We start from the raw sequence: 144,179 nt of genomic DNA, 5'->3' as shown, positions 1-144,179 counted from the left end.
GAAGTCAAGGGGAAAAAATGTGATAATAGAACAGATGGGGAATGTGTTCCTATGGTGACTAGATACCCTATATTTTCTCCTAAGATATACAAATGAAAAGTAACATGAACTGCATGCAGCAAGGGAAGACCAAACACTGTTTTTTCCTAGGTTGGGGCGCTGCTAATAGTGACAGTCATTATTAAAATATATACATCCATTTCTTGTTTATTATGTAGTATATTATGATTACCAGAAAACATGAACTAGACAAAAGCAAGTGTAAAAATTAAACCATTTTGTATTTTGCTTTCAGATACTTCACAAAAAAAAAATAAAATCAACAAGTAAAGATCAGAACTGTAATGCCCTCAGTTACCCACACAAGGAGATGGAAATATCTGGACTTAAAGACCTAGACAGAGAGAGAACATGTTATTAAGGGATTTCTCATTAAGTTGCAGGAAGATACATTGTCAAAGGGATCCTAAAGTTGTGGAGGCAAAGTTTAAGAGGTTAGGAAATATAAGAATCATGGTTTACAGCGACCTTATTTCTGTCCTTTGAGATATAAATGAATGACACTCCTCCCCCTTCATAAAAAAATAAGAAGGAAACAAAATTTTTGCAAGCAGAAAGTTACAGCTGTGTCAAGTTTTCTCTGCATAAACCTTGTCAAATTATGTGTTCCTTGGGAACATCTATTCTGACGCTGACAAAATCAAAAAACTCTTTGGATGACAGCGTGCTGGTTTTTCAAGAGATTCTCAATACAAGGTGGTATCTCTGCTTCTCAGGCTTTATTTCAGAAGAGAGAGGTTCCTTCTGACCTGGGCAGGATGTCTGTCTCTGGCTTTGGCATGCATGTGCAAAACTAGTTGCACTGAAATTGGTCAGCTCATGTTCAAAGCTCTCTGAAGAGCTGAGTTGCCTTTTCATGTGTGTTATGTGACTGGTCTTGGCGTTGTCTTAATGGCATTAGTAATGTTTTGATATATGATATGCAGTGATATACTTCCTATGTAGTAGAAATAATAATGATGATATAATAAAGTGGGGAAAGATCTGTTTGGCAAGTGAAGCTAACTAAAATAATCTTACCATCACTAAGAAGCCTCTGCAGGGTTATAGTGGAAACATGAATAAAATTTAAAAACACGCTCAGTGATATTTTCCTGGATGAGTCACTGAGAATGTGTGTGAATAGTAAGGGACTGGGATTATTGGGGCATATCCAGCTATTCATTTTGCCATGAGTCTGAGATAACTCACTTAATGCAAATGAAAGGCAAGTTTGCCTCTGTGATGGTCTGTTACTGGCTTGGCTTGCAAAAAAACCTATAAATTATGTTGAAGAATGCCAAATGTATAGCTCTGTGATTTCAAAGGTATATGAGGGAAGGAAAGGCAATTGTAAAAAAAAAAAAAAGCCCTTCTTTTTTCTGCTTTCAGTGAGACAGGTATAGATGTAGTACACTCTTAAATTCTTCTCCTCAGAAATGCAAATTATTTTATCTGACTACCAAGGAAGGTTCCAATTATCCAGACAGATTGGAAAAAAAGTTACATTTGCTCTCCCACAACCCCTTATGTTTGCTTTTCTCTAAACCTTCCTCAGCTCCACTTGCTGGCTACTAGTAAAGAAACTTGTCTGTAATTACAAAGGTGTTAATTTCAGCATTGCGTGTACTTTTTCCTTTTACTAGATTGGCATGAATGTTTCACACTCCAATGCGTGCTATAATTGGAACAAACTGCAACACCTACTACTAAAAAGTGAGTCTTTGTAGCCGTTGCTTGTCCCTTCCATTTAAAATTCCCTAGCCACACTTTTGCCTCCCAAGCTGCCTTTGAAGGCAGATTTATGTGTTTTAAGTACAATTCAAGCATATTGCAGGCACAGCAGGAGATTGTAAACAATCAGAAACTGAACTGGGCAGAGTCCTCAGAATCTGTGTGGCAGAACCTGAAAAACACCTGCAGCTTAAGTGTTTGCAGGTATACTATGGATGATTGAGCACTGAAATAGATGTTACTGAGGAACATCACACAAAACACAGAGAGCAGTGTAAGCAGCTGATATGGATGCTCTCCATGTACATGAATCACCATTGTTGAAGTCAGGGTTTGACCAGCTCCCAGAAGATTCATCCACTTCTTTATTACCATCTTTATTTGGTATGGCTGACTTCACAAGAGAATATCTCCAGGCAATAGGGGAAACCAAACTCTGACTGGATCTCAAATGCAGTGATTACATATGTATCTAGAAGGACTCCTGCTTGTTAATTCTGTATTAAACACCTGTTAGAGAAATACTGAATATATGTATTATACAAGGCTCATCTCTCTTGGAGTATCAGGTTCAAAATTATACACAGCATGTAACCAGAGACAGGAAAAACATTTCATTTTTCTCACCTATTTCTGTGCAAAAAGACTATTTTGCCCTTCTGTGTATATCTAGGACCATCCTCCCACTGGAAGAGGAAACACTGATGCAAATTCTGAATATATTCTCAGTGTTAGTTGTTGACTAAACTAAACACTGTGGACTTTGAACAGCAATAGCCTCAGCAGCATTTAGAGCTATTTTCCCTTTCAAAAATTATCTTGAGCAGTAATGCTGTTTAAAGATGAGGACCACTGTCATGAGGTAGCTCCCATTTCAGTAACATGTCCTAACAGGTAATTATTTACTCGGTTTTCTTTCTAATTTGTTGCATCTTTGGCACAATTCTGCACCAGGAGTATGCAAATTTTTTTGACACTGCAGGCATGACTTTCCCTTTCTCCTGACAGAAGGAAGTCTGGATGTCTTGGACTGAGCAAGGGAGCTGAAATCAAACCTCCCTCTTCCTGGGAAAGTCACTAATCATGCAAACAGTGAAGGGTTACTCTTTCTGAAATTATTTTACTTAGTGAAAATGGCTCTGGTGCTCTGCTTTGTGCTAAGCCTGCTGCAGCTGACAAAGTGTTTTGGGATTCCTCTGCCAGTGTGCAAGACACCGGTGCTCTTAAGGGACTTCCAGATATCCTAAACTGTTTCAGAGATAGGCTCAATCTGACTAAGGTTATGATCCATGTAGACATGAATAATAGGAAAACGTAGGATGTGTAATTGGTTGTTTTGGACATGGAAACCTAATCTCTGCCTAAATTGCATGCTAGACTCAAATGCTTTTCATGACTCATAAAGTGAGTGTTTGTCAAATGACTATAACCACTATTATTTATAAGGAAACACTGCTTAAGAGTCTGGTTTTCACTAGAGTAGCAGAGGGTCCCTCATTCAAGACTCCAGGCAGTTGATAAAACCAGGGGTAAAGTTCCTAATAAGAAGGTTTCCCCAAGACAGTGTTTCTATCTAAACTCTCTGGCTTTCTTCAGCTAGCCCCTAGTCTGATTGATAGGTCCTTCAGACTTAACCTAGGCTCATTTTGTAGAATATGACCCTGATTTTGTCTTTTCCAAATACATGAGCAGATGCAGGCTTCCCATCTAGAAACTCTGAGCTAAGGAACAGAATCATTGTAACAACTGCTGTACAGCTGAGTTAGTATGAGGAGATGAGCCTTGAAATTGCATAAATCCTGAGGAAATACAAAGTGCTAAATTCAGCCTGTTTGTTTTTAATTTTTGCCTTCAGAATCATACAAGACACAAAACAGGTTAATTACATTCTTGGAGACTTCTAAAAGTTGAACTGTGAAGCACAATGTTCAAGTTTTTAAACAGGGTGTTGCAGAACTGAACTTGTTCTGTTTATCCTTCAAAGTGCCTATTTGTATCCTCTGAAATCCTTTTGGAAAGTCTGTAGAGACTATCAGGAAATATTGACTATACCTGAAACCCTTCTAAAATGCTGTACTATTCCACTAAATGTTTATCTGGGGCTGTGAACTTCAGGAAGGATATTGTAAGTGGTTGAAAACTTATAGTTTCCACAGAAGAGGAAAAAGATAATTTTTCAGTCCCTATATCTCAGAAATGAAATGAACATGTAGAAGATGTGGTCATTAGTCTAAAAAAATGAAAATAAATTAAATCCAAATATAAATTTAAAGAAAACAAAAATATCTAACAGGAAAAAATTTACTTGTCCTGCAAGGCTTAAAAAGAGTTCTGTAATTCAAGGAGATTAACAAAAACTTGCTAATTTTCTTCAAAAGCCTTTGACCCCATTTTAATACTCTGCTCCCCAGCAGAAATTATTTGCAATGTTGGAATTTTCTCTATTATCAAGTCTAATTATAAAAAGTTACTTCTGGCTTAACTGTTATTTTTCTTCAGAGGCTGAAGGATTGTGTGCCTTAATGGCAGCGAGATTCCTCTCCCTCTCGCCAGTGGTGGTGTTTCAGAAGGAGCTTTGACACCAGTATTTACATACATCACTGAATGGCAGAGGCTATGTGCCTTGCAAATGGAAGAAGTTGCTTTATGGCTATTCATAAATGACCCATATGACTGAGGTATGTGACAAGCAATAATTGACAGCAATTTACAGTTAATATATTGTTCCTGGTTTAACTTTGTTTTAATTTTTCCTCATGATTAAAATTAGATTATGCTAAGCTCACATTCCCATTTAAGATAAAAGGAACCAACAAGAAAAGGGTTTTGTTTTTCCTCCTTAAACTCCCTTAAATCTCATAGGTTAAGTCATGGAAACCTATAAAGCTCTTTTAGTGAAAACATATACATGTTGCATGTCGCTGGATTTGTTGAGGTCATTTGATATGATCTATGTTCTGCAATGTGTGACTAGATCTCATATGAAGCTTTTAAACAGTAAGCTCAAACAAACATTTTAAATGAACACTTTAAAACATATTAGGCTCAGAAGCATATATCTGTCACAATCTTTGCCATTCCAGTTGATATAAAGAAAGGATATTTGAGAAAAAGTTAATGTCAAATACTCTGTTCAGTAAGTTGACCATTTATTCCACCTTCATGTTTTACCATTGTGTGGAATTTTGTCATGAAAACACAGGGAAATTCTAGTTTGCAGTATATGTGATCTAATTAGGTAAATAACAGACAAAATTAGGAGGAATATTTAGTTGTATAGAATTGAAAAATAGGGTGAATGCAAATGCTGTCTGGTATTAAATTACCCTCATCATTTAAAAAACACCTGGATGGGTTCAAAAAGTAAAGTAAGGCTGAGCAAAATATGAATTAATGAATAACACATTTCCATGATAGAATGTTTTTGACTACTATATAGACCTATAAATATAACATGCTTTGTGCATAGTTGGCACCCACCAATTGGCTAATGTTAATGTGAGTAGACACAGATTTCTAAAGTCTTTTTATATAAAATGTGGCTAGTTTCTGCTTTCTATGCTATGTTAATGAATGCCAGGGAGTCTATGCGCTGTATTTTAACTTTTTGTTTACTTCGTCAGACTCATGCTGAGAGAGCAGTAAGTGCCATTCCCATAGCATAGGGCTTGCCACATGTACTTAAAAGGTCCATACTTACAAAATTAATCACATGTTAAAAATTATTTGCCTTCCCACATTGAATACAATAGGCCTTTGTTACATTTAACACTCAAAAGAAATGTTCTAGCTGCTAAAATACTATGATTGCATAGCATTGGCTACAGTAAATTGCTAATTTGTAATATGTCTGCACTGTTACAGGTTCCCGATTATCTGAGACAGTGGAGGATAATCTCCTGGAAGAAGAGAGTAGGCATTTTAGCAGCTTTTTTTTTTGGTGTGGAAAGCTGCTGAGAGGTTACAGACAAGAAAACTAATCACTGGCAGTGGAGGAAACAGAATTATCTCAGATGTTTCAGTATCATCAGAAAAAAAGAAAAAAATCCTCCACCAAATAAAAATGGCAAAACAATGACAAAAAGCAAGTGGACTGAACTAAGATGTACAACAGGTCATACATGGCAATAAATAAATGGCAGTTAATCCAGCAGTTTAGGAGTGGATCTGAGATAGAGAACCTGGAAGGGTTTCTGTGCTTGTTAGCATTCAATAGCAGAAGATGAGGACAAGTCTAGGCTGCATTCTTCCCATGCTGGTGAGAAGAAGGATCATCCATGCTTCTCTTCTCGAAGAGGCAGAGAAGCAGAAGGAGAGCATCGCACTATTTCCAGTATAAGAGAGGAAGTAGCGTGGTGGAAGCAGTAGTTGACAGTGCCATATTCTGCACCTGACTGCCTTTGCTTGGAATAGCAATTAGCACAAAGGGTCTTCTTCACAAAGCAGCTTCTCTGTGCTTAGCCAAGCCTGGGGAAAGGTTGCATCGGAAGAAATGCGATTTAAAGAGTGATAGCTAGAGAGATGTTTGTAGTAAAATGGTACCACCAATCGCAAGAAAAAACTCCATGAACCTTCAGAAAAAAAAAATCCAAGTATATGTGGCAACATGAAAAGAATTCAGTTTGTATTCCTGACAAATGTTTGTCCTTTGTCTAAAAGTGTTTGACCTCTATTGGTGTACACTTTTAATATCATCATGGAGCTTGGTTTTTTAGATGTTACAGAAGAGTAAAGACACAACTTTCTGCAGCAGCTGTTGCTGCATTTCCAACTGATGCTTTCACCTCACCCACAAGAGCTGATACGAGTGCAACATAGTCAGTTGTCAGTGCAGATAGTAAAAATGTTGTTACCCAAAGCGTTAAAGTTCTAAGATATTTTAATTACATTAGATATGTGCATGATTAAATGTACTACTGAGATGTCAGCTTTAGACTGGCTACTGTATTTATTGTTCTGATTTGGAAAAATGCAGGACACTATCACTGATTACTGAAGTATGTTCTTCTAACACCTTGTGGTTTTTGTCAGAATGTATGACAGCAATGCTCCCGGTAATGAATCCTAGATCTTCAAGTTAAAAGGAATAATATAATTTCCAGGCAAACAGACTGAACACAAACTATATCCATTATTTGAATATGAATTCTAATATGAATTATTAGAATCATGTTCTACTGCTAACTAAATGTGTGAAAAGCCAGTCAGATAACACTGCAGCTATTCAATTTACCATGGCTGCATAATATCTGGGCAAAAACAGGGGCAGGAATCAGAGATTTCTAAGTTGGATTGAGAGCAATTAGTTTTCCTTACAAATAAAAAATGCTCCAACCTTTTCTCAAAATCTCTATTAACAGCATTAGGTGACCTTCCACATTAGATGAGAATGAGGGAGAATTTGAGTTCAGCTGCTGAGAAAAGGAGAAACAGTAAGGTAGAAGGCAGAGGTAGATAGACACTACTTGGACTATCAAGGAATACTGGATTAAACTGAATGCAAACTCCTAATCCAACCTGACAGAAAAGTTTTCTGTCTTCTCAAAGTGGCAAGCAATCCTTTGCACATATTTGGAATCCTGTAAACGAAAACAAGGTGAATATTTGGGTTTGGCTAGGTTTTCTGCTATGTGTGAGAGGTAAGACTGAACGGCAAAGCAGTATTCTTTGAAAAGTTCCTGTGAATTTACTATGAAAGCACACTCCAAAGGGTTATGAGATCTTTGGGATCCATTGCAGCATTGTTCACAATGACCCTTTCCATCATTTTATAGAACATATGGACCTGGCTCTCAATTTTAATAGGGACAACGACTTTAACACAGAAATGTATATTTAATGGCCAAACCTGTAGCTGTGAGCCTTCTGTAAAAGTTTCAGGCAAAGACATTTGTGGGAATACACTTGAATTGAGTTCAAATCCTGCAAAGGATTGAATGTCAAGCAAATTTTTAAATTTATAAACTACCCATGTGCCCATGGATTATAAGATTTCCTGATACCATGAAACAATTGAGTTACAAGAAAGCGCAAATGGATTTGGCCAGTATCTACAGGGAAAAGGCTTTTTTCAATTTATTTTGCTAATTGAAGGATGGTATTAGGAAGCAGGACTTAGTGAATTCTGTTTTCAGCTCTGCTGCTCATGTATTGTGTGACTGCACGAGCCACAGCCATGTTAGCAAGATTTGGCTTTCTCTAGCTTTATTCGGTGTAGGCCCATAGTAGCACACTCCAAAAGCCTGTGCTCCAGGTACAGCCCAGCAGTCAAATGAGCAGATTCAGGTTCTGCAGCCAAGCTGGTTCATTCTCAATCCAGCATTCTGTGGTCACCAGGGGAAATATTGCTCTTGGAGTCACAAGAAGCTTCTGTAGCTGCAGGTCCCCAGCGGCTCATGGAGTTTATTTTCTTTTTTAATTTAGTGTGGTCTGGCAGCCATGGAGGCTACATTCACCTGGGTCAAGCCCTTAATGATGCAGGGAGTAGTATTGGATTGATTAGAAGCCATCGCCCAGAATTCACACCCAGTTTATTGGTGGTGATGAAGTCCTCAGAGAGTAGTAAACCCAAAGTCTAGTGTGCTGTTTAGGTTCCCCACCAGCAGCATGAAATATGTCATCAAATTTGTTTGATTTTTTCCCCCCTATCATTTTACAGTGTTTACTTCCTGGAAGGCATCATCTTCAATAGAATCTACACTATTTTAGATAAGTTTTCCTATTTGTTACCTACTGCTCACAGATCCATTTGCATTTAACAGAGAACCATCAGTAGGATTTATTACCAGTTCAGTAATCAGCATTTTAGTTTACTTTGTTGTATGTTTGATTTCTTTATTACACTTTGGTAGTGCTGCAATAAAGAAAGCATCCTGGTGGTTTTTCTATTTGTTTTATTAAACCTCTTTGCTGCAGGGTATTTGGCAGTTATCATGCAAGCTCCCTTTTAATATACCAGCTGTACTTCATGCTTATTCATTTCCTCTATCCTTAAATGTTCCTCAATAACCTAACAAACTACTTATTTGTAGTTTGTACTACTTATTTGTAGTTTGAAGGGAGTTTGTACACTCCCTTCAGTGCATTGGAAGCTGCTATACCTTGGTTTTCTTTCTGATGACAAAATCCCAAATTTTATAGACACTGTAAATGAGTTTTTCAGAACATCAAAATGTACATTGTTACATGTGGAAATGCAGAAACTACACTTGGTTTTTTGGAGCAAATAGACTAAAATATCTGTCAGTCCTTCTCTGGACTGTTCTTTCCTTATTTTCAGCATTATTTACATGTATTAACTATCAACCGAGCTTCTACATGAATAAGCATGTATTAAGCAATTTTGAATAGACATGAATAAATAATTTTCCCTCAAATTTATTTTCTAGTTGGTGAAAGCTCCTCCTATATAAAACAATTTAGAGTCCAAATATCATTTACTATAAAATTCTCTTTATTCTGAAAATAAGTGCAAAATTCCTCTGCTGCAAATTAGTCTGGCCTTTATGTTTGTAGGGAGTGTATATGCTCTTTATACGGTATTTCACACAAATACAATTATGATGTGGAGAATATTCTTGTGAAAATAAAGTAATAATTCCCATTATAATATTACTGTCCTAATATTTGAGGCCTGTTCTATGAATGTCTGCCCTCTGAAGAGACTGAGCTTTAGGCTACAAATACACTGCTGAGGGCCACCTGAGCACCTGCCTCTCCTGCTGAAGTGCACTCAGGTCCCATCTAGCAGCCCCCATGTGCCAACTTTGAACTTCCCCAAATATTCCCACATGGATACTATATAAAGATTCCTTGATTTATTCTAAAAGTCCCTGAAGCACTCTGAAAGGCAAGTTGTTTGACAGTCATATCAAACACAACCCACAGCTCTGTACAAGCAGCATGGCCTGTCTTAGTTATTTTTGCCATTACCTTCTAACAGGGTGTGACTTTGCTAACTCTTTGCCTAGGTCAGCCTACAATCACTCTGAAGCCACCCAAAGCACTGGACAAGGTAGATTTCAAAACTGGTCCCTGGCTCTCAAACTTTTTCATGAAACTCTGCTACTCTAAACTCTTTAAACAAAATAAGCCTGGTCTGATGACTATTCCCACAGGATAGTTCACCCACCTGACAACAGTTTCAGTTCCTCCATATTTCACTGCTTTTAGACCACTTGAGACCATGCCAAAAACTTTACTATTGTAAATGTATGTATAATATCCACCACTTGTTCCTATTCAATTCCATTAGCAGAAAGAATCAGATTAATATTTCTTGACAGTATTTATTCTTGACAAATCGTTACAAGTTGCTTCTTATAGTCTTGTACTTTTATTTCTGCTTGCAGACATTATTGATTCTGGCGTTTTCAGGAAGTCAGGTTGGTTGGGCTATAAGTGCATAAAGCCTCATGCTTAGAAATATGGCTAGCATTGTGGACTTAGGCCCAGCCACTGTAGTGAGCTTCAGTAGCCATGAAGACTTGAGATGGACACACAGTCCTGAAACCATAACCCGCTGGTGTGACCAAAACCCAGTCTTTTCTCCTCACACCCCCATCATTCAGCCATGCAGACATTCATTCTCTGTGCCTGTCCCTCCCTCCCCTTCCCTACTCAGGAATTACCTTAAGCCTTTTTCAGAGAACATTTATGTAGGAGGACATTATAAAGTCTCCATCCTCCTTAGAGGATGCATTTTTGCTTTTGGGTCCTTCACTTCCCCTTTTCTCAATTCCTTTTGCTTTGTGGAAGACCAGGATCAGAGAAAGCAGTATCTGCATATGAACTGAAAATAATGCCTCCCCACATTGCTCTTCCTTCCTGGAAAAAGGAATTTTGTTGTCTCAGGCAGTTTGCCAGGAAAGACCAAGCTCCACTCCATTGAAAACATCACTAAGGACAGAGAGAGCTCAATTGCTGAGGAACTGAGAGGGAGAGCATCAAGGGGGAGGCTGCAGCTTTGAGAGGCAAAGTGGCCTCTTCAGCATCTTGGATCCATTTCCTCAAAGTACATAGAAAGAGGGAGACTTTAAATATTCATGTGTGCCAATGAAGGAAACTGAAAACTAGGGTGCTGTGTACTACAATCTGTTTTGGTGAGTGGGAAACAGAGGAAAGAGGGAGGCATGGGATTGGGCTGCTGTTGGGCCAGTGACTGCTCATTCTGTAGCCTTGTTTGGGATCTTTTCTTAGGGGAAAATGTAATGTGTTTGTTGTAAGTATTAATGATAAAGAAATTGCAGAACAATAATTAATGTCCCTGTATATTTGTGTTATAAAAAACTAGTATATTTTCTGTTTAACCTCATTGCTCCTCCATTGCTTCTAGACAGAAACAGGGAACAATGATCAATGAGTTGCTTTGCTAATCATTTAATAAACATCCTTAACCTAACCTTAAATGAATAAATGACTAGTGAAATGACTGGAGCAAATGTCATCAATCAATCTCATATACTCAATATGTAAGCTGTTTCAATGGAGAAAAACATATGGTTGTAGTTTAAAAAGAAAATCCTTTGCAAAACTCCGTACAACGTTGCTTAAATCGAAGCTAATCTTTGACATAATCCAATATGAAGAGAGTGAGAAAGATTTGTTTCCTTCCAATGTGATTAGAGAGTCTAGCTTTGAAAAAGATATTTTCCAAATATTTTGTAAGTCACAGTAAAGTACTTTGGTGGAAAAAAAAGTAACAGGGGCAAAAAATTTAAATAATATGTAACAATTGCTATGCTTAAGAAAATGTGAGTGTGATTTAAAAATTACCTCCTGAGACGCAAGAGCCCATAATATCTGCTATCTGCAGTGTTTGAGGTCTAGGAATACCAGTTACCACTAAAGATTTAGACCATCACAATGCAATGCACCAATATAAAATTCTGTGGGAAGAATTTCCTGTAGCCTAGGCTGTAGCATCAGTAGAAAGGCTGATATCAAGGCTTTCCATGTCACCACTACCAGGCCGGGGGTAGGAATATGTATAAGATACTTTGCACTCTCCCCAAAACTGCTTGTCACCAAGGCAGAGAGAGTCAAGTACAGCACACTGCCCATGGCAGTATGGAAAAGGCAAGAAAACCATTGGGAGAGCACAATAACAAGACCAACACGGATATATGAGACAAAACTGGAATTGTGTTTTTCCAGGCAGATTATGATACTTTCACGCAAAAAATTCTTCATATTAAGTGAAAGGATCAGTGTACAGCTTTCCTTAGTTGTGCAATGGGAAGTATTTTTCATGAACATCTGAATGCATTTCTGCTCCCTTCTACTCTCAAACTTCATAGCTCAGGAGAATGATATGTGGGAAATAGTTTTAAATGTAGGTATTTCTTTTGTCTTTGTTTGGAAGTGGAAGGAGACCAAATTAGAACTGAAATATGTAAAAATGGATATAAAAACTGCAGTTGTGTGATGTATGATGTGCTTTGAAAATGACCAATATTTATATGTGCTCTACTGAGAGTTATAGATCAAAGTTGATGAGAAAATTTCCTTTACTATCAAAGGGAATGCCTTTTAGGATACAATCTCATAAATTGACTCATGCTTTCTTTTTAAACTGCTATTCTTAATTTTATCATAGCATTTCTTGGGTATTTTCCCATCTATATATATCCCATACTGAAAATCTAAACAGCAGACCAAGTCGTTTAAATAAAAACTTCATTTATAAGAGCAGAAGAATTAGTACATAATTTAAGCACATCTCTGAAAATATGAAAGCAAAGACATTTTAACCAAAAATTCCTCTGTGATGCTTCTGCTTCAAGTTCTCATCTTGCTGTTGACAATGTGTAGTGTATTAAACAGAAAATGTAAAGTTGTCACCAGCGTTAGTTCTGCAAGATTTAGTGCTGCAGTGGAACAAACAGCAAAGCTGATTTGACTAAAAGCAAATGTCACTTCATCATACCAGCTCAGCGAAATCCTAAACAAAAAAAATAGGGGGTTTAAATGTTATTATAGGCCAAAGTTACTTAATTTCTTGCTAAAACTGATTTGCCTCCTAAGTAGTTTGAAAATAAGGTAGTCACATACCTAGACCACTCAGGGTTTATCTATCAAAATCAATCTACATCACTTTTTTTAAAAACCTAATTAATTTTTAATCTGGTATTAGCTGTCTGGAATAGTGTTCCATTGTCCCTCCTTCAAATAGTAAGAAAAAGGAATAGTTTTACTTTAAATAAATCAAATGTCCATCATTAGAGCAAACAAACAATAAACATTAGAGCAAAGAAAACAATAAACATTAGAGCAAAGACAGTCCTCTTAAATAGAGCTAGTTTTAGATGTGTAAATTTAAGAAACACCAAATTTAAAAAGAAGATGAAAAGGAAAGTGGTCTGATGCTTCTAAGCTCATACAACTGTGAGAAGCAAAATAATTCATGTGTTAATTTACAGGTTTCCTTCCTGTCACACGTTGAGCTGGAGACACAAATTCTCAGTTGCTTGGGGTTTCAGATTATAACTTTTCACACAGAAATAGGATTTATGGCTTTCTTACAAACAAGAATAACATGTAAATTGGATTGCTTTAGTAGAATACAAATACTTGTGAATGTCCCAAATGCTTGAACTTCTTTGGTGAACTTTGGAAAGCTCTGGAAATCATGATTAATGTCTAATCAGAGTCATTGTAAAGGGAAAACTGAAACCCACAGGCTCTATTCAGAACTTTCTGGCATTCCCCAGGTTGGGAATGCCATCGTAATTGTTGCTTGCCTAAGTGAAGAACCTTCTCAGGAGTGTTTGGGAGCAGGGCTGTCTGCCACAGCTAATAACTCACTCAGTATCTCCCCCTCCAGAACCGTAATGCTGCGGCCCCAACCGCGCGCCTGCTCTGTATGACAAAGAGGCTGATGAATGGTAAGAGCGGGCAGAAATGGTAATGAGCCCTGGGATTCAGGGGGACACTACCCACCTTATGTGTTGGAAGAATTTATGAAGATAACATGACATACTAATATATTTTTACAGCCCAAACAAGATATTTTATGCCAGCTGTGGGATCCACACATAGTTTATCAATATAACTTCCAAGACCTTTCCCCTTTTTTCCTCTGTGCTTGAATATTGTGTTATTATCGAAGTAGGTAAAAGCAAGTTGCTAAATAGAAAACTTGCTAGCATTTTGCTTCTTTTTTCCCTATCCTTTTATATCCATTTTACATAGAAAGTACAATTCTTTTCATGCATAAAATCTCTTCCTTGCAATTATACTCTCTTTATCCTGTATTTCTCTCCTGGTACATTGGTGCATGCAAAATATACTGTACAATCACATCATTCTATGTTGCACAATCTCTACAGCATTTTTTTTAATAGAGATAAATTCCATCAGATTTGATTTTTGCTATAAAACTGCTGCAGCTAACCAACCTGAAATGCTGCTTGCAAAACTCCAACACTAAATTCCTGGCAGTCCTTTGCTGCTATGAAATACCAGCTAACTATCTGAGGACCATGTGAAACATATTTAATTTACTTTATGCTGATCTATGAGCTCATTTTCAAGCAGCTGACTTCCTGTGTTAATGGTTTACCAGATGTAATACTTTTAAAAAATAATATTTTCTAAATGCAGAAAAACTATTTGACCACTAGGCAATGAAGTACATAAAAAGTAGCCTGACATTTCTGTGGACTATTTTCTCTAATTCACAAAACACAGAAGTTATAATTGTGTGACAGTGAGGAATTTCAGATTTCAGAGTAACCATCCAAGCAACAGTGACACTAAAATTCACATAAAACTTTAAAATATAGGTTTACTCCAAGACCACATGCATGCCAAATTTAAAGCCTTCCTAACTGCTTCTTCCCAAACCCCTGATCATTCCACACCTCTGAGACAGGCTCAAGGAACTGCTTGAACTGTATATGTCAGCATTTTTTTGGTGTGTTTTGTAGACTTGAGCTCTGGGAGGGAGTCTTCATGTCTAACTATTACACAATCAAATAAAAAGAAAGGTGCAGAGTATAAAAAAACCCTTCCAAATCTGATTAATATGCTAAATTTATTTAAATATTTATTTCCATTTTCCTTTCCATTTCCCTTTTCTTCTATTATCTTGTAGAAAAGAGATATTAATGGAAAGAAAAAAGAAAACAGAAGTTGCTATGTTGCTTTTCAGGTTGATGACAGTAAACAGACTGTCTTGGTTTGAGTTAGATAGAAAGGACACAAGATTTTAAACAAAGGAAATGAGTAACTCAACATGACCAGGGAAATGGATACTTTGATACATACCTAATTTTGTTTTATGGTGCCTTATAATGCATAATCAAATTCCACAACAGTAAATGTAGATTAAGTCAATGGTGAAAACAGATTGTTAATGAAAATATAATAGGTTTATGCTCATTTCCCATGGGATTACTCCTTCACTGTACAACAGGTTATAAATTTATAGTGATCTAAAGTGAAATTATATTTCTTGGAATTTTCAAAGCCAACAATGGTATTCAGCCCCAGAGTTAAAGGAAACCATTAGTCTTGGTCTGTCATGTGCATCAAGGTTTAGAAGGCACTGTTACATCACTGAAGCCCTGCCAGATATCCCAAAAGGAAAGCTGAAGAGCCATACATCTGGCTTGCAACTTTGCCAGATACACTGTCACGTCAGTGGCCAGGGCAGATATGGTAAAAGGCACCCTCTGAATGCCTTCACTCGCACCACAGAGGTGAGAATGTGATGGCAGAATTATACCAAGGCCGCTACAAATTTCTTCTGGGAAGAATTTCAGTTGTAACTGACCATGGTCATGACCCGAATCCCACATCAAGGCTTTACCAGTGCTCAGGAGTGAGGCTACACATTTCTTAGTGTGGGATTAGAGTCCAAATACAAATTGAAATTTGCTCTGTCTTCCCCCATAACCCGTATGTTTGAACCATATTGTCAGCATCTGTTTAGATGAGTCTAGTGAGTCAGGAATGTTCCAATGTAACCTTGTTTTACTAGAAAGACAGCAATTTATCAGAACTGAAATTCTGTGGCACTAAGCCAGATTTTGTTGAAAAGCTTTCAGGTGCTTGATAGTTTTCAGTGAGATAAAGAACCTGCAGACCTGAAATCTAGTCCATGTCGCCATATCTACCGTAAACTGGCTTATCATACTACTTTTCTTTGGAGGACAAATCCTCCTCTTTAGTCTACAAATTTTATTTAGTTGGAGAAGAGTTTGTCTGTTTCTTTGTACATTCTAGACATCTGGTACACTAAAAAGAAAAAAGCCTCAGTAATTTAACTGGGCTGTTGAACATATGAAAATTGTGAGCAAATGACCAGTGCATGTGAACAAATGAACTGCTTGAACATGGATTTCTACCAAAGAATTCCTACAGAAATTTGTGATGCCCAGTTCCCCATGGCAACATTGAGTATCCATACCCAAATGTATTGGCTTTGGTATCTCTATACATTGCCCTATTAAACTATATAATTCTTCCCAGAACAAGGCAACTGCAGTTCGATGGATTGAAAAACATATCTTTTGCTCCTGGATATCTGAGACTAACCTATGGTTCCCCCATCCACATCAATGCTTCCAACCTGCAAAGTCTGAGGAGTATTTTCCAAGCAATCTTGTGGGAGCTGTCTGCTGTGAGCATTGCCACAAGGCACACCTGTGAGTTAGGCACAGTTCTCCTATATTCACAACTTATCAAACCTGTTAAGTCACCCTGGCCTGCTTTCAGTAATAAATACCAGCAAACTTAATTAATTTCCCTGACGTGGCAAATGTTCAAGCGGGAAAATATCTTCGTCTCCTTCTAGTTAATTCTTTGGAGCTAGAATTATCCATAAGGTTCAGCACTGCCAACATCAACAGTCTATAAATTAATAATAAATAATAACACACAAAATAAGAAAAAACGTGAGTCTTATTTCTATAAAAACCACTTAGCAATTTAATATAAATACCAATGAAAACCTCTAATACCTCAAAAATCTTGAAGTGGCTCCCACTGTAGGATAACTATTTGAGTGAATGAAGATCACTCATTTCTGTTGATGTGTGTTTGGGTTTTTAGTGGTATAAGCTTGTTGGGAAAATGGGTCTCCCAGAAATGTGAAAGAAGTTCACAGATCTGGAGTAGCCTCTTTCTATCTACCAGTCCCTGCTAAATCTCAGGTACATCCACTTAAGTCCACACAGGTGAATTACAATAATATTTTATTGACAAATTTCCAAGGGGGCTGGAGCCCATGCTGCCATAAGCAGCATTCCTGCATTTCCCCATCCAAATTCCTCAGTGTATCGAGAACTTTAAATAGATATGTGGGTTACATCTCTCAGGCAGCCAGAAGGAGTGTAGCTGTTTCTGCTGTGCAGTGATGCCATACGCAACCTCCATATACTTGCTTCAAAGCTTGTAGTTGGAGAAATTTTTATATTTCTTCCTACATGCCTCTGTGATAACTTTGTCATCTAGTTAGCTTTTAGTACATTTGTGATACTTATTCTACTGAGAACATGAGAGTTACTAATATTTCTAAATTTTAAAATATTTTATGCAGATATTAAGGAAGGAAAAAATCATTATTTTGTATAGTTTATCCACTGTTTATACACAGGGTTTACTCTATTGAAATATAAAAGGTAAAGATGCCTTTAGATTTCATGTATAAAAGGAGAAAAGAAAATCAACACTTAAATACAGACACAGTCTTGATCTAACAGAAGAATATTGTACAGGCCACCAGTTACCACATCTGACTATAAGAAATCTATGGAATTTTCTACCAGTTATTTGGCAGAATATTTTCTAGATTACTGGAAAGCTTTGTTTATTTTATGAGGAATATAGTTTTATAATTGAATGTTACTGGCAGGAAAAAAAGTATGTACATTTTTATAGCTAGTGTCAAGGTGAGTTCTGGACCCATAATAAGATCCAAAGCAGAGGAAAGAACAGACAAATATCAAAAGAAATAATTTCTTTTCACTCACACAAAGTGTATATAAAGATGCTTCTTCTCAGTTACAGGCAGAGCAGTGTTTGTATGAGTGAGTAAGTGAATGAGCGAGTGCACTTCAGATCTTTTGTTGTATGTAGAAAAAAAAAAGGATGCTGTAGGATGAAAAGTTCTCTTACAGAAAACTCAAGAGATACACCCCCTAGAAACACCTAGATGACAATGCAGAATATTTTCAAGAATTGTATAGTGGTGGCGCTATATTAAACACAACAGGAACTTGACTTCTGTCAGATCCAGATGGGTTTTGCCTTTAACCTTGAGGTGAAGGAGAAATGTGGAAGTCTGTATTATCAGTGTCAGAGAGTGCTCCAGTGGCACTGACTATTTGTCATGCTTCTTTCACTTGGGATTGTCAAAATAATTTTTGAGCTTTTGAGACTCCAGTGTTTCTCTGTATGAGCTGGATAGTGTATGAACCCGTTTATCTCCCTAGCACTTGGTTGCTGCAGTCTGGTAATACAATTTCTGGTAGTACTGTGCTTTATCGGAGGGCAGAGACCTCTGCGGTGTAGTGTTGGCACTAAGAGTACCATAAAGCCAGGACTGTTTCAAAGGAAATACCTCTGTAATTATCAATTGTCCACAAAATTGGTAATTGGCCATTCAATTAAAAAGTAAAAAGTATTCTTAAGATTTTCAAAACTATTAAGATATCCTGTGGCAAGCACATTTCTCTCTCTCTCAGGATTTTTCATAGAGGTGCACAGAGAGAAGAAAGAAAAAACAATTTCTATTTATGCTCCTTGTTTTTCCCATGTGGAATGTGATTGGAGAATTGTTTCCCTGGGGTGATTGCTTGATGGGATTCTGGTGAGGATTTTGAGCCTGATGGCCAATCAGATCCACCTGTGTATGGACTCTCACAAACAGAGTCACGAGTTGTGAGTTAGTTAGATATGGTAGTTAGAAAAAGTAGGTATGTAGTTTTAGTATCTTCCTCTATATAGTATATTAATGTATTATAGCATAGTTATAATAAAGAAATCATTCAGCCTTCTTCTGAACTGGACATCATCATTTCTTCCCACTGGGTTCACCTTCATTTTACAATAATATCCCATTTATAGTCCTAGGCCAAGATTTTCAAAGGTCAAGATAACAAAAAATCATTGCTATCAAAATTGGATATATATATTATTTTCAAATTTGAGTGGCAGAAATAAAACAAATTTTCTGCAAAGTAACATTTGAGACAAATATCCTTCAACTGGTGCTTTTGAAAGAAGTAATTGCTTGTTGTAGTCATTGTTTTCCTACTGTAATATGAGAATGATCTTTCAGGTAATTATATCTTTCTGACACAATTCTGATATATATATATATATAAATCTTCTGGTCAAATTTATGAACAGGTGATGCAGCCCATGGATCCTACACCTGTCAAAAGCTCAATTTCCACAGTATTTATTGTGACATTATAACTGTTTGATAGTATAATATTAATATTGTATCTTCTCATAGCAAAAAACGACAAATTGTATATATCCACAAAAAAGTAAAATATAAAACACATACACAAGAAACTTCAAAGGAACAATTCAAGGAAAGTGAAGCACCAGGAGAATCACCACAATTCAATTGCCCCATACAAATTTTTATTTTGCCTTTTTTTGGCTTGTGCATTACTGCAATTACTGCATAATTTAAACTACACAGTAAAAAAAAAGGTTTTCTTTACAGTATCAGTTCCCAGTCCTGCCCTCAGTGCCTTTGCAGTCTATTATACCCAAATGAGTTCTTCTTTTCATTACAGTGAATTTCTTCTTTTTTCTTTATGCTGTCAAAATATGAACGGAAAGAAAACTAGTGAGGTAGTCTCTGCTTCCAGTCCCCATACTCATATTGTCCCACAACAGCCAGAATTTGCAGTTCCAGGGAAAACTGTCAACCTGCCAGCTCTGGCCTGGAGCGTACTCTGCTCCAATGAAATACTCAGCAAATTAACTGCTAAACTCTAAGGGGGGATCCCAGCACATAGAGTTTCTTTGATGCTGTTGCTGAAGTGGAAGGTGTTGAATGTGCTTAGCTTGGCCAAGTTTAGGCATATCATTAGAAACCCAGTAAAAGGCACTTTCTGAGCAGCATATGCAATATTTTTCTTTTCCAAATCAAATTTTAAGGCTGTATGGGTTGGTTACAGGATAGATTTTCAATAAACTTTTTTTCCTTTTTTTTCCTTTTTTTTTCTTTTTTTCTCTCTCTGTCTCTTTTTTTTTTTTTTTTTTTTTTTTTTTTTTTTTTTTTTTTTTTTAAGGGCCAACTCTCTAAAGAGGTATATTCCAGCAGAGGAGAGGTGGGGAAAAAAAAAAGGCAACAAAGAAGAATTCTGTGATTAGCTTGGCAAAATCATATTGAAAACAGAATATTTTGTGATTCTATAGTAAAAGTGGCATGAAAATGGAGCTACAGACAGCACTGCCTGTTCTGTTGACAATATTCATGGAGTTAGTTAGGTTTCCTACCTCCTGAACTATAACTTTTGAGAGTTTTTGTCATCCAGTCTCTCATGAAGAAAGTTTTAAGTTCCCTTTGGGATAGTGTATATATATATGATCCCAGCTGATGTATTTTCAGTCTTGAGGAATGCATAGCCTTTTCTGGTAGCTAAAAATACCTTTATGAAATGAGTTGTTTAAGTTGTGACAGGACCATAAAACCCCCAAAAGCAAATAAAATATACCTTGAAACAAAAGACACCCATGTTAACACTTTCTAGTTGGAGGGATACAGCCAGGTGCCTCTGAATAAAAGAGAAATCTTTCACATCAAAAATTCAAAAATAAATAAATGTTCCACATGCTGCATATTAGGAGCTGACTTACTGTGGAAGTGCCTACAACAGGATACAACTGCAAAACTATGGGTCAAGGAACATTGTTCAGCACAAGTGCAGAAGGCTGCAAATACGAGAATAAATCACCTTGTCAGAGAGATAATGCCCAGTTGTCTCATTGGACTCCTTCTAGCAGGGTCTGGACTTGGTTTTGAAGCACAGGCTGAGGGCCCAGGTTACTCCTGGACACTCTTCAAGCGCCTTGCTCTCTGTGCATAAGTGTGCAACCACTCTGGCAGCAGTCAGGCTGGCAGCCCAGCACTCCTCCTCACTCTTGTTCCACAGACAAAGACCAGCACCACCCTCAGGGTGAGGGATCTACTCCCAGCTGTTTCCCCTTATTTAGGGAAGTAGAAATAAAGTACTTCCAAATAGTTGACAGCTCCTCTGGTACCTCTAAATTATTCCTCAACAATTCTGGAGTTCATACATCTTATCAAATTTCCAGAAGATAGAAAACACTAAAGGCTAAAACAACACCCATTGCAGCTGAAAATGTTGCTTCTTATTTTCAGATAATGCCAGTGTATACCTCTACCCATCTTTTTTTACCAGTGGCATTAGAGTCAGGCTCTGCTGCTGCCCAGGTCATAGGAATGTCTTTATACCACCAGCCACACAACAAATGAGAACAAGTAGGAGCAGGAAAAGGCTTTGCTTGCCATTGCACAGCCTGTCAGGAGTTCACCGGATGTAAATGTACGAAACAGAAAGATGGTGTTGCTTATGTGAGTTCAGCCTATCATGGCAGCACATGACTGTTCACCTTCATGCTGTTCACCAGAAGACAAACACAGTTGAAATTATTTGCTGGAAGCCCAAGAAAGCTGCTAAACCTTGCTGAAAGTCCTGTGTGAAGTCTGAGCCTGTCTGCTCTCCAACCATTCCACCTTGCTACAGCTAACCAGGCAGAGATTCAGACAGAGAACAAAACTCTTCCAGTGGATGCAGGATTATGCATCAATGAGAGCAAAAGAAAAAAATATTCTGGCACTTGCAACAAGTGCTGATCCCTTGTTCACAATTCATAAGAATGGCTCCACACTGAGACATTCAAAGGGCTTAAAACTCCATGAATGTATTCTGGTGCTTAGGGGCATTCTGCCAATACGCATACAATCTATTGGAGGTTTTCCTTAATTTTCAGTTGTTAAAATCCAGAAAACAGGTAAAGATTTCCAGAAGACAAAAATAGACATCAGTTCTCTAGCACGAAATCTATGCATTAAAAGTGGCAGGCTCCATTCAAATCCTTTAGGAATAGGGCATGCCAAGTTTCATCTGGCACCCAACCACATTTGTCTATTTAGAAAGCTGGTGTCAGGGATTCCTAACCATGGTCTCAACCATGGGTTTTGACACAAATCCATTTATACTACATAAATCATGAATTCATTCCTTCAAATACCAAAGTCAGCTTTGAAATCTTATGTTTAAAACAGTTCATCTATATTCATCGGTACTATCACCTTAAAAAAAAAAAGAAACTTTTTAACAATATTACCAGTGAATGCAATGGGAACAGAACACGAGATTTTTTTTTTTTTTGTTTTAAACTACAAATCTGAAGTGGAAGTGAATGTTAAATGCATGCCTCCTACTAAAACTTTATGAAAAATGAAATGCACAAAAAGCTGGATCCTTGCCATGACACCCATTATGGTGAAGTCTGAGACTCTGACCCTTCGTGTTATACTTATTGTGTTTTTGACACATTTAGTCAATTAAAATGGGTGAAGTGTAATTTGTTTTTCTTAAGTTTAATACAGCATGTCAATAGAAGCTAACCAAAATTTATAGTAGGAACACTAAAACTGCCACTTGCACTTAAACAAATGAACACAATTTATCATGGTTGAAATAAAAGGAACATCATGTGCATTTGACTTTACACTTCACATGAGTATGTTGCCAAATATAGGAAAGCATGTTACAGCTGACACTTCCAATGGAAAAGACATTTTACTTCACATTAAATATTGGTGTGAAAAATTTGGACCTTGTCCAATCCTAAGAAGTGTTAACGTTGGCACTTCCACTGTATACTTTTACTGTAAATTGTTGTAACATTTATTTGACATGGAATACCCAAAGGATTGATGAGTAAAGAAAGGAAGACTTTTTATTGTGCCATGTTCCCTTTTTCAGTCATGCATACTAAGCCTTTACATCTTCAGAGTTTAAACAAGTCACCACCTGTACTCAATCGGCGAAAGTTATTTTTCATGCAACTGGAGTTTGCCTTTTTTATAAACCTATAAAAGCACACATTTTCCATTTTATTGGTCAGCAAAGCAATGGCTGATTTAACCATAAAACTTACAAATGTTGTTTCTTTATAGAGATCTATGTTTTTTTAGCCCTTTATAATTCCTTGGAATATAAGCCTCCTTCATTTCATTTGTTGTCAGAGAGTGAAAACACAAAACAAAGTGGAGTATTTTTTCTTTTCATTAGAAAAGTTCACCTAACACTACTACCACTTATATTATTGCCCACAGACTACTAAAGATTTAGGAGGAACAAAGTACTGCTGCATAAAAATTTATCCGCTTCAATTAAGTACCTGCACAAGAATTCTGTGTTCATATTATGTGAACTATAACTACATTTATCTGCAGTAATGAAGCACTGTAAAATGTTGGAAAAGTGCTGAGGGGCACTTCGTATGATTTACTGAACTGATCTCTAGGTTAAGAAAGCAGGCCTAAGACAAGGGAATTACTCTTTTCATCCATATTTTTCAAATTAAGAAAATCCATAGCCTTTTGAATTATAAAATTAAATTTTAGAGACACAAACATGAAAATGATTGGGGTATTTTAACAATCTTAAATACCCAGTCCAAGACCTTGAGTTTTGATCTATTTAAATACAACACTTCAAGCTTCCTGCATTTGATTACAATTAAAAGAGAAATTTATATGTACAAATACTGGGAAAACAGATTTTTTTTTTCCAAACTAGACAAGCAACACAGATGTCCTATACCAGAGAGCAACCTCAACAACCATGTGAAGCAATGAAACAAGAGAATGTAAACAGCAGAAGACATGAGCTGGTGTCTAAGGTTACATCTGCTGGCACCCAAAACATCAGGTTGTGGCACCCTCAGAGCACCTCTGGAGAGAGGAATAGGTTTATTATTTAAAATTTTTAAGTACTGAAGTAAGTATCTATCCATTACATGGAAAAAAAGTATCTATCCTTTGTGTGTTCTTCTGGCCTACAACTAAGAGTGTGAAAACCAAATCTAAGTGAATGGAAATTCCTAAGAGAGGGACTTTGAATAGATGATCCATGTATCAGAAACCCATCAAGCCCACCTTCCCCTTTGCTATTTCTAAATTGCAAACATGGTCTTTAGAAAAGACAAAGGACAGAAGAAACACAGGAGGGTAGAAATGCTTGGAGTAGAGATAAAATGTTTGGTAGATTTTACAGTGCTAACAACTCAATCGAAAAAGGAATGTCAGCAAAAGCAAAGCCAGCTCAATCTTCTCTCAGCCAGGTATGATCAAGCCATGTTGCGTCATGCTTCAGTATCATCCTCAATGTTATAAAACTATTTTTTCATGACAGTCTCATCACTCTGCTTAGCAATAGGGAAGTCAAAGAGATCACTCCTATCTCCTGACTCATAGTCAAAAAAAAAAAAAAAAAAAAAAAGAGCGCTCAAAATCAGCCCACTGGCCACAGGCAGCCATGTGGTAGGAACATGATTACAAAGAGATTGTACAGACTTCATCCTTGAGTGTTTTTAAGACTCAGTTGGATATACCCAGGGTAACCTGGTCTGATGTCATGGATGACACTGGTGTTTTCCCCCCTTTTTTCTGCAGGAGACAACACTGGATACCTCATGACATTCCTCCCTAATCTATGATGGTATTATTAAATTCCTTATTTCAACTGAGACAACATGACTTAAAAGATGTATTTTGAAGACAAAACAAGAAAACAAGCAGCCATCTATTTGATTGCTAAAAAGATTTTTTTTCCAGGTTAAAAAAGTTATCTTTTCCTTTTGTATGGATGTAATATCAAACCTGGACAAAAGAAGGTTGCGTTTGTGCTACTCCAATTTCTAGCTGGAGTTAATGATGAGTGTGCGGGAGGAATACTCCATTTTAAAGTAGCACTACCTTTCCTCCCATGTCCTGCTATCAACTTTAATGGCAACAATAATTCACTTAAGCCAGGAAGACATTTTTTCTGCTTTATCTATAGATCATTAGAGCAGTCTGCCTGCTGCATTAATGCCTGCTAAAATGGCATGCCACTTCCCACTTTATGGCTCTATGTCAAAAATGTCTCTGATAGCTGGTTACTCACTCCACTTTGTCGGTGTTAAACAATCCATTCCTTATTGGATGAGCCACACTATCGCATGACAGTTACTTGACTTCTATAATATCCTCTATGGGTGTCAGGTCTCTGGAGAACTGTACGTCCTCAACTCCCAGTGAAAGCAAAGGTGGATAGCACCTTACAGATCAGATGTTGTGACTTTCTGAAGAGCTTCTTAAGCTTTTCAGTTAAAACTCAACAGCTGTGCAAAATGCAGGCATTATTTTTAGCCGTACTTTGCATCGCTCCATTTGTGATAATTTACTACCATGCAAAATATGTTGCTATGATATTGCTCAAGAGATAACAGGAAGGGAGAATTAGTACAAGTATGTAACGAACTAGGCCAAACACTTCTAGGGACACAATCTAGGTTTCCTACACTGGCTCAGAGTGTTGAGAGTTGGGTTTTTATATTCTTTAAGCCTTTGTTTCTCTGCAATATAAATGATATTGCAAAGAGTCAGGAAAAGTGTCTTATGGCATTTAGTGATTCAATTTGGCTCGATCAAATTCAAATATGTTTGTTCACTTTTATTGTATATTCCCTGGAGGTTGTTCACCCAGAATGGTTATATTTGAGATAAATACAGAAGTAAAGGAGAAAGAAAGAGAGGTAGAAGAAAAATATTAAAAAGCAATGACATAAACTAATGTAAGATTATTATATATACCAAGTGAAATGAAGAAATCTGTTTGCACAAGTACATTCAAATGGCCCAGAAGGGGTTGCTGCATTTATAGACTTGGAATACGGTAGCTAAATCATCATTCTGTTTGGATGCCATCATATTTTACAGATTTTGTTAAGTAATACAATGCATCTGAAGCTTTGCACAGAAATAGCGGCTCTTTATGAATTATATCCAACATATAGATAGATACATATATATAATATATTCTCTTATTGGTCATTTGTGACCTACACGAATGAATCTGCACAAATGGTTGTCTTCTCTGCAAATATAAGACTCCAATCTCATGTAGACTCCCTCGAAAGAGCCTTTCACCATGGGTCTTTCAAAAAAACTTTTCTGAAACCAAAATAATAAGATGCTTCGATTACTCCCTGACTAAGAGGCTTAGAGTACGCATGGCTTACCTGAGGAACTTGACCTGGTCACATGCTCCAGTTGTAAATGTGCTGGGTGTTGTACAAACATAAAACAAAACACCTGATTACTACTTTATTCACTAGTGTGCATTGCACTCAATGCACACTACATTTAGAACAACACTGAGTAAGAGACTGTCACTCATTTTGTACTCATGAGACTGATTCTGGGTACCATATATGAAAGATCCTCGGTCATTTTGCCAAAGATGGAGAAAATTTGCCCTTTTGCAAACCAAAATTTTCTTTTTGTTTCTCCAACATCAGCATCATACAAGGTAGTATTTAACTGACTGCTTTTTGCAGGCCCCTGGGGCAATGACCAATACATTGCATGCTATTTCAAAGATATTTGAAATTTTAGAGCTGTCATGAATGAAAAATGTTGAAAAGTACTCCAAAGCCACCTTTTAGAAGCAAAAAACATGAGGACTCAGAGGCCTCTCATGCTGTGCACTCTGTATTCCTGAATCTCTTTGTCATTGTTATTACAGTTAGCTTATGGGCCACATTATTCCTTATAATAATCAGGGAGGATAATGCTGATGAAAATGAGAAGTTTACAGTGAATCATACTAAGTGCTGCCTCTAAGGCTGCAAGAACTCGGGAAATGGTTTGAGGCTTCTCTTTTCAAGTTAGAGGCTAGGCCGTTACCTCCCACTTTGGACAGGAATGTCTTGGCTCCATTTTGATGTTATATCTGTTAGGTGCAGAGTGATGAGTCTATCTTACTGCTGATTCACACCGGCTGTTCCAGCGGCAACATGTGACTGTGATTCCTTTGTGGCCCAGAGGATATTTTCCATCAGTGGTAACAGATGTTACTAATTCAGAAGGCCAAAAGAAAGAATAAAATTATAAGCACATAATACATATAAACATTTCAGTCATATTCTTTTGACGATAGGACCAATAAATGCAAAAGTTAAAAAGAAATTAATGCTGCTACTGTCGATATTTTTGGAAGACCTGGATGGTTAGGAAAGAGTCCTACTGAATGAGGACTGAATGCAGCAAGTTAAATTGCTGATGGAAAATAGAAAATAAATTGTGATTCTTCTTTTCTGAAGGCCTCAATAGAAATAAATGTAAATCACCTGAAAGAATATATACGGAGATGTGCTATGGTGAGGTGATGACATATCAAATTATCTTAGTTCTCAGCAGACAGGGTGGGAAATGGAAGTGTGCTCCTCGGGGCTGTGATTTCAATGCAATTCAAATAATTTAAGGCAAGTCATTAAATTGCATCTAGAGCCTGGCCAATGTTAGGACCAATATGATCATAAATTTGCTGATATTCCATCCATGAAAAATGGCATGCACATTGAAGAACTTCTCTAACAGAAATGACTGGTACAGATCTCATCCTTTCTCAGTCTTTGACAGTAATTCTATCATTTCCTGATGGATCATACCTCACTTAAATACCATTTCATCTGAACATTTATTATTGAAAATTCTCTTTCCAAAGTAGGCATTATGCTTTATGTAATCTATTGATCTACAAATGTTTAAAGAGAAAAAACAAAACAAAACAAAACAAAACAAAACAAAAAAACCTGTTCCTTCAGTTCTACTTCATACCTTTTTCATAACCAGTCACCACTACAGACCATTCTACAGCTGAACTGTGTTGTCTTTGTCCTTGGTATAAATTACTTGCTCAAACAGAAAACCCAATTTGGTACCCTTTTTTTCTTTTTCATTTGGGGTCTTTTTTGTTTGTTTTGGTAAAGCAATGAACTCTATACAGAAATAAACTTGCATTTTGTGCATTAATCAAAGGAAAATAGCAATATATTTAGGCAACAGGAATGAACATTATATGAACAGAAACTTTGTGAATTTTTCAGGACAAGGATCATGTCTTATTCACCGGATAAACTTTGTCATTATATACACCTATGTTATTTCAAGAAATATGGGTTAAATAAGAAAAAAAAGTGGCCATTTGGAACCCAGCCTGAAACTTGCTGAAGTCAATGAAAATATTTCCATTAGCTCCAGTATGAGCTGGATCAGATTCAAGAGGTCCTGTGAACAAAAACATCCATGATAATATAATAAAGACTTCATCACTCAAGGGGACCAAATTAAGATCACACAGATGACTTAAACTGTTGCATTTCCTCATGGGTTTGAGCACTTGATTTTGCTCCCTTAAAATTTTTAACATAGCTGTTTTGTCTGTGTTACTGGCAGCATCACATTACACTGCAATGCAAATCAGCAGATGTCTAGCTTTTGAATTTTTTCTTTTTTCCTTTTTTTTTTTTAACAGGCAACAGCCTTTTCTGCAAGTCACAATGAAGAGTTACTTTTTGAGCAATAAAAGCATTATAGACACATGAAGCAAAGTTCTTCAAAGTCAGATATAATTATTCCTTCCATGCAGCACTTTACATAATATTTATTTCCATTAATCTTGGAATCTATGTCTATTGCTTATTGAAAAAATGAATGCAATGTCAAATACAGAACTGCACAGGGGAATACATTGGAATTCTGGAAATTTTCAAACTAATTCAACATTTTTGCCATACATGTATTAGGAACAATCCCAAGTGTAAAACCTAATGTCACTGATGTAAAACTGTCTTCTAAAAGTTTGAAAGTCTGTCATCTTTCTCCATATACTCACTTCATTAAATAGTTTACAACTTGCAAGGGGATCACAATGTTGGAGTAAGAAAATGACTGTCCTGACAGATTCAGACAATAAAACAACCAGATTGTTATATGAATGTTTTCTCAGAGACTGTTGCTGCAACACATAATAAATACAAATATTGAAACACCTGCATGATAAACATAATACTTTTAACAGATGTTAATCCCCCCTGAATGCGACCAGTGGATTTAGATCACATAAATGCAACTTGCCCGTTCAGGTCTCCCTGGAAAATTGCCAATCATATGGTTGCTTTCTGACCAACTGCTGCAATCTACACGCATGGATTTGCTTCTCAGTTCTCCTAATATGAGCATTTTTTAAACAATCCATAAATATAGCAATATGTGTGAATGACACTGAAGCTCATCTACAATTTAGGTTGCTTGTCTGCTGTCAGCATGAATTGCTTATATTATTTTAGAAAAGAGTGTTCCAATTTAAAAACAAAACTATTTTCCCAAAATCCTGATATTCTGGCAAGCAGGGCAGAATGTTTTTCTCCCCTTGGTGGGACTTGTTCTGCCTCAATACTCTCTGATCATACGCAGCTTCTGTTTACTTCAACAAATTTAATGGAGGTTCAGCATATTTGAAAATTAGCTATTAACCCTATCAAAACACTACTGAGGTTTTGATACCCCTAGGGGAGAAGCACACACTTACAACCCGTTGGCTTAAACTTAAGTACCTGCTTATGCACTCTGTTGGAAAAGAGCCTGAATTTACATCTGTCTTTTCACCTCCAGAATGTATTTGAATGCCTTTCGTTGTAACTTCAGTTTATACAAATAGCTCTGCACCCGTAGGGCCATCTCTGCCTTACCAAAGATGACAGTGTGCGTTTGCACGGGAGCGAGTGGCATTACTCAGTGGTGAGCTATCCAGCCAGCAGGGCCTGACCTCCTGACGTGCATGTAACTGAAAATAAGCAACGCTGGGAGCAGAAAATAACTGGCCAGTGATTATTCATGGAAACTGAATGGCAAAGGAAAACCTGTACGCTTCATTTCATGCCTCCCTTGGTTGCGTTAATTCAGAGAAAGTGACACAAACAGAGGCGCAACAAAGATCAGTGCAACACCAATTCTTCATGAAAAAGCAAAACTTTATTCTCAAAATTGATGAGTAAACAAAGAAAACAATAACATAATTTGTATATAAATTAACATTAATTTGCCATATCTCCATGCACCACCTAGGGACATCTGAGTTAAAAAAAAATGTGGGATGAGTATTTCAAAAGATAGAAAGGTTCACCTGGTAAAGAAGGTCCCCAGGGCAATTTGTGACTGTAGATCAGGAGAAATAAATGCAGCTGAATATGAAGCAATAGAAGTGTTTACCAAATGGCTCTGGTGAATCTTCAGAGTTTCTCTTGGTGACAAAGGAAGACATAATTATATCTCAGATGCATGTTGAAGAATAACCATCATTATCAAAAATGAAGACTCAATTAAATTCTGTTCAGTTGTACTCTTGCTGGAAAAATTGCAGAAGAAGGATTGTGGCTGGTCATAATTAACAAGAAAAACCACCAAGAAGATGTATTGCTTGGGGTATGAGCAGCTACAGAGAGAGAGCTGCTCTAAGACAGAGGTAGACCAACAAAAGTTTCCAAAATGCTACTATTCAGACATTAATAAATAGATCAATTTGCTTAATAGCAAGGAGCTGCATTTTCTCACTTCATCTAGTTGATTCTGCAATTAACTGCAACAAGTTGAGGACACAGAACACAAGAGAAACCTTTCCATTAATTCTAAAGTGCAAAATTCAGCTGATTCTTCCAGTTTTTAGTATTATTAGCTCACCATAATTAAAAGAGAAAAGGATGGCATTACATAAAAATTGTTTCAGCTGAGCCAATCTGATCAAAAAAGTGAAAACCTTGCTTGGACAGATGTACAACAGCTTAGAAGAGAACATGGACTTTTCTGAGATACAGATATTCATGATTATGATTATGATGTTCAGTGACAGAGCAACCTTTTTAAAGGCTGTTGAAGAACTAGAATGAGTTTATTAACAATTCTAAGTGCTGCTGTTTGCAGGAAAACTCTCATATAAGGAGGAACTGGCAAGATTTTTTGTGTTATTAAATGATAGTAAAAAAGTGTTGAAAAAAAAATCAGTAAGATTAGCTAAAAGGATCTTTTGGTCTGGTCTCAAATGATATAACAGCTAGAGAAAGTTCAGTGAAAACAAAAACTAGCAAATTCAAAACTGAGGAAGGGATTGTTCTTTTATTCACCCCATACTTAAGACTGAGAAGTAACTCTAAGATTCAAAAGACATTTGGTCTCTTCTATGGTTCTCAAGAGTTTCAAGAATTGTTTATAAAACCCATTATTTTTCAAAGAAATTTTACATTTTTTGTTCTTTTATTTTTATTTTATTTTTATTTTATTTTTTAAACTAAAGCACTAGGTTCAGAGCAAGAATAAACTTTCTTCAGTGTGCCTTGTTCTAACAATTTTAACGAGTTCATCGGATGCATTAATTATTTTCCCTGGCTTCAAAACTAACTTCTGGTTGGCTATGCCTATAGCAGACATTTTCATGCTTCTATATGGTGGTGTCTTGGAACCTGACTGGCTTTGCTGCTGTTATCAAAATGCAGAGAATGGAAGAGAAGCCTAGATGCAGACACATCTTATTTTTGCCAGGACTGTTTCTTCTATTCATTATCATGCTGCACATTTTATCTGCACAATTCTAAGCACATTCCAATTTATAGCTACATTAAAATTTTTCTTTAAATTAAGAGAAACTCATAGCAGTTAAACATTTTTTCACAACTGCCTAGTTATAAGGTATTTGCTCTCCCTTCTCCCCCTATAAATTTCCTGTTAGGCATTATGAGCCGATGCTCCAGCCTGATCTGAGCCTGAGGTGCACCATCCCTTGTGAGGCAACAAGGCTTTAGCATCGAAGTCAGGGGTGGTGGAGGAGTTTTGCCACTGCCATGCCACAGTTTGCCGTTGCAGGGAGAGACGGGCATGGCCACAACAGGGATGGGAATAGCTTTGAGGGCTTTCAAAACCAGATCCCATGAGAGGGCTATTCCCAGTCTCCACAAAACTGATCAGAGTAAGCTGAGTGCAGAACACCTGAGTACTTCACAGCCCTAAAAATTACTGATGTAAAAGTGTCCTGGGTTTGTGTTTTGAAAAATAATGTCCACCTGCTATACACAGAGATTTGCTGTAGCTTCTATTGCTGCAAACAGTGCCATCAGCAGATTGGGGGTCTCTGCTTAGGGCTGTGCATGGGCTCAGCCTTGCTCACCTTCTTCCTCCTCTCCACTTTGCAGCAGCTAAAATGCTTACCTGAGGAGACTACAAGTTTGGCATAAGCCAAACTAAAAATATCAAACCCTCACTGCCCTCAGTGGTGGACAAAAGGCTCTGTAAGGCTTGGGCCTTCAATTCCTTGTGTAAGTTCATACCTAACTGACCCTTGGGGCTCCTGCTTGCCCAAGACACTAAGGCTGCCCTGAGCCTCATTAACCACTTGCATTATAAAATTAAAGCCTTGAAGACTTTCTTGTGCAGCTCCTCATCCCTGGCAGGATCTCCCTGTCTGAGTCTCCACCTATGTTCTCAGTCTTCTTAATGGTGATTGCAAACTTCACCCCCCTCCAGACCCAGGCTCTTCTGGATACACATGTGCATTTATCTATTTTCAATCACCTCCTGCACAAGTGTAAAGGCTTTCAGATGATACTTGAGAGGAAGTGTGCTAGGCCCACCACTGTGTAACAATACTCCCAGACAACGTGATTGGACTGAGCCACGAGTACTATTAACAACAAGCAAACAGCTTAGCATGTTTAAAAAACCTTAATTATTCTCATTCTTAAACCTTCTTTTCCCATGATATTTATGTGCTACGGTTTCAGCTGAACTTTGGTTATTTAGGCATTTCTGAAAAGTCTACACTTTAATGGGTTCAAATGACTAAGATGAAAATGAAATTTCAGTAATTAAAGTTCATGTAAGGAGAGGTGTTTCATTTAGTTTTTTGTTTGTTTGCTTTCATCTATAGGCCTCCAGTGTTTTCGTATCTATTCTATAAACAGGATAATATAAAATCATCTATTTACAGAAGAAATGAAAAGTTGAATGATTCGTTATATTTATATGACCTTAAAACATGTTGCAGAATTGCATTTATTACACACAAAAAAAAACCTCCAAAACAATAAAACATCTTATTGAGTAGTTGATTATATGGTATTACAAAAATCTGCCTTCCAGTGGAATCCTTTGGCCTGCATATGTACAAGACTATAAATCTTGCTAAATATTTGTTTCAGAAATTGTCCAGAAGGATGAACAGATTGATTTTCCAGACCTAAATCACTTCAACACTAAATAGTACTCTGGAGAAAACTGTGTTTCTCTTCTTGTTGTTTGCAGACACATTAAGATCACACACTGAGCTGCAGCAGTTCAGATTTCTGGTCCTTTTGCTGTTTCATAGCGCCAAGATGGAAAAGGCGCAGCTTTGAGACTACCTAAATACAAGGAGTTAATGAAATCCACGGTAAAATTAAGGAATTATTGAATGCATTTCATTAATTCTGAACTTAGTAACAGATTATATTTCTAGCCTGTGGATTTGCATGAATGTGAAAGCTTGAAGAACAAAACCAAAGTGAATATAGGACGTTTTCACAAAATAGCTTGTATAAGTTTGGGGTTTTTTACAAGATATTTTCCTACATTTTTACAAAAAGTCAGCAAAACATTTATTTTTCTGTTAAACTTCTTGAACTGCCAGGTCAACATTTTACAAAGGAAAATTTTTCAACTAAGAAAATTTTGACTTGTAAGCTGTTTATAACTTAATACCTCTATTTAATGGTGTTCTGATTAATTTCCCCAAAGAATTTGCTGTTCCAATTTAAGCTAACTGTTTCAATTTGTATGCCATAGTGTGATTTTAAAAATGTTTTAGAATGTATTTCCTTAAATGAAAAGAATATTTTTTCCAAATATGAAGAAGGATATTCCCAGATATACCTTCTTGTTAAAGACAATGCACAGTTGCGACTTAGGCACTTAATGCTGTATCTTTAATTTGCTGGTGAAAGCCTGATGCCATCCTTCTCCATTTGTACTGCAGGCTCCTGCCCAAAACAGCATGCTTGCCAATGATATTCACCTCTGATTTTTTAAAAAAATGTACATTACATCAGAGCCCATTAAAAACTGAAAAGTAAGGAGTTCTTTTTCTCACTTTTGTCATTCATAACATGCACCAAATACAATTATGTGTGTGTGCACTCGTCAGCAGCACTTCACAATTGCAGTTTTACCAGACTTCTAAGTCTGGTTTTACATATACTATCAGTTTTAGCAAATCTATTTTTAAAATATGGAGGCCTGAACGGTGAAGAGTTATATCCAAAGAAGAATGCTTTGTACAGCTGTTAGGAGACCAGCCTTAGACCCTTTGTCATGTCTGCTAGATTACATTCTCCTGAAAATCAACATTAAAAGTTAGTGCTCGTACATATTTTCTAGATATTTATGTCCCTTTAAAGCATGCAGCCAGCTAAATTACAATGTAAAGGATACTAATGTCTGTTTATATATGGTATTGCTCAGTATAAGCAAGTGTACACACAGTGCACTACTTGCACAGTGTAGAACTGTAAAATCCATAGAAAAGGGAAGAGAGAAATTTCCCAAACACAGCCAGAATCTCTCTCCTTTACGATCTAAGCCTCTTTGGATTGCAAAAAAACTCTTGCATTTAGTGTCTAATTCTGAAAAAGAATTTAAACATTTCAAATTATCTTAAAAGCCATGTGGAAAGGTAGACTTTATGCATCTTAAAAAAAAAAAAAAAAAAACCCCAACACCTATTTATCAAAACTTTCATTTCCTATTAAGTAAATAAAATTGAATTGGTGTTTAGTGGTTTAGTGAGTTTCACCTCTGCTAAGTGAACACAAGCTGCTGGATCCAGCAAAATAATTAAAAATATGCTTTTACAGGACAGAAGGCTTTAGGAGCTGCACAAACCCATCAGACTTTATGAGTTTTCAGACCAGTTCTATGCACAGGCTGCGAGTGAATATCTCCCAGTTCCCAGAGAGCCTCCCTTCACAAATAAAAAGAACAGAAATAAGCTGAAAGACATGCAAGGTGAGCATAAAATATAATTAAAATATACTTCCAATTTCAGTCTGTTGCAGCTGCTAACTCTACTGATTAGCAGTTCTTCTATCTGTGAGTCATCTCAGAGATCTATTCACAGGGGTCTGAGCCTGAAATCACTCTTGTTTCATAGGATGACAATGAGCAAATATTCAGAGGTAATTCCATGTAGGCTGAAGACCAGTAAATCTACAGTATGAAAATGACAAACATGTGCCAACTTAAAAGCTATTATGCCAATTGAATCACTTGCATATGATAATTGCATAATACATACAGTCTCTGGGTCAACAGTGACATTCTTTTCCATGCAGAAGGTTCAAAAACCAAGACAAGAAAAACAGGCTGCTAAGCATAGGTTTCCTCCACCTGATATCTGTAATATGGTCCTTGAGGCTAGAATGTGAACATAAAAACTGGGTAAATTCTGTGTAATCACTAATATCAGACAGCTCATCATAATTTTCCCTTACGCCCCAGTTTGCACAAGTGTTAAATAGAAGTCCTGCTGGTGTTTTATGAACTTTACTCATAACAATTACAGATTGTACTAAAACCAAGTCCTCTGTTTGGCTGTTCTTTACACTCCTCTACTTGTACTTGTAGGTTATACATTTGTAGGAAAAACATGCCAAGGTAAAAAAACACTTAGCCAAAAAAAGATAGAAAACAGGTGCTTTAATATTCCAAGGATGAGCTGAACATGTAGTGTAAGATGCTCCTCGAATGCTCAAGTTGCAACCTGAATGCTCAAGTTGTCCTCCCCCATTTCAGCCTGACTTTTCTGTACTATATGAAACCGTTGTCCCACATTAAATCTTTCTAAGTGCAGCTGCCCCCCAGCCAGTTCCAGGAAAGCTCTTAGTGAATCATTGCCCAAATTGCCCATACCACATGATGATGGGCTTGATAGCAGTCACCTCCTTCCACACATTTACTCCATCATCCCAAAATGATAGGCTCTTTCGTCTCTACTTATGGAGATCTGTAGCAGGTTGTTCTCTTCATATCATCAGGGTGAGTGTCTCCTATCCTTCAGAGAAATGCATCTGATCTTGGAAAAGTTCCTACTCAGCATTGTGAAAGGAGGGGGCACTGAGAGAGTTTCACCCTCCAGATCCATATTTAATATTTCATATGTTAAATTACCGCAAGTCTAAAGCTGCTTATATACTTTATGGGCCAGCCTTCAAGGGCAATTTCAGTAAATCCCTAATACAAATGCAGCTATATGGGAAATATCATCCATAGGAGCCTGGCTTGTAGTTGGGATCACCTGCTGTTTTGACATGTTTTGTTTGGAGGAGGTAGACACTCTCTGGAGGATTTTGAGCTGGTGTGGTGTTCTGCCTCCCCAGCAGTCGAGTAGCTGCCATATCCCACCGCACTTTGCTATCCAAGGCTGCCATTTGCACTTTCCATGCAATAGTCATCTGGAGATACGGAGACAGCTTTCCCCTTGTCTATCCTCAGCTGGAAGACTGGGGTACCTCTCTGATGGCTCTGCCATCCGCACTTTCCAGGGATGAGAGATGGGTGCAGCCAAGGTACGCACTGACAGATTTCTGTGTGGTTTCAAGAAATTTCATCCCAAGTCTTTTTCACATTGTAAGTATATTTCAGTGACTGTTAAAATCAAAACCTCACAGATAAGAGACTGCACACAACCACCAGTCAAGTTAAATAAAGCCAAATGCAGAGATCTGTGTAGGCATTTCTGGGTACTTGTATTTATTCCTTAATGCACACCTACAAGGGAATGTTTTGCATTCCCAACTCTGAAAGCCATGCCTAGGTATTTGTTTCCATAGATATGGCCATGAAGGTCTCCCCAACATAAACATTTCTATGTGCAAAAGAGGCCTTGGACAGTAAAAAATTTTATAGCTCACATCTTCTCTGTCATAAGCTATTTAAGATTTTAAAGTTCATGACCAATTTCTTAATTTTTAACTACTGTACAAATGACTTTACCACCGTAGCAAATGTTTCCAATACTTTTTCAAGCACAAATCCACTAAACAATCTTTGTATTTATTATGTTTTCCTTTAATACATAAATCAAAAGACAATAACAAGCCTAATGTCAAAGAAAATTTTTGACACTTCATACATTAAATAAAAGCAGCCGATAAACAGTTTAGATGAAATTATGACTTGAAATGTAGTTCCCAAGAGGAATGTGGTTCATAAATTGATTTTATACTGCCTCTGTCATTGTTGATTTGAGATATGCACAAGACACCCACAGTCATGACCAGTGCTACCATTACTTAGCCTGCCTTTGCTCTGACTGATATTTAGACACATGGAGACTACCACCCATCTATTTCTGTGAAAAATGCTTTGTTTTGTTGTCATCACATGTGTAGCATGTTGCCTTCTATTTGAAAGCTTGACACATAGTAAAAAATTTGGAAGAAAATCAACCTTTAAATTTTGACCATGCCTGAATCCCAGAAACTTTAGGTATTCAAGGGGGAAGGGTTTTACAATCAGAAAAAATGAGGTAGCATTTGGTTGGTAATTGACCTAATGTCATTGAGTCTCAAAGGTAAACCATTTCAAGCTCTTTATGAGTTCTTTATTGTATCCCACCTTTAAAGACTCCTTGAAAAAGATGCTTCCTTTTTTCTTTTGCACTTCACCTTTTTCTGTAGCTAAATATTACCACAGAAATCACTGCTTCAAAGATTCTAGTCAAGTTATTGCCAGAATATTTATAATTATTTGGAAATTAATACACCAGTGTTCATTTTAAATATGGGAAATGAGAGACTAATTTGTGTGGAGAAAGCATTTCATTTCTCATTCACTTCTGTTGGAAGAAAGTGTTTTCCAAAGCACCTGAGATTATGTAATACTGTGCCTTTCACATTAAGGTCTTGATTTTCAAAATTGCACTCTCCATTAATTTTCCTCTCATTGGAACAGAACAATTCATTGAGCTGTGCTCTCTCTTATTCACCAATGAGTACTTCAAAATAGAGTTAAGGGAGAGCTAAAAGTTAACTCAAGCATTTGTTGTAGAAATATTCTAATAACAATGAATTATAAATAAAACAACCATGGATGGATTCATCTAGCAAATGATATATTTATTAAGTGTACTACTTGGGTTTTTTTATAGGTCAGGGTACCCCACCTCTACAAGCAAAGGTGGTAAGCTTCTCAAAATGCCCTTAATCATTATGCTAACTATGTGACAGCACATTTGCTGAAAGCTATACAAATGGAGCATTGTACCTGAATGGCAAATATATGCTTTCAGCACAAACAAAAATAATAGATTTTAAGAGTGACTTTCTGCCTTCACTAGCAACTAGTCTTTAAAAGTACACATCCTTAGCACAAATCCTGATGATAAAGTATGTGCAAGCAGAGCTCTTAAAAAGAGCACATTTGAAAGAAACTCTGCACAGCCCAGCAGATTTCCTATTTGCTGTGCTTTCAGTTCACTCCTCTAACACCTCTACACAGAGATTTCACAGCAATATGCATTCACTTGAAGAAAAAAGTGGGTCTATAGGAAATAAACCATAAATATATTTCCACTGCTCTATTCATGACATTTGTTGCCATTGTTTTGTAAGGAATGGTACAGCTGATTGATAGCATCATATTTTTTTCCTCCTGACATTTTTTCCCAGTAAGTGCCACTGACATTGCAGAAAACCCATAGAAGCTGGCTAGCAGCTGGCAGGCTAGATTTGTAAAGTGAACCTTAGGCAACTGTGTGCATACAGTGCTGTGGGGCCAAACTGGGAAGTACAAACACCTATTGCACTCATACAAGTCATGAATTTTTCAACAGGGAGATTCACACCAATAAATTGGGCACATAGGCATAACACATACAATTAGCTTATAAAAAAAAATTAACCAGAAGTGAAAAACACCTAACCTATACTATTCATCAATGAAGGTTGATGCTGCCTTTCTTTTTGTTTGTTTTATTTCCTTGTTTAAGTATAATGGAAAGGCTACTGTTTTACTTTCAATGTCATTAAAGCCTGTAATTCATTCTCCTGAAACCACAAGGCTTTCCTTTTTTTTTTTTTTTTTTTTTTTTTTTTTGGTCTGATGATGTAGATGTAAAACTAATCATCCAGTGAAGGCTTTATCCTTGTATGGTATGAGGAGCTGAGCTCACCTTTGGGTTGTGTCCAAAGAGAAACTCTACGGGGCAGAAATGTATTCCTGAGAGGCTATTAAACTTGCACTAGGCATTAACATTGATAGTATGTTGATTTAGCTTCTGTCCTCTCTACTGCCCTTGTTAAAGTGACTAAAAACTTTTCCTTCATCAGATCCCACTCCTTTTTACTGAAACTCCTGCTACTTTCAAGATGTGGGAAGAAGATCAGATTGTTGAAACTGTGAGCTTCTTGAAACTTCCTTCACTTTTATCCCTTACGGCTGAGTAATAATGCTTTCTTCACTTTCTCCTCTTTTTTTGCAGAAAAAAAAAAAGTCCACAATGAGACTTGATGAATATCAAGACCAAGGTTGTCTTTTGTTCTCAGGACAGAAATCAGGAGGATTTTAGATATTTCATCTCTCAGTCAGAGATTGAGAAATCCTACTTTTGAGCACAGCCTAATTCTGAAGGCTTCTGAGTCCAACCAGCAGTTACTCCGCTGTGGATCACAGAGTTTCTCTTTGGACAAAAGTTCCCCACTTCAATGCACCCTAACTTCTGCCAATAGTGGCTGTTTGCCCTCTGCCTGGCCTTCTGGGCAGAGCAACCAGTGGCAGCTGCTCAGGGATCAGGCACCAGCCTTTTCCCTCTCAAGAAACCATTCAGCATATGTCTCTTCTACAAGAGACATCTGAATGAGACCAATAGCTCTGAGCCACTTTGCTCCCGACCTCTCCAGTGTCCTTGTCCTGCCCTGCGCTTTCAGGCTTGGTAACGCTGGGCTGTTCCCCCTGAGCCCTGCACACTGGCATTGACCTGTCTGGGCATGGCACAGAGATGTCCCAGGGGGAGAAGGGATGGGTCTGCATGCACATAGACTAAATGAAGTTGGCCAGGCTGCTAGGTGGCTGCTGGAAAAGCAATAAGAGCTAACCATGGGCAGAGCAATTCATGGGATCAAGTTTGATGTAGGTGGCATGGGACACGGTTCATTTGCTTCCAGCAAAAGTAAATATGTTCAATCTCTACATTCTCCCCTTAGCTTTGTCATTTTTCTTGCTTATTCCATCACATTCTCAGTGACTTATCCCCATTCTCCTTCTCTTGTATATCTTTCTCAGGCCAATCCTAGCCCAAGGTTCAAGTCCATTGCCTCCATCTTTCCATGTGACTACCTAAAGCTTTCTCCAAACCTCCTGACTTAATCTCTCTTCAGTATAAAGCAATTCACACCGAAAATTATTGTCGTTGCCCTATCTGATATTCAGCTCTTCCAGGTTGGCCGGGTTGACCAGGACTAATTTTAGGTTAGGTTTATAACATCAGGCAAATTAAGCAGAGCATAAGCCTGTGCAGGAGAGAAGCTGAACTCCTACAACTGACATCATCCTACCATGATTAGAGCACAGTTTCCCAACAGGAAAAAGGCCTGGTAACAGCCCGGGTGGCTCTTGACTCAAAAAGGTCAGATTCAGTTGATAAGATGTTTTCTCTACACACTTAAGGATTAATTATTGCCAATGGGCTAAAATAATATTAGCCACAGAAGAGGTATTCTAGATTGTTTTCTTTTGATGTCAATTAATGATTTAATTTTTTCAAGGGCTTATGAGAAATGGACTGCTTATTCTGGAACAAGTATATAAAGTGACTTACTTTTATAACACACAGAAAGAAAAGACTTTTCATACAGTCAAAGTACAAATGTGCATGACCTACATTTGGTGCCCCTCCTGCCTGTTCTTCTGGTGTAAGACTTAGTGTGGCATTATCTACTTTTATTTTTAAGGTTTTTGAGTTTTTTGTAAGAAGAGCAACCAAGGGATGTAGAAACATTCACAACTAAAACAAACTCATTTTATTCTTGACTGCTTTAATTCTATCCTCTGAGAAAAGTCCCTTAAGCCAAGGTTTATAGTCACCAAAAAAAGTGGGGGGTCCATTACCTTCCCCTTTTAATTGTAGGGCACAGGCCTTTAACTTTACATGAGGCTTTACTAAAATTTCTTCTGGGCAGAATTTCCTTGAACCTGGTAATTAAGACCACAGGATATGTGTTAATTGTCTTTGACATGCAGAATTATCTGCATTTACCCAAACTAATAACATCACCACAGACATGCTGTTTTTTAAACACATGCTTTAAAATCATCTATAAATTTAATTACTCTTCACATAATGCAAAGATTGACAAATGCTAAAAAAGCTGAAAGAAATTAAGGGAAATACACAGCTTTATCCTTGATTCACTCTGTTTGAATTCCATTTTCTGAAAGACTAATAAGGCTCAGGAAATCACTCCTTTTTATAGTTTCTGTTCTGTTAAGGTCCAATTGCACTGGTCAAACATCAAGTTACGGTCTTTATTTTGAATGGGCTTGCTTTTCTGGGCTAAGGTCAATGATCTTAATAAAAACAATATTTTAATTGTCCTGAACACATTTTTTTTATTGGTGTCTAGCTATACAAAAGATCAGAAAGAAAAAAAAAAAAAAACATAGAGGAAATACCTTGTAGAATATTAAAGGTAGAAACGATTAGGCATAGATGTCCAGAATAAAAGCATCTGCAAGCATCTTAGAATTTTAATAATTTTTAAGTGTTTGTATAACTTCTAATTTGAAAGAATATCATAGCTGATAAATCTTAACTAGATATGGGTAAATAAGGTAAGGTGAAAATAATTTGACACAATTTAATTTTGTCTTTAAAATTAATCCACAAAATATATATGATTTATTTAAACAATATTCATTTCTCAAAATTACTTGATTAATATTTCTTAAAAGTCAGAATTCATTTTCTTCACCAATTACTTAGCAGGTTTTCCACACGTAGCATGTAAAACACAAAACTGGAAGCTAGTGTGGTTATGCACCAAACATATTTTTATAACAAAGCTGTATGATTTTATAAGATTAACTTTTTTTTATAAGATATCTTTCTTTTCTGATTTATTTGAATGCTTTGCTTAAGACATTTATTTGTCTTTGTTTCTCATTCCCATGCAAATCTTTAGTCTTGTTTTACACTATTCTTGTGAGGTGGAGGCATGAGTTTTCCATATTTTATAGAGCAAAAAAGGCTTCAGTTAGTAGCACTACTGTGTTTTATTTGTTAAATAGTAATAATGTGACCTGATAAGGTGATTATGATTTTCTGAATTAATTTATCCTGAAAGAATTTTGCATTCAGTTCTAAAAAGTTGTGATTATTGAATAATTTTCACTTTAAAAAGCCATCTTTCAGGAAATACTCTTTGTTAGAACGTCCCCTGGAAAATGATACTTCAGTGTGGAGGCTGTATAATGGGTCTGTGTATCTCTCTGGCCACAGCTTCCATGTAGGTTTAATTGAAGGAGAATTAACAGCGTGATGTTTATTCATGTCAACATCAAAGCAAATAATCATGAGGGGAAAAAATGTAATAATTGTTAAACTTTGCTAATAATTATGATTCTGCAGTGCCCTACCAAGTGTCTTTTCCCCTGCTCTAAATCAACTGGACAAAGGACAGTACACACTAGCATTTTCTTTCCTGCAGTAATTCTGTGCCTACCACACTGAGTTGTGCCATTTACTGTGGCAGCAGCTGAAAGTCTAATGAATAGCTTTCCAATGTGTAATGAAGATGACACTATGAAGATGACAGAATATTGTAAAGCTGTATATCACAGGACCATGAATTAAAGAAAAAAGAAAGGTTTAGAAGTGAAGTAATATTGCTGAGATAACTTTTTAATCAGCAAATTTTATTTCTTGCCAAAAATAAGTGGATTGCTAGGTAAGAATGTGAATAGGCTTAAGCAAAGAATTTGAGCATAAATATAAAAGTAAGTAAATGCCTTCTAAATATTCTGCTGGGTTTCTGCCCTTGGGTTAATCAGCCTCACCAGAAGCTGGTTTGGTTGGAAATCCATAAGCCCTGGTACAGATGGGTGCCCTGTCCTGCCCTGTGAGCTTTCCATTTGCAGTTCCGTTCTGTGTTCTGATTCTTCCTCATGTTTAACTCATAACAAAAACAGACAGAACACCTTGACATGCCTGCCAGTGTCATTGGTGGAGCCTGCTGGGAAAGAAGAGGGATGGGAAAGGCAATGAGTATGTACTGACCCACTTTACCCTTGGTCTTCTGCCCTCATTTTTTTCTTCCTCTTCCATGATGGAGCTGCCTAACCTGACAGCTCCAGACTTCACTGCCTTCAGATGTCTCTAAACTTTCCTTTGAAGCTGTGAAAATCATGCCATGAATCACAGCAGTGATGAGACCTGAGTGCAGACAGACAGAAGAAGAAGTCTGATTGCCAGTCATGTGCAACAAAAGACCCTCCCAGGTCAAAGAGGTGGATATGCTTTTCAGCAAGGTAAAACTAATGGGTGAAACCTTCAATTAAAAGCAGAGATAGTCCTCTGGATCACAGTGCTTAGGGTCGTAACCGTCTCTCACAGTACTGGCCCCTCTGTCTCCAAAAATTTAGACTTTGGTGCCTAAAGTGACCTCAGCAGACGTGACAGTCTTCACTCATTGTCAGAAGCCCAGAACTTACTGGTTTTGTTTGGCCAGCTTTCCCTTCAGCTATAATCCTGGGGGGTTATCTATCCTTAAATTTGGTAGATGCAATTAAGAAGATATTTTTAAAATGGTCACAGAATCATCTGCATCTTGAAGCTTTTATTATTTCAGAGCACGACCTGGAAAGGGCTGGGTGGTGGGGCCCAGGTTTACTGTACATAAAACCAAACAAGTATTGCATGACTTTGCACTGTGATGATTAGTTATAAATAGGGAACTGGATACCCTAAAGACAGTGGAAACAGGGGAACAGGCATTTGCAGTATGTATTTCTACATGCAAAGTATAATTTTGAGAACACACTTCAAATTGTAACTTCCTATATCAATTAGTGCTCTTCATTTGTATCATAAAGTTCAAAGATAAAGCAACTGGAAACAAGCCAAGCAATGTCTACATTTTGCCAGAGTTTTATAATCAATTAAACATATTTACTGCTATTTACATAGTTGAATGGCACTACATTTACACCATGAAATTTTCTTTTATTTCTGTGTAAATATTTCTTTAAAGACAGATGTAAGTTCAGATTAGTTGTGAAAGAAATGCTAAAATAAAATAAACTTCCATTTGGGGCTGATCACAAATTACTCTAAAACTGAAGAGCAAGCTTGTTAAAATGCAAAGTGAAAAGCAAACAATATTAAAATAAGCTGAATAAATGAGGAAAAGTAATACAAGAATGCATTTTAAAAGTTAGCTTTATTGCAATTGATTTTGAGGATTACAGATAAATTAAAATTTGATAGGAGTTTTAATTTAAGAAACAAACATGAAATGGCACAGGAGTTTAAAATAAAAGGTTGTTGCATACCTATACAAGGTCTGAAATTCCCAACAAAACAACTAAAAGCGGAATTTACTCCTTCTTCCTCTAATTCTAGTTAACTTGTAAATGTTAATTTCATTCTTCCATCCTGTTTCCTCCTTGAAATCCACTGCCAAAGCACACACTCCCTCAGAGGAAACCCTGCCAAATTCTACATCATTTAAAAGCAAACTGTAAAAGAAAGAATGGAAAATCACAATCTCAAAACAACCAGGTCACAATCTTCTTTCACTCCTGTTTGTCTGACACTATGTATCTCTCTCAGATGCAATCTTCTACCTAATTTAGACTGAAAAATCCCAATGGCAACCACAGGTTTATACCTACTGCATATTTTTCCATTCCACAAACAATGTTATGTACAAATAATTAGCCAAATCTTCCAAGTTCCATGCAAGTCCTGGGAAACTGCAGGGCTGAGGAATAAAAACTGAGCATGAAAAATCTTCTTCAGTTTCAGCTTTTTACAGAGTGTGTTTTCAAAACACTCTATCTGAAAGTTTTCATTAATCATGTGGTAGATGGGTGTTCATTTCCCTGCATTCCTGACTTTTAGGTTTCAGTGGCTGGAAAATGGTATCCACAGAATAGTTACCAATAGTTTCTTTTGCAAACAGAAAGGTGTACCAAGTGGAATTCTGAAGAAATTAATCCAGGAATTGATTCTTGTCAGTGAATTCTTGTCATGAATTATCCAAATTATAAACTAAAGAATATATATACACTTCATGCATATATCAATGCATGATATATGCAATCAGGTGACATCAAGCTACCAAGAACTCAATGTAGATTGAAGGGCAAGACTGGAATTCAAAATTATTTTGATAAAATGAAGACATGGTTGGGTGAAAAATAGAAAGTAATTACACTTTTCAGAGTAATCAATTGCATAATAAGAAGGTGATATCCCAGACTGGGGGAACCTTTTAGGGAATGATTTACTGGCTATTGTGGAACACAGGCTGAACATAAACCATCATTATCAAATTACCATTAAAAAAAAAAAAGTGAGTAGATATTAACAAATATGCAGACTATAAGAAAGGTGAGGTAAAACTCTAATTCTGCTCAGTGCAGGAGAAGTCACACTAGCTACACTATTTCAAGAAATACAAGTACAGCTTAATTAAAGGGCCAGAAAAAACACACTAGACATTTAAGAAGTGTAATAATAATAATTTAAAAAAATTTAAAGCATTCATTTTCTTGTGTACTGGTATGAAGAAAAGAATACTAAGGAGAAACATGCTAATCAAATACATAGAAGAGAGACATAAAGAAGAAAAGAATGAACCATTCTCCATGTTAACAGTAACTAGAACACAAAATGAGCTTCAGTCACAGCAGCAGATAATTCAGTAAAGATTTGGGAACAACTGTTGCAAGAAAGAAAGAAATACTGAAATAAATGTCCTGTAGAAGAAAGGAATAATCTCTGGAAATCTGTGAAAATACAAGCCACTGCCTTGAATGCTGTTTTTGATAGATGAAAATATTTTGCAGCAAAAGGTGAAATACTTGCCTCTTCAGACACCATCCAGTCTTCTGTTTTCTCTGGCTTCTTTTAGGCTTTATAGTGTAAGCTGAAATATCATGTCAAATCAACTTTAACATTGGCAACTTTAGAGTCTAATCTTTCTTTCTAAAAACACTTCAGCTTTATTTCTTTGAAAATTGAAGAGAAGGACTATTTTGGCATGGCAATAACATAGTCAACATTTTCATAGTAAAGAAATATAAGTTAGTCATCATTTTCTGACAATACATCCAACACATTTCTTCAGCTACCTTTCAGTCCCTGTATTAGTATGAATTTTGAACAGACTCTGCTCAGGGTCATCCCCAGCTCAGATTAAAGTTCTCCAGCAATAGAAATCACTTGATTTCATTTTGTTATTAAGGTGCTCTCTCATGAAGGTGAGGGGTCAATGATACACCAAATTATACAGAAATTTCTTTAAGGAAGAGATTCATCTTAGACCAAGAGCTGCAGAAAAGAACAATGACTGATCTTCTCACCACTCAGCAGCATGGGTAAAGCTACAAACATATATTGTTTTTACTCCTCTGGGAGTTATTTATTGAGCAAAGGGAGGGTGGATAGCACTTCCTTTGAAGTGAAACATCTTGCTTGGATAAGGAGATATGTTGCATGAAAGTAATAAAAAGACAAAATGCTTTATTAAATCTTCTTTATCACAGTATTGTGTTCCAATAACATGATCTAATTAAAGACGTATATGAACCTCTTTTCATCTGAAGATCAGTTCAGAGGTCTTAATTTATTCTGAAACAAACATGCTGAAATGTTTCCAAGATTTCCAGTGATGTATTCTTTCCATTTTCTCTAACAGGTGTTGATGCTTTAACCACCTCTTCAAGATTTGTTGTACAGGAGGAAAAAGAGACAGATCTTTTTGAAAGGAAGAGACAAATCATTTCTTTATTATCAAATCAGCAAAAAAATATACTGCTTAGTCATTTAATGCAGAAAAACTTCATAAATTGAATAGATCTAACAGTGGATAGTTCTGAGAGTGGATCTTATTGCTTGCAAGTTCACTTCAGTTCTTTCCTTCATATGCAAGAGATGAAATATCAGATGTTTTAAAGACACCTCACATAAAATGTCTTTTGGAACATTGGGCTCCTGTTCAATTCCCTTAAGATCAGCATGTCTCATAAGATGAATGAAGGACAATACTAATTTCCCTTAGAATGGTGCTAGCAGAAAATATTTTGCAGGCTACAGCCATTACCTTTCTCTTGAAGCACTCTACTAATTTTCCCCTAACACTTGCAGGTGGTTTAGCCCTGAAATATTACCTGCAATGAAAAGATCTTGTTTTACTTACAAAATCAATTTCAACAAAGTTATTTCCATTTTGTGGTAGCTGTATTTCAGCCATATTTGGTATAAAACAGGAAGATAAATCTGATATATCATATTCAACAAAAGTTAATTGTAGTAACACTATAAAGTATTGCTTAGGTGTAAGCTGTCAAGTCTTTAATAGTAAAAATTGAATGACAAATAAATACACCCATTGCACACCTACATCTCAGTAATGTTTATGCTATAGAACTGTAAAACGTTCATGAGAAGCCTGAGTATGTATTCTGTAGTAACAGCCTTGCAGAGTGTTGGAAACATTTGAAAAATATTTTGTATTGCTCAGAATTTCATTGAACTAGACCTAGAGGAGGTTATTCCCTAATTGTAAACGTATATTTAGTCTCTTTTTTCTTAATTTTTTTTCTCCCCTAAGATATTCTTTTCCATATCATGCACATTCCTCTTAATCAGGAATTGCTATTTTTTTGGTCTCTGCATTTGTACAGTCATTTGTATTTATGTCCATGAAGGTTCTTCACTGAGAATAAAACTTTGATGTAGTTTTTGTTTACTTATAGTCACAAGTATACTCCCAGTTCCCCTTTTAGCCCTTACCAACTGTCATCAATCCTGCCTTAAGTCCTTTACTCTTCCTTTGTAATCATGTAGAAAATTACCATAGTAAAAAAAAAAAAAAAAAAAAAAAAAAACCTTGTCCTACACAAGTACTTTTGTTCTTACTGATATTAAATAACCACAACCTCTGTTCCTCCTGCTAAGCCCTCTCAGTGAATTCCTTATTATTGTACATTGTACTCCTTCTTATAGTCAAGCAGAGATCAGATTTGGCACACTTAGGATCTCATCCAAGACCATCTGTTTTATCACATCTTTTATCCAACCTTATTAAGCCATTATTTAAAAACAGAAAATAGGGATGGATTATTAACTTCTGTAGTAGTCAGGAGGAAGACAAAAACTTTTCTGCTTGAAGTGGTATTATATACCCACGTGCTAAGGCAATTGGAGTTACTGCAAACAGCTTTTACATAATGTATATTAAAGCTTACCTACAGAATGCGTAAAGCAAAACAACTTTGAAGAAAAACAGACAAAATGGACAGTAAAAGTCAAAGGAAGTGGTGTATTTTTGGGACAGTGAGTTGGTTATTTGTATTTCAAAAGTAGATTTTGTACTTGTAATAAAAAAATAGTCTACGTGTTACAATTTTGGGGAGAATTAGCTGCAAATAATATCTACATTAGGGTAAGAGAGAAGATAATTCTACAAAGGAAAAACAGAAGTATAAGAATGGGTCTTCAATTGTATTTATGTAGTTCTGCATACTGCAGAATAGCTGCAAAAAATAAAGCCCAGAAATATTTAGACTAGTACTGAAACAAATGGAAGATTTAATCAATTATAGAGCAGAAAGTAACAGAAATAGCAATTTCATACTGTTAACTTTTAAGCAGGTGAAATTATGGTAAGTCACTGTAAGAACTGGGAGTTTGCTTTTGCAAAAAGCAAGTTCACTGCCACTTCTGAATAGCAACTGGAAGCTCTAGAATCTTGCTTTTAAATACATTGTATCCACACATAAATTAAATTTGCATTTTTATTTCTTTTCCTGTGCCTATTACCCTATGTATGTTCTTGATTTAAATATATGCTTAATGAATCTCTCTATGGATCCTGAAGCATACACCAGGGTTAGTCTCCAAACTTCTACAGAAGGTTGTTTTCATGTATTGCATTAATAAATTGATTCTTGGTCATCAAGATGTATCATGCAGTCAAACACTGGACAGGTACAGTCATCACTGGGTTAAAAACTGGTTGGATGGCCCAGCCAGAGAGTAGTGATGGATGGATTCACATTCAGTTGGTGGCCAGTCCTAAGTGTCCTGTTTAATATCTTACTGAGTTCAATAAGGAAAAGTGCCAAATCCTGCACTTCAGTCACAACAACCCCAGACAGAGTCACAGACTGGGGCAAGAGTGGCCCAGCAGAAAAGAACCTGTGGGTGCTGGCCAACAGTTGCCTGAACATGAGCCAGTGTGTGCCCAGGTGACCAAGAAAGCCACTGGCATCCTGGCTATCAGCAATAGTGTGGCCAGCAGGACCAGGGCAGTGGTACTCCCCCTATACTTTGCACTGGTGAGGCCACATGACAAATCTTATGTCCAGTTCTGGGCCCCCCACTGCAAGAAAGACATTGAGGGCTGAAGTGAGTCCAGAAAAGCACCAAATGAGCTGGTGAAGGGTCGAGGGAGTAAGCCACATGAGGAGCAGCTGAGAGAGCTGGGGTTGTTTAGTCTGGAGAAAAGGAGGCTTGGGGAAGACTTTATCACTCTACAACTCTGAAAGGAGGTTTAACCAGATGGGCATTGGTCTCTTCTCCCAAGAAACAAGCAACAGGACAAGTCAAAATGGCCTTGAGCTGTGCCAGAGGAGGTTGGGTTTGGACATCAGGAAGAATTTCTTCACTGTTAGCCTGGTCAAACCTTGGAACAGACTGCCTCGGGAGGTAGTGGAGTTACCATCCCAGGAAGTGTTCAAGAAATGGATGAACATGACACCATGGTTTTGTTGACATGTGGGTGTTCACTCAAATGTTGGGCTCAATGATCTTGGAGGTCTTTTCCAACCTTAATGATTCTGTGATTAAAGGACACTGTACTACCTGCAGCAATCCTGTCTATGACCCTTCCTACCAAACTGACGTGCCTTCACCCAGCTGGCCTGATGAGACATCTGGATTTTAACAAAATTGCCAATTTATTTCTGCAAATATTTTACTGTTTTCTAATATTAAAACGTTGTAAATCTCAGTCAGTGAAACATTAAACAATTACTAGCACAGATAAAGAGTTCCCAAATGGTACTGATATACATCAGAATGGCAGGTTCAAAGACATGGGAGAACCTCACTACATTTGATCTGTCATATGAGAATAGTGGTTCCAGGAAAAATCATCCTATCTCTTGCCAGTAGAATATCATACATTTATTACAGCCAGTGCCAAATTTACATTGCATTTGCAGATATATGAAGAAAAGCAGTTATTGTCCCAAAACTGTTCCAGCTGCAGAGAAACAGAGAAATATCTTTTGTCAGGGAAAAAGAAAAAGAAGAGAGAATTACCTAGGCCCAAGGACAGCATAACTGACACAAAACTGGCAACAGATTGAGCAGTGGATTAACAAGTTCAGAGCTAAAATGAATGCTGAAAAAAGATTCCTTTGAGTACATTAAAGACTCAGCAGCATCTACAACAAACTAAGGTAATTCAGACAGTGATTAAAACTCATGAAAAGTACATAACCAGTGTTTCTATTTGTTGGTAGATAAGCATAGCCTAATAACTTCTCACTGGATTTTTATCACTGGGTTCACAAGAGGAGAGGACAATGGAGAGAAGTCAAGCTTATAACTAGCCTAGGAAAAATAAACATAAGCATTTGTGTATGTCTTTGTGTGCTCAGCTCTCAACACATACCTGAAATACCAGTTATATATGGCAAAGAATGGGAAATTTGTATAGACACAAATTCACCACATTTCTAAAAGCTGAGGAAATGAAAAAATTTACATCAGGCCACGTGAAAAAGACAGTGCAAGTTCTCCAAGATCTTAGACTATTTTGAAGAAAATACTTTCCATCTAGACTCTATGAAATGTTCATTTCTCTTTCAGTGGAGGAATGGTAGGTCATCTTGCCCAAGAACAGACTAGTCCTGTAGCATACCATATCCAGATGTCTCCTCTTGCTCTCTGGGTGCTGTTGTTTTTCCAGCAGTAAGATGGATGCTGGTCAATCTGACTTTACCAAGCTTTCAGGTAGTCCCCCACCATGCCTGTGTGCTCTCATCCCTACAAACCAGTAGCCAGGAAAACAGAAAAGCAGGGCAGCTCCCCAGCCTCTAGCAAAGCAAAGAGAAAACAGCCCTGAACTTCCAGGAAACCCCATTCAAAAGGCTGGATGTCACCCTCTGGTCATCAGTGGCTGTTGGATCAGCTTCAAAGTGCCTTAGAAACTAAAATGAAAAACTATGACAGAATCCTACTTCTACAAAAATACAAGTCTAATACTGAACAACTTCCACAGAAAAAAAACACTTTTTTTTAAAGTCCTATTACAAATTGTGTCTCTTCTTCACCTTAAAACCAGTCTTCATGTTAACAAATGAGCTTTTGCTTTACAGAAATTTTCCTATTTAAATTGTTATTTCCTGCATCATTTATTGTGTTCTTTGATCTTGGGCTGCACCTTTAAATCTATGTCATCTTCTTGGGCTGTTTAGATAAATGTAGCTTAATAACTTCACAGTTTTATCTTTAAACACAGATAGCTATCACATGGTCAGTTTGCTGTTCAGTTGTGAACAACCACAAGATACTATTTTTAAAACTTCATAAAAGCCCTGCAAATAGCTGAAAGCACTAAAAGAATAATACTAGTGACTATCACTGTGATTGTAAAAAAGACCAATAAACCAAGGTGAGACATCTTTTTTTATTTCTAAATCAGATATCAAATATCATTACTTCATAATGTCTCAGCTATTAAATAACTCTGCATTTCTTGTGCATTCAAATACCAGATTTTATTAGTCAGACTTCAAATGACAAATTAGGTACCTCTGGTATTTATATATGACTTCTAAAAACATCTCGACCCGTGAATCTTTTTACAAACAGTAACAAATATTTGAACAGAAGAACTAATATATAGGAAGGTAATTTTAAAATAATGATGCATTAAGCATTAACTTGAATGGTTTAGTTTATAGAAAACAAGTTAGAGAGGTTATGAGTAAACTACTGAGTGAAGATGTAGCACCATCTAGTCTTATACTAGAGACAGCATTTCACAAAGAGGGAAGTGTTGGTGGCTGTATTACCTAAGATTTTCTGACATTAATGCACTCCACAAATGCATAAGAATTGAAAAAGAAAGATGAATCAAAGCTTAGGTGCTAAATTACAGGTTGGAAGATTCTGCTCAGGGTGGTTTCCACAGTGAAAGTATCTTACACAAAGCTCTTTCATGTATTTTAAAAGCATTCCATGACACACAGAAGAAAAAAAGTTTATTATTTTATCAAATGGGATCTTTTGTTCTGAGCTTTTTAAAAATCATGTCTGTGAATGAACAAATTCAGTTAGTTCCAATTTAACAGGGTTAAGCTCATATTTTCCCTAGCATCATTAATTCTTCCTGCTACAAATAAGGCCAAATGTACCGATACTGATACAGATGGTCTCAGGTGACAGCTTATTTTGAGGAATAGATTGGCTGTACTTACAGAGTGGGAGAGATGCCTGCACTACCCAGATCTAGGTGCCTTTTCTGACAAAACTAAGCAAGACTCAGTGGTCTCTTCTATAATGTCTTATACTCCACAAAATAGCAACCAGCAAGTTGAGTCTGCTTCCACACAGAGTGAAGGAAATGTTCAGCTACAGTGAAGTACCTTTCTGTAAGGCAGAATAAAAAGTGAACATAAATATGTTCCCACCACTTTGTGAGATACTCCTTAAGTTGTAGGAACTGAAAAGCTGGCATGATGGAGGTTAATGATTTTGTTTACCTTGGTCACAATAATCATTTAACAAACTGAATGATAATGGTGTTTCCTGGTACCCTGTAAGTTGTTATGTTCTGGGTTCTGAGTGAGAGTAAGCTGGCTAGATCAGCAGCTGAGCAACTGGCAGAAGAAAAAGGCAGGTGAAAGAAGAAAAAAACATCTCTCAGATTAGCTTAGCCTGATCAATGTATTCGAGTTCAATGTATTTCAAGCTGGTAAATCTTACCAGTGACCATTCAGAAATGAATAGGGGAAAGCAGCATATAGAGAAATAACACAGCCAATGAACACACATCTGCCCAGCAAAAGGCCACCAAAACTGTTTCTTGAACAGGACTGAAACAGGATGTTCTGGATGTTGTGGGAAAAAAAGATGATGTGAAGAGAGTTAAGCAGTGGGATAGATTGAGCAAAGAGGATGTGCAGTCTGTTCTCAAGAGTTTTCAGGCTCAAGTGGACAAAACACTGAGCATCCTGTTCTGCCCCCATAGTTCATTCTGCTTTGAGACAGAGTTTGGGCTACAGACTTACATAAGTTTTTCCAGCCTTGAGTATTCAGTGTCTGCAGATGACTGCAGATAGTAGCAATAAGTAGCATCTCAAAAATACAATGATCATGAAGAAATCTCAAGTGATTTCAGACAATTTATAAACTCACTTACATGGGAAGCTAGGAAACAGGTCAGATGTTTCACAGATTTTCCATCACATGCCAGGAGCTCACTTGTATGTGCAGGAAGAAACAATAATGCCCTGAAAAGAGTATTTTTAAGTGCTCTTAAGAGTATTGTCTATTTGTTGGCATACTATTCTTTCTACTATGACTCTACAATTTGTTTACTTTTCACAGGACACTAAAATTCCCATTTTTAAAGCAGAAACTAACAGCTGGCTTTGTAGGAGTGCTGTTTGATTTTGAAGTGGAGAATGAGCAAGGGCTTAGAAATTAATTTAGAAATTAGAAAACAATGTTTTGAAATTAATTTCAAAATTAGTTCAAAAATATTTTTTTCTTGTTGCTACTGAAAAATATTTGGCTGTAAAAGGAGGCATTGGGCAATGAAAAAAAAGGTTCAGTGATCTGTCAGTCTGTAGTGAAGAGGTCATTTCTCAGTTCTTCTTCTAGCCTCAGCTTTATGGTAGACATTGTGCCATCCTATTTCCATGTGCAAGACTGCATCAAAACTACTGGCATGTTTTTCATATCAAAAGGGGGAGAATAAATAGTAAACAGTACCATTTTTTTAGTTAATCAAATGTGGATTTTAAATTTTGCTAATCCTTCACTGAGATTAAGGAATGCTGTTTGACAATCTTTTAGCAATATATAGCAATGGAAATATTCCATAATAAATACTTATATGGACACATTATTTTCCATTTGCACACACACGCTTTCCATCATTTTATCACCTTGATAATCTCCCTCTGTCTTACTTAAACTATGTTTACTGCTATAAAAGGTGATACCTTAGTATTAGATACAGATAAGGCTCTCAGTTATGGCATGAATAACACACAAAATCAGCTTTCAAAAAGTCCATATTAAGTCAGAAATCTAGTCCACCCTGAGAGTCAATGGAGCTTGGTCACCTGCTACATAGGATTTTTTGAGAACTTGACTCTATCTGAGATTAGACATGTAGAAAAGCAGCTGAACTACCAGCTAAACTTACCCTCTTGTCTTTTGATTTTTCTTTCGCACCTAAATCTGAATCTTGGGGGTTTTGAACTCACAAACACACACACATATAGGTACAAATGAGTTAGACTGTATATTTGAATAGACTCATTTGCTCCACTCACATTGAAATACCACCGTGGTTGTTTTACAGCTTCCAGAAAAATCACGTATCTAGTGTCTGCACACTAATTAATATATTTGTCTTCCCTTCCAGTGTTGCTAATTGTTCCTTGGGCTTAACCTTAGACAGTGACTTAGTTAAATGCTATATTGAATTTCACCATTTCCATTTGAACTACCTTTCTGGTAGTTCACTGAAGGGTTTATAGTTATCATGAGTGACCAAAGTACTTGGATGTGCGTACTTAGGTCAGTGTAGAGGCCTATACATGTGGGATGGGGGTGAAATCTTTTAAAATAAAACAGCTGCAGAAGAAATGGTCAAGCCATTGATGGCAATATGATAGCTGCTATTAAATCCCACTTTGAGAAACTTCCTTTAGCTTTGATGATTTTTTTCTTCTCAAAAGTTGCTATCAATTTTTCACTGACCTCAGCTCAACCTCAAAGAATCAACCTAACTTGTAGTCTGCTCACATTTTTCTTATGTGGGCACAAAAATAGTAAAACAGAAATAGCAAATTATATTGAAACTGAATGCAATCAAAATTTGGGATGGTTTGGGTTTAAAAAATTTCATTAATTTTATTTTTCTTTTGTAAAACAAATACCCTGAGGTGGTTCACATCAGGATGCTTTTCTGTCTGAAGTTCAGGAAGGTAAGAATTAGTAGTTTGAGACTTTCTCTTTAATTGTAACCAAATGCTACCTTATAAGGGGTTGAGGATTACCGTAAAGGTGTTCTCAGCTTTTCAGGCACTGTTGCTGTTCTTGAAATAAAAAAAAAAATTGTATAGTGCCTACTGAGTGTAAAATCTGAAAGACTCATAATCTTTATTTATGTTAACAGCATTTTTATTAGGCATCCTTGTTATTGTGAGCCCTTATATTCCTATTCAGATGGGAAATTTACTCATAAATGGATCAATGCCACAGAGCAACACATACTCTGCATCTCCTATAGCTGCAATGCCTGCCTGATAGAGGAATCTGCCAGTACAAGTCAGGCACTGAACAACTTTTTCTCAGTGCACATGAAGCACCTTGCAACAAGGTCGACAGAAGCACCATGCCAAGCAGCAAACTCCTTGTGGCACTCGTGCATAACAGATCTTAAGATTTTGCCCTTCATCAAGACTTGGGTGTTTGGCCGGTATAGAAATCCCGTATTTCAACCTGAGAAATCTGTGCAGCGTATGTGCGCTCCACCCCACACTTCAGGAAGCAACACGTCCTGTTGCACATGCAGCATTTCATTGCTCTGCATACTCACAGTAAATCTGACTTACAGAGGCTGTTCTGTGCATGTTCCCAGGGACTGGGCAGCACATGGGCAGTAGGTCCATTAGACAATCCCCAGAAGTGTAAGTCTTACTGTGCAGGCATGCAGTGACTTCATCACATGTGCATAATAAATATGATGCTCTCTTAAAGTGTTGGCCTGACTAGGAGGGTGCTTGCAGTCTTGTGGTTATCACCAGGCTGAATACAACCTGTTGTAGAGCATCCTGGGCAGAGAATCTGACCTGCCACAGCTTCCAAACAGCTTGAAATTGTAACAAATGTATACATTTATCAACATCTGCCCAGGCAATGTTTCTGGGCTGAAAAAGAGAATGTGTTCAGGAAATCCAACTGTTTGGTAGCCTTTAGACTACAAAGCCTAAATTTACTAAGTTGTCCCTGAAGTTCACAGTCTCCTCTTGAGCCCTTGCGCTTGCACCTCTTTCCTCACCCTGGCACAAGTGACCCTCTACCCCCATCTCCATGGTCCAAAGGCCACCTTGGGTAGTGAAGGAAGCTGTTTTTTTCCTAGTTTGGATGACATTTCTGAAAAATATGTGATTTTATAACATCAGTGGAAGGATTGGCAATCCTTGCATTCAAATAAATACCTACAGCATTTGTTCAGGACTCCACCTAATTATAAACTAAGAATGATTTCCAGGCTTAAATATTGGCTAATAAATAAATATTGGCTTGAGGATTTAGGCATTTGTATTTTGGCTTGCCCAAAGTGACACACTCATTCCAAAATGGCAGAGAATCTCTGGAGCAGAACAGGAGTGTCCCAAGCTAATAATTTTGTTGCCCAAAAGACCAAGTAATTTTCGTCCTGTCTCCTGTGTGTATTAAACTTTTCACCAGGAGATTTTTAATGCTATTTTTGTTTCTAAGGCTACATGTATTAAGGGGTTAGATCTGAAGGAAAAAAAAAGGAAGAAAATGTTATATGTTAGAGCTGGTGAGTTCACCTTTCTGATGGACTTTGTAGCTGTGGAAACAGTCACAAAACTGAAAAATTCTCACAGGAGATTCTCATCCAAGAAAACTCTACCTCTTCCACAGGCTAATTTTCTCATCTTGACAAAAAATCAGCATCTCAGGTGAAGGACTAAACTTGCCTGGCAGGTTGTCTATGCTGGAGTTACAGTCAGTGGTTTTATCTGCAGTGTCCAGAGGTCTTTGACCATGATTGTGCCACTCCCCAGGAAGCCAGTGAAGACTGTGCACGGTGAGTAGGGGGTACTGGTGCAGAGACCTGCTGGTATTATTTTATTTCATGTGGCAGATCACAAAGCTCTGCGTAGTTGAAGTGGGACCACCTTCAACAAGATCAGGCAGCCAGAAGAAATGTTAAATACTTATATTGGGCACATTTTCAATGGCTCTGGGACTATTCTGAGCCAACAGCACCAGATATGGTGGATTATCCAAGGGCTGAGGAGTTACAACACTAGGATTGGAAAGGGGGCCCACAGAAGGCATAGCAGTGGTGATTTTTTTGTTTCATCACTAATACTGGTTTCACAGCATCATCAAAAACCAGAAGCCAGACTGTGGATTTGTGGTTCTCAGGTTGGGAATGGTCTTTGGCGTCCCCAATGGTGACCTTATTAGAGCAACCATAGAACTGATAGAACTTACAGCAAGGGCCAACCAGGCTTCAAATAGGAAATGCTGCAAAGTAGCTGCCATTGAGCTGGAACACAAGTAATCAGGTGGATGCAGAGACCAGGGTCTCAGTGCCATGTGGCAGGCGCTGGTGTGAGCAGGCTTGCCCAATATGCTCCTACTGGGCACATCCCAGGTAGGAGCAGCTTAAGCATTAGCTTCAGCCCTTCAGTCACTTCCTCCACTTCTTCCAGTTTTAACACTATATCCACTTCCCATGTTTCAGATCTTATCTAATTTTTTTCTGTCCTTTCCCTGTAGTACTTTTACCTCTTTCTTCAGTCTTCTGTCTTTGGTTTTTTCTCTCTTTGTTCTTATTTCCTTTTCCTTTTTTTGACTCAGTTTCTGTCTCCGACTCTCTCTTCAAAGTCTGTAATCTCATTACCACTCAATAAATCTATTCTTTTCTGCTCCTTTCAGGTTACATTTTAATTATAAGTTTGGCTTGCACCAAAAATTCTTAATTTTTCTTTTTTGCATCCTCAGGTCACATTTTTTAAATTCTAAATAATCACAATCTGCCCAGTTCCAAATGTCCCCTTCTTTTCTACTGTCACGGTATCTGTCCATCTGATGGTACCTCACTCACAACCTGCTCTGCTACTCCATCCCCTCAGTTCTTAAAGTAAAGGAAACAGCATGCCATGATAAATTTCCTCAAAAACTTCAAAGTTTTTATCAAATCCTCTGCAGTTCTCTTCTGTACCTTCCCCATCAGGAAAAATTTATCTATTGCCTACATTTTGTAACCTGCTGGTAAACAAGAACTCTTATTGCTCAAGAGGTCTAAGACAAAGGCAATTTTGCCATGGAATTCATCAGGAATCCTATGCATTTTCTAGCTAGAATTGAAGGGGTTTGATTATCACAGGTATTTTCTGCTATAAATGTCCTGGAATTATCATTCTGTTGCAAAATTAACAGTAGATATGGAACAGGAAAATAACGATATTATTCTGACCAGATTGTATAAACTTGGGAAAACTTTGAAGTATAAATGGGCTTGCAAGAAATTATCTATGAACAAATTCCAAGTCTGCAGCTTTCAATTGCATATCTTTCCGTGGAGGATAAGAAAAACACCTGTTCATACACCTGGTGTTTTGGAGTCCCTCCATAGAGATGCCATGTAAAGTGTTGATTCTTATACTTCAGTCTATGTGCTGGTAAAAACGTGACATGAATTCATGGAAACGTTGCAAGAAACCAAGTATTTGACTCCTCATCCTGATAGAATCTTGAGTGCAATCCTTGATTTCTAAAAATCATTCAATAAATCAGATGAATTTGATGGTCTGCCTTAAAACCCTTTAGGAATATGCTTTATCAAGTCTTGTGGGTGAAAAATGTTTATCTGCCTGTGTCATGTTCAATCACATAACCTTACCCTTTCTCTGCTCCTTTTCTCTGACATCAAATGATTACCTTAGACTACCATACAGCTTCTCTAAAACCAGAAATAAGGAGAAAAATCACTCATCCTTCCTCAATTTCTTGGAATTTGACAAGAAATTCTTAGATGTGTAAGGAAGCCCTTAATCCTTGTTGATTTTTTTTTTTTTTTGGTGAGAGAAAACTCCAACAGAGTGTCATTTCTGCACTTCTCTCAGATAAAAACCTGATCAAGAATTAAAATTCACATTTCTTTATGAATGATACTTTTCTGTGTTAACTAAATAGAGGGTAAAGTGAAAACTGTATCGAAGGTGAAAGTGTAATTGGATGATGGTTTCATAATGACCATAAGGATGTTTTTATCTAGAAATGCATGTCAGGAATAACTACAGAAGCTGCTTAAAGTATGACAATTAAGAAAATGCTAGACTATCAAGAAGGTAGTTGCCTATTTGCAGACCAAAAATCAGTCACAAGTTACAAATTACAGTTCTCTGCTTCTAAATGTCTATCTTCTCTTTCTTTTCCATGTAAGAACAAACAGACTGTGCATAGGGAATAACAAGACTGGAATTTGAGGAAGAGTGGGGAGAGGCTAGTATTAGGTCGCGATGCATACCCAGGTCTTCTGCTGTTTGCCAGATGGATTTCTCAGGGCAGGTCCTTCAGCAGAGAGGAAGACTGGACTCATTGACACAGACTTTGTTTCCTGCTCAAGAAGTCTGAACACATGCTGTTACAGCAAATCCACCAAACACACTTGACATAAGCTGGTTGGGACTTGGACTAGCAACACAGAAATGAAAGGCTCCATTGTCTATTCATGGTCTCATAAACTATTAACTCCCACTTGAATTGTTCCATTAGATTCCCACTGTAAAATCTTCAGCTTTCTTTTGGTCTTTTCCCTTCACTTTGTCTGATCGTTTGTGCAGAATAGCATTTTAGACACGGAGTATTTTAAGCTGAAAGGTGTCTTCCACTGGAAATTCAAATAGATTGTGCTGTAGGAAAATATCTCACAGCATGCATGTGTTGCATGCTACAGGGAGTGCAGTGTTTGTCTGAGCCCAAACTATTGCTAAAGATTTGTATGGAGACTAAGTAACAGAAAAAACATTTGGGAAAATACTTCTTAGTTCTTATAACATTGATTCTTTGGTAGGCAACCTTCTTGGTTTATGAAGTAATTTAGCAAGTGCTGTGTTGTAAATTACAAAGTACAGTACATAGCACTCAGGGTAAGGGCAGTTTTGTTATTATGACTGCCCAAGATCTGATAAACTATTATATCTGACTTTATAAACACTTTATTAAATATCACACTATCACAAACCAAAGAATGTTGTATAAAAGCAACTTGAGCAATTTGACATCCACTTTTTGTCATTAAAAAAAATATTCTCTTGATTAGTTTCTATGAAGCATAATTTCTGTAAAATAAACAAGATAATCCTTATGTAAACAGCACAGGGTACATGGAGCACAAAAACGGACAGAGGCACAAAGAACGTTCTTGGCTCTAAAGCCTGAAAGCAAATTTCCACTTCATTTAATCTAGTTTAACAGTCATTTTAATTGTAGTATTTTTAAGTCACTGAAAAAGCTTTTTTTTGCTTGTATCTAGGTTTGATTTTTTGGGGTTTTTTGTTTGTTTGTTTGTTTGTTTGTTTGGGGTTTTGGGGGTTTTTTTAATTGAATTTATCCTCCTAGGTAGCATCCCCATGACTGCAATGAATCTGTGTGTTCATGGGCTCCACTTATACATTATTTCTGATACACCCAGATTTACCAAGTGGCAGATTTCTACAGAATCTGAGTAAGAAAAGGACATTAACTGCTATTAATCTGGGTAACACCATGCACACTCCTATGTCACATAATGCTTTCTCAGTCACGCAGTACATGTAGTTTAGAGACATGTCCTCCCCTGGATTATCTTCCATTTTCCTTTATTCCTATGTCAACAAAATATATACTTCCCATTGGCAACCCCCAGTTTGGTGTTTTTTCTCTATTTAGAGTCAGCCTGACTGGCAAAAGTGACGAAATACCTCACAGAAATACCACAGTACTCGGTGCAACTCCACCTTTGATATTGGTGGCACTCGTATGATTAGCACAGCAATCAGTGTGCTGTGTGGTAGTCAATACACATCATTACTCTTTCTTAAACAAGCATGTTCAGTTCAGCTTCAGTGTAAGAGAAGCTGACACAAGTATCGAAGATATTCCCAGAGATCTTTAAGGGGCGTGCAAAAGGGAGGAGTTTTCTCTCACGTGGCTTTGCAGAGGAATTTCCAACCCACGGTGCCTTTAATCAGGATTAGGCGATAGCATCTGAAACAGGCAGCTGGGGCTCCATTCTCCGCTCTCCTCAGCTGCAAAACTGTGTCGGTGAACTGATAACAGACAAGCACTTAAAAACCTATTGCAGGCACAAACTCCTCTCTTCAGGAGCTGTCTTGGCGAGATGGGGGTGAACCTTGCCCAGTATGCAGGGCAATAGGACTCCCATTACCTACAGAGGTATTAGAAAAGTGTTCCCAGATGAAAGCCTTTATCCAATTTCAATTGTCCACTGAACAACAACATTAAGAGCAGCATTGTTCCATTTGCTTCTGTGTCAAACAATACGACGACTGTTTAGCATTACGTTTTGTTTCTCTGAGTAGCTGAAACTACTGTGGGAGTAGAGAAGTATTTACATCCAAAAAATCTGCATTCCTCAAAGCAGATGTTTTTAATTTTAATAACATCAGCCTACAGTAATGAATATCTGAAATATTCTGATCACTGAGTGCATGTTGCTGTTTAGGAGTAATGCTCCATCATAGTGGGTTTGCAGAAAACATCAGGAGCAACCAGGAGAAATGTACTTTTACTAACTGCGTTACCAAGAGCACTTCTGCTTTTTTTTTTTTTCTTTGAAAGCCACTTAAAATGTCCTCCTGTGCAGAAGAATGACATTTTCTGCAGTGTAGATGTGCCATATTATAGACCCATACACCCATACTTGGAAAATTGCACATGTAAAATTTTTTGTAGTGTGTGCCTTTACTTTTCCACACATGCAGCCCAGATGTGTGCATGCACATATCACACAAAATGGGCATGTACTGTTTTTACAACCTAGGACATATCTTTATGAATAGCACACAAATGGAGAGAGGGGAAGCCCTTTGTGGACTCCAGGCTATGCAAGGCAGAGTCCCTGGACTCCAGGTAAAAAAAAGGTGTGTGCATGTGCACTACTTACTTTTCCCACTACTCTGTCCATATTGCAGACTGCAGGCTAGTGTAGCCATCCTTGAAGTGACTGCAAAAAAGTGCAGTCCTTTAGTGTAACAGAATGGAGCTCAGTCCAGACTGGCTTTACTCGGTGGAAAATAGTAAAACCAGCCTACACTGTGGTCTGCCTCCCTAGGCAAGACTGGTAATGGTAGATAAGCTAGCTTGACTATGTATGATTTTTTTCCAGCAGTAGGCAGAGGTAAAATTTCAATTCATACAAATAGGTGCCACTCTGACGAAAAGTTGGCTTAAGCAGAACAACTTGTACTCATGAGGTTTGTATTTGTAAATTTTTGTGATCTTTTTCCCATGGATGTCTTTCGTAGAAGTTGTTCTACACATTATTTGGATTGACATATCTGAACTGATTGTTCTACAACTTTTCTTAATAAAACCAGGGCTCTGAATCCACTTGCCTGTTTTATTAAAAAAAAAAAAAAAAAAAAAAAAAAAAAAAAAAAAAAAAGCAGTGTTACTTTCATTTAGCTTTATGTGAGAAAAAAATTCAACTAAAAGGACTTATTTGAAAAGAATATGTTTAACTGCATATGCTGCATCTACATTCTGCTTTCATAGCTGTTAGGCTTCAAGTGACCAGTGTCCTATAGTGCCATACTTCATGCATGTGTGCAGGCTGAGATAGGAAAAGCTTGGCACTGTGTGATATGTGAAGCAAGTGTTTCAAAATCTACACTTCCAAATCACTGCAGCCCAGCAGCAGACGACTACCAGCTATTCCTTGATCTCTAGGTGACTTAACCTGTATCTAGGTGCTCAAGGTAAGCAATATCAGGACTTGGTCATAAGAAAGAACTAAAACAAGGCATGGAGACAGGTAAAAACCATATGCTTAGCACCTTAGATACAAATATGTTTGCATTATACAAAACACTTCGAGGATGTATGAATGTTTTTGGGTTTTCTTACCGTGGAACATAACTCTGAAAAAACATATTGGGTTTAAATCCTCAAAGTGCAGAACCTGCACTTAATTCAAGGAACATTAGACTCTTTACCACTTGGAAATCCTCTCCCTGAAGTACTTGTCTTTATTTTAGCATGCTAGTCATTCCTATTAAAAAAAAATCCCTTCAAAACTAAAGCTGCATTTTAGCTCTATGGAGGTATCATTTATCTCAAACCTTAATAGTATTAGAGTAACTAGAAAGAAAACAGCCTAATGTGCTCATTCTGAGATGGAAGGTGGAGCATTACTTCTGACGAGAAGTTCTGTGTATCAGTAAACCATGAAAGGGTAATGCCAGTGGCACAATAAATAATCAAAGCATATCCATGCAGTGGTCAGATGTAAACTCTTGTGCCAGCATTGCTCCCATGGAAATCTCTGGGAATTTCGTCATTGAACTGAAGGGCACAGGGTTGGATTTCTGTGTTCCAGGGGGTGCTGAGAGGGGGAATATTAGTTATTTTTTTCTGAGTAGGTATCTTTAGATGTACCTGCAAAATAGTTGAGTCATAAAACCGTTGAATCCTTGAGTTTTGCTGCTAAAGAGAATCCATAAAAAGAGATTTATTGTCATATTTCCTTTTTGTGTTTCACTGTTCCCCTCCATCATAAAATATTCTCGTCGGTTTATATTAAAGCAAATATAGCAGCTTAGTTCGTAAACGCCAAATTCTTCTCTGTTACACTCCGGCTTTCAGACATAATTGAATTAGCTCCCATCTCTGTTGATGCCGCCGCCCCGAGCCGCAGTAACGAGGCTTATCGAGCCCCGAGTGTTCAGAGGGGTCGTTGTGCAGCGACCGAGGTGGACCCGCACCAGCCCGCAAGTCTGCAGGAACCCGTCCAAACAGTTCCAACTTTTATTCTTCCTGACGAAGATTTAAAGCGGTTCTGTACAACAGTCAAACAAGAATAATCAGCTGTGGAAAAATATAACAAATCATAAGAGCGGTTTAACAGAGAGAGGGGGAGCGAGTGCTGTAGATAAAACCAACTGCTCGGACTGCCCTTCTTGGGGACAGGCGGGACGCCCGCCAGGTCCCTGACCCCGTCATGAGGGGGCAAGACGGCTCTCGGGGAAAATCCCTTCTGCTGGAAAGCTCGTGGCTTCAGAGCAGACGTTGCAAAACATGCCCCCCCCCCCAAATTAAAAAAAAAAAAAAAAAAACAAAACACAAATAAACAATTAAAAAAAAAATTAACCGGGGAGATTGCGGGTGATTTTTTAGTTTTGACGGAGGTCACTCGCTCAGTGGCTCCCGCGGGCGGTCCCGCTCAACTCCCAGCCCAGGGAAAGGTGTCTGCGAGGCTGTACGGCAGAGGCGGGAAGGCAGGGGCGGCCGGGGGGGCTGGCAAGGGGAACTCGCCCCATTGTGCAGGTAGCCACAAGCCAGGCTGTAATTACAAAGCAAACAAGGTGAAATATTGAATGGGCCTCGCCCGTGACAAGATCTGCGCTTTTTGCCGCCAATTTGTTTGTGGAGCTCTATTTAAAGGCGCTTGATTGAGGAAACGTTGAAAATAGCAGTTAGGGTTTCCCTAATGAGACCTCTAGAGGAAAGCAGTGGCATTCAGGGGGCTACAGCAGGAGGAGGGGAAGCGCTTAACCCTTTCCAGGCTCCCCCAGCCCGGCGGGGCCGCTCCCGGGCGCGGCACCGCCCGCGGGGCGCCGCCGGGGCCGCCCGCCCCCGTGAGGTGCGATGGGCAGGGGGCCAGCCCGCTGTCTCCCCTCGGCCTCTGGCATTTCCAGCACCGGCGGGAGGGGTGCCGGCGGCCCCGCCCGGGCAGTGCCGGGGCAGGGCTGAGCATCCCCGGCGGGTCCCGGAGGGGCGGCCCGTGTCCCCGAGCGTGCGCCCCGAGAGGAGAGCAGCGTCGGGGCCCTGACCCCCACCGCCCTTTGATGTAGTGGGTCGGATCGCCGTGCGGCTACGGGCTGATGCTTCAACACAGTAGCCCAAAGGCGGGCTTGGGGGAAAAAAAATCAAAACGGCCCTTAGAAATCCCGAAAAGGCAGGGAACTTATTGAACTAATAACGAGATGTGTCACACCAACACGCGGGGGCTTGTGACACTCCTTTCCTTCGATCCATCGCTCCCATTTCTGTTGCTGTGTGAGCCTGGCCCGACACTCATTCTCGCAACCTCGCACACGCTTCGTGCTCAATTAGCGCCTGTCTGAGCCCCGTATTACACACGAATGAGACCGCCGGTAAAAATGTCGATAATATTTTGAAAGGCGCTAATGCCTTTGAGGGAATGTGGATCGCAGTCCTCTTCTGCAGGCTGCTTTCTCAAAGTGCTAACACTTGAACGACATTGATATCTCCTCGTTCTCGATTTTATAAGTCAACTTTAGCTCCGAACAACGGGGCTTGGCTTTGCAATGAGCCTGCAGCCTGTAGGGCCCTGGGGTCTTACCTAGAGCATCTGATCGCCCCTCTTCCCGGTCACCGCACCAGCCTTTGCTCACATCTGAACCTCAGCCTGTTGATTGTATATATATGTGTGTATGTATATATATAAATGTATGTATACACACACCTGGACGGGGATCAAAATAAACTTTTAGGGAATACCTAATAAAAAGTGAGCATTGTCTCTCCCTAGAGGAAAGAAAAGGTGAGCTGCAGAAAAACAAAGTGTTGACTTAGTAAAATAAGTTCTGCAGGGTGATATAAAGTATTTATTTTTGTTGTCGCATTTACACCCACTCCTTTTGGCCACAGCTCCGTTTCCCTCCAGGTCTGGGGAGGTACATGACATTCACTTCTCCGTTTTCCGGCTTCTTAACTTTCCTGAAAAGAAGAATAAAGAAATTTTTTTTTCCATCTAAAGCGCAGCAAATAAACATTTTGTGTATCCATAAATAGGTTGTATCATCGTATCATCTATACGAACAAATTACGGTATGCGGCCGTGCGTTTCTAGTAAAATCTCCTGTATTCTGTTTACATTACAGCATTTCTGTTTGTAATTATTTTATTTTAATTTTATGTCACTTTTAACACAAGCCAGACCGGTTTTCCCTCCGTGTTTTGTACACAATGCTCTCTTTCTCGATAAGATGTTCTGTCCTATCTTTTCGCTTTTTTCTTTTAAAAAATGTTTATAGTTCCCCAAGAGCAATTCTCCAATATTTCACTCTTGCATTTTAAGGACTTGTCCCTGTCTTGCTTTATTTGTTTGTGTGAAATTTAGTTTGAAAGGAGATCAGAGAGAGCAGGAGGGGTTTGTAATAAGAGAATGACCAAGTGACCTAAAGGCTGATTATATGTCATTAACTGGAGACTTGGTGTATCCAAATTACCAAAAAGACCTCACTCAGCCAGATCAATTACACCGAGATACGCATATAGGAATTGCGGTACGGGCTGATGCTTGCAACAAGTGTGCAGCCGACATTTGTAGGACTCAGCTGCTGAATTTTCGGACGAGCCCGTGTGCTGCAGCCGATCCCAGGCAAGCGGGAGCGGGGTGCAGTGCAGCAGGTATACGGCGCGAGGGACACCGGCAGGACGACACCAACATTTTGGGGCGTGTAGTTAGGGCCAAATTGCAGCTAATTTTCACTGCTCCAGAGGGATTTTTCTCTTAAGCCAAGCGAGGTTGCCTTTGATCTATGAAGGCTTCTTAAACCCCAGCCTCGTTAAATGAAGACTTTCCATGAAGAATGACAATAGAAGTGTTGATTTTTGTTAACCTAAATACAAAACGATGCCAGCCTAGCCGTCTTCTTCCTCCACCGTCTGAACTTCAGATGCTGGACGACAAAATATTCGTTAATGAAGGCAATTACATTCACGAGCTATTTAATCAGAGTCGAGCTCAAGAGCAACTTAAGATGTTCTTTCCCGGGAATACAAACAAATATTAATTGGAAAAATAGCGTGTTTATCTGTATGCGTGTTCATGTTTGTACATGCGTGCATGTATAGGAGATGCACATAACAATTCCAATAAATAGAGACATACTGTGTTCACTGCAGAATTTTGTAAGGTCTTTATTACTATTCTTCTGACAAAGAAGGGCTCTTGGTTGGAACACGTTATGTTTTTCTTTTCTTTCCCTGATTCCTGTCCAGGGTCTAAATGCAACTCTGGATGCTCAGTCACAAATATAAGCAATCTTCGAATAATTGCTTGCACATGCAGTGCTAAAACGTGTAGGGTCCCGCGCTTACTGCCAATCATTGCGACTTACGAAATGGTCAGTGTCTTGGTGGCTTGGGTTTTTCTCATCCCTGATCTTTTTTTTTTTTTTTTTTTTAATACACAACGGCTGCGAGATTATCATGCCTGAAATATGTGGGCGTTCGTTACCCATAATAGCAACGTAAACCGGGGTTCCTTCACCTCCAAGGGCAGCGATTAATTCGGGCCTGCTGGGCCCGATTCCGCCCTCTGCCCTGGGCGTTGAAATACAGGTTGTGTGAGCACAAGAGAGGGTGCAAGCCAGGCCCATTAGGCACAAGTCCTTTTCATTAACCCGCACTGACAGGTTGACCTCCAAATCATATTTCTCCATGCCTCTTTTCAAAAATACCTTTTCTTGAGTGTTTATGCTCTTTCACGAATTCCTAAGCGACGCTCCAAATGCAGGATGCATCTCATCCCTGGGACACGGGATGCTCCAGCATCCCCAAATCTATCCAAGCATGATACCCCTTTCTGATACGTTTGGTCCCGGGTCAATGACATCATGCACTCTATAAATTCAAACCGGTCTCGGCTTTTCAAGCCGTGCACCGGGCGGTTGAGCGATGTGGTGGGCAGCCGGGAGAAAGGAGAAAGAATCGGCACCGCGGTACTTAGGGAGCTGCGGGAAGGAGAGACGCCGAAGGAGCTGCCCGGCCAGGGCAGCGCCTCAAAAGCAAAGTACGGGGTGCCCTTGGAGTGCTTTAGTCTGTCTGATTATTTCTTGGCTTTAATGAAAATTATGGAGGGAGATCTTGGTGCTGCTGCACGGAGCAGGGATGAGCACGTCTGGCGTCGGTACCGGGCACCTCAGTGGTGACTGCGGCTCCCGCCGCTGCCCTGTCCCCATAATCGTCCCACCGGTTTCGGACGCTCCTGAAAAGGAAGGTGCGGTCAAAAAGCAAATGAGCGGGCTCGCTGCCCAGGCACCGGTGAGGCGCCTCTCTGCCCCTGGCCTTCTCCTCACAGGGCCTGGCCCAGTGCAGTGTTCCCAGGTCAGCCAGCCCGGGAGTCCCCAGCAGATGTGGGTTTCCGACCACCCAGCGTCGGCATCTCTTCCCCGCTTCATACGGTTTTCCCCGACTGATTCGGAGAAATTAGCTTAATTTGCAATTTAGCTTAATTCACACAAGCCCGAGGGGGAGAAGGGGGGAGCACAGCTCTATTGTTCTGTTATCCCAACTCCCACCCTAGTCTTGGCCCGGAGGAGAGAAGTGACCTGGCGATAAGCGGCCCGGCGGCGACTGAGCGCCGGGGCAGGGCAGCGGGTGGCCCCGGCGGCGCTGAGCGGGCGCCCGGCCCGCCGCCCCCCGCCGCGGGCTCCGGCCCCCGCTCCCCGGGCGCCGCCGGGCACCCACCGGGGGGCAAGGGCAGCCCCTTCCTCTAGCTCAGCCCAGCGGAGGGCTGCCGGGCTGGAGAGGCAAGAACCGCAGGGCACAACCTAACGATACAGCCCCCACACACACCGACTCCCGAAAAAATAAAATAAATTTTAAAAAGCGGGCAGAGGAAGAGAAAACCAGCCTTGGCACAGTCTCCACCAAAATTTCTTTATTATGGCAAGCTAAGAGAGTCCTGTTTGGCAGCAGAATCCAAATAAATCGCCGCCTAACATGCAACTATTTTGGCAGGGAAATAAAGTGACATAAGACTAGGGTTTCTTTTTATTTTCTGGGGGTTTTTTTCTTGGTTTTTTTTTTTTTACCATATTATTTGTGCACAACAAAAAATTCTAATCAAATCAACAAGTATAAGACTGGTAAAATGATGGTGCTTTTAGCGGACTTTAAGCATAATATTGGGAAAGGTACTTTGAGCTGCAGCGTTTTTCAACGCGTGGATCAAACAGAAAAGGCTACAGCCCATGATGGGAAACCCTGAGCATTTAAAAGCTGAGGGAGGGCAAGACAGTTGCATTTGCTCTAAAAGTCTCTTTATAAAATTCATAAATTACTGCTGGGATAAGAGGGAAATATATATATATATATGTATAAGATCCTTCTGGGTGTTTTATCTAGAGATCCTCTTTCTCCAAAGTTAATTAAGCAATCACGATGCTAGCTTTGGAGATTGGTGTTCTGATCGATATCTCCTGTATATTTTATTACTTTTTCTCTGTCTCATGTTTTCCGTTTCCTTCATCATTGGAGATGTTATCAGAGCGGCCGTAGTGTCTTGTCACAGAGACTGTCACAGTTGCAGTCTAACCTGCAGTGTATCGGAAAGCTCGTACACAAACAGGGAAAGTGTAAAGAAACACACGCCCGTTTGCAAGCCAGTATAACTTTCCGGCCTTGACAATGTCCACTTCTTCTTCCCGTCAAGAATATATCGCAGCAAAACAAAGCTGGAGAACCGCGGCAGAAACTGGGTGGATTTCCAGGCTGCGCCCTGCAGACATATCATCCCGAGCGGCGGGGGCACGCTGCCTGGCCGCTCCAGAGCTCTGCCTGCACGGTCTGCCCACGGCCTTCCTTACATTTAAAAATCCACACTGCAGACACATTCTTTCCTTGGGATAACACAATATCTACATGTGTGCTTGTGCATATATAGATACAGATACCCATCAGCTGGCTACAAGCGTGTGTACGTATACGATATATGTGTATATACACCAATTCTACATCTGGACTAGTTTTTCACTTTCGTACTCAGTTTACACCCAGACGCTCACGCATATGTGTATATGCTTATAAAAACCTACGCCTGCATGTCTGTGCTCCGTGCACGTCTCCTCTCCAGGTCCGACTCTACACTCCCCGTCTTGCCGAACCGCGGGGCCGGCACTCTTCCTCGCCTTTAGTATTTCCCCGACGAAGCCAGCTCCCGCGTACCGCAGCAGGCTGCTCCTTGGCGGACGGCCTCATCCGTGGAGACCGTTCACTGCCTGCAGGGCATTCCTCGCCGAGAGCCGGCAGACCCTCTCGCAAAGCCTCCGGGTGCCAACAAGCCGCCGTGAACCGTCGGCAGCCCTCTCCAAGCCGGGACCACCCGAGCTCAGCCTGCCTCCTCTCCCCTCTCGACGCCCGCATCGAGTTGATTTTCGCCCTCTTCCCACCACCCAGTGCTTCCCCCGAGGTATCCCCACAGCCTCTGCAGAGGGGCCAGAGAGCACATTAAGCTACTGCAGAAAATGGACCACAGTTCTTGCTGCCTTCTTTCGCAGACTCCTCCATCTCTGTCTTTCTCTTTCTTTAATTTATGACCTCTCAGTTCCTGTTGACACAGTTTTCCACACTGCCTATATTGCAGAACTGCATTACAATATACGCCGAATCAGCCTAGGTGTCAGCCAGAACAAATAAGGGAGGGTATTTAGTATTTCGTAGCTATTTAGTAATGCTCGGCTCCATTTGAGGATGACAACAAATGCACCTCGCCTCCGAGTTATCCATGAGTTACAGCTTGAGATTCATCTTTCTTTTGTAATATCTTCAAGCTTACTAAAGCAAAGCACATAAATAGCTACAGGAGATTTCCTCCTTGGCCTGGCTGTTAAGCAAACATTTAACTACTCCCTTTCGATAACTAAACCTGCTTTCTGCAGATGCTGGTCCTTTTTATTGCAGAAGCAGGAATGCTGAGAAATATTTATATATTTGTTAGTAAAATCTAGAAAATTAGCTCGGAACATGCTGTAAAAAATATTCGGTTACTTACCGATCATACCAATTCAAGAAGCATGAAACCGATTTCAGGCGCCCGAGTCCCTCGAGTGAAGGCTGGTGGAGATGCATAGGCGCAGGCAGTAAGCTGGAAAAGAATCAGAGTCGGACTTATTGTTAATGTCTCAAAACAATTCTTTCAAAATCATCCCCGTCCAAGCCCCGAGCGCTCCTCTGCCTCGGTCAGCCAGGAGGCGCGCAGCCCGAGCCAGCCCGAGCCAGCCCGGGTCGCAAGCCGGGTGACAGGCAAGGCAGAGCAGCTTCGCCTCCCTCCTCACTGAAACTAGTGATCTCGTGGTGTGTATTAACCAGCAATACGAGTATAAGCCGGAGCGCTGCTGGGACATGCCTGTCGCAATCGGGCATCCATGAAGTGCCCTCCGAAGCCGGTTTTATTTGTTCCTCTACCGGACCGCCACAAAGCACTTTTGCCAAAGCAACCTCAGAGTCTATCAAGCTCTCACATTGACTTTTGCCAAGAAACTTTTTGGATCCATACTGTACCTGGTTTGAGATTATCCGATATTTAAGTTTTAACGAGTTTGTAGGGGGCTTTTTGTTGTTTGGGTTTTTTCTTTTTTTTTTTTTTTCTTTTTTTTTTATGCAGATTTTACTGTAAGGCATCTGCTAAACACTTGCATTAACCTCTGCCTCCATGATAATTTTTCCCCCCTTGTTTTAATTACATTAGGGATGCGGAGGGGCAGCCAATCCTAAAAGAGGAGCTCGGCAATTAGCAGAGCGAACATCAAAAAGTTTTATTGCGGAGGGCGGCGGGCTCCGCCCCCGCCCCGGCCATTGGCGGCCGCCGCTTCTGACGACATATATTAACCCGAGCGGCCCTAAACATGTAGCTGTACATGGAGATCGGGCCGGGGAGCCCTGCCAGTGCCCCGCGCCGCGCCGAGCCCCGCCGCCGCCCGCCGCCGCCGCGCCCGGCCGAGCGGCGCGGATGCCCCAGAGGAGCGCCGGGGCGCTGAGCCGCGCGGCGCGGCGGGCAGCGATGCGAGCGCCCGCCCAGCACTGACGGCCCCGCCGCCGCGCAGGGCAGAGACAGCGCCGCCCGCCCGCCCGCCCCGAGCCGGGGGCGCATGGAGGGGGGCCGCGTGTAAGTACCACCCGGCCGGGCCGCGGCGGACTTGGCGAGAGCGGAGGGAAGCAAGAGGCGAGGAAGATCCCAAGCTGGGAAGCCAAGACACTGTTTTGGTCGACATCTCTCCATAGATTTTTGGTTGTTTGTTTGTTTTTTTTTCCTTTTTTTTCTGTGCGCGCTTCCTCGAAGACCCGGCCCCGGGCGAGGAGGAGGAGGAGGTGGAGGCACAACGCATGAGCGGCGGCGGCGGCGCCCGGGGAGGGGGGATCGCTCGGGCACCCGCGGGGACTCTGCAGCAGCGCCCTATGGAGAGGCAGCGGGCAGCGGGAGAGTGCTGAGGGGTGAGCGGCGGGCAGCATCTCCCGCCGCTGCGACGGGGGTGGGGGGCGGGCGGGGAGGGGAAACCTTTGTTTTGGGGCCCGGGGGGCGGGGTGGGGTGCTCTAGGGAGCGGGGATGAGTCTAGTGGGCGGCTTCCCCCACCACCCGGTGGTGCACCATGAGGGCTACCCTTTCGCTGCCGCCGCCGCTGCCGCTGCCGCCGCCGCCACCCGCTGTGGCCACGAGGAGAACCCCTACTTCCACGGCTGGCTCATCAGCAGCCACCCGGAGATGTCCCCCCCCGACTACAGCATGGCTCTGTCCTACAGCCCTGAGTACGCCAACGGGGCGCCGGGCATGGACCACTCCCATTACGGGGGGGTGCCTCCCGGGAACGGCCCGCCCGGGCTCGGGGGGCCCCGGCCGGTGAAACGCAGGGGCACGGCGAACCGCAAGGAGCGGCGCAGGACTCAGAGCATCAACAGCGCCTTCGCGGAGCTGAGGGAGTGCATCCCCAACGTGCCCGCAGACACCAAGCTCTCCAAGATCAAAACCCTCCGTCTGGCCACCAGCTACATCGCCTACCTCATGGACCTGCTGGCGAAGGACGACCAGAACGGGGAGGCGGAGGCTTTCAAGGCAGAGATCAAGAAGACAGACGTGAAGGAAGAGAAGAGGAAGAAAGAGCTGGTCAGTGCTTCGGAACGGGACGGGGCGGGACGGGGCGGGGGAGCAGCGGAGGGGAGGCTGCTCGGTCGCCCTCCGGCGCCCCATCCGAGCGCACCCGGCTCCTCGCCGGGCAGAGTGGCCGGGGAATGTCCATGCGGGACACCTCGGTCCCACCGGTCCCTGACCGTAGCTGCGGGCCAAAAGCGGGACCGCGCACAGCCGCGAGCGGCCGTCGGCGACCGGATCCGACCCGGAGGCTGAGAGCAGCCGCGGGGAAAATTCTGCCACATCAGAGCCCCGCGGGAAGGTTATTCCCGGGCTGCTGCTTGTCCCGTATCCCAAACCGTGATCTCGCAGGAGGCAAGCCTCTGCTCTCTTAAATGAAAATGTGGAGGCATGTTTACCTGCTAAGCCCAGCCCAGCTTTAAACCTTCGGCAAGTACGAGGTTCGCAGCGAGAGGCTTTCCTGCCTCTGCGCTCGGCGCTTCAACTTTTTTTATTTTTACCGGGAGAGTCGGTTTAGGCCAGGCAGCGCAAGCCCAATTTCGTGTAGGCCCCACGGCGTGCTCCCGTGTGGTTCATTCCCGCATATGTTACTGGCCGCAAGTCCGATGTTTTGCCCCGGTACGTGCTGGTGCCCAGCTTCTCCGCGCACTCAGGGAGGGAATGGTTTAGAGGGGGCCTTATCGTAATCCCCGTAGATGGCCGGCGCTTCTCAGCCTCCAGCCCGGCACTCCGGCTGCGACAGAGCAGCGGGGTGGCACGGAGCGGGAATAGGCCTCCGCCGCTCCTACGGGCGCGGCTTCGCCGGCGGCGAGATCCCGTGGAGGTCCCCGTTATGTCTCTTGAAGCCCGTAGACCTCGATGAGCTCGGGTCTCCTCGTAGTTTTCGATCGCGAAGCAGAGCAGATGCGACCTAGAAAGGGGAAGAATATATCTAACCTTTTTTTCTCTCCTCTCCCCCTTCTGTTTCTCTCTCTCTCCTCGCATCCTGTCTCCCCAGAATGAAATCTTGAAAAGCACAGTTAGCAGCAACGATAAGAAAACCAAAGGGAGGACTGGCTGGCCGCAGCATGTCTGGGCTTTGGAGCTCAAGCAGTGAGCACGGCAGGACTGGAGGAGCCGTCCTCTTAGTCTCGGTAGTGAGCTCTCCTCTGAGGACTCTTTGTATTTGGAATAATCCAGTTTATTTATGTGCAATTTCTCCCCCAACCCCCCAAAATGTGGATATTTGAAGGAGAGGGAAAAAGCATTCCATATATGAAGAGGAAACTCCAGCTTGGTAAGGGGTCATGTCTCTAAATGTTTCGTGAATGTTATTTGCTCTGTATAAAACACGTGGGGAAAACAGAATCATAGAAAAGGAAAAAAAAAAAATCCCTCCCTGGCATTAGTGTGTATGTGAAGTGTATCTTTAATACTTGGCCTTTTGGATATAAATATTCATGGGATTATAAAGCTATATTTCAACAGAAGCAGTTGCACCAATGTTTCGATTGACTCGGTATTTAGTGTTGTAATTTTGTTGTGGTCGTTCAGTATTTGAAGATGTTTTCAACAGTTATTGGTTATGTGCACTTCCGTCCGTAAGGGAAAAAGTGGAATCTAATTAATATTGAAGGTGTAAACGTTGTAAGTACTCAATAAACCACTGTGTGTGTTTTTTACAAAACGAAAGAAAAAAAAAAAAAGAAAAAGAAAAAAAAAAGAAAATCCAAATCTTTTTATGTTTTATACCTCAAAATGTTTTGAATAACAGCGTTGTTTATGGCTTTTTTTTCATAATATTTAAAATATTCGGAAGTAAACTAAATTATAAAGATGGCTCCTAATTTTATTTTTAAACAAGTGACTGAATGAAAGGAGGGGGAGAGGGAGGGATCTCTCAGCCCCGTGAGTGTTGAACAGAAACAGGCAGTTCATCTGAATAGGAATTCCTTGTGGTGGTGTTCTCCAAGCAGGAGACCTACTGCGAACGGGAAATGGACAAGGGTGCAAACCCCGGGCGGGTCAGGAAGAGCAGAGATGCGCGGTTTTCGTGCCGTCGGAGCCCGGGCGGCGGCCGTGCCAGGCGCGGGCCCGGAGCGGGGGCGGCTTCCCGGAGAGGGGCCGGAGGCAGACCAGGGAAGCTGGCGAGCTTTGCTCGGAGTGATTATGTAGCAGGTAATTTTACGTCAAGGAAGAAAGAGCGAACAAGGCAAGGGATTTGCGGGGGTCTAGGGAGGAGGTGGGAGGGTGTGCTGTAGGGAATATGTAAGATTTACAATGAGCTACGATGAACTTAATATTAACTTTTAGGAACTTTGTGGTTCCTAAAAGTCTCCTGGGTTGCACGTTTCCAGTACGCCACAGCAAGTAAAATTATTTTTAACCTTTTTTATTCAGCTGCAAACCGTAGCAGCCCACTCTCTGGCTCTCTTTAGTACACTCATTGCTTCACCAACACGATCTCTCTTCCCTTAAATATTTCGCCCCGTCTATCGACTCCTTTGCAAGGATCCTGGTGCCAGTCTGGTGATTTTTCTGCTCCCCAGTACCGGGGCGAGCTGCAGAGTTCAATGCTGGGAAATGCATGGCATCCTTCTGTATCATAGGCACGCAAGGAAAGAATGAAAGGTTTTCACTGAAGGAAGCTGGTCTAGGTATTTTTTGTCCATTCCTGATTAAGGTCAAGGTTTTCCACCTTTTCCATAATAAAATTAGGGCTCGTATTTTAAACTTTTTACGTAACTCACCTCTACTTAAACCAAGCTGGGTCTTTCTCCAGGTCCAGGGCTGCATACCTGCCGGCCTTCCCGTGCCACCGCGCCTAAGGAAGTGGTTCCCAACCAGACCCAGCAGTAAGCGTAGGTAGATGGGCAATTGCCCATAAAAAGATAAGGGAGCCCCAGCGCCGTTTCGCCGCCCCTGCTGACAGTGAGGAGGTTGCGGGGTTACAACAACCAGACAAAAGTGATGTGCCCTCCCTCCCGTCGGGTCAGGCAGCCCGGCTCTGCTGTCCGGCGTGGGTCTGTGTTTACAGACACTTGCCTCTGTTTATAACACTTGGAGAGAAGAATCTTCCCCCTTGTTTGCTTTTCCTTGCCTATTAGCTGAACAGCTGATGAACTGGAGCTTCTTGCAACTCTGCAGTCCCTGCTCAAATAATTTTTTTTTTTTTTTTTGGCACAAGAAAAAATAAAAGGGGTGAGGGGTGGCTGCGAATGCTGAGGTAGGGCATACAATGGGCAGCCTCTCTGCAGATACTGTGTCTTCCCTCGACCGAGTCACCGGGTTGCAACTCCCCCGAGGGATGCGCGGTAGGGTCGGCGGGCGGCTCCGATATCCAATCTCCGAATCGCCTGTCCAGTAGTTCCACATTAATAATCTCCCGGTATTGTAACGTCAGTTCATCAGAACCGGGAGCCCCTCTGAATCCGCTAAGGAGGATCTCTTTTAATTGCTCACTAACGAGGATGTTGGTATTTTCTCAGGAACAGCCATTCCCGCAGCTAAATCACAGGAGCCCTAGACAGACCGGAGCCGACAAAAATGTAGGTTTTGACGTTAAAAGCTAAATGGGGAAGCAGAAGGTAAATTGATGGTAGATGGGGATGTCAGTGCCCTGGCCTCAGCTCTCCGCCGGCGGAGTCGAGGCCTGATAACAGCGGAGAGCTGCGCTCCGCATCCTGCCTGCACCCGGGGGCATCGGCGTCCCGTCGATCTGTCGGGTAATTCCTCGAGGCCAGAATATTTTTGGGAGCTTTTACCGAGGTTAAAGGCACGTAAGAGGAAGGATAGCAGCCTTTCCCACCCTGCAACTTTCGTCTGTGGGTGTAGGGCGGAAGAGAGCAGGGAGGGCAGAGCGGAGAGCAGCCCGGTCACTGAAGCCCTGTTCCCTCAGATTGGCTCATGAATCCGTGTTTTAGGCTTGTAGCCCCGTTTCATGGCTAAGGGAGCGAGAGCCTCTGCTCTCTTTCAAGAGAACACAGTATTTTGATTTTTTTCTCGCCTTGAAAAGGAAGAGCGACAAAACTCTCCCGAGTGACGTCCCGCCTCTCCTTCCCTCCCAGGGAGCGCCCCCTCGGTTCCCCGGGGTGCGGGCCCAGCTGCAGACCCGAAACAGCGCGGTCGCCCCCTCGCAGGGAGGCGAGGACCTCCCCAGCGGCTGCGTGTCCCCTGGGAGCCTCGAGGTAGACAGCAGCGTGGATTTTTAGAGCTTGTCCGGATTTTGGAAAGCGGGGACGCAGCGAGGGGCCGGGTCTGTGCTCCGCTGCTGGCAGCGAGTCTATCAGCCGCTGGCAGTACTGAGTTTTGGGGGACTCTGCAACATGCGGGACCTCGTTGCTATCGGATGTGTATGCCATGCCTACACTCTGGCAAGCAAAAGAGAAAAAAACGTGGTGAGGCTTTTTTCCCTTCATTTTGCTTAGTGTTGTGGTCTGGAGATTTTTTTTTCACACATACTCCCCTCTCCCTCGTGGTTCCCAGGAGTTCCTCTTTGCCTCAAAAGACTATTGCAATAATTATTTCTCGTTTGATATCGTTGTCAAAGAGGAGCAACGGGGCCTCTCGGCCAAGCCAAAGACACCCCAGAACAAGCGCTGGGTCATACGCGGGATATAAACAGGACTAGGCAATACCATGGAGACAGCATGAACTTGAAAGGTGGGCAGGGAGATGGGGAGAAAAGGTTAATAATAAAACCTCTAAGCAAAATATCCTCTTTTTGCTCTTGGAAACCTAACCTTAATCCCCCTTTTTCACACGTACTCGCCCAGCGACTCACAAATACACCCAGAAGAAATCTCCAAGTAGCGATAGGAAAGAAACTCATTCTGCACGCCTACAGACATAATCCCCTCTGCTGTAACGAAGGGCTTATCAATGTTTTATACATTTTTAATTTGGGATTTTTTTTTCTGCGGGCCATGAAATATATGCCTTTGCAAACACGTTCCGATCTTTTCTATTTCTAATTGGCCAATTAATGTTCATCTGTTTCAGCTTGTCACATACAATGGAGACTAAAGCAGAGTTGTTATCTGAATTATATATTCACATAAATTTTAGCAAAGCCAAGTGATGCGAGTGGACAGCGGATTTCTGAGGTTCCCCATGCCTCCCTCCTTCCAAACCAGCGTGGTGTGTGTCTCCCTCTTCCTCAGTTTTCCCTCCCCCAACCCGGTTTTCCTCTAGAAATACCATTGCTTTGATGATGCGATTTTAGAGCATTGATTACAAATTTATTCTCAGACACTATATAAGTCTTTATATCTGCTATTAGAGACATCTGGGAATGATTAGAGCCGTCCCTCCCCCGGCTCTGCTCCCTCTATCTTGCAGCGAGGAGCTAGAGACATGTTGACGTCAGATCAGACGGCTCGGAGCCATCCTGCTCTCCACTTGGGTGTAATCACGGCGACGCTTTCCAAGCCCCGGCCCGGCCGCGGCCGCCAGCTGGGATGCGGATGCAGTGGGACGCGGCAATCTAGCCCCGAGGCTCCTCGGTACAGCCCGGTTTTGAACCCCGAAAGCTCCGACTCGTCTGAGTTTGCTACCGAGGTTGTTTGTTTATTTGTCTATTTGGGACTTCGAGAAAGCAAAAGTGGTGCATTCCGCGGGCGGGTTACGTCCCCATCCACCGCGCTCCCCCCAGCACCCGGCCCAGCGCTTACTTTATCTCAGCCCGATTTCTCCCAGCGCATTTGCTCACAGCGCTGTCTTCCAAAATAAATATCGAGCCAGGCAGATTTCCACCTTGTGTCTTGGCAGGGAGAAATTAGCTAAACAAAGTGCAGGGCTTACGTGCGGGCAGTCGCAGGCGCGCCGACACCCCGTTATCCAAAGTGGTAGTCAGGTTTAGAACGAGCCGGGAGAGTCGGAGGCTGCTGTAAAACAGGATGATTCCCGACCCAAACGGCAATGCTGCTGGCAAGGAGATGGCTTTGCACCTGCTATTAAAATCCTAATGAATCGCCTCTAATTAAGAGCTGGGGCTGGCTGACGGTCACGCTGAACAGCCAGCGTGGAAACCTTGGCTCAGCGGGACCCAAAACCACGTTTGATGCGATTATTTTGACAAACTTTTTACTTTATGATTTTTTTTATGTTTCATATGTTTTTTTCCCCCAAAGAGATAAAAAAATAATAATTGAATAAATACAGCTTAAGCCTCCACTGGCTGTTCGCAGTCTTGGACGGCTGACACTTGTCCAGCTGTACATTACAATCAGTGCTACTAGCAGGAAGGAGGGGCGGGGGGGTGGATGAGAAAGCAGTTGATCTCGTCTCCAGAGGAAAAAGATAATGTTAGACAATTTATCTGAAGGATTAAATTCTCGCGGTAAAATACGCTTGCCAGGAGGAGGGAGAAAAGAAAAACAAAGCCCCATGTGACCCTAAAAATAAATTTAAAAATACTTCTATTTCTTTGTTCCAGCAGAATAAAATAAAACAAACCCCCTAAGATACCGCAACGCTCCTCTGTGTCTATCTGTAATCTCGAAAGGAAAAGGAACATTTCCTTTCTGAATCCGTGCAAACGGTATGCTGTGAGCTCGGCTTTCCACCGCAGCCGCCGACCCAGGGAGTCGGGCGGGAGTAAGTGAATTTTTAAAAAGCTGTTGAAGTAAAGGGAAAAATAAAAAAGCTGCGAAATAAGCCATAACAAAAAAAAAAGAAACAAAAAAAAGAAACAAAAAAAAAAAAAAAAAAACAAAAAAAACAAAAAAAACCCCAAAAAAACCAAAACAACAAAAAAAACACAAACAAACAAACAAAAAAACCCCCACAAAAACAAAAAACACCAAAAACAAAACAAAAAAAAAACACAAACAACCAAAAAAAAACCCCAAAAACCCCCAAAAAAACAAAAAACAAACCACCCCCAACTAAACAAAAACAACCCAGCAAAATCTTATTTCTCCCTTTATGGGCTTTATGGGAGACCTCTGACTGGTGACGGCTCCGTGGCAGGGCTGAGGGTGCCGTCTCGGCACCTCTCCCCGGGGAGTCCCATGTCCTGAGGCAGGAGCCGTCTCGCTGCCGACAGAGGCCGTGCGGATCCCGGCGGAGAGCGGGCCGTGTCCCGCGGGCCTGCCTGGGCGAGACGCAGGGCCCTGCAGGCCCACGGGCTGGGGGCGAGGGGCGGCTGCCCCGGCGCGGCCTTCTGGGAACAGCAGTAATGCGTTAGCGAAACAATGGAGATCAGCGGGCCCGCATCTCGGAGCCCTTCAATTGCTAACCGTAGAGGCTGTTCAAAGAAGAAACAAGCCCCTCCGTTGCCCAAAGGACTCGGTAGACAAATGTACAATTCAATTTTAATGCAGAGTAGTAGAATGGTTTCGCCGGTCTCGTCTATTGAGCGAACATGTGGGGGTAATAGAGAGGCCGACTCTCCTATAGGGGTCTCTATTTGCATGCCGTATGTGGCAATAGGCTGCAACAGCTGCTTATAATGAACTTCTTAAAAAAGATAAATACGTGTGCAAACCCAGAGAAGTTTTCTAAAACTGGCCTAAAAGACAATGAAATGCCCTGCCAGAAAATACAGGAGGCGGAAGAGACTAAAAATAATAACAAAAGTAGGTGCTCCCCCCACAAGCCTCTAGCCTTCGCAGAGCTGCTTGCAGCGCTGCCCGAAGGAGGACCCCGGCAGCTGGGGGGGTGCGGGAGGTCGGGGACGCCCGGGGGTCGGGCGGCGACGGGGGGAGGTGGTGTCTGGAGCGGTCTGGCAGGGGCGAGCCGAAGCACACGGCTCGGCCTTGACTGCCTCTCTCCCAAATCTGGTTTTCATAGAGCCACGCAGTAATTACCTAAAGCCATAACTGTCTCCGAAATTATTCATTAAAGTAATTCCCGGGAATCTAGCGTCGAGAGAGCCTACATTTATGGCCTTTGCGCCCTCCGAGCATGACATCGTTTCTCGCCTTGCGTCCTCGGCGGCAGTGTTCAGCATCCCGAAGAGGAAGGGGGAGAAAGGGTTGCTCTCTCTTGCCTTCCCCACGGTGTATTTGTTTGCGGGGGCTCAGGTTGCTTCCCCCCTTTTGGCAAAGGAGGGCGATGCAACCCGGCAGATACCTTGGGAGCGAGTAGGGTATTTTGGGGAGTTGCAGTGTTGTGCGGAAGATCATGTCTGTGCCCTGTGGTGCTGTCAGCAGTGACAGATCCCAGATGCCGTCGCTACTGTATGGCAGATTGAGTTTCTCAGCAGAAAACTCTCTCCCTCCCTCCCAAACGTCTTCAAAAACCTTCTCCAGATACTGCAGGTCACTTCGGCTCAAACAGGGAGAGAAAGGGGGAAAAAAAGGCTTTTCCTCTCTCCTCCCTCTCTCTTCCTCCCGCTGGATCTCTCTGGGGTGCGCGGGGGGCCATGACCGGACCCGTGTGCATCCGGGGGGGCTGAGGCGTCCCCTCTCACCCTCGTCCTGCTGAGAGCCCGTCGCCGAGCGCGGGGACCGTCGTCCAGGTAAGAGGGGGGCGGCGGGAGCGGGGCCGGGGCCGGCGGCCGAAGTGATCTCCGGAGCCGGTCCCTCCTCCCACGGTCGGATCTCGCTGCCTGAAAGGAGTTTCCCGAAGCTGGGTGGCTGAGGTGTCCCCTTGTCCCAGACGCGGGGATAAGGTGGGAATGGGGGGACAAGGCAAGACCCCTCTCCGTGTCCCGCCCGCCGTGGCGGGAGGCAGCAACCAGGACCCGGATCCGCCCAAAGCCCCCGACCCGGCGGGACTCGAGCTACCGGGGGTGACTTTGGGGACTTTAAACGGGGGGACCGGAGGAAGAACCGGAGGAGTAGGGGAAGGCTGGCCGGCGGGTGCTGGGAGGGCACCTGGCCAGCTTGCCAGGAGCCAGGAGGATGGACCAACTGCGAATCCACAGGGACGGGCAGCCGGTGATCCGGTAAGCGGCGGAGGTCGGGACATCCCTCCCCTCTTCCCTCCTCCCCGCATTTTTTCACCTCTTAAATGCAAACGGTTCGTGTTTAAACGGCCCTGTTTCTCCGAGACATATAATGAGTTTCAACATTCCTGTCCTCCCACCTTCATAAAATATTGATGCCCCCAAGTGCCCAAATCAGAGGCAATCGGCTGTGGGGTCTCTTGGAGCTCTTCTCCCACTCCGTGCAAATGGGTCAGTGCTTGAGGGCTCGTTGTAGACCATGGTTGTGTAGCTCTCTCCTCCCTACCTTAAAGGAGCAATGCCTGTGCAAGGTATGGCACCAGGGAGAACTCCTGTGAGTGAATGAGCCCTCAAAATGCTTCGCAGGATCGCGAAGTGCTCCCGATGGGCGATTTGGTGTGGCAGCCCTGGGATCGGAGTAACCTCTTGCGAAGCGCCCCGGACCTCATTCCCTCTAATTTCTCTCTGGATGGAAGCAACCTCGTTTTGTTCATGCCTGTTGGAAACGGTTTCAACTAACCCCGCTCTCCGTCCTTCCTTCCTAAAATGAATTGAAAGGCTTTAATTCAACCGCTGGCACACGCCCTCCCCCCCTCTTTCCTTTTGTCTTTTTTTTTTTTTTTTTTTTTTTTTTTTTAGGCAACTCTTGCCTTTAGCAGAAGTATAATTGTGACCTTGCCTGATCCACAGAGCCTCCTGTTGGGAGCAGTTAGCTGTGGTTGCATTAGGCCAAAGGACCTCCCAAGTGGCGGTGGCCTGGGTGTCATAGGAAGGGACTCTGCACATTGTCCATTCTTTCTCATCAAAGTCCCAGGCACCGTGGAGCCAATAGTTTGGTGAAGAAGAAAAATAGTAAACAAGCCTTTCCCCTCCCTTCCCAATCCAGCAGCTCCGAGATCTTCCTGGGACGTGGAAAAGGGAACAATTTTTTTCATAACTTCAATTCTACGGTGTGATTTACATTTCCGGCTGCTCTGTCAGAGTGGCAGTAATTTACAGCCTGATAAAACACACTTTTACAACACCAGAACATGTTCAAGTGGTGGCTTACTATGCAAAATTTACTTTTTTAAAGTAAGTTTCCTGCCTTTTTTTCACCACGGCTTTTTGAAGAGTCAAATGGGTTGAAGTTGTAGTGTAGGCAAAAGAAAAAAAAAAGTAAGAGCAGGCTGAAGAAAACAGGCATGAAGTAAATCCTGGGTTTTTGTTTATATGCTGTGTATTATACGTCCACGTCTGTCCTATTTCTCTAAGATTTTCGTTTAACGGATACTTCCATTATTGAGCTCTCTGGCCAAACCCTGCTAGTCTTGCCCCAGGGATTGCTTTCATTTAGCCAAGTAGCTATTGTGTTTAAACAATTTCTTTCCTTTAATAATTCATTTATTCTCGGGAGCCTAAAATCAAATGGGTCTGGTAGCGTTTATGAAAGGGGAAGCATATTTTATTCAGCTCTAAAACCGGGGTAATAGCGTTGTCCCTTCTTGAGGAACATCCAGCCAAGCTTCTTCACTGGGGCAGGGCAGGACGAGTCTGGAAACTAATGTACAACATCCCTATCCTGGTAGGAACGATAAAGTTTAGTAAATTACAAATATGCGAATTTGGCAGACAGTTAGGGATGAAAATGATCAAACGACTAAAAAAAAAAAAAAGAAAGAGAAAAAAAGGCAAGCAATGAATAAACCACATGTAGCAGTTGCCGTTTTCATGACTTGGGTAATTATTTACACCTGAATCATAGTTTACTCCAGCGACGGTTTCGAAAGTAAACCTTTAAAGAATTTAATTATTTCCAGTTTTCGGCAATAGAGATTAAAAAAAAAAAAAAAAAAAGAGAGAGAAAAAGAAGTAGGTTAGTGAGCAACTGCTGTCTCCCGAGCTCTCATAAAAGGCTTTATGTGCGTTTCCATCCCAAAGACACAAGCAGCCCTGCACGTCCCCTCCTCCCACCCCTACAGGAGCGCTCACTGTCATCTGTGCACGTATTTACGGCCTAATGAGAGAGTCCTGAGGGGGGGGGTCACATGGGACGGTGCCGCTGCATATATATATATATATATATGGATGGATTGATGGATGCATGGATGGATGGATGGATGGATGGATGGATAGATACACACACACACACACACACACACACACACATACATATGCGTTTGTCTATGTGTGTGCGTTCAGTCGAGGCACAGCACTGAAGCACGTGTGGGTGAGCTCCCTGGCTCCTTCCTTCAGCTCTATAATAGCTCTGTTATTTTTGCTAAACGATCAGGATGGCTCTACGTGACCCTTCGTCATTTAAAACCATTTTCTATCATTGCACGTGTGCCGGGGGTGTAGGGGGATGGATGGAGAGGGGGGAGGAATCGACAAGTCATTGAGAATAACCGGGAAAGCCTGTGATGTATAGCACGTTTTATCTTTATTTAGGCAACACGTCGTTCGCAGGATGGCCTGGGTTTCCATGCGCGACAAGGGCATGAAGCACATCCATCCTCGAGCAGGCAGGCTCGGGGAGCTGCTGTGGCTGGGGGACGGCTGGGCAAGCGCAAGGGCAGGGAACCCTCTCGTTCCTCTGCTGCCGTTTCCTGCGTGTGAATTCCGCACTTTCTGGGGAAATTTCAGAAAAAGAAAACAAACAAACAAACAAACAGGAAAAACAACAACAACAAAACCCAAAACAGCTCTGTTGGCGGAGCTCTTCTGCTACACTGGCTGGGGCATGTGCGGTGGGCGCGGGCAGTAACCCAGGGGCTGGGACCCCCGTCTGCGCCAAAGCCCCTCCTGCCATGGGTACTGCGGTGAGCTGCCAGCTGCGAGTACTTTCAATATTTCACTGCTCTCCCTCCTTGAATCCACGGCACTTTCCGGGTTGGGGCTGCCTTGGTATCCTTCGTACAGCATCCTCGTGTGCACTGTATCCCGGGGCCGGGCTGGGACTTAAAAGGCTCTGAGGAAGGCAGTTTGCTTTTAGGAAACCGGTTCTGGCTTGGCTGTGGTGCGAGTCCTGGGGGTAAAAGGGAGGGGAGAAAAACCCGTGGTTTGGAGCGCAGGCTTCTGCAGGCGGGGGTGTGCCCCTTCCCTGCGCCGGGGCAGGGAGTGCCGGACGGTGCCCTGGCGGGAGTTCCTCGGGCACATTCCACGCACATCCGCCGGCCGGAGGAGGCGGCCGGGAATCCCGGGGCTGGCCGCCTCCGGGCCCCTTCCCTCTGCCCTGCCCGTACCTGGCGCGGCGGGCGTCTGCAGTCGCCGAGCGGGGGGTGCTAAAGGAATGGAAAAATTATCCTCACGCACAGTTTAGAAACTTTCTGGAGCTTCCCCAAGCTCAAATCACTAGATATGTCAGGATTTTATACATATACTGCCTCTCCCAGAATAACGCGCTGTTGGTGCATTAGGGACTAGCTGTTGGAATATGTGGGCATAAATATATATGTGTGGGGGCATGGATTAAAAAGTTGTGCATCACCTTGGGTTAAAGGCTCATTCCTCAGGTTTTTTTTGCTCACTGGCTCCTCCTCTGTAAAACAGCTGTTAGAAATTGTGCTTCCTGAAGGACAACGAGTTAGGGTTTTTTATTAAATTTATTTTTCCCTCCTCTCTTGGCAGAGTGAAGGTAATATCGTGCTGGATACAGGGAGGCAAGAAGGGACAGAAACTAACTGTAACTCATTTTCTAGATCACCTCAAACGTGCTTCATCATACTTTTTTATTAGTGGTGGCCATAGTCTTACGTCATTCGCAATGCTATTACTCGCGCATCTTTCTTAGTTTTGAAAACAAAGGTATTTTTTACTTGTCCAACCCTAAGAAGACGTACCCAAACATAAGATTAAAAGTGTACATCTAATTAAAGACGGCCGGCGATGGTTCCGACTACAGCATCTCATTAAAATCAACAAGAAAATAGAGACTGAAACATGATAAGATCACATAATGTATTTTGAGTGTAAGATGTATAAGCATAGAAGGTGTTTAAAGCGGTAACATTTTCCTTTTGCCTTTTTTTTTTTAAAGAAAAGCGGTAATTTTATTTAATAGTCACGTGTGTGTGTGTGTGTGTGTGTGTATGTAGATTAATATATTTCCTTCTCCCCGAAGAGAACTCTGACACCTGTTGCAAGCCCCAAAACAGAAGATCACACTCTAAATTCCTCCTGCGACTTTTTTTTTTTTTTTTTTTTTTTTTTTTTTTTTTTTTTTTTTTTTTTTTTTTGTTAATGATAAGCACTCTTCTGGGACCAAATAGCTACGGGAAAACTCTATTAAGTAAACTTCCACGAAAATGTCTTCGAGGTTGAATTAATTTTATGATGGGATGAAAACCGCGCCTGTTCGGTCCCTGTTTCCCAAGCAGGACACCTCCGAGGAGATCCCTGGCAACCTTTCCGCTATTTTATTACATTCTATGCAAACTAGATACTGAATATGCAGTTTATGTTGACTCACTGAGCAGTAGGACGAAAAGCATGGTAAAATTAAAAGAGTTTGCGGGCAGAGTCAGAAAAAGCCCCATTTTCTCCTTCGCCTAGTTGGGGACTCTTTCCTGGGGTTATCTGCACCCAGAGCACCAGGTGGCCGGCTGCTGCTCCGCGGGGCTGCCGTGGCACCCGGGGGTGCAGCGGCGCGCCGGGTGCCCGCGGAGCCCCCTCTCACCTCCGGCGCACGGGGCAGCGCGGCCCCCACCCCCCGCCGGCGGCACCCAGCGGAGGGGGCGAAGCCGCCGTAATTCTTTCCCCCCCAGATGTTGTCCTGGCATTTAAAGGGCTAAATCTCAATTCCCAGGCACACAGCTGGGATATGTTGTATCCTATCAATTCATAACAAGGGGACATTTTGGAAAGACTCGTAAGGATATTTATTTTAAAATGTGTGCTGAAAAGATATATGCTGAGGGGGAGGAGGGACAGGGTTGGGCGTCTTGAATTTTGTTTCTAAGCCAAAACGGCACAGTTCGAGCTGTGAACAAATGGTTTCCAGAGAATAGTTCTTTTCTCTTTCTTTTCCCTGCAAGAAGTTTGTTTGAAGTTCCCGGAGTTTTTAATGCTAAATAATATTAATACCAAAATGAATGCTTTGGGGCTTCTTGTTTTAATTTTGAAAAGCTGGCATGTGTGGGTTTCTTTCTTTCTTTCTTTCTTTCTTTCTTTCTTTCTTTCTTTCTTTCTTTCTTTCTTTCTTTCTTTCTTTCTTTCTTTCTTTCTTTCTTTCTTTCTTTCTTTCTTTCTTTCTTTCTTTCTTTCTTTCTTTCTTTCTTTCTTTCTTTCTTTCTTTCTTTCTTTCTTTCTTTCTTTCTTTCTTTCTTTCTTTCTTTCTTTCTTTCTTTCTTTCTTTCTTTCTTTCTTTTCTTTTCTTTCTTTCTTTCTTCCTTCCTTCCCTCCTTCCTTCCCTCCTTCCTTCCCTCCTTTCTCCCTTTCTCTCTTTCTCTCTTTCTTGCTTTCTCTTGCTTTGTTTCCACTACTTGCTTCTCTCCTCCTTCTTGCTTTATTCTAGATTTCCCTCTTTATCGCTTGCTTTTTCTCTGTCTTGATCTCCCACCCTCTCCCTCTGTCCCCTCTCTTTTCTTCTCTCTCTCTTACTGCTCCCTCCTCTCACGCCCTATTTCTCCCCTTGCTTTTGGAAACTCCTTTTTTTCCAGCCGAACTGTGTTCGAGATACTGTTGCTGGTAAAAGAAATAAATAACCCAATAAATAAAGCAGTCTCCTGTTATGACAAGTTCCAAGCCAGACCAACATTTTATGACTTAAAATAGCCCTTGAGGAAAAACAAACAAATTTTTAAAAATAGGCAAAGAGCTTAACAACAGGATCGCTGTCAGTTGCGGAGGTGTGGGACGGGTGCAGGGCGCACCTCGCCCCCGGCCCCACTGCGGTGCAGCAGTCAGTGCCCCTGGCACCCCGGCGAACGCGGCGGACACTTCTCCCGGGGAGGAGAGCTTGTAGGATCAGCCCTCAGGGTTAATCACCGGCAAGCCCTCTGCAGAGCCGGCAGCACCGGGAATGGGCAGTTCAGCAGGGTGCAGCGGTTCCCTCTCCGCCACCTTTCTTGCTTTCATCTCTGCCAGCGTGTTAAAAATATTGCGAAAATAGCGAGAGATCACGTCAGCTCTTTGTGGAGTCTGAACGCCGCCTGACCACCTTCGACTCAACCGGGCGCTATCGCGGCGGCTCCTGCCACCCGCCCCTTCGCTGCTGCCTGGGTGGGCAGCGGCGGGAGCCTGGGACCGGTGTCCTCCGGGAGCCCTTGTTACCCCGAGCCGGCACCTCTTAACGCGCGCCAGCGTGCGAACAACGCCATCCCGCTGCCTCTGGGCACATTCTTCTTCAGCAATGGAAAGGAAAAATAAAGAAGTGTTGGTAGGGGGATTGCAGAGAGTCAAAGTCTGAAGATGGTTTGCTCCTCTGCAGATCCTGGGAGGGGTTTCACTCCGGCCGCGGGGAGCCACCCCAAGCTGGGAGAGGAGTGGATCTGCCTGCCCGGAGAGGGCCGGAGGAATGGGGTGACAGCCGCGCTAGGAGAGGTCTCTCCCCGGCTAGAGAGAGCCCTTCGCTCTTCTAATCGCTTGCATGTGCCTGCGCCCCGAGCAGCCGCGCTCGGAGCAGGGGCAAATACCGTAACAACTCGCGTGTCATAAATTACAGAGACCTCACCCTGGCAGGGAGATGCCGGGGAGGCGTCCGGTTTGTCTGCAGCTCTGGAAGGCACGGGAGGAACCGGCCTTGCTGCTTCCCTCACTTCCCTTTTCCCTCTCTCCCCCTCAGCCGACCCCTTCACGGAGGGTGATACGGCATTGACTCACTAGCACGTTTCGGTGTAAGGGAGACTTTTTATCTCTCACCCCCACCCCTTTCTCTCTCTCTGTCTTTTTTTTTTTTTTTTTTTTTTTTTTTTTTTTTTTTTTTTTAGTTGTTAACTCTCGTTTATGATCGAAATGTTACTCTCTGCGTTTTGTTTAGTTCTGGCTGCCATTGGTTGGCCTGGGTTTAATCAGAAGGAAAAAATGCTCGCCACAAATGTAGCTATTGTTTGGCTGGAGACACGGGGGCCGGGGGAGGAAAGCAGAGAGAACGGGAGACCGTGAATGACAGTGACGGTGGGACCAGCCATCCGCCTCAAGGAGTTCTGGTCCTGTGCTCTGCCCTTCCGAAAATAGAGCTCGCTCTTTCCCCAACCTGCCCGCAGCAGTATGCAGGGGAGCCGCGGGCATGTTATCTCAGGAACATAATGCTAATAAATGTGCTCAGATGTTGGACATTCCCCTTGCCTGTTTTATAGGGTTTCGCTGGTGGTGCTTAATGGGCTGGGTCACCGGGACTGATGCTAGCAAGGTTATTAGGATTAAGTAACCTAATGAATCGTATGGCCATTAGCGGGCTTTGAAAGAAGGTAGTTTTCCCTGTAACCTGGTCTCCTGTCTCTTAACAGGGGCAATTATTTTTAACTGTCTCTCAATCACAGGTCGGAGGGGGGCTTTTTTTTTAAAAAAAAAAAAAAGTTTATTTGTTTAAAACCTCCCTCTGATGCTTAGAAATTGATTTCTCCACAGAAAGAGCCTGTCATTTTATCTTGGGGTTTCTCGGAACCGCTGAGCGAGCCAGACGCTGCGGCCGCTCCCGCCCTTCTCGGTGGAGCAGCTGCTGCCGGTGGCTTTCCCCTCCGCTGGCCAAGTGCATCACCGGGGACGCGGGTCCGGGAGTGCTTGAGGAAGATTTGTACTTTTCCCAGAGAAGGGTTTTTCTTGCTGTGTCTTTTGCCTCAGCCAGGTAAGCGATGCGACGCTCGGTTCCCCCTCCAGCGGCTCGCCCCGCACTGCTCCCTCCCGGCGGAGGTTGGCGGTTTCACCGCCCCGCACTCGCGTACCACCACCGGCACCCGCCGTCCCCCCGACCCGAGGGGCGGCGCTGGGCGAGCGGGAGGGCAGGGCGGCGACAGAGGCAGGCCGGCAGCACCGGAGCTTGCAGCTACCTTCTCTCCCCGGGGCAGCCATGGTCAGGGCAAGCGCAGGTTATCAGAAGCTAACTCTTGGCTATCCACTGTCTTCTATGGCGAGGAGAAACCAACCATTATTGTTCTTGTTATTATTATCATCATCATCAATACAGTTATCATAATAATAATAATTATCGTCATTATCATCATCATTATTCTTTTCTTTTTGGCCCCAAGGTTTAAGATTTCCCCCCCCCTTCCCCCTCCCTCCCCCCCCCGCGAGAAGGTAGAGTTTGAATGTGGACACAGGTTACATATCGTAATGCTCCTTCGGGGAGGCCGGGCCAGCGGTGTGAATATCCGCTCTAATTAGAGCAAGTGTTAACGGCTGCTTCAATTTGATCAGGTCTGAAATATTTGTACCCTGGTCATTTTCCGGGGCCGTCACACTTAAAAAAAAAAAAAAAAAAAAAAAAAAAAACCCGACGTACTGATGAAAAATTTAGGAAGGGGGCAAAAACCGACAAGAAGTTGTTGGGAGAAGAGTCCTTTTGTCCGGGTGCCCCGGCGGTGCCTACGCCGCTGAGCCGCTTGCGGCGGCGGGGCTGGGATGAAAGAACGCAGGGGTGTGGGGCCGCGGCGGCTGGAGGCAGAGCAAGGCCCCAGCCTCCGCTCCCGCAGCAAAAGAAGATGGGAAGACCTTGCCTGGCGAGGCCAGGGCCCCTTCTGAAGAGCTACCACCGAGCGGCATCTCCCGCGCTCAGCGCCATGGCGCTGGTAGGGTGACACGGGTGGGGAGGCTGGTGGCAAAACGCGATGCCGTGTTTTCCACCTATAAAAGCTCACGGTCAAGCTGAGAGGGACATCGCACCTGCCGGGCTGTCTGGCTCCCAGCCGCCTGGAAGGGGCTGCTCCTCGGGGGCCCCTGCGGCAGGAGCAGCGCAAGGTGTCCGCCAGTAGAGCAGAGGAAAGCTCCAGCTCGCCCGACTTGGAAAGAATCCACTTTCCCACAGCTTTTTCAATCCCCAATACTTTTCACACCCTGTTAGGAGTTAATACCGCCGAAACCGCTAAACGCTTCCATGCCTTAAGGTACGCCCCGCCAGGGGCTGCGCCTGGCGGCCCCCCAGCCCCCGGGCAGGACGGGCCGCAGCGCGGGAAACGCCGCCAGCCCGCGGAAAGGGTCGTTTCCCCAGTGGAAATTCCTCGGATGCTTCGTACTTAGGCTAACACATCGGGCTGACTTTCTTTGAAAGGGCTGCGGCGGGCAAGGGAGGGGAAGGATTCCCCGGATACCTTTTGGGGAAGAGCGGGGCGATACTGCCGAAGCGGCTCCAGCTCCCCGGGTAATATTTCAGATGCCAGTGTCTCGGCGTGGAGAGCTGGCTGGGGGTCAGCTATGTGGCCTGGACTCTGCAACCAGCACCTCCGAGCGGCAGGAAAACCACACGGGGCTGGTGGCGGGGGGAGGAGCGGGGAGGCTGTATGTATCAAAACCAGAATGGATCTTACTTGTAGATGACGGATTTTATTTTATTTATTTTTTTAAAATGGGGGTTTGGTTTAGCCTCACACCTTTCAGCCGCCGCCCGTCACAGTCGCCGGCAGCCAGTACCGCCCCAGCCGGCGGAGAGTGCCCCCGAGGAGGCTGAGGGCGGCAGCCGCTCCCTTCCGCTCCGCTCCGGCGGTAGCTGACCTCGCCCCAGCGCCTCCACTCACCCCGCAAGGCCAAGGGCAGGCAGAGGGCCTCTTTTTCCCTGAGCTCACAGGGACGATGCGATAACCGAACGCGCACCGCAGGAAAGAGCCGATCGGGGGAGTATTTCCTGTCCTATTTTCCCACTGAAGTAATCGCTGGAAAATACCGGGTGAGATTTCTTGCCACACCTTTCCAAACCAGCAAACACCGTCCCCAGGAAAACCGCTCGGCTGGGGTCTCCCCAGCTCGCAGCACTTGTCTCCGAGAAGCACAAAATTCACCCAGAAAACCTAACACTGCAATGTTCAGCGGTCAGGCCAGCGGTGCCCAGCCTTCCAAGCAGTGGGACATGTAGGCTGTCATTCAGAACCTGAAGGGATTTGTCCAGCGTGTCTATCTTCACAAAACAAAGGACTTGGCCTCGGCGTAAAGTGAGAGCATCTCTGGAGTCCAGAGTTGCCGTGCTCCCCTCCAGGCAGATTGATGTGCCTCTTCTTGCATCCTTCAGCTCGTAATCAGCCGTTAATTTGCAGCAGTGCTAGGAAAGGTTGGGACACCAGGTCGGTGGGCACCACGTGTGCGGGATTTAGCTTTAGCTATATCGTCCCCAGCCCCCGGCGAACACTCTCAGCCTTGTAAGCTTAGCAGCATCCCTCAGCTTCGCGTTTGCCCTCCGTACAAAACCCTTTAAATTCTTGTGGCGGGAAAGGGAAATCCATGGGTAATGTGCACTTGGCGGGACACTCCACAACCCTGATTAGGCTTTTTCCCTCACCGTCGGAAAATATCCTGCGGGATGGCTGCGGAGTGTTCCACACGGGGAGAAACCGCGGGTGCGGTGCCAGGACAGCTCCCGAGGCACAGGCTGATTCCCAGGCCGGGGACGCGATTTCCCTGGCTGCCCTGTCCCTGCCCGGGACACGCACAACTCCCCAGGCAGGTCCTGGCCGGCTGCAGCCTCTCCCCGCCGTTCCTGAGGCCGGCGGAGCCTCACCCAGGCTACATCTTTAGGGAGGTGTTCGCAAAGTGGCAGCTCTCCCTCCTCTCCTGGCTTCCCCCATCGCCCGCTGGTTCCTGCTCTCGGTGCCTTCCCGTGTCCACCCAGCCCGATCCAAACACTCTACGCTCGTATGAGCGGATGCCCGTATAGGATAGGGCCACCTCCTCCCTCACGGTCCTCAGGCCTTGGCAGGCCTCTAAGTCCTGTCAAAACGGAGGGACTTGCGCTGGGATGTGCCACCCAAGCCATGCAGGCGCCCTCGCCGCTCGGGTGTAACTACCAAGGGTCTCTCCTCGCGGCGTGCTGCTGGCCGGAGCCTGGGATAGGTGCAAACCGTACCCACCCCGACGATGAGTGCGTTTCATCTCGGTGGTACCATTTATTCAAATGGCACACGGAGTCCCAAGCCGAGAGCTGGGAGGACCTCCAGGGAAAGTATGCTCTTTGCAGACGAGGTTGAGAACATTGGGACCCGAGCACGACAGCGGCGGATACCGCAGCCGGGGGGCCAGGGCGGGACCGTGCCAGCAGCTGCCCGCGGCTGCCAACTCGCCGCCTTACGCGGGGCAGGTGGCAGGCGGCACCAGCGGGATGCAGGATTCCGTATGCCCCGGGGTGCCCCACAGCCGGGCCGCCCGCGCCCGCGGGGCACATTCGCTTTCCTGCTCTCCTTCCCGGGCGCCGCGAGGGCAGCGTACTGCCGCCCTCATTGCTGAGGAGCAGACAGGATGGGAAGGAGCCGAGCTCGTGTTTAAAGCCGTATATCGCACCCACCCGAGCAGCAGCGGTGGAATCAAACACATCCCCCTTCCCAGCCCCTGCCCCAGGTGCTTCCCTGGGCGGCGATTAATTAATGATAAATGATTACAGTCGAATATATATTAGATTGTTTCGGTTACCTTTTTAAAGAATAGTGAGTTAGTCCCGTAATTTCCCTTCATTTGTTTCATAAGCTTGCAGATCTACGAGCAACACAAAGTGAGGACTATTTAAATACACATTTTACATATTATAAATATAAAATCATACGATATATATGTAACCACGTATCAACATGTATGCATAAATGCGCGAGGGAACTTTACTGAAATGCTGCGGTTTGCTGATAGGGCAGGATGGGACATGCGCTGTGGCGTGATGGGGTGGAATAAGAGTGTCCTTTGGATGTGAATCTCGCGGAGGCGTCTGCCGGGCTCCCCCTCGCAGGGCTGAGCTGTGGCATCGCTTCCCGCCCCTGACCCCGTGGGAAAGGGACAGGCTTTCCCTGTGCTCGGGCGAGACGGGGCAGTGAGACACGAGTGCCTTGTTTGAGAGGCAGCACGGCGTCACCTCCGGCGCTTCCCGGCAGAAAGCTATCTCATTTATCAGAGGGTGCAAGAGGTGCCTGGAGTTAGGAGCAGATACCAAACATCCCCCTTCAGGCCCCATGAGAAAAATTAAGAAAAAAAGTTTGAAGGAGAGAGCTCCTAGCTGACAAACATGATGAGATCTCTCCTCGGTGCACTGCAGAGAGGCGAGACTGGTTTTCTTTCGTGTTCTTTTTGCAAAACTTTCTCAAGTGCATTTAATTAGTTTCCAAAATTCGCGTGGCACAGTTCAGCTTTCAAAAACCTCGTTGTAAAAGAACAGTCATTTGCCCATTTTTTTTTCTTTTTTTCCTATAACTAACTGTAGGCTGCGGTGTACAAAAATAATGGATAAATGCATACATCCACCCCTTCTTTAATAATCCTCTATGAAGTCACCGTGTAACACATCAAAGCAATGATTTCAGACCTGATTCATTCACTTAGTTAAAAGAAAGGATAAAAATAATGGAGAGGAGAGGAGAGGAGAGGAGAGGAGAGGAGAGGAGAGGAGAGGAGAGGAGAGGAGAGGAGAGGAGAGGAGAGGAGAGGAGAGGAGAGGAGAGGAGAGGAGAGGAGAGGAGAGGAGAGGAGAGGAGAGGAGAGGAGAGGAGAGGAGAGGAGAGGAGGGAGAGGAGAGGAGAGGAGAGGAGAGGAGAGGAGAGGAGAGGAGAGGAGAGGAGAGGAGAGGAGAGGAGAGGAGAGGAGAGGAGAGGAGAGGAGAGGAAACTCCCACCGTTTTGATTATTAGTATTTTCCCGTCGGTGTCTTGCTCGAAGAGCCGAGAGAGGACGCAGAGCAAGGCAGAGGGAGCTGCCGAGCCCCTGCAGCCAGGGAGCTGGAAGCTCAGAGCTGTTGAGCATCTCTTCCTTTCTGCAGGAAGGTGGGGATTGCTTTTCAGGCCAGCTACGAGCAGGTACGAGGCCAGGCAGCAGCCAGGTCGGCTTCCTGCCGGACATGTCCCCTCTGTGGGCAGCGCCCGGCACATGCTCTGGCCTGCGCCTACTGGGAAGAGAGCAATTTGAGACCGTGCTTCATTCGGGGAGGAAAGAACCGCATTTGCAGCGAGAAACTCAGCAAACTCCTAACCATTAGTGAAAGAAAAAGAAAAAGAAAAAGAAAAAGAAAAAGAAAAAGAAAAAGAAAAAGAAAAAGAAAAAGAAAAAGAAAAAGAAAAAGAAAAAGGAAAAGAAAAAGAAAAAGAAAAAGAAAAAGAAAAAGAAAAAGAAAAAGAAAAAGAAAAAGAAAAAGAAAAAGAAAAAGAAAAAGAAAAAGAAAAAGAAAAAGAAAAAGAAAAAGAAAAAGAAAAAGAAAAAGAAAAAGAAAAAGAAAAAACCCCCCACCAAAAAAAGAAGAAAGAAGAAAAAAGAAAAATAAAAGGAGAAAAAAAGAAAAATAGAAAGATGCTGAAAGAAAGAAGAATTTAAAAGTGAAATAAAAATAAAAGAGAAAAAAGGAGACAGAAAAAAGGTTTAAAAAAAGGAAGGAAAAAATGTAAAAGGCTGCCTTGTTGGCAACGGTTTGGATCCTCACCTGGGGTTGTACGGTGTCATCTGTCATTGCGATGGGTGTGTGGGGCTGGCACCGCCCGTCCCAGAAGGAGGATCTGGCCTCACGCCTTCCCACGAGCCAAACCCAACATCAAAGGCACGCGATAGACAATGTGGAGCCCACATGGGAGCCTCGCAAGACTTTTTTGTCAAAACGTGTTTCCTGGTGTTTTTCTGCCCTATCAGACCTGGCTCCCCAGCACCCTCACGGTGCCATAAAGAAGCAGCGGGGACCTACAGACATGAGCTGTGAATACAAAGAGCATACATACAGCTTCTCAAAGTGGGCCCGGGGAGCTGCCAGTTTCCCTTTTTTCCTCCATGGGGATACAGTGACTTGCAGCAAATTAGTAACCATTGTCATTCGGGCGTGGTTTTAATTATCTTTTTGGGCCTCTGCAGATTTAACTCATCTCTTGCTACTTTCTTGTACAATTAGGTGTCAGCCCAAAGTCCGCTTCCAAACTCATCCCTTGCAATCAATATCTGACTTTCTTTGCATCTACATTCTTCCAGCCAACATCTGGTTCAGCCAAACACAGCAGATATCTCTACCTCAAGTCCAATAACCTGATGGATATTCCTTTACCCCTGCTTAATGACTGCATGTGACCTGTCCTGTGATCTGCCAAGGTCTTGAGTCATAGAAATGGAGTCATCTGACATTGGTTTTAATGGGAAATGGAGAAGGATTTTATGGCTCTGGACTGTTGGAGAGCAGATAGGAGATGATAGATGGAATTAAGACCATTTGGCTCTGCATGAAGATTAAAAAAAAATCTTATAAACATTTTAGGTAACAATTTAAATAAAGTTCTGATTTAGGAGGAAACTGGGAATTTGCAACACATTTTAATGACTATTTGTTTCTATATATTTATTAAAATTTTGCATGAATTCCCACCATGTTATATTGAGAGGTTACAAAAAAGAGCAATCTGTTAGTGCGCATAAATTAACGTAGTGCAGTACACTGCAATAAATGCTACATATGTGTAGCACGGGTACCTATGTGTACGCATTTCTCATTGCCATAACAAAACTAAGTTTTTGCAGAGGATCCAAGACACAGCATTTAGAAAGAGTCACTGCAATCCTTCATACCGTCTACACCTAGGAAGCTCCTATTACTTAACTGGGACACAAGCCCAGCTCTCAAACAGAGCAACACTGGGGATTGGGTGGAAATCTGGTGTTTAAATTTAGACTGTCTTTTTCATATCATCATATCTTTACCAAGTAACTCCCCTGGCACCAGGGGATGTTGTAAGATGCCTGTAGTTCTGCTCCACACATGCACTGAAGCCTTTTGGTCTTGACAGGGCTAAGTGCGTATCTCGCGCCTAATCCCATCAGGATTCCCCTCCTCCCTGGAGGAGCCTGTTCTGGCAGTACACATGTAATCCATGCTCACACAAACAGGGATCTGCACAGAACGTGGTGGCACCAGCAGCCCCGCTTCTCAGAGCAGGTTGTTAGTCAGGCAGATATTGAAGGAGCTAGCAATGTCTGTCTTCATCTCTCTGCTTTGGGGAATTCACAGACACATTTCCCATAACCGTGGCATCTAGCTTACATAATATCAGGCATCTAAAGGGATAAGAAACAGTCTTCGTTCTCTTGACACTGTTCTAATCTCCATATCATGATTGATGATTCAGTCCCTCTTCCCTTCTCCTGTGGCAACACCAGAACAGCTTCTACCCAGACATCAGTATACTGTTACAGAGAGTGAGAAGTAGAAGTTTAACCCTCCTAAGGAGCTGAATAAGGTCCCCAGAGCCTCATAACTATATATAAAAAAAGTATTTTTCAGTTTCTGACTAAAAAGATTTATTTTCCACCACCTCAGTGCAAGAAAAGACTAAAAGCTATTGAGCTGGGCAGACATTCCTGACAGACCTAGGCAATGCTGAGATGTTTGCAGAAAAGTGATGGAAGATTTTGTTCTCAAGGGAAAAAAGAAGGGAGGTTTTTTAAGCCTCTGATATGTCAGTCTGAAGCAGTCACTGCTTTGGAAAAGGTCCAAACTGGATTGCTTTCTTTGGGTTGCATAAAGTGGTGATGGACTTTTCTGTCCTGTGTAAGGACAGTGCACAACTGTGCCCATGTGGCTGGAAACGCACGTCCTCAAAAGCACCAGAGCAGGATGCCACTTAAGGAGGCATCGTTGGCATGAGCTAACTGCAGTTGGAGTGCCCAGGGAGTGCACACACAGCAGACACCTGTCCTCGGGGACAAATCCTGCAGGCTCTGTGCAGCCATCTCTTTTGCCACCCACAAATGCTGCCATGTCCTCACCGTGGCTCCTCATCCTCCCTAGGCTCCTTCTTCAGAGCTCATGTTGCCTTTAACATTTGAAAAAAAAAAAAAAAATCCCTGTAGTTTAGTCTGGCCTCATGTACAGTCTTTGTGGAGCCAGGACAAACTCAGTACAGGTGAGGGGGCCTTTGAATGTCCATCTGCATTGCTTAGAATGAAGGAACTCAAAGCCCCAAACCCATGCACCTAATATCTGCTGAGGCTCCTTGAATAGGCAGTAGAGCATAAGGTCCAAAAAGCACAACTTTTGAGACATTTGAACCAAATCTTTGAAGCAATCAAATTGAAACCAAATCTTCCTTCTGAAACAAAACCTTTCTTCTGTCACTAAAGCTTGTCAAAGACATTTATTCCAATAAATATTTTAAGAACTCAGGGGTGATGCTAAAACAGAAAACTTAGTGCCTTACGCTGACAATCAAAAATAGAATTCACTTAGCTGATAATAAAGGGCGGTTTTGGGAAGTATAATTTCTGGTGAGGAAAGAAAGTGGGGGAAGTATGGCTCATGCGCCCAAGGCCTTAATCACCCCCTACCCCACCCCCATAAAAGTAACCACATAATTTATAATCATGCATAGCAGTTGGAATTGTCCTGACTTTTAAAAGACTTTTTTCATTAGACAACCCTTTATTCCTTGTAAAGCATATTATTGATCTTAATACATAGAAAATGCCATAGCTAGCAATTCAGAATGTCAGTGCCATTTTTGCTAAACAATGAGAATTGATGAGGTTTGGCAAGACATTCAAATATTTAATACTATAACTTTGAGAAGTCTTTTATGTGTTTGTACTAATAAGAAAATCTTTTAACAGGAAAAATATTTTTCTCTGCTGCACTAAAAACTCCAGTGAGGGCTGATTCTCTTTGCATTAAACCCAATGGGAGGCTTGTTACTGACTTCAAAGTCAGTTCCAAGAGGAATTCCAGTGTGGAAAATCATGACTAGAAAAAAAAAAGAATTCATAGACTTTTAGTTATGTGACTAGTGTCATTTAAATTAGCACTTAATTACGTGTCCTAACACTTCAGATTGTCTGGGGACAGCACGTTTGGTGTAGCCCAGAAAAATTACGCTTTACCAGCCTGAATATAATGGGTGTGCCAACTCTTAGAGCAGCATGTCATCTGAGGCATGGGAGCAGGGCCAGGTGAGGTGCCCAGGGAAGTCACAGGCCTGTATCACTTATTGCTAAGGGTCTACATTTGTAACACATTTTTCTTTTTTAAAAATGATTTTAACTGCCCAGATCTTTTTTCCTATAGAAGCCTGGCTTGCACAGTTCTGTTTCCTTGGCTGATTTGCTGTCTTCACAGCTTTATGTGTAGAGTGCAGAGTTTGGGTGAAGTAGTACAGGAGGCATCAGGGTCTTTGTATTTAAGATGAAAGAGTAAAATTACTAAGGCTAACTAGTCAGTCTAATTGAAAACTGTGATGAAAAGGAAATTGTAAAATTCATGTCTATCTTCATCTTTCAGTACTGATCTTGTGTGATGGTATTCTAATCTTGAGCAAAAAAAAAAGTTCTTTCCTGCATTTCTTTCAAAAGCTCTATGGGCAGAGCTCAGACTCCTGTGAGGTGTCTTGGGCATTTAAGAAAGGGCTGATACACTTAATTTTAACCATGGAAATCATCATCAGGTTTTCCTGAGATGGGCAATTCAATTATGAGCATCACATTATTTACAAAGATCAGAATTGCTTTTGTTCATTTGCAATCTTTCCTTTAACCCCAGAAGGCAGCACCTCTTGTAAATGCCATTAGGAAAGGAATAAAATGTAATATTGGTATCCTGTAATCATATTTATTCCTATACACAACAAGCTAAAATGCTGGGCTCTTTTAATAGCTTTTTCCATATTGGACTCTTTGTTTGGATGTGGTTTTCCTGATGTATCCTAGTAACATGTTTAGTTAATTTATATTGTGTGCATGTGTAGACAGATATACACACATCCATATGTATGCACACACATAGTCCTCATTAAGTAAGTGTTAAACCTCCCACAGCAGAGTTGGGTTTGGAGGGCAGCAGGGCTGAAACTGCAAATCTGGTCCCTCTGCAGAGGGGTACCACAGACGCTGCTCCAAGGAGGCACACACAACCCCCTGGGGATCTGGAGCCCCCGTGCCTCTGCTGTGAAGCTTGCTCTGGCTTGTGCAGCCCAGGCAGGACTGAAATCCTTATTTCCCACTGGGAGCAGAGCTCCATGCTTACAAGCTCTCCCGGGATGGTGGGTGCATCATCCCCCCCATGTCTGACTTGCACGTGCAGCGACTGGAGCGCTTGGCCAGCCCCTTGGCAGCAGAGGGATTGTTGCACTTCCACTGGTGGTGTGAGGACTCGATCCTTACATTGTCAGAGTATCTGAGCTGTTGCAGGACAAACTCCAAATGCTGAAACATTTGGCAGATGATGAAGAAAAGAGGGATTCCACATTTTGTGCAATAAAACACAAATATAACCTATTTATCTGATGTTAGAAGACTCATTCTTCAAGGATTCAATCCTGGCCATACCTGCCTTTACTAAAACAAGAAAATGCTCATTCCAAGGCTTACAATATGCACTCTTGGAAAAGCTACACAATTCTTATTCTCTTTCTTTTTTTTGTTCCAGGCCCAGAAGTGGATCAAACCAGTCCTGCACTGTTGTATTTAGTCCATAGCAAAACTCCCTTTGAGGAAGATTCTGCAGACTTAAGGACTGAGGAGTTAGGACTGGGAGCTAAGGAAAGGACATGAATAACTTCCATCATAGATGGTTTTAAAAAGCCAGCTGCTCTCTACAGTCAAGCCAAAACTAAGGGGAGATGGTCTGGGGTTTAGAAATACGCAGGAAAATTTTCACACTAAATATGAAAAATGAGAAATTATCTTAACATATTGTAACTTGTCATAAAAATACATGTTCCTTTCCAGCTTTAAAAGAGGACTTTATAAACTCTACTGTCTTTGATTTGTTAAGTCGATTTTATATTGATTTTTTAATTCATATGTTCTTAAGAAAGCATAATGAAACACTTGATGTTTTTATTATCTTGATTAGTGCTTCATTGTATAAGAATTTGGTTATTGAAACATACACTAAATATTGCACTGTAAATTGTGTTGTGACTTATTCAATACCTTTTGGTATTAATAGAAAAAATTCAGGATTGCAAAAATGGCATATAATTTTTTATTTTATTTAGTTTAATAAAAAACTCACTTGACTGCACATTTCTTTCCTTTATTCTCTCATTTACTGTGTATATATTTGATGAAAAATATCTGTGTCTGTTGCATATAATCTATCTAACACAAGAAACTGCTGCTGTTCTTAATAAGTTACTGAGAAAAATAAACCAGTTTGCACTTTGATTTCTATCACTCCTGGTGAGTGATTCTTCTGGAATAAACATAGCTCTAACACATGTAAACAACACAGGAAATTAATAACAAAATTCATTGGATTTCTTTCAGATGCCACATACTTTATGTAAATATATGTGGCTTTCAATTTCAATGATTTTCCAGAAAGTAATAAACTTTGTTCATTAAGCATTCTCTTAAACTAAACATTTATTGCTTTATAAGTGTTATTTCAACTAAATCAAGTGGATGTCCATGGTAAATTGATGCAACAGGTCTGTTCATCCATAGAAGCAGGAAGGCTTCTTCTAAGTTTGGAAGACTCTGAGTTCTTATTTAAACTTCAAGGCAATGAGATGTAGTATAATATGTTGATTTTTAATGTGAAAAAAATGTCGATAAAATCTTTTAAAAATTCACCTACCTTTACCTCATAATCTCTGTGGTAAAACTTGGGAAAAATCCCATTAATTGCATAAAGTTATATATCTGCTTCATGAATCTTGGGTTAGTAGTTTTGCACATAACTGGGTTAGCGGGTTTGTTCACTACCAGCTGTGATTAGTCATTATTTTCCTGGAGGGATGAGTCAGATATTTTTTTTTTAAAACATAGCTCTTTTAAGTGTAAAATTTTAAGATCATACAGACAAAAATATTTTATGTTTTCTGTACCAACAGGTAAAAAAACATATTAGGAAATACTCTCATGATTATCATGATATGTGTTTGAATTCTAAAGAAGTTGTTGGCACTGGTCTTTGTGGAGTTATGCATGCTTAGAAAACCCACTCCCAGGAGCCTGGGTGTGCAGCTCCTGATGTGGAAAAGCCCTATCACAATAAAAAGGTTTGGTATGGGATGCAATAGCATCTTCATTGCCCTTCCTTACTTGAGGAATTAGGAGAAGACTCCTTGGGAGCTCAGGGGGACCATGGGAAGCAGCCTGTTCTCAACCCAAGCTTCTCATGTTTGGGGCTGGATTTGGAGAAGCCCCTGTGCCACTGCTGAGCACCCCCTGCTCACAAGGGCACTTGGCTGAGCCGGCTCCTTTTCCAGCAGGGGCTGGGAGGAGGTGGGCAGCGCGTGGCACAGGCACCTCTGCCTCGGGGGCCACCAGCACACACACGGGCTGTGGCTCTGAGGCTCATGGGAGAGATTTAGTTGCTCAGCCTGTGTCAGATATCAGTGCACAACCTTGTATTTAACATGACTGTGAGGCTTCTGGACTTTATCTCTTAATGAGGCACAGGCTAGCCTTGGGGGACACTGAATCATCACGTGTCCTGAGAGCTAGCTTGCAACCAGCAGCACTCACTATTGGGAAGGCATTGGCCAGGAGTCTGCATGAGGTGACACTAGTTCCGGCCACAGCAATCAAACATTAAAACAGATACAACATTGTCAGATACAACAAGTTTAGATTTCTTTTGGTTCTGTTTCATTGGATTGATTTGGTTCAGATGTGATTTGTTGCCACTTCCTGCATCTCCATGATGGTTCCTTCAGCTGTGGAGTATGGTTCCTTGCACCTACTTCAAGCATAATGCAAAATCTCATGTACATTTTTCATGCAGAATACTTCATGCAGAAGTATTAAACATGGCAGGCCAGAGGGTATGCACTATGCATCCTTGTTTCTCTTAGTAGACTGAAAAGAGAACTACAAAGAAAAAAGAAAGGGGAGGGGGGAAGGAAAAAAAAAAAAGAGAGAGAAAAATTAAAAGAAACCTGGATATATAAAGGAAGATGTCAAATTCCAAAACCTCACAGGAAGCCAAATTTTCCAGGCACAAGAGAAGTGACATTATCCAAACGAAACCCTAACACAGCATGGAAATGTGATGAAGAGTAAGGCTGGTATTTTCAGTAAAGCTATAGACATATATGTAAATACAATCAAATTGGGAACACATTCTAGGGATTAAAGAGATCTGTGTAGCACTAAAAGAAAGGAGCAGCAGATGTAACTGCTAACAACAAAAGAATTGACTTCTGGCCAAAGCTCAAGATTTTCTTGCACCCAACCCATTGCTGCAAATGAATCTGGACACAGTAAATAACTTGTAGCGACTTGTAGATCCAACTTCTTTTTGTTTGTATTCGTGAACTAGCTACCATTTACCAACATGCTGACTTTTATAAATGAGCTTCTTCAGAGCTGTTCAGCAAACATGTTATGCAGATGGATTCTAATCTAGGCAGTGTCACTGCTCCTTTAAACTGAGCTGCTGCAGTGGCTGTGAGATGGGCAGTGACCAACAAGCACTGATGACTGAAGAGGAGCAAAAAGATTTGTGTCCTGAACAGCAGATTACTGGCAGGAGAGAGGCATGAACTTCCCTGAAGCTGATTTTCAAGCTTTAAAGAGGTCCCAGGCATCATGATTCATAAGCCTCTCTTGATGAAGGAGGGAAGTACATGATGAGAAGGTACACTTAGTGGAGTAATGACCCGCTTAGTGGCAAACAAGACCCTCCAGGATAATCCAAATCTGATTTCAATTTCTTGGTGTCTGTAGGGAGAGGTCTCTGGACATCTTAACAGTAGGTATTAAGCAAGCTATCAAAATTGGACTGTATAATTAGGAGATTTTGCCAGGTCAAGATATGCCCTAAATAAGTCACTTCAACTTCCACACATAGTTGAGAGCATCCTGAACACACAAGAGGAGTGCTCAGCCAAGATTAAACTGGAAATAAGACCCACCTTGACAAGCCTTTTACTTCTACTGGTCACCTGAACAATATCAACAGTATAACACTATTGATTTAACACTCCTGTCTGTGTGTTGTGCAGACCTGAATCCTGATGAGATAGGGAAGCCCATAGAAATGCTTCTATGGGAATTATGTCCATTCTATGGACATATACTTCCCAGGTTTTCACAGCAAAGGATGCAGTTTGACAACTTATAAGTAGATAAATATTAGGAAAGCAAATGCAGATGACAGGGCTTTACTGCCTGCAACAAGAGGATCCTTGACTCATATTATTCAGTGGTCCAGTGAAAGACAGAAAGGGCTACCATGTGATTCCAGTGGGAGACAAAGAAACAAGCATCTTCTGACCATTATTACTTTTAAGGGACTAGAAGCAGCAGATCTTCTAGATCTGGAAGGAAAGGAGCTATATGGTGGTGACAATGTGCAATTTCTCTGTTTCCCAAGATGTTCCATGCTGATACCATATCAGAGCAAAGGCATAAGCAGGCCCTGCCCTGTGCTGGGTGTCACTCTGGCAGCCTGGCCATTCGGTGGTGTCCCAGCCCTATGAGATCACCACCATGGGGAGCTGGGTCTGCCAACCCATGGCTACAATCCCATGGCACTAGGCAACTTCTCTGCTCTCCCTTGCTTGCTGTAAGCCACTGTGCCATCTCAAACTGAGCCTACACCACAAGACCAAGCTCTCATCATCTTTACATTGTGGATGGCAAAAGATTAAACAATGAAAAAGTAAGACCAATTTTTCTATTTTTTATTAAGACTGAATAATAAATTGACACACAATAGCTTTATTTTTGCAAGATCCTGTTCAGCCAAGCAAAAAGGGAGCAGATAAAGCAACTTATATATATATATATAAATTTGCACTGCTTTTAAAAAAAATCTTAAAGTCTGCATTCAAGCATTGCTGTTGATGACCCAGCATGCTAAACACTTTTTAATATCTTATTACAAAAGCTTTTCAGCTTACTTTTAAAAAAATGAAAATCTGGTTTAATATAAGAAGCCTGTAAAATTGCCAACTATAAAAGAACATCATGCTCTCTTTTTTAAAAAAATTATTTGAAATGCTTCTGAATTCCCAACATACTTATTGAGATCCAAGGTTATGATCTAAGAGAAAAGTTATGTTCATTTAATTAAAGTAGCCTTTTACATTTAAAAAAAAAATATTTTTGAAACCTTCATATTGCCATTTATGAGCTTTGGGAGTACCAGAGGCTCTGGGGAGTGCTAATGACACACAGATAGCCATGTGTTGCTCTCACCTCTGCTGTTTCCCTGGGACTGATTCTTCACTGCTTGTGCCATGTGCAAAGTAGCACTAATCTATGTCTGTTTTATGAAGCTTTCCAATCTTTGATTGCAAAACACTTAATGTTGGGAAATGGAGGCACAAAAGGTGAGCTGATTCATCCCATGAGTCAAGCTGGAGACTAGTGGCAAAGCTTGGCTCGAGCACTACCCTCTCAAGTGACCTGTGCTGGGCCTACCATCTGAAATTGCTGACTCCTCCACAACCCATTGCTACTGCAAATGCAAAGGATGGAGAAACATGTTGGTTGGTTTCAGCGATTTATACTGCATCAAAAAGAAAGTCAGCCCCAGTGCATAGTCAGCATAATTAAAAGAGAGCAATAAGAGACCAACTGGTATTTAATAGGAGATCAGATTGGCAGTTTCATCTCAGCTTCAAATAGACAAGTGTCTTCAGAGCAACACTCTGGCCACTCTTAGGGACCTGTATAAGTGCAGCCACAGCACCAGCCAGCCACCGAACCCTGTCAGCACTGAGTGCTCTTCCCTGGAATTCCATTTGATACCTCCTACATCATCAGAGTAGATGAAAGCTGAATACAAAATCCCAAACTGCACAACAAAATGAAGAAATTAATACAAAAGGATCGCTGGCTCTCACCAGACAAATGGTGAAACAGTTTGATTTTCTTCTCTGCCTCAAAAGTTAAACCATGCTGACCTCCCTCAGAGTCACAGATGTACTTATGAGGTCTAGCTCCGTGCCTAATTGCCAGAATGTTGGAATGATAGAGCCTATTTTTAAATAACTTCCCCTCCATCTTTGAAATCAAAGAGGGAGTATGTGATGTAAAGAACAGCCTAGGTTCAGATAAAGTATTAAAACTTATGGGAAGGAAGTAAAGGAAGAGAAGGATGGCCTAGCAGCCAAGATAAGGCTCATAAATTCCCCAGGCTTAAGGGCAGAGGCGATGCCAGAGTGTCGTTCTTGTTCGTACTCTGGGTCACTAAATTTTGCCCTGTCAGGCTGCACTGAACTCAGACTTACTATGGCATAATTGGGATTGGTGTCCATTTTATTTTGTCTAAGTCTCAGTGAAAAATTAGCCAAATCCTCATTGCACTGAAAGAAAATTTTCAGGAATGGGGGTGGAAATACAGTGAAAGTAAGCAAAAAAACTTTTACCAGAACTGTTTTGGATGAGAAGCACGGCAGGGTCAAAGCTGGAGGATCCAAGATTGTATCTATGATGTCTTGTTCTCTAGAGGCTTGACCCACGCAGGGGTGTGACAGCTGGAGCAAACACATCCTCCCTACCAGTGCAGGGAGACCGGCGCACCTGGGCCATGCAGGCAGCATGGATGCAGTGAATGCAGGCTCCCCATGCAGGACCAAGGTGCAGGCTGTGGGCAGTGCGTGCACAGCCACAGGCACAGAGCTGCCTTTGCTCCTCGTGCCTGAAATTCATCACCACCCCCAGGAAGTGTCACTCCTCCAAAAAGGTTGGGTTTGTAGCAGAATAATCTTTTTGTCTATGAGGCACCCCAAATTTCACATCTTCAAATTCCAGGAGTTCTCTTTGTGCTTCCACGGTCTGCTGAGACACAGTGCTGGGAAGAAAAAGCAAAACCAAGGCAGAAGCCTTCCTCAACCCGTTATTCCCCTCTGTGACTGTTACTGTTGCAACAGTTTGCAGGGAAAAAGCAAGGAATGTATCAGATGGAGGCCAAACATCAAGGTTAGACTGAAAAGTTAGACAGCCTTTGACTGTAAACTGGTTAGCTTTCTCTCTACAGGCTCTCCTTCTATTCTAAATACAGCACCTGGTGCAAGCCTGGCGTGCAGATGGCCCTGCCACGGTGCACACAGTATGCAGCCCTCCCAATCTGGCAGGCAGCTGTTTCACTTTCTTTTTGCCAGGCAGCCAGTTCAGGATTGTTTTTACTTTTCTTTCCCCTTTTCTGCTCCCTCTGTACTCAGCCTTACCCTCTGCGATGTAAATTGGAAGAGCAGATGTATAATCTGGGAAAGTTTCCACATCCATCTTTTAAATAGGAAGGTGGATAAGCTAACTCAGCTCTTTAAGGCCCCATTTCGGAAAAAGCACTTTAGGCACATGCTTAAGTCCTGTTGATTTAGGAAAGGCAAGAAAGGCTAGTGATTTCATAGGTCTTAAACACATGCTTATGTGTCCTTCCTGAAGAGCAATATGCACCTGAACAGTGGCCCAATTATGCCAGTGCAAAAGGCACAAAAAAAAAGTGTTCACTGTAAAATACACAAGCCAAGTAATGTCCTAGTTTAGCTCTTTACAATGGTAACAGTTTCATTGACTTTTTGAGGTCAAAGAAATGTACTGACTCCAGAGTCTTGTTAGTTTTGAGGAGCTCAAAGTCATAAGAAAACATTTAAATCCTGGTCACCCCCAAATCCTTCAAACCTCTCCTATACCAATAAACTCTTGCTACCCTTATTCCTCAATAAAACTTTGACAGCATTACTGGACCAGGTGCCTTCAGATTTTAGGAAGAAGAAATGAAAGTAGCTAAAGATTCCTCACTAGGGATGCTTCCCACCAGATGCTGAGATGAAATCTTTTCCTCAGCTGCTGGAATACCACAGAGATATGTGGTACAGCACAGGCAATTTCACTGGTCAGTCAACCGGGCTTGGAAATGGGCAGCAAACTGGTGTGAGCTGCTCCCTGTGAGGACTGAGTGAGCTGCATGCAAAGCAATGGTTGTCCTCTCTTTTTGCACATTGTTTTCCCTCCCTCCCAGCCCCTGCATACAGCCTTGCAATCCACTCCCCAGCAAATCCATTCTCATTGTTCCTCTGCACTAACAGAGGAGGAGACCCTTTTTCTCTGGGGGACACCCTGAGAGGCTGGGCTTGCCTTTCTGCCCCCAGCTATCTCTGCTCACAGCTTCTCATCCTGTTATCAATGACTAAGAGCACCTGGCAGGCTGCCCTGTCTGGAAACACCTTTCAGTGCCCCACTGTGAATGCAAGGTGGGGAAAGTGCCCCAGCCCAAGGCCCTTTCCCTATGGCTCCCCCAGCCCCATCACTGGCTGTCTCCTTTGCTCTGCTGCCCACTGAGCTCCAAGGCCAGCCTCTGGTGGCACATTGTGAGCCCCGCATCTGCGCCAGCTGCTCTTAATGAAACAGGCAGATATCTCACCTGGGTATTCCTGATGTGGTCTCCCCAAATGCCCCAAACAAAGCAAAAAACTGAAGCAGAGCTGGCTCCTGTGAAGCAGAGTAATCACTGCTGCCATTTTCAGGGTCCTTTCTCGAGGGAAGCAGACTTCCAGCCTTCATGAGAGTTGTACCACAGATCAACAAGCACAGAGATACAAGTAAAGAGATTTGGTTTTTGGCAGAAGCCTGTTGGCTCATGATTTCTGCCAAGAGGTTGTTGTGCAGGTTTTTGTTTGACTTCTGCTTGTTTTATACTGTCTTTCAGGAAGATCTGAGGAAAGTGGAGAGCCAAGGTTCTCCTGCACAGTCCTGATGCAATGAACCCAGGTATCAAGGCACAAGTCAAATCAAGGTAGGAAGAAGAAATTTGGCTGGAGAAATAAGTTCGGAGGCAGTTTTATTTAGTTTTTTTCCCTTAATCATAGCCTGTGGATTATTAGAGATCACCTTTCACTGCAGCTGCCTATACTGTAGTTGACCTATGCAGTAAGAATTTGGTCCCCAAGCCTGGAAGTCAGGCACCCTTGATTTCGCTTAAACAATTTTAATTAAACAAGGAAAGAAAAAAAGGGAACTGACAGTTATGAATAATGAAGTGGAAATGAGTTATGAATACAATAAGAACTAATTAAACCGTGACGGTAGGAACATGCTGATTTTTTTTTTTTTGTCAGACTTTTAAATGAAATACATATGCATTAAGGAGGGATTTAAATCTGCTACACACACTTTCTTTTACAGCACAACTCATGGCAGCTGTTAGTCACGTCACTTAATGCACTACTGCATCAGGCTTCAGACACCAGTGAACAGCGCAGGACAGGAACCTCCAACAGGAACCTGTATGGGAGACCATAGGAAATGATGCTGGAGAAGTAAGTTTTACCTTCTATTAGAGATGTGCTTGCATATGTGTACACTGAACCTGTGGTACAGCAAGTACTGTAAAGCCAAATCATTCCCAAATGCTAAGGTGCTTCAGCCTGTTCTAATAAAAATATCTGTATTTTCCTAGCATGTTACTACTGAAGATGTGCAAATAACAATAGCAATATATTGCACCGCAACAAAAATGAAATCACCGGCAAGGGACCATCCCACAGACCACCTGCAGATTATATATCATTTCTTTTCAGAAAAGTTGGAGCAGAGGGGAAAGGGGATTATTTTATTCCACAGAAACTGATGGCAGCAAGCTGAAAATGATACAGGAAATATTCATTCTTCATTCCCAAAGGGAGGAGCAAGGGCCAGCTCAGAAAATTAAAAGGCTTTACTGAAGATTTTCCTGGAAGAATTCCTCCACAGGCTCCTTAGTGCTGATTTTGAGGCAAAGAACAGTAGGAGCACTGAAAGAAATGACTGAGACAGTAGCTGACCAAGTAGCCTCTGCCTCCCCTTACCCAGCACCGTGAATTCCATCCTGTGTGAATCTGCACTCATAGACTCCCACTCACGTGTACATGGATGGCTGAGCATCGCCAAAATATTCCTGAGGACTGACTGCCTGCCTCCAAGCTTGAGACTGACTCCAGACTTCCCAAATTCTTCAAAGCATCCCTCCAATTCCCTCACCCTATGCTTGCTGCTTGTCTACACTGTGTTCGAGTTTATCATCTCCAGCAGAAAACGTCACTGAGCTAGAAGGTCTGGTAACACCCGAAGAAACCATCTTTTTCCAATTGTCTTATGGAGAGGATTGTGTGATGTGGTTGCTGTGGAGACTGTCAGGGTGCAGCAATATATCTGAGAACTAATCACTTCATACATTCCTTGCTTCTTACGCATTTCCCTAAATAAGTGCCAAGGACATGGGAGGCAGAAGTAGGGGGATCTGTGACCTGAGCCACCACGATGAGAGCAGTGGGCTACACCTGATCCTTGGGAAGTGCCTTTGGGCCTGTGCTCCAATCTTCTCCCTGTACCTTTGCTCAGAGGAACTCATATTCAAGAAGAGACCTTGGAGGGCCCTTTAATAACTTGCATTCAGAGTGCCACAAAATAATTTGGCCCATCTATGCAAAAAATGTCTTTTTCCTCAAAATGGAAGGGCTGTATTTTCATGGAGCTCACTTGTGCACAGAAAGTCTCATTTATGAATCTACTACATGCAGTGAAAATGTGCCCTTTTTGTGAATAAAGCTCCAACTGTCTGCTAACACTGCTAACACACTGACATCATTCTGCAAACATTTTCACGTAATACAGTCTCTGACAAGCTTTGTTTCCACTCAGGTCAAATTACTTGGAAAAATCACACTTTTCCCATTAAAGAATCATTTTCTCTTTAAGCAGTTTCCAGTGTACTCCACCCCACCAACTTCCAGTTGGAGCTGGCTCACTTTTCTTGGCCCAGCCCAATGGCCAGAGCCCACGCAGTTCTCAGTGCCAGGTCAGATGGGAGCCAGGCAGATGCACTCAGTTCAAGTATTAATCAAGATTACAATTGCTTAAGCAATTTCAACTCCAACCACAGTCTCCAGCCAACAGAGGTTAGAAAGCTCTGCACCTTGGTGAACAAGTAATTTGTAGAGACTTACAAAGCAACACTTTTACTCCCTGCATTTACCCAAATATTTCAAGTCAGGTGAGTCTTGCAAAAGGGTTATTTGAACAAGTTAAAGTATCCTAAGCTACCAAGTAAGGTCCATCTTTGCTGGTACACTCTAGGTAATTCATAATTTCTAACAGCACAAAGCCAGTTCACAGAGACTAGTTTGTGACAGAAATAAACTGAGAGGAACAATTTTGCCTACAGTAGAAAGTTGTCACAAATATAAGTGGACTAGCAGTGGAGGCTTGATGTGTGATTTGAAGATGAAGAGTGGAGCTAACTTGTTGCCATGTAAATTATCCATTGGCATATTTTTCAGAAAGAGTGAAAGCTCTTTTTTGTGGCTGTGTGTTGAACTGTACACTAGGCTGCAAAATGGAGCTACAGGAACAAATCAGTTTATTTCTGTATATGTCTACTTGAGAGTAGCTGGAAATTCAGAGCTGGAAATCAAGCTCAATTCTCATTTTGACCAAATGTGACTGAATTTTGGGAAGGCAACTTGACCAAAAACATCTCTGCTCAAAAAAATCTGTGGGTAAGAAATTAGTCCTTGTACATTATCTTCTCTGCAGGAAAAACTTGCTTTCAAAATTTTTGGCTTGATTACTTTTGGTGTAACTAATGACCTCTGCATCACTTCCTCTATGAAATTTTCACTCTGACACCTTTATACTTGATTTACTTCCCGAATTACTGAATAATGCTAAAGTCTTTTGGAAGTGAAAAGGCAAAGTTCAAGCACTGTCCACATGAAAATGTGTCTTTCAAAAATCTGTAAATGTGGACTCTTCAGTCTCACAAAGATATATTTTGCTCCTAGAACCAGTTTGCTTCTATTAGCTGTTATAATCTGAAAGATTTTTTTAAACAGCAAAATACAATACATATTTTCATAGAGTCTTTGTCAGCTTTAAAAATTTATTTATTTTTCTTACTTTTGTAGAAAGCAGGTAATTTTGTTATCCCCACTCTACAGATGGGAAAATGCAGCTCAGATACTGTGAAGTGGTCACGCACTGGACAGATGGTGAGGCAGGGAGAGAACTCATGCCTTCAGAAGCTTAGTATGATGCTTCAACATAAACCAAGCAAAGTTGTTCTGCCCAATATCTTTATAGGTCTGATGACAATGTGAATGGAGTTGAGATCCCTTATAAAGTAATTTCTGTAGTCCATGCATCCTATGAAGTGGGAAGAATCATCAACTCAGTATAAGATTCTTCAAGCAAGAAAAATAGCACTGTAGTAAGAGCTGTATATAATTCAAACAAATTAATTTTTTTCCTTTGTCTCCATTCCTTTCTGCATATTATTTGTATTTGCATTGCTACTTGTATATCATTCTTCTAAATATCCTCTTGGTGAATAGGTATGTACTTTCTCTCTTTGTTTTTGTTACCAATGTTTAGAAGTTAGAATGTGCTCCTTTACCTAAAAAACCCTATTGTTATAGGGTTGCTTCTATGCAAAGGTTGTTACAATGGTAAAACATGTTTTATTTCAATAAAAATTGTCCATGAAGATGGATGCAGTGGTTGCTGCATAGACACATAACTTGCTTCCCTTAAGGAAAAACAGAAGTCACACAGCAAGGATGAATGACATACATACTGCACAGAAGCACAGTGGAAAGAACCAGAACTGTCCTTTATTTATTTGTAATGAAAAAAAATCAACACATTGTTTAAAATTATTCGGGTTACACAGATGCAGGCAGGTAGGAAGAGAAGAAGGAGAGGTGGGAGAGAAGAAGGGAGGAAAGTATGAAGGGAGGAAAGAGGGAAGGAGGAAGGAAGGAAAAGGGAGGAAGGGAAGGAGGGAAGAGTTCAAAGTTAGCCACTAAATCTGATCAAGGGACTGGCTTTCTAGGATGCACAGCAGAGATCTAAGGAGACATGAGGAATGTGACTTTGCTGTGGTGGTAAATGGCTTCCAGAACTGACCCTTGTCAAGCAACTACAAGCATGGGCAGAGCTGGCGTGCAACTTCCTGCACACTTCTATAGAAACAGGCTGTAAGAACTCTGTGTTTGAAGTGGAAAGTTCCTTTGGGCTGTCTAACTGCCCTTGTCATTGATGGGGATTTGATCTTGCATTTTCAGCCTATATCCAGGCTTGCACTGAATCATTTTACAGACAATCACAGATATTCACATGGTGCTTTGATAACACACATTGGGAAGTCTATAGTTAAGCAGCCCTGTTTAAACTGAGCAGCTGCTTCAGGATTAAATTCCCCAGGGATTCTATGCCCCTCAATGTTATCATAAGCATTTATGTTCAGCACAGCGAGTAAGGAAAAAAAAACAACATATACACATATAAGGTAATCAATTAAGGGTCCTTTCTCTTTGCATGCAAACCTCTGTCATCCATTTGTTTGAGTCCTTTTGAGAGAAATTAACTACTCCTTAAAAGTGAATATTTCTTTCAAATTGCTCTAAAGGGACTCTAAAAGGATAATTTGGTTTAAGAAATTTACATTATAGATGTCTATAACTGAATCAGTCTTAACAGAGATAGCGAAGGTTGTGCTGATAATATCCTTTCTTGACTTAGCTGAGGAGATGCTAGTTAATGTCTTGAAGGTCCTGGCTTCTTAAGCTTACCCTCAGCATGCTTATCATCCCCTGGCAGCAGTGAGTTCAGCTCAGAAATTGAGAAACGTTTGCAGCAGCTTGTTTTTTCCTAATGTCCTGGTCTGAGCACATGGTCTGGAACTGGGCAATACAGTGTCTGGTCTATCTGCAGCCTGATAGCCTGCATCCTCTTAAAAGGATCCCCAAACCACCAGGCTAATGGGACACTAGCCTAGCTCTCAGATAAAACCTGTCTGTTCTGCAGTTTGGGGCACCAAACTTCTGCCCAAACTGACAGGAGTGTGCTGGCATCATCAGTCGGGTGGTAACCAAGGGAAAAGTCAGGTTCCTATCCAATGTAAAATAAATCCATATACATTGTCACAGGGGGAAGGGATTAGTTTCCTCTCTTCCTCAACCCACAGCTGGACTGACAAATTAAGCTCCCATTTGCCTTTTCTCCCCACTCCTTTTTGATGAGCTTGACATGCTTGGCTGCCCCACCTTCTCTGGCTTGAGTTCTTTGCCCAAAGGCAGGATGGACATTGGGGCACCCAGCAGCAGCAGTGACTGGGATGGCTCTTCCTCCCTGCCTGCCTGAGCCCCACGGCAGGGTGAGAAACAGGGCCTAAAATAGGAGTCCTAGCCTGGGCCATTGTCTGAGCAAAAAGCAAACCAACACAGAATATCTCTGTGACATTTATTTCCATGTGCTGCTGACAGCCCTAGAGGATTTGAACCCTGGGGATACAGGAAAACTCCAAGAGCCACAGCCTGTTCTTTGGCTGGCTGGGCTTGGCAGCAGCCCTGCAGGGCCACACTTGCACAAGTATGTTACCCAGCCCCAGAAATGTTTGGTTAGTCAGTACCCTGCCAACTTTTGCTTTCAGACCCAGCTGAAACATGTACAGCACCTTTTCTGCTCTCATGTGTCACAACATAAGGGTTCTCTTGTGTATCACCCTCTTCCTTACCTGCTGTTGTATCAAAAAGTATCAAAAAGGGTATAAAAAAGCCTGGTCTTAGCCCTAAGCAAAATCTCCTGACAATGCTCACCGGCTGGCTGGTGCATTTGGGTCACAGCCATTTTTCACCTGTGTCACTGCAAAGCACACCGCAAAGTCCCCTGGGGTGTGTCAGGCTCAGGTGGTCCACTTCTAGTGAGGCTGCACCCCAAACTCACTCAGTTCAGTCAGCCCCAGATTGTACTGTGCTCAGGAACAAGAGTCTTGCCCGAGTTTGCCTTCAGTAGACACCAGGGTTAAAGGCATCCTCTCACCTCTGTACTACAACCCTTCCATTATTTTAAGAAGAAACAGAAATCCTTTCTTGGTTAAGAGCCCCAAAAAGGTGTGCAACATGATACGGTCCCATGTGAACAGGATTTCCTGCCTGACATCTGAACATTGCTTAAGAATTATTTAGCCTATTTTTCCTTCTAGCATGTAACATGAAGTTTTCCATTTGTTACTACTTACAAACAAGTATCATGACTAATTTGACAAATAACTCCAGATTGAATACCTCTGCTGGAATTTTTCTTTAAAGCCTACATCATTCTGGACTAGTTGTTGGAGAAGGAGAAACAACCTCCTTCACAATAGGTAGAAAGGAGCTCTTAGTTCTCATTAGGAATTAAATACATTTCTTCTATACCTGTATCACGGTTTAATCCTGGCTGGCAACACAGCCACTTGCCCACTGTCACCCCTGCTGGAATGGGAGAGAGGTGAGAAGGATAAAAGTGAGAAAACCTGTGGGTTGAGATAAAGATAGTTTAATAAATAAAGCAAAAGCTATGTAGAAAAGCAAAGCCAAACAAGGAATTTATTCACTCCTTCCCATGGGCAGGCAGGTGTTCAGCTCTCTCCAGCAAAGCTGGGCCCCATCACATGTAACAGTGGTTTGGGAAGACAAATGCAGTCACTGCAAGTGTCCCTCCCTTCCCACTTCTTCCCACAGCTTTGTCTGCTGAGACACTGCATGGTCTGGAATATCCTTTGGTCACTGTGGGTCAGCTGTCCTGGCTGTGTCCCCTCCCAAGTCCTTGTGCACCCCCAACCTCCTTACTGCCACAGTGGGCTGAGGAGCAGAAAAGGCCTTGACTGTGCAAGCCCTGCTCAACAATAGCTAAAACATTGCTGTGTTATCAACATTCTTTCCAGGAAAAATCTGAAACATAGCCCTATACTAGCTACCATGAAGAAAATTAACTCTGTCCCAGCCAAAACCGGCACAACCCGTGCCCCCAAAGTTGGTTATATACATGGATGAAATTTTGTCCCCACAGATCACAGAGATCAGTGGGAATTCCAGTTGTCAAAGTGAAAGGGTTGAGAATCAACCCAAGGTGAAAATTATATTTTTCCAGGGGAATTATAAATTATCAATGGAAGAAAGCAAGCCTGAGAATTGTCTTTGAGCAGAGACTTTCCTGAAGAAAATTCTCTTAATTTTCCTTTAACTATGTATATCAATAATGAATACAAGACTAGCAGTCTAGTCCCATGATACTGAATAAATTACTACCCACTGGATCATAAATCAAATGTTTGCATAATTTGGCTATTTACAAATCAAGTCTCAGTCCAGAAACCACTTTTTCCCAATGCAGTCATTGTAGTTAAGCGAATACTTGGAAAACACACGGGATCTCATCTATTTATCAGTTTCTTTTCAAACAGCTGTTCATATCTGTAGTAAAAGGGAAGATGCAAAATGTTCTTGGACTGTATTCAAAATATGAAAATTATCATAGTAACGGTGGGAACAACAAAAACCTCATGAAGAGGATCCAGCTTTCTTTCCCTGGCTCTCAGGACACAGATGCCATTGAAATGGAGTCTCCCAGGAGGATGTTTCGGTAGCACAAAACCAGAGCACTTTTTCCTGTCCAGGGGATGGCTGCATATGGACCAGCTGGCACATCTGAAAGCTTGTGCCCAGCTCTGTCATTACCTCCAAAAAACAGTCCTGCAAGTTGCTCTCCACTTCTGGAAGGGCACTAGTAACATATGCTGCTTCCCTCAAATGCTAGTTTAATGAAGGGTTAGGCTGCTAGAAAAAAGTGCGCTGAGGGATTTATGGAAAATTGGGCCAGGACTTATTCCAAAGCCAGCATTGATCTGAACTCCCCCAAATGTACCTGTCAGAGGACAGGGGGTGACTCCAGAGAGTTTTTATCTTTCCTTACCCTCAGCACAGGAGTTTCACTCTGCTCAGATAACCAATTATGGGTCAGAGTCTGCTCAAAGTGGGCATGCACCCCACAACCAGAGTGTTACAGTATGCTGCTTTTCCACTCATGTAAATGGCAGGGTAAGGACCAAAGAGTCAGCTTGCTTGGAAGCCATGCCTCCAACCTCATTCCAAACAGATATGCAGAACCATAATATTGTACTTCGAAATACATTTGAGTTTCCGTGGTCATTTTTAGATGCAATAAACTAGTGAGAGCCATGAAAGCTGGAATCGGCCACTGTTCTCATTTCCAAGATAAACATCTTAAAATACATTATGAACAAAATAAGGCAGACCAAGTTGCTAGTAAGGTTTCCAAGTGTAGGTGGCTTGTTTTGAAGTTCCATTAATGTTTTTAAATTTGTTTTGGTGCCAGCCTGCAGAGCAAAAATATTCCAAGAGATAACATAAAGGTACATAGTCAAAGGAAGAATAAACCCATTATTCATCTACTGCAAGGCCACAATGAAGTAAGAGATGGAGAATGGAAAGTTGTTGACGTGTCCGGAAGATGGAGATTATTTTGTGGAACGCAGCACAAAGTTTAGTGCTATCTATAAAAAAAAGAGAAAAGATTGCTGGGTTGTGGGAGAAGGAAACCAGCTACCCAGAAGACAGAGGAAGCCCCACAGCCACAGCAATGTCATCCTGGGTTAATTTATCCAAGTTAACCAGTGTGCAGCCATGCCCTTGCACAGGATACACAAGATATTTATTTCTCATACCTGCAAACCTCTTTCCATCTCCTCTGGAACAACAATAAAACTCACAGTAAAAAAAAAGAACACCTACAACTATAAGATACTAGAGGATGAGAATATTCTAATTTTAAAAAATTCTATTCATCAGCAGGTTATCTTCAACTTCCAGAGCAGCCTAGGAAGTGACCCACAACTTGCACTAACATGCAAGTTAGCAATACATAAAAAAATCTAACTGAGGAAGAAGAGCTGCAAAGCTAAGGCTCAAAATGAAACATGTGAACAGGTTATAGGAGTCCCATTGAGAAATATTCAGCAGTGCAAGGCTCCTGGGAGAAGAGCAGCTGCCTGTACTTGAATAATACAGGTACTATTTGCAATTCTCACATTTCAGCTTTTCTTTAATTTTATTTTATTTTAAGCATTAAGAATTTATCTACTTAACAAGGAATTTAAATCCAGGATTGCTGGATTACTGACTTATGTTTTATAAGTTTTCACAAAATTAAAGGGAAAGAAATGTCCAGTTCTTTGGAATCTAATGAGGGCAAAAACATAAAAAAGGGAAAGTTCAAATTTTGTTGAATGTCTGTATCTTGTTTTTCTCAATTTATATATATATATATATATAATAAATTACATATATGTATGATTTGTCTATAGCTAAGTCAGCATACTTTATAGCAACATTTAAGAAAGGACTTGAATTCATTAAACTTCTTTCCAATTGTATTGTTATTAAAAGCCACGTTCAATAATTGTGTCAGTCCTGCATGACTGTCTCACTGCAAAACACACTCTACTCTTCTGGCTCACGTGTGGTACAAGACACAATAAACGAACAAATTAAATAATAGCTAAGAAGATTTGTCAAAATCTGATTTTGCTATCCTTTTCTGTAATGCAGAACAGCATTACAGTTGAAGATCTGTAGGTGAGAATGCTCTCCCAGTGTTTGCTGGGGGAGCACATCTCCACTCCTCCAGAGGTGTTTGCTGGCTCTTTCTGCCTGCTGGGAACAGCCAGATTGCCAAAGGAATCCCTCCACCCACAAATCCTGCAGGGAATACCTGGAGAAAAACAAAAGGAGGGTTCAAGAAGGGGTGTGAATGTCTGACATACTGAACTGAGTCTGTGCAAACTTTTCTGATGATAACAAGTCTCAAGCTTTGGCCAGTTATAACGAAGCTGAAGGCTCCCTGGCTAAAGGCCGGTGCTCTCAGGGAAGTAAAGAGTATTCCAGTGCAGCTCCAGTATTCCAGTAGTCTCCCATGAGGTGCACTGCACCACTGATCCCAGCTCTCCACAGACCTTCCTTACCCAAAATGCAGTTCAAGCAGAAGATTGTTTTCAGCTGCGTCCTGACAGTGATTCAACACATACATCCAAAACCACTGAGCACCAGCTTTTAGAAAGAGTTCTAATTTTTGAAATAGTTACTGATTAACACAGTGTTGATAAATAAAACTGTTATGTTAACACAACATTTGGCCACTGGTCATTAGGCCATAACCCCTCACTTGTGTCTCAGGACTGTGCAGCAGATCAAGGTCCAATCCATGCTTTTGTGCTGGACCTTTACTGCCTGAGTCATTTACCATTCTGAGGAGCAGGTCTAAGAGGCTTGTTTTACAGACATGGTGGAAAGGACAACAGCAGGAGAAGGGGCAGCAGGATTTTCAGAGGTTGTTGCTCTGGAGCTAAGAAAGTGCATGAAAGGGTCCAAAAGTGGCACTTAAGATTTAGAGTAATCCCTCTACCCTCCAGTGCCCTGAAAGGGTCTGCATTTGTTTGTCCAGCATGCCTATCAAATGGGTGTCTGAATTAGTTATATATTCTATTATTGTAACAGTAATACTGATGTTAAAATGATCAGCGAATGCTAATTTCCAAGAACATTGTTTGAGATGGATCAGTTTCTGACTTCCAGCACATTGTGCTATAAATCCCACTACCTAGCTGAGTAATTGCTGGTTTTCAGTGTAAACCAGAGCAGATTTTGGTCTGGATATAGCCTGATGAGCAGTAATCACATCCTTCTGCTCCCATACCACAGGCCTCATTGCTCCAGCTAAAGGAAAATTTTCATTCATTTTGATTAATGTATGATTCTTGTTCAGGACTTATTTAGACCAGGCAATACTGAGAAGGTTCTAACCTGCCCTTTCAAACACACCTGGGAAAGGCCTTTTGGAAAGGAGCAATTTATTTTATCTGTAGTTACCACAAATCCAGTTTTGTGGAAATTTTGTGTCCTCTCACAGTTGAACAGAAAGTAAGAATTGGAAAAATGAGGTTTTAGAGGTATTTGCCCTAGAAATAGCTCAGCACTTCAAGGTTCCTACTTGAATAGTTTTTATCTGCCATGCATGTGTGTTTTAGCACGCAGAGAATTATATTTCAAAACTGAAACACACATTTATCTCCAGTGATCATCAATCTTTGGTAAACTCAAATCTGAACTTCCATCTCATTAAAAAAAGCTGAATCCAGGTGGGGTTTTGCCTGGTTTTACGTTTCATTGTAAAAACATTGCATGCCCATACTCAGGAACCAGCCTCTAGCAGGCAAGGTTTTTTTTCTAGTGCTTAGGGAAATAAGGTTCTGCTCAGCAGGGATGACAGCTGCGCTGGTTTCTTTCCTTCTTTAAAATACTTATCTTAAAAAACACCAAGACTGACAATATTTATTGTCAGAAATATAACTTTTTACTTATCCCAACATCTGAAGATATTGTGGTTTCTAAGGTGATACTTGGCTTATGAGTTTTCTCCATCATTTTTTAGATCACACTTCCAGCTGATAGGAAGGATTTGAGTGCTTGACTCCACTGATCTGCATCTGATATCTCTGTGTGGGCACAGCAGAGTCTCTGCAGCATAATTGCATTTTCAAAATTCTCCCAGGGTCAGGGTCTTACTATTTGCCTCTGGTACTCTCAGGTTCTTCCTAATAAAAATTGCCAGGAATATTCTCTGCCACAAATTAGAACATTAACACCCTCCCAAGACATGGATATTTGATTTTTCTCACTTCTGCACAAGAAGTAATATTTTGTTTTGTTGGTTTGCATGCAAAAGCTGGGATTTTAAAATTACTATTATTATTGTTATTTGAAAGGCCAAAGAAGAGAATTTTCAAAATATTTTAGGATGTTAGGGCATATATTTTCTTTAATTAATCCAGTTCTTTCAGATTGGTGAAAGGTGTTTAAATCAAAGCAGAATATTTGACAGGCTTTGGAATCATGGTCACAAGTGTGTCCCTCTTCAGTAGCAGGTTAGAAGCAAGTTAGAGCAGCAAAATATTCCTTTGCATTTCAAACACACCAGAAGGTATTCACACCACACCACTGAAAAAGCAGAAGGATTTATGAAGAGTAAGGCTGCACCCTGTGCCTTATATGCCTCTTTATAAGGTTGTCCATAAGGGAGAAGAAAAAAAGAAAAAGATGTTTTAAGCCTTCTTATGCTTGTTAATGTGGATTTTCACTGATACAAAAGTGGAATTTTTCTTCAGCAAAGGGAATAACACTGTCATCTACCTTCTGAGACTGAGGAAGAGCGATAACTAGCTCTTCTCTGAAGATTTTTCCTTAAGAATAATTACCCAAGACAAAGCTCTCTTGCAGGATTGACTTTTGCAGTGCTTTCTAGTCTGTGGTGTAGCTATACTCCCTCTGTATCACAGGCCAGTCCATAGAATACAGAAAATTTAGTTCTAAATAAGGGCATTATTCAATTATCTGCAAGTTATCAGTGTGACATTAATGCCAGTGCTGTAAACCTGACATCCCAGAAAAAGAAATTTTTGTCATATTCAGGTTTAAAGGTGCTTTCTGGGACTTGTTTTCTGACTGGTTCCTGAGTCTGTGGTATACCACTTCTACTCAAGAAGAGCAAGATGCCATTCATGGAGTATCTGAACCATTGGACCCGTAGTAAGTTTGCTTTGAAAATACTATGTTTGTAACAATTATAAAGATTTCATTCTCCAACATTTTAGTGGGGCTCTAGGTGCAGCTTTGGTAAACTGATTATTGCTATTGTTCTGCTCATTGTGCTGGGCCTGTGTAGCAGTGAAGTGATGCACTGAAGACACTTCCAACATTTCCCTCTATACTTTAATGTTAAAATTAGATAATTGTGGGCAATATCAACATAAAGATGTATTAATTACCCCCCAAAAAAATATTGACTAAAATGCCTTATACCGTGATAGCCCAACTTAAAAGTAGAGGATTTAACAACAGAACATCAATCTACCAAGGAAATTTTTATCTGTTCTGTTACTTACATTGACACTTATTTCCTTTCCTGTTGCCTTAAGAAATAAACTCTTCTCTTCTCCAAAGCACAATGTGTGCTTCCAAAAACATCCAAACTCTCACTGCAGTGGAGAAGTAGCAGTCAGAAAAACACTACAGACCAGATTTGTGGTTTGTACCTCATTAGTGGGAATGATGAATGAGACCAAGAAGTCCCATATGAATTAGATGGCCTGAGTGATCTCTCCAGTGTTCTGCCCACCAGTTCATAAATATGCAACCCAGTTGCCATAGTGCAGAGATCTAATGTTATCATAGGGGCCTTATTTATTTGCACTGAGGCCTGGGGTTGTGTAAAAAAAGAAGAAAGCAGTATTCAGGTTCTTCACTCAGATCACCGACAGTACCTTCTGCTTGATCACTCTGAGTGGTAGCACAGTAGCCCAGTTTCTCGAGAGCAGAAGACTTAGGGTGCTCCAGTTCTGCACCCTGAGAGGGTCTGAGCTCCTTTACGCTGACATCTTGGGTAAGGCAGCTGAGTGGTTCCACAACTGCTTCACAGATAGCACCAAGCTATCAGAAGGCAAGGAGTAAAAGGGAAATCTGGCTGATATTTCAATTTCTTCAGACATTGACAGCACTGATCCTGGATAAAAAATAAATCTATGTTTCACAGCCCCTCATAACAAGACAACAGAAATTTCATTACCTGAAATATTCTATAATTGTACATACCCAGAGCACATGAAAATTTTGTGACAGTAGTGGATGACAGAACTGACTCATCATGAATAAATAATTCTGCATCCAATCCTATAGTTTCTAAAGCTTCCAATGTGCAAACGTTCCACCATTTTCTAGAGCTTTAGGACAAACTTACCTTCTATTTAATTTTAAATTTCTGTCTTTCAGACCATTTACCAAAGATAAATATTTGAAATTTGTGTGGCTGATAATAGACTTTGGCTCAGGTTTTTTGGCCATTGTTACTGACTTCCAGGTTTGACTGGTGAAATCTGGTTTGAGGGGACGAAAGAAAAGAGGAGACAAAACACGGCAAAAAGCCTGACAGGCATAAATTTTGCTTTCCAGAATGTCTGTGCTTGCAATCAGCAGCCTAAAAAGTTCTGCTATGATCATCAAGAGATGATGTCTATCAATCAGTCTTTAAACACTGCCCATTAGGTTCTCTTGTTGAGGATGTAACTGCATCTACAATTCCCTGAAGGCTGTTTTCAGTCCATTTTACAGCCAAAGGAGAAATAAGGGAAGTTCTTTTGCTTTCCAATACATTAAATGGCGTGGATCAAAGAGATTAGTATCATGGTCTAAAAGTTATTTTTTAGAGCTATAATAGAATCTATACTGCTACTTTTTTTTCCTTCCATAGAATAGTTTAAGACATAAATCAAGTCACATAGTATTGATGGTAGAATATATTTGCAGATGTCACCCCTTAGTCTAAAGACTCGATTTCTAAGTGTTTTATTTTCTGTAGGATTTTATACATTCATGCAAAATGCATTATATTATTCTCTGAGTTTAGATTTTTTCCAGATGACAGGTGTTACTTTTATGATGCCCTGAATGGAATGACAGAGTAAACTGCCCTGATTTATACTCCATTACAACCAGTGATACTGCTGTCATGACTGCTGCTCTTTCTCATTACACAACGTCATACACTCCCTGGCCTAGCAATGAAATAAGTTGCAGCATTCCCAAATGCCAACAACACGAGTTGATTCCCATCGTGTGTCTTGCTCATTCACCCTGGGAACTTTTCGTTTTCAGACCTCGGTCTATAGCTCCTCTTACGGATGGTTTCCATTCCATTGCCTTATCTGGGGTACACACGGTATCTCATTCTTCATTTTAGATGTACTGTTTGGAGACAAGCACCAAAACAATAAATCATGGGGCTAGGTTATTTTTAGGCCATATTTTCGAATCAACATTGAGACTTTTTCTGAAGAACCTGCACAAGGAACTTATTGTGTGCATACACAAATAAATGACACAATTCAATGGTTTAATACTATCTGCCAAGTTAAACTACTGCGGAGCAGCTGTGTACATTTAAAATGATCCCTGGCACTTCTGAAGAGTTCATAAATCAGCAGCAACATACTTTCTTCCAATTAAGAGAGTTAAAGGAAAAAAATCAGAAATTAATGTGTCTAGGACATAAATGACATCTCTATACACTTGTGAATGTGAATCTGAAGAAGAAAAAGAAGAAAGCACTTCTCTTTACATTACTAGGATTATAATAATTTTTAAATGCCCATTTTTGAAAGTGTTTCAGTTGTTGTCAGAAGCATTGTTTTAAGGAGGCTTGCTTGAAGCAAGCCAGCAACATTAACCCAAATTTACTGAAGAAATGAATGACAGTCATCAGCCAACCCACAGAAGTACTACACCAATGCCTCAAACTGAGGCTCCTTCCAATAAGCGTAACATGAGAAATACACCCTGTATGGGCAGTCACAAGTCATCTTTTAGAACTCACACTGAAAGCAATTACTAAAATACTACTTATTGCTCTAAAGGGTCACATTGTCTAGTCCCACTATCTAAACTTTCCTGACAACCTGCTGGCATCATTAGAATGTCCAAAGTTGAAGGGCCTTGAGGGGAAGCCATATGACTAGCAGCTGAGGTCACTTGGTCTGTTCAGTCTGGAGAAGAGGAGACTGAGGGGAGATCTCAGTTAAAGTTTCCTCGTGAGGGGAATAGGAGGGGCAGACACTGATCTCTCCTCTCTGGTGACCACTGACAGGACCTGAGAGAATGGGTTGAAGTTGTGTCAGGGGAGATTTTGATTGGATATCAGGAAAAGGCTCTTCACCCAGAGGGTGTTTGGGCACTGGAAGAGGCCCCAGGCCCTCAAAACACATTGGACAAGGTTCTTAGGTACATGGTGTGACTGTGGGCTGTTTTGTGCAGGGCCAGGAGATGGATTCTATGATCCTTGCAAGTCTCTTCCCACTCAGGATACTCTGTGATTTTGTGGTCAGCAGCAACCACCATACAATTGCTCAGTGACTGTGCCATTGGCCCTTGTGCTGTGCTGTAGCAAGCACTGTAGAAAACTAAAGGCGATAACGAGCATCACTGAGTCTTTACCACCTATGGCAGTATCTTCTATTTGCACTTCTTGCAACTTCTTGCCTTCTCACCATGTTCCTGTGTCTTTTCACAACAGTTACTTGGTCTCTTATTGTAGCTGGATCTTCTTCCCAACCATATTTGACATAGTTTGTTTCTCTCTGTGACTACATGCATTAAAAATCTATGTTTATTTCTAGTTTAGACCCCACTAAAAGAGGCAGAAGGAAGAATAAGTGCATTAATAAAAATATTTTACAGTTTTAAAAAAACCCTCCTCTTCCTCCCTTTCTTCACTGAATGGTGTCAGCAACAAGCCTCCCACTGCTACAGTGCTGCGGGACACACTGCTCTTGCACAGATGCAATTTGAGGAACACATAGGTTGGAAGGGGCCTCAGGCATTCACCTAGAACATCCTCCTGCTCAAAGAAGGCTTTTAAAGCAGGTAGTCAACACCTTGTCCAACCAGGTTTTCAATATCTTCAAAGATAGGGATGGTACAACCTGCTCCACAGTCTAACAACTCCTTATGCTGAGTTGGGATTTCCTGTTTTCCAGTTTGTGTCTGTTGCCTGTTGTCCTTCTACTCTGCACACCCAAGAAGAGAACTCTATCTTCTTTATACCTTCCTGTTAGGAAGTGATTCCCAGCAGTGGGCATCACAGAAATGAATTTCATTATTACAATTAATTTACTCAAAATCTAGCATTTCCATTTAAATACTTCCTAGGATCCATAATTGGTTCTCTCCATGCTCCAGGGAAAGGATATCTCCTTTCACTCTGTGCTCTGGCAGAACAGAGAACTGATATATGCCTAATTGCCAGTGTGTCTGGAGCAGGCTTGAATCTGCTTCCTGTTAACTAAACCATTATTGCACATTTGAAACAGAACCTATGTTACAGTGTGTCCTCTTGTTTTAGGCTTATAGCAATGCAAGCAATTTTTGTGGTAAACCAAGTGTAGAATGGATGAGATTTGGAGGGCTGGGAGACAAGTCTGGGTCAATGCTGCTGCATATTGCCATAATGAGTCATAACATCATTTAGCTGTAATTCTTCAACTAGTGCATAAAAATTTCAGCATAGTATGATGCTAATTTAATAAGAAATAAAAGACTGGCTTTAATACAGATTTGTAAAAGGTTTTGCAAGAATGCTGTATCATTTAATTCTTTCATGGCATTATTTCCTGTGTCAGCTGTCTCTGGTGACAATGATATGTTTGACAATTCAGACAAGGAGACTTTAGGCCTGGAAAACTCTAGGAAATGAACAATGAGACATTTCCAGCTAGCAGCATAACCCTCTGGAAAGCTGACAACCATTCAGGACTGCTATAGTAGGTTTGCAGGTTCTTCACGGCTCACAGTCATTTGACAACAGAGTTCCCATCTTCAGGAGAAAGTTGATTTATGTACATAATATATGGAAGTTATGCGGATACACTTCAGGGCGTGAGTCAGGTGAATCACACCCACCAGCTGGGAACATGCCAACACATCAACGTGTTCCTCAGGGCTTCTGCGGAGAGGATGCTGCACATTAAAAGAAATGGTTTTCATGACTAAGGCTCTTTTACATTGCTGCACTCTTTTCCATCCTCTGCAGGAACAGTCAGAGGATTTGCTTCTTCCATGGTTATAGGGACAGGCCAGTCATGGTGTACTCTACAAGTGATATGAAAATGATTGCTGTCATCTTCATGTGGTTTCCCCTCCACCTTGGATCTAGTCAACAGAAGTTTCCAGAGGGGGCATCCTGTGACCAGCAAACCAAACTGGGTAATGATGAGAAAGCTAATGGGGTTCGTAAATTTCCAGTGACAGAAAAGTGGACAGACTCAGTGTATCACTAGTACAAAAGTAGTGGACAGGGCTGAGACAAGAAATGGGCTTAGATACCTCAGTCCCCACTGTTAGATCCCTTTCTCAGCTGCAGCTTGCCCAGGAAGCAGTACATTAGTACCCTGGTACCCCTACAACTTATCAGGCCAGATCTGAACAGCATTGACCTGCTTTAGATAGATAGCAGATAGGCACAGATAGGCCAAGTTTTTACTCAGCTGAGCCTAGCCCCTGTGGAATTCTAGCCAAAATGTCACCGAAATGGGAGGGCAGGTCAGGAAATAGCATGGAAAGCAGGGTTCAGGTGATACATTGCTATTTATATACAAAACTGTGGTTCTGCAATTTTTGCTTGGCTGTGCCCTGTAACATCAAGTTCAACTGTCTTCCTGCTTTTAAAAATTTTTTTACAATTCCCTGGCAGCTACATGTGCTAGGATTGCAGGGGGGCTCAGCTCCCTTGTTAGCCAGAGAGAGAAATTAGTGCCCAGAGAAGATGCTGCAGAAGGCCCACAAAAACACAACCTACCCTGTCACCAGGCTTCCATTCCTCACAAGCAACAGTGCAAACTTGCCAGATGGTGCTTTCTGGTGCCTCCACAATTACCCACTAGGAGAGTGCTTTTTAGTGTCTTGGGCAGAAAATAGACTCTTTATCCTTGTTGCTGGAGTTGTCCCTTGAAGTACCTGTGGATGCCACGCAGAGGGGAGCCCCTCCTGTGGCACTGCAGGAGGGACAATGTTTAAGATCCCTGGTGCTCTGTGTCTGGGTAGTTCTGCTTAATTCTGATTGCAGGGGCTTGTCTCCTAGGGCAACCCAGCTTTCTTTGTGCACTGCCTGGGAAGACGGAGAGCATGGCAATTGTTCCAGAGAGCAGGCACCTAAAATTCCACAGCTAAGTCCTCTTCTGGCCCTAATACTTAGAAATCAAACTTCCCCTTGGGAACAACAGAAAAATAAAACACCCAAGTTTAATGTGATAAAATGTTTCATACTTTCCAGTAAGTAAATGAATCGGAAATGGAAGAATTTCCATTCTGGAAAGTTAAGGAATTATTAGTAAATGCAAGAAATGCTGCAGAGTTTAAATTTCTGAGGAAGTCTGTGTTTATCTTGGGGAAGATAGTAGAGATGATCTGTTTTCTAGATTTTCATGGCCCTGATGAGGTAATATTTTGCAAATGTTGTTTACAGTTTCTGTCTTACGAAGCCATATTATGTATATATGTATGTGTACATATATCTCCTTAACTAGACATTCTATAAGGAATCCAAATAGCATGTGAAAGGCTAAAAATGCTTTTGTAGAATACATATCTTACTTTGCCAGTAAGTATCTGACTGAGATAAGAGATTTATGTTATTATTTTTATGGCTATTTTTTTACTTTACTTTCACAGCCAGCAGATTTAAAAGACAAAATTTTGGTTAAAGCACAAAATATGCAGACTTCCACATAAAGAGTAGTATGATAAACTCAAAATGCTTTCAAATGATCATAATTATGCCCAATTTAAAAAAAGGACACCCTTCATAGCTGTAGAGCAGCACATGGCTAGATGGAAAGAAAATTCCACCAAGTATTTTATCAGCTGGCTGCCATTCTCTGTATGTGAGCCAATAAAAATGGAGAATTTTATTGAGAAGCAATAATTTCCTCTATATCAACTCTTGCAAGCTCTATTACATCAAACCCCAAATGTGCTCACAGAAACAAAACACCCTTTTAAATGTTTTCCCAAGATATGATGCAGCCATTCCATCTATCATTTGGACCCCGGTATTTTAACCAAACATGCTCATACTGAGGAGGCAGAGGTCTGACCTGCAGATAGCTATGTAAAAGGACTACAAGCTTTGTAAGACTTTACATAATTTGTTTGTTTGTTTTTAATTTTGGGGTTCACCATAGTGAGCTATCTTGGATGTGCTGTAACACAGCTCTAAAAGGTAATGGCAGGAAGAGCACAATTTTATTGAACAGCTCTTGTTACACAGGGAAGGGATGTGAAAAGCTTTTCAACACAGGAAGCCATAGTCACTCCCTTGACCAGAGGCAACACTTCAAACCAAATTAAATGCAAGTTAGCTGACTAGAGGAGCACCTGCATATTCCCAGAATCATTAAGCTCTTGGTCTCTGGGACCTGACCATGTGAACCAAAATGGAAGTCAAATAATCTCTGATGACCTTGGAAGGCATTAGAGCTGGCCCGCAACCATTTATGCCTTTACAGCAAAGCTTTGCTGATGTGCTGAATTTAAATAATCTCCCATTTTGCAGCTGGCTGAGATGGATAAGAGGCTGTCTCTTTGACTCATTCAAATCCATTCTTCATTTATACATATTTTTTGTCCATAAAAAACTGCACTAACTGCAGGCACCCAAAGGCCTCTGAAACCCTAGTTCAGGAGTTTGTTGGAGGACAAAGCCTGTGCTGACTGAAGCTGACTGAACCCGTGAAAACCATGAAATTACCCAAGTCAGTGCCGTGCAAATGTTGAGTTATCTCACCCAAAGAATCTCATTCAGCTCTTGTTCTTGTTGTAACTGCTTACCACCAAACTACTCATCAGGAAACAGCCCCAAACCCTGACTGTGTCCTGGAACTACATGTCAGTAGCTGCTCAACAGCCAAGGTGGTGGGAAGTCACACTATATCCTAACAGAAATGTACTTAGGAAACACTGCTCCTAGGCTTGAGAATTTAAACTTGTTTTGATTAACCAAAAAAGCAAACCCTCAGTCAGCATTCTTTCTTTAAAGCCCACAGAGACAAGGACACAACGTTTTTTTACAATATTTGTGGCCAAGTATCTATTTTCATCAGGAAAAAAACTCCTCAAACCTGGGAAAATATGCAGCAGGAAAATATGTCCTTCTTTGCATTTTCATCAAAAGCTTTTAATGCAGCTGAATCAGACACCAATAAGTGAACACTGATCATACCAGGAGAAAGAAAACAGCTGTGGACACCAGTATGAACAGCCCTGCTGTATCACCTCATTTAATGATCTACTGCTTTTGCACTTGATATTTACCTCTTTGAAGCTGAGTCCCATCCCCCAGTGATACATCTTCCTTTCTTCTTCCTGCAGATCCAATATACATGATAAGGTTCATTAGTCAAAGCAAAGTTTTCTCCAATTTGTCTGCAGCTGGAATTCCTGTATAACATAATAAATAACATAATTTGTCCCCAAATTAAGATTCCAGCAGTATATATGCAAAGTACTCAGTTTTCTCAAGGGTACCTAGCCTGACACTGGGGACAGGGGGATGGAGCCCTACCACTGAATCTGTGATCTGTCTTTACAAAGGTCCCCAGTGATTTTAAGAGGTGCTGGCTCTGTTTTAGCTTGACTTTGAGCCTCTATTTCATGGTGAAATAGGTCTTAAGGAGCCACAGTGTTGTCTCTGCACTGATCATTGTAGGTAACTGCCACTGGCAGGAGAGGGCAAATAGTGGGAGTGAGAGGAGAGGAGCTGCCATCCCATTCTGCCTGAGAAGAAAGACAAAGAGGAGGAGATGCTCCAAACACTGGGCTTGGGTGTTGCTTTCTCTTCCCTTCACTAAATTGAGCTAGATTTAGACACACGGTGTTCTGAAGGAAAAAAGTTTAAAAAACCAAAAAATTAAAAATTAAAGGAGTGTCTGCAGAAAAATGTTGAAATTAAATAGTCTGGCTTTTCAAATGTTTTGTTCATATTCTTGACTGAAAACATTGCTAGGAATTTAACCTAAAGCCTCAGATAGTTTCGTTCAATCCAAACCTGCATTTCAGGGAATAGAGATACCTAACATATGTCAGTACAAGGCTGCTGACCATTTTTCCCAACAGAATACTGGAGCTCTCATATGTCACTGAGAGCTTAGAGTATAACAAATTTCTTTTTGTTTTTAGCAATTTCCTTTAGTGCTCAGTGAATTACCCTGTCACACATTCAACAATTTGTTTTCATATTGCTAAGAGGAATTCTGCTGTATGAAATTAATGTAGTAAAGTGTATCCTCAGTTTTTATTAAGCTCTCTTGGCTGAGGAAATTTCAATACTTAGTAGGAAGATGGGGGAGGGAATGTAAGCACAAAGGTTTCACTTTTCTCTCTTGTATCTAAAAAAATTTTAACATTAAAGTATTTAGTTTCTTGAATGACAGATCAATTCAGATGACTGGCCAGATTCTGTTGAGTACCAGCTGCAATCACAAAAATTTCAGGCTTCTTATGCTTTGAAGTTAACAGAGCTGGCACAGGCAGTACTATAAAAAGAAGCAAATAACCTGAAAGAAATGCAAAGGCCACAAATACTGTTTAATGAAGTGACTTTGGAGACGCCTATGTGAGCAAAGTAATTAAAACCCAGGCAGTGGGGAGAACAGGAAGAAAACTGAGAAGCAGTAATTAATTTAAAACATTATGATGCTTCTCACTGCAAATTCTATAATTTTCACAACCCAGCAGAAGCTCGAAGTAGTGCCTTGTTCCTCCAGGATGCTGATCTCTGCAGGATATAGACACCTACCCAATAAAGTATATATAATAGATGAATAAAAGAAACAATTGTTTCTACTTCAGCATGATGGTGTGAGGGTGAACTTTGATGGCATCCTAGTAAAACACATAACATTTATTGCTGTGATAAACTGCTCTTGAGGGAGTGATTTCCCTGCCCTCCCAGCTGGAGCTGTCGTACTGCAATGACAGAGTGGGTAAGGAAGGGATGGAACAATAGAGAAGTCAAGGAGCTGAAGCCTGACCTTAACAGAGTGGGTGGTATTTGCTGCAGTCCAGAAAAGCAAATAACTCACTCAAAGGTGATAGATTTTACTGGGGAGTGGAAATAACAAAGCTGAGAAATAAAGTGGAGCAAACATGGTATGAAAGCATATAAAAGTAATTGAAGGAGGGGATTTATTTTTCAATAGATTCAGCTATTCAGGAGAGAGAGAAAAAAGCAAAAGAGGGGTAAGAGAACAGAGGAAAGAGGAACAGAAAAAGAAAAAAAGAGAGAAGAATAAGAAAGGGGGGAAAAGGAAAAAAAGAAAAAAAGGCTCACAACTGCAAGGTGTTCTTGATTAAATGCATCACTCAGTGACATGTCCAAAACACACCAACCCACTTCATGGAACACCTCGCCTGACAGCAAGGGTGTAATTGAGTAGTTGGTACTGGGAAATTTGTTACTGTTTTCCCTTTTTGGGACTAGGGACTGCAGGGACCTACAGCCTACAGGAGCAACATCCTTCATGGTCTCTATCTCAGTCAAGAAGGTGCAGGAGCAAACACAGGTTTCAAAAACGGGGATTTTTTTTTAACTTTTTTTTTTCTTTTTTTTTTTTTTTTTTTTCACATGAGTGTGTGTAGAGCAACTACCTCTGTGTTTTACTCATTCTTTTTCATTGCCCTCTTTTCCTGAACATAAGAAAGGGCAGAATTCTACTCACTGATCTAAAAATGTAAGAGTTGCTGTGGTACAAGTGACTTTAATCCATTTCCATTTGCTGTGTGCAGACAAAACATGATATAGGTTGCAACATGTATGTTGGGAACTTGAAATGGTGTCGGTTTTACTAAGCTGAAATAAATCAGTGACTTGACTGACTAAAGAGTGGTATTTTTTAACAATATTCTATTCACTTAGCAAAATATCACAGATTGATAGGAAAAAGTAATCTGACTGAAAGGAGACATGGAAGTTCCAATAAGTTATAGATATGCAAAGAGAATGAAAGAAAAAAAAGCACTGATGTAGTGAAATTACAAATTTATATCTCTCATAACTGATTTAAAAAGGAAGGTAGAAAAATTGATAAAGTATCCATTGTCTATTCTGCAGGGGCTTTTTTTCTAAAATGTGTATAATAAAAGATTCTTTCACTCAGCTCGAGGTATTTTTATGGGTCCTGTTCATATTGCATTAAAGTGCTTCAAAACAGAAAGGCATTTAATTTTACAATGTACTTTTGAGAAGCAGATGTCTCTTTTGCCTCCATGTTACAGAGGGGAAAACTCAGAGAAATATTCTGAGTCGATGTCAGATGGGATAAGTACACTGATAAAGCACGATGAATCTGGAAATTTCTGGGTGAGAATGTGATTTGCTGGTCATCCTTTCTCCAAGAATAAAAGCAACTGCCTGTTTGAATCCTTTATCATTATTATTATTAGTATTAGTAGTAGTAGTAGTAGTAGTAGTAGTAGTAGTAGTAGTAGTATACAAAGGTGTTGCTGGAGACTACAGATATCCAAATGTTTTTAGACCAGCAGACAGGAAAAAGCTGATGCATAAGATGTTGATAGGGCATGACAGCTTATACACTAAGACACATTCAATTCCTAAGGGATAAGGACCATGAAGCAGGTGCTGACCCCTGCAGAGGCTGTGTAGATTCCAGTGTTTTGTGGTATGAATCAAACCTAAAGATGGACTTGACTGAAGAGAATTAGAAATAATGTTACACACTGTGTCTGGCAAATTGTCATCATCTTCAGACTGTTCTTTACTAGGGGTGATGAAAACCAGGGGATGTGCTGATGGTCACTGAAGGGGTCATCAGATTAGATGTTTCTAAGCACATAGAAAAGTTCTAACTTCCTTGTGTCCTAGACAGCATGGTAGGGCAGGAGAATTACCCATTAAGTCACAAAATTAATTATAAGGATATGGCCATATACCCTTGCTGTATAACAGTGCCATGATTATTATTTTTTCCTAAAGCAGTGTCTCAAAAAGCTCAATGGCAACCAGCAGCTTTCTCATCTCACATCCTGCTCCATGGTCTCCTCTTCCTCCCCAGGCTCTGAGGCATGCAGGGAGAACTGAGCCACCAGGATGCTCTGGAACAGGCTGCAGCACCCCCACCACCAGACTATGCCACTGTTTGCATCCCCAGGAGTGGTCTCCCCTTCCCCAGCAGCAGACCTAGCCCAAATATCCTGTCTTTAAAGGAGAGAGGGTTAGTGTTAGTTGGGACTGGGGGGACAGAACATTTGGGAAAGCCCAGTGAAAGCCAAGGCAAACACACCTGAGATGTGCTGCTCCTCAGGATACCCAGAGGCTCATAGCAAACTGCTTCTGACACCCTGGTCTCCATCCTCCTTTTCCCTTACTTGCCAGCTTTGAGAATCCCACTTCTCAGAATATTATCCTTCCTTTTTCAGGTCAGCAGCAGGCTCTTTGTCCTCCAAGGAAAAACATAGCATGGTATAAGCAACCTCTTCTGGAGAAGGAAAAAGAGGAGAGATGATCACAGCAGCACGAAGACACAGATGAGATGTTCAGTTCTGTGCACATCTAAGAGGAGCATGATTTCCAGCTGCAGCAAGACAGCATTGTTTTTGCATGTCTAGATTACATTAATGCATCTTGCACTGCAGAGGCTGTGCTAGCAAGTTGTTAATTCCTTGTGCAAACTACAGACACCCACCAGGCACAGAGCTCCTGCAAGACTTCTTTCCCTTCGATTCTAACCCCAAATGGTGTGCTACAGTGCACAGCATAGCTCTGTAAACACCATCACTCAAATCAGCACTTTGCTGTCCAATTCATATAATTTTCTTTTTTCATACTCTATTTTAAGAATATATGTGCTTACATTTATTTATTTATTTATTTATTTACCAGAGTATTTTTTATTAATGAATCCTTTATGTCTTACAACTCCTGCAGAGCTGGTAATTTGCTAGAAAAATTATAATTAATATCCCACGAAATGCTTTAAAACCAATTTACAATTAGTTTTTTGTCTTTGTAGACAGTCATACAAAGACTTTGAGTGTGCCAGTTGTTTGAACCAAGTTCTTTTAATCTTTGCATTTTTACCAGAACCAAATCTGCACCGAGCCTGAGCTGCACCAATAGCTGGACTACTTAGGTAAGTCATAAAATACCATCTTCTGCAGCAAAAAAGCACTTCTCTGTGGAAGAGAGATATAAATCTCCCCAGAGAGTGAATTTCAAACCTCTGGGCTGCTGGATCTCCTGAATGCTTGCTGAAAGCAGACATAAAGTCAAGAGCCTGCATTTAGGAATGGCATGGATGGTTGAGGCAGTTCCTTCTCTCCTCCTGCTCAGCTTGCTCCAGGTATTGTTCAGCCTCAGACACACTGACTGTCTTGGGGAACTTGTCCTCTCTGATCTGGGCTGGCAAAGTTCTTCTGGGCTCTGGTCCCTCAGCAGGACCCCCTGGAGCAGAGAGTGCTGCAGGAGAGGTTTTAGTAAGACACAGCCCTTCTTTCTCAGCCAGCAACCTACCTGTCTTGCAGGGGAAGGCTCAGCATGGTGGGGCAGTTTTCCCTTCCTGGTGGAAGGTGGACACATTTCTCTATCAGAACCACTACTGTGCAGCCAGTTCACTTTTAGTATTATTTGTGCACATGTTCAGTAGGTCCTTGTGAATGCCACAGCGAGACTGTGATAGAAAGTACACAAAATAAGTAATTTTTCATAATTCAATATGACATCCTTCCTTTAATTTAAACCTAATCAGGGAATAAGAAACTAAAAACAGCTGTAAGCATTCACATTACATCTCTCCAGGGAAACGTACATAAAGTTAGGATTTGTTTTCACCCAATGGAAATTTTGTGATTTCACACAGCCACTCTTTTTGTTTAAGCTGCTTCTTTATTACATTTTCCATAACAGAATTTACAGCCTCCACAAAATAAAAAGCAATTCTATGGCATTTTCCTTGCCTTACCTTCTCCTGCTCAAAACATGAAAAGATTAAACACATAAGTGTTTCTAGTAATCTGGCTATCTCAGCCATAAATTCAACAGGCAGGAAAGATTTTTTTTAAAATCGGTAAGATGTGCCTGGAAACTCTGCATGGCCCAGCATGATAGACACGTTTCTTCTTTTTTTTTTTTTTTTTTTTTTTTTTTTTTTAACAATTCATACAGTAAATAAGCTTTTAGGAAACCATATCCAAAGGCGTTTTAAAGCTCTCTTCTCCCACATCCATCAATCACGGCCAGCAGCACAGAATTAAAATGCGTGGTGAGCTCAGAAGCAAACACTAGCAAAGCTTAAAGTGCTCCACCGAGCAATCCAGTAGGGAGAGCAGGAGGGAATGCAAGCCCTCCCAGCACAAAAGGACATGGCCCCCAGACCGTGGTCATTCGACAATTCCTCAGCTGTTGAAGGCACCAGGGAGGGGGCCCGGCTGCAGCGTGAGACAAGCAGAAGCCTGTATCCTCTGCATCCAGCGGGAAGAAATAATCTGATTACAGCCCTCAGTCCCTCAGAAAGTTGGTCCCTTATGCAAGTTTTAAGAAAAGTGCTCTGCTGCTAAGCTCGCTCAGATAAAGTGCACAGTATTTGGGAACAGTGATGCCTCATAATTCCAAAGTTAATGCTAGCAACAGGCTCTTAATCTGTACTTAATAATCAGGCAGAGTGAAAAGCTGACCCAAGGCAAAGTTTAATGATCAAGGCTGGCAATTAGAGCTATTGGCAACAATTAGTTTTTCTGCAAATGTGCTTTCCATGGTGGGAAGTGTAACTATTAAATTTCCAGACATTTTAAACTACATTTAAAAAAATGTGGCATTATCATCTATAAATGCTGCATGAGACCATTCCATGAAGTTAAATGAAGGAGCAGTGGCAAGACCTTGCAGAAAAAGGCAGCAGATGCAGTTGTGACGTTTGGCTATGATCACAGAAAACACGAGTGTTTTCTTCTTCATGTATGGGAGGAACTTAGGGAAAAAAAATTTCCCTCACAACAAAAGACTTTGAACATGACCTTGTAGAGGAAGGAAATCACAATGTTACAAACTGGCATCACCTGAGAGCCAGTGGTACTGTCCAGGTTTAGCAGAGGACAGACATAGGTCTTGCCAGACTAATCTCCCAAAGCAAGTACCTGCTTAAGTAAAAATGAGCACATAAATAGGGCCCATGTGCTGTACTTTGAGAGCCCAGGAGCATGACTTCTAATGCCTTTGGTGCAAGGCAAGGGGAATTTTGCAGACAGTGACTTTCAGGGGAGCATCAAACACGGCTGGATGCTCCTCTCCATGCCTGGAAGCACTGGCTCTTCAGGGTTGCAGCCAGATTATACCAAGGCTTTGAATTTCTGACGCACTCAGGGGAAAGAGCGAGGGATGAAGATGTCCCTCGCACTTGGCAGGACTAACAGCACGACACTGTCCTATGTCAGTGTGATGAAACCCTCCTGGAAGTCACTGGAGCAGCACCGTGTACATCTTACTACACACCTGTAACAGTCATGTTGAAACTGAAGTGTTGACATGTTTTCATTTGGATAGAAAAGTGCTTGTTGGTTGGAGTACAAGAAAGTTGTGGGAGGAAGTGGGAATTAGGCAGTAGCAGGAAAACAAGCGAAAGATGCCAGGTAAGAAAGGCCTGGCTTTGCCCTGTTTCTAACAATTGCCCAGTCAGTATGTTTAGGTTTTATATACACACATCATAAAACTGGTGAATTTTTCTCTGTGTTTTTGGAAACTTCTTTTGTCTTTTATTTTTTTCTCACCAGCAGCAATTACATATTTAATTCTAAAGGAAAGTGAAAAGGAAAGAGAAATGGAGAAATATGAAAAGTAGGAACTTTAAACATATTTTCCAAGACCATTAATATATGCCTGAGGTATACAGAATAGCAAATTTGGACTGGAGGCAAGAATTCATGGCCTCCTAAAATACATATTACCATGTCTTAAAGATGTAGTCTGAAGGAGTTAGACTTCTAGTTAGCAAAGACAAAAGCATTAAAAAAATTCAGATAGCACAAATGCATTTTATATACAGTAGTGCATAAGCTGAAAAATACTTCTGACCCATATAATCAAATTTATTTATTGCTAAATTAATTTGGAACCTATCTAGGTTCCAGAATTGTTCTTAAGAAAAATATATACACTTGTACATATTTATATAAGATAGGCATAATCCTGTGTAAGGATTACAAATATTTATAAGACTTTTTCAACCGCTACTGATAAATCATGATAGCTTCTCTCAAAAATCCTGATAGCCATGTACCCAATATAGTTCAAATCAGGACAAACCAAAACAAATACTATTCATGAACAAACACAGGTACATGCAATTTTTAAAACTAGTTTTATCTATTAATCTGTTATTCAGACATTCCCTCTTGTGTGGGTGGTTGTTTTCTCTGTTTGTGTTTTCTCTTTTTGCCTTTTTTTTTTTTTTTTTTTTTTAAGCCTGGAAACTGCCACAAAGAAGTCTGGCAGCTATAACCTCCAGCTAACTACTAGCAAATGCTGACATGCTGTAAAGTGGAACATTTATACAAGATCCATCTGGTGCATACAAGTAGGAATCCAAGACTTAAAGCCATTACATTGTGCATGTGCATTTACACCTTCACCAAAGTTGGCAAAAAGAGTAGATTTTACCCCATGACTCCAGTAGTAAAAGGAGTGGTGTGAAACATGTGCTGACCTACGTTCCTCCATCCAATTGTACTTATTATATACTGCTCTTTGGCATGTTACATCCCAGGCTTCATGCCAGGAATAAATTAGTTCAGTCCTGAACTTGCCTATCAGAAATTAAATAGTACAAGAGTGAAACATGCCTATAAAGGATTAGAGTAGCTGAGTGTTTTCTTTTGATCAGTCTCACAGATTTAAAAAGGCACTCCACCGGGTCTGGTAAACCCAGCAATACTCCCATCAAAAAGACGTCTCAGTTGACTCTTTTTGCAATAACCAAACAGTAAGGAGGGAAAAACGGCTTTGAGCTTTTTGCTATTCTTTGTGAAGCTTAGACTTCCTAAACCATATACCTAAGTTTTTAGTCTTTTCTCAGCGGGTACATTCCCATGCCCTCAGGCAGAATAGACCTGGGTTTGTCCGCAATATTTTGCTTTGTATTTATACAGGAGGTATATAAAAGAACTATGCAGAAATTAAAATAAAGCATGCAGAAATCAATTACAAATATAACCATCATCATGCGAAAAAGAGAGGGGATGAACGGTTGAAGGGAAAGGGTGCATTTACCACTACCAGAGAAATTCAAGTTCCCGTCAGAAGCAAGCCCCGATGCTTAAAGCATTCACTCATGCCCTCTGCCGTCCGTCCCGGCGAATTCCAGCGCGGGCTGACGGCGTCTCCCGCAGGAAAGCCCAAAGCCGCCTGGGCTGAGTGAGGTTCCTTGCTGAGCGCGTTTGCCCGGCTGCCGGCGCGGCGCAGCCGGAGCTCCAGCCTGGCGCTCCGGGCCAAGGTGCGCGCCCGCGCCGCCAGCCCCGGGGCGCGCTCCGCGCTCCGCTCCGGCACCGGGCCCGCCTCGGGCCGGACACTCCAACACCAGGTGGCACCAAATAACAAGTTTCAACACCGTGGTCTGGCTTAGCTTGTTCTGTTTTGTTTCTTGGGTTCCCTCCCCCCCACCCCCCCCCCCAATTTGGTGAAAAGTTCCCACAGAAATGTGTGATACTGTCTGGTTTTTAACAGACACAAAATTCCAAAGAGACAAACAACCTCCCCCCGCACCCAAACAAACAAACAAACAGGCAAACCCAAACCAAAACCCAAACCAACACAATACCATAACAAATCTCAGAATGAATTTGCAGTGAGTTCACCAAGAGCAACGCCTTCCTCTAAATGGTGACTGGGGAGGAGAGATGGAGGGGCAGACAGGCAGCCCTGGCTTACCTGCCTGTGCTCATTCCAGGACCTGACAGCAGTGACTATCGCAGCAGCTCACAACAAAAACTTATTCCTCCTAACTGCTACAAAGCCACAAGATTCCTGAGTGGGGCTCTCCTTGCCACCACCATTTGATAACACTGCTCAATCAGATCTTAACATGCCAATGAGAGCAAGGGCAGTGTTTTGGGGAAGGAGAAGTCATGGTTTTGGGGCGTGTAAATGCACATAGGACATGCTGGACAAGCAGCAGACATGATTTGTACCTTGCGCTTTGGTCACCTGGACAGTTCATTCCTTGCAAAAGCCAAAGTGCAAACTTTACACGCTGGGCACAAAAATGCGTCATGCACTCAAAAAAGGGTGGTGCTTTCTCCCCTGCAGGATATTACTCAGAAGACCAATGGCACAGGAGGATGAACTGGCTGGTTTGCTTTTTCAAAGAATCATAGAATAAGCTGATTTGGAAAGGACCAAGATCATTGAAGTCCAACTCCTGACCTGCACAGAACAGCACCAAAAGTCACACCATGTGCTTGATAGCATTGTTCAAACACTTCTTGAGCTCTGTCAGGCTTGTGACCACTTCCCTGTGGAGCCTGTTCCAGTGCCTAGCCACCCTCTTGATGAAGAACCTTTCGCTAATATCCAACCTAAACCTCCCCTGATGCCGCTTCATGCTGTTCCCTCAGGTCCTATTGATGGTCACCAGAAAGCAGATATTGCTGCCTGCCCCTCCACCTCTCCTTGTGAGAAAGTTTTAGACCCCTTTTTTCTACATTTTCATAATAAATTGTAATTTTAGAAGCACTGTAACTGTACCTGATATGAAGGTATTGCACCATGCTGTTTCACAGAACCATGAAACTATTGAAAGGGACTTTTGGAAACCTGAAAGTCTAGCTGATAGAAGGGCTAACTTAAACTAGACCAGGCAGTTCAATGTCTTCTGCTATGAAGTTTTAGAAACCTCTCAGGTGATCCCAAAGCATCTCTGCTTTTTTTCAATCAATTTAATGAATAGAGTTATTCTGGTTGGACTCTGTGTGTGTGTGCACAAGAAAGGCACACTTGAAGACCACCACAGTACTGCTGTAGGTAATTTTCCAAACTAATGGCAAGGAAAACCTGATTACACAAGGTTAATACAGTTATTTTAATTATTGTCTTTTACATGCGCAGGTGTTCAATCTGATACCAATTATTTAATTTCATTTCCTTTGCAGGATGCAAAGGGGAGTGATCAGAATTTAAATATTCACATATTCCATAGGACAGAGGCTGCTCATAAACTCATGAGCAGAGACTTAACCAGGTTCTTACAGCAAAAAAAATTTAAGGTGCTATTAGAGACTGTCCAACAGATGAAGCATGGATATTCCAGCTGAGGGTTGATCTTCCTCAGGATGAAAACACAACCTGTGGTTGCCAACTCTCAGAGGATACACATCCCCCATTGCCTCAGGGCAGAGCAACAGGGAGGCCTGGGCAGTGGGAGGCAGCATAAAATAGACATAATTTCTAAAAATATGGATGTTTGTAAAATACACTGTACACACACCCTGTATAGCCACAGTGCTACCAAACTAACCTTATGGACAGATTCACATTTATCCCAATGTAAGTTCTCCAAGCAAAGGAAAGTTTGGGGTGTGATTAGCACTGTCAGAACACACAAAGAACCAGCACAAAGTCATACATGAGCCACCTGTCTGATCAGTGAAAAAGGTAGTGTTCAAGTCAGGCTTTAACTAATAAAAACAGTTTTAAAGGAGAATTAGTTTTGAATGAAGTCAAACAGCCTGGTTAAAATTGTCATTAAGGAAAGCCAGTTCTAGATTTTAATACTTAGCACTGCATTTTGAAGATGAAGTTGTCCAAAACTGATTATATAAACCTTATTCACTGCCTTCTCATGTAGTAATGAGGTACTATTTCTGCAATGTGCTTCCTTTGATGTCACCTCTTTCCTTTCTTATTTACACTGCTGGGGTACAATTTAAATCACACCTATCAGAATCTCTGCAAGCTAGATGTCTTCAGACCATCAACTAGGCCATGAACTTTAATTTTTTTTTTTTAAATCTTAATGAGTAATCAGACAGGAGTCTTGAATTTTGTGTTCTTAAGTGGCAGATTGAGTATTTCAGATTCAGATTCCCAAATTCAGTAGCATCTCTATCCACCACTGAGGAGATAAAGTGTCCTGTTGTAACTTCCTTCCTTTCCGTAGAGGTTCAGGAAGGATGGAAGGAGTGATGCAATTCTGCAAACTTCAGGCTTAATACCTGCAGGTCAGGATTGCTGTTCAGGGTGATGATGATGGGTATAAGACACTGAACACCAGCTTCACTAAATAATAACTTTTTCTTCTGTGGCAGTTGTATTTTTCTACAGTGGTCATTAATATCTAAAACAAATAATTATTTTGGTTATATTTTTACTTTTTACAAAGTGAAAAGGTTTAAAGAATCTATTTTCCTTACTAGCCTAATCTCCCACTTTCCTACTCTGAAACTGCCTGGCTCATCAACAAACAAATTCTGCTCTCCTCCATCCACATACAGTTCCATAAAAGACAAATTAAAATAATTAAACATTGCTTACCTGAGCAAAAGATGGCAAAACCAATCACACAGTATGGAGAACTGGGGATCAGATTCCTATGATAAAAGATGAAGGGCATATTCCTACAAAGGAATGAAAAATTCAAGCAAATCAAATAAAGAACTTTTCTCAGAGAGCTACTTGCATGAACATGACAAGACCATATTCTTAATGCATTATGTGAACTTAGATACTTTCAATGACAGTGGTACTGTGTTTGCTTCCTGGAATTAAAAAAAATGCTTTATATTCTACAGAATATTGCTATGACTTCTCACTTTTATTTGTAACCAAACCCAACTAATTTTCAAGAGATGGATGCTAAATATCATATGCTCAAAACTAGCTCTGAGATCCCCAAAAACCCTGGTATATTTAATCCATAAGATCTCATATGATGGATACAGACTTTATATCTTATTGAATGGTATAGTCTTTCTTTACATTTTAATCTTGTGCAAGAACACCTTCGCCATCATCAGGCAACTACATTACATTTTACACTTTATGGACTAATCTTTATTCACAACCCCTTTTTGTTAGAAATGTCATTTCTTGGGGAAAGTCATCAAGGAAGGAAGTTCCTCCCATACACATCTCACTTTTACCAGTGATAAAAGACCAAAGGCAGACAGTTCCAGGGAGCTGGTATGGGGAAGGATTATCCCCCTCATCCATTAGCCACCCCAAGCAGAATCAAGCCTTGGGGTTTAAATTTAAGACAAATCCCAACCACTGAGCAGCCAGTGCCAAAACGACCTATTGATGACGTGTAACCTCTTCAAAGCATACACTGTGAAAATGAAAGCCCAAAGGAATATGTCATGCCTATCAAAGGGATGTTTTAGAGAAATCATTACCTACCCAGTGATTAAGCTTTACCATTTGGGGGTAAGTTGTGGTCACTCCGAGGTTGATTTATTCCTCCTCAGAATCCACCTTTGGTATGCTGTGTGCTGTTAATAGCATTCATATTTTTACATTTTAAATGCCTTGAGGGTCTGGGTGGTGTTGTCGGAGCTTTACATGTGATAGGATAGTGATAAAACAGGAATAGCAAATAAAGATAAGAAAAATTAGCAAATCAGCTATGCTTAGGTTTGTTTTCCACATTAAATTAGACTCATCAACAAGTAATATGAGAGCAGAAATTAATCCTTATCCAACAGGAGAACTTATGAAGTCATTAATTAGGTTAGATCTACCATATAGAATTTATGCATATAAATTCTATATAGAATTTAAGCAAAGAGCATATATATATAGAATATAGAATTTAAGCAAAGAGCACTGCCGTAAACACTGCAGGAGTATTCAAACCACAAGAGTCTTCACACTTTCTATCCAATCTACCTTTTTGTATACAATTAACAACAAATTACTTTCTTATTGGATAACTAAAAGCTCTCTAGAAGTGGCAGACTGAGGACCAGGATTTAAGCAAGCCTTCCTATGTTTATTAAGTTGGTGAGAAAGCAAACCCAAGACATTTAATGCAAAGAGCCTTCAATCATTAATTTCTCATGATGACTTTATAAATGCTGAAGATTCACCACCTTGAAGTCAATTTGCTGCTTTGCATGCCAGTTATTTCCAGGGACAGGCTTGCCAAACTGTACAAGCTCTTTTAGAGACAGTTTATATTTCAGGTTACAAAACCAGTCCCTGAGTTGTGCATGTTAATATGCTGGTACTGACAAAAGCAGTCTGGGAACACTGACTCAGAATTATACAAGTTCAACAGTGAGGGACAACATTGGCAAGAGGGGTTAAAAGGAAGTACAACTCAAATAATCATTTTCACTTGAGTTGTGAATCCCAGGGAGACAGTCCCATTACAGCACAACAAAACCAACAAAAATATGTAGGAAACAGGGACTGGGTAAACTTTTGAACTGGTTAACCAGCTTTCTCCCTAACAAGCATGCCTCAGGAAATGTGAAGAATTCTCACACTTGGCTTGTCACCCTATGGACAGAAAGGCTTCTCTGCAATTTCTTTTTTTTTTTAACTATTAAAATCGAAAACATAAACCAAAAAGAACCACAAAATGTTAATCATCTAGTGGGAAATCTGCTGC

General features: G+C 41.6%; 1 protein-coding gene and 3 long non-coding RNA genes across 7 annotated transcripts; 3 read left to right on the top strand and 1 right to left on the bottom strand.

Annotated features, from left to right (window-relative positions):
• Positions 1-65,991: 65,991 nt before the first annotated feature.
• LOC128805887 (uncharacterized) lies at positions 65,992-71,754 on the bottom strand. Its single transcript, XR_008436634.1, has 3 exons — positions 71,685-71,754; positions 71,176-71,268; positions 65,992-66,113 (listed from the first exon to the last, which is right to left on the bottom strand). It is a non-coding gene; the product is annotated as an uncharacterized LOC128805887 (long non-coding RNA).
• A 973-nt stretch (positions 71,755-72,727) lies between these two features.
• HAND2 (heart and neural crest derivatives expressed 2) lies at positions 72,728-75,051 on the top strand. Its single transcript, XM_053974864.1, has 2 exons — positions 72,728-73,282; positions 74,265-75,051. Exons 1-2 carry the CDS (start codon positions 72,728-72,730, stop codon positions 74,361-74,363), a joined length of 654 nt encoding a protein of 217 aa, XP_053830839.1. The 3' UTR covers positions 74,364-75,051.
• A 6,497-nt stretch (positions 75,052-81,548) lies between these two features.
• LOC128805888 (uncharacterized) lies at positions 81,549-100,928 on the top strand. The gene is made up of 3 exons (XR_008436635.1): positions 81,549-81,710; positions 89,688-89,904; positions 100,614-100,928. It is a non-coding gene; the product is annotated as an uncharacterized LOC128805888 (long non-coding RNA).
• Positions 100,929-104,687: 3,759 nt separating this feature from the next.
• Positions 104,688-112,383, top strand: LOC128805884 (uncharacterized). Of its 4 annotated transcripts, XR_008436628.1 has the most exons (8): positions 104,688-104,804; positions 106,904-107,071; positions 108,619-108,693; positions 108,801-108,887; positions 109,277-109,410; positions 109,551-110,182; positions 112,036-112,119; positions 112,211-112,383. It is a non-coding gene; the product is annotated as an uncharacterized LOC128805884 (long non-coding RNA). The 4 variants fall into 4 exon arrangements; XR_008436629.1 differs by lacking the exon at positions 108,619-108,693; XR_008436626.1 differs by lacking the exons at positions 106,904-107,071; positions 108,619-108,693.
• Positions 112,384-144,179: the final 31,796 nt, after the last annotated feature.

The sequence above is a fragment of the Vidua macroura genome, chromosome 4 (genome assembly GCF_024509145.1).
Source record: "Vidua macroura isolate BioBank_ID:100142 chromosome 4, ASM2450914v1, whole genome shotgun sequence".
In the NCBI taxonomy this organism is placed as follows: Eukaryota; Metazoa; Chordata; class Aves; order Passeriformes; family Viduidae; genus Vidua; species Vidua macroura.
Note: the sequence above shows the minus strand (reverse complement) of the source record. Positions and strands in the feature narration are given on the sequence as shown.

What these genes read in the sequence shown, in the direction of transcription:
- HAND2 (XM_053974864.1), top strand. Translation starts at nt 72,728, where the DNA reads ATGAGTCTAGTGGGCGGCTTCCCCCACCACCCGGTGGTGCACCATGAG. An exon ending in AGAAGAGGAAGAAAGAGCTG is followed by an intron (nt 73,283 to 74,264) that starts GTCAGTGCTTCG and finishes CTGTCTCCCCAG; the next exon opens with AATGAAATCTTGAAAAGCAC.